Consider the following 144,179-nt stretch of genomic DNA (forward strand, 5'->3'; position numbering starts at 1 on the left):
CAATTACGCTAATTACGATAGTTCTGATGTAGAAGGGGTTGAGTGAGGCTTAGGGGTCTGTATAGTATAGTATAGGAATTATGTTGGGTATAGTTTGTACAACGAAATAGTTGGGATAATTCACCAGTGTTATAAACTAGTTCAAATTATAGATCACTGTACACCATTGGGAAAACCAGTTAAAATTGTATTTGATAAGTTCTCTAGAATATACTTTTGATAATTTCGACAATTTAAAGTGCCAGAAACTGATTCCAAACATAGTAATGGTTGCAAAGAGTCAACCGAAAACAGAGAAACAGAGTACAGCAGTACCCAACAAATGTACTTTTACAAATGATTTTTGCAATACACAGCAGGTTAGCCAAGTTTTCAAAGGTTCAGATAGAACCCTGGTTAGAAAACAGGTAAATAGTGGCCCACCTTCAGGAGGTGGGACATTTAAATTGCCTACTCACAGTCTCACAGTCTAATCCCAGTTCTTTTATGAACATTTCACGTCTGGAAAATTGGGACTGGTGTCCTGAAAACAATCTCTTTGTAAACCTACGAGGGAAAACGCAAACATGCTTAAATTACGCATAACATGGTGAATAATTTGAAAGTTTTTTTAATGGAAGTTAAATTGTTTATTTTCTTGCAAATTGTTACAGTCAGTAAAAATATTAAAATAAATGCTAACTGAGCTCCTTAAAACTTTTGTAGCAGTGAATAATTCATTGGGACTCATGAGCCCTAGTTACAGAGATCTTTGCAAAATTCTGTCCTCCAAAATTATGAAATAGCAAACGTTATACTGTGCGGTTTACGGTATACATGTATGAATGGAAAATGTTTTTTTTAGATATTAAGTTTAGTAGTATGCATGTGACTAAGGTGGTCCACATTGTCTCTCACAAACTTTGACTTAGTACAATGGTCTTTCCATTGACTTGATGCGTAGAACTTATTAATCATTAATTTATTAACTTGGTTATTAATATTCTGTAAACCTCGTAATTTTCACTGCTAGGCATTTTTTCGATTTTAAGATTTTGAAAACAGTTTTGATGATTGCAGATATTTTTCAGATTGTACAGGTGATGATATTTTATTTCATCAATAAATTCATCGGTTATTAGCTCCAGTTATTGACCCATGAATGACTGCTGTACCAAATACATGTAGGTCGTAGTGTGGGTCATTGTTCATGCCATTTGTAAATATCGTCGTATAACACAGTATGAATTTGTATATATATGGAATATTAATTTTATATGAAATTATTGTGTGTTCTGGTGAATTTAGTTTAGTCGATTGTGATCGCTTGTAGGGGAAATTATTCTTAATTCAATTTTAAAATGTATACAACGAGTAAATAACTGAAATAAATCACAACTAGTTTGAAACTGAGTGACGCACATTTAATTCTAGATTCGGGTAATGGATGTACAGTTGCTCAACCAATAAGTGGAAGACTTTCTTTGTTAGCTATTTTTTTTTATTTATCATGAATACGATATAATGTGCCAGTGTGTATCACAGCCATGCCTACCAATTTGTCAAACTCCTATTTAGGGATACATTTTCTGAAGTCTGAATTTTCCAAACCCACTTTTGTTCAATTTTATTTTTTACGCAAATTCTTATTTTTAAAGCATGGCATTGGCTACAGTGTGCTGCTAGGTTGATGACTGATGTTTAAAGAATATAAAAGTAAAATAAAACAAAAGAAACTCCCCGATAAATTAAACGTTTGTATTGTACTTAACTTGGCCCTCTATATACCTCCCCATATCTAAATAGCAATTAGGAATACTTGTAACATATACTCATCACTTTTAGAAATTGTAAAATCAAAATTGACATTTCACAACATATTGACATGCTTGTGTTATTTATAATTACAATTATTTATATGTACCACCACCTATCATTAACAGAACAGTAACATATGTACAAGTGATGTACATGTACTTGTATGAACATATTTACAGGGCTCGCTTGTACATGTCAGATTATTTCACACACAGTTCAGATATGCTTGTAGTATACATACATGTAAACAGATAGAAATGTTAAGTTGTGGGAGCAACTAATAATATTAACAATAATACAACCTGTCTCATGAAAATATTTTGTGATTGTTTACATTGTTTTGTGATTACATTTTCTGAATTTATTGAAATTGGGAATATTTAGTGGCGCCACAAACCATTCTCCAATGTCACAGCCTATTAAGTCAAAACAATTCATTTTCTAGGATCAAGGTAATCGACGATTTTAAATAAGTATATTCCAATTATAACGAGAGTATTATATATAAATAAATGATTGTGTTTCTTTATATACATATAAAAAGAACATATCACATTCGAAAACAAATATTGAAATGGAAATATTTCGGCACTTTGTTTTTTTCAAACACCAAATTTGAATATTATGATTTGTCAATGCTAACGCAATTTTATTTTTATAATACAAAATAAATAAAACAAACGATCATGTAGTATATATATTATACAATAATTCGTTTAATAACAGCATACGATATGAGGTAACTTACACACTGTAATGAGAAACCATTCTGGGTTATTTGTAGTTTTTACACAAATTTAAGTTTGGCAACCGCCCGTGACAAGCACGTAGTGCATTGCAAAACCTAAAATCTTCCAGTTTGAGGCACTTTTCTGTCGATGTGATCTTTGGTATGTTCTATGTTACTACAAATGGGTATTTGAATTCACTACAAGTAGAATTACTATTAGAATGATGCATGGTCTGTACATTTAGTTTGTAGATCATTGTCAGTACATAACAATAATAATACAGACTTATAACTGTGGACACAATTGGTGGGTCAGTGGATAATATTGTCGGCCACAGAGGTTTGGGCCGCCACGGAATATTTAATCCAGTTTCATATGCCTGTTTGCTCCACTTCGCTACCAAAAAACCAAAACCAAAAAAACAAACAGACAGAAAAGTCGATTAATATTTAAAAGGAAACTGAAGCAACATTTAATGACATCTAATTCATTTTGTATCTGCTTCTATGGATAACTAATTGATCAATTAGTTGAGTGTTATTATTTATTTTTTATTTGTTTGTTTATTTATTTATTATTTATTTAATTATTAATCATATATATTGCTAGTTGAATCGCCACATTTGACTGTATATTATTCATTTCTATATTGGGTAGTAGACTTGACTAGCACCACTTTCCTTTCATTTTACATTTACATTTTACACTAACACTTTAAACAACACAAGTGGAAGAAAATGTATTTATTTTTGGTGATTTTTTGATTTTGTTGTATGCAAATAAAGAAAAGAAAACGATCCTGCTCCGCCAACTATAAATTTACATAGCTTGACCTTTATTCTTTCAAATGCATCTAATCATGTAAGACAGTATGTCAGTAGCAATGGTTACCCAATTGTATAATTAATAAATCACATGCCCATATTTGTCAACTGGCGGGCGGATTCAAAAGCCATAGCATCATTTAGATGTTTAGCAGTGTATTTCTGTTCGCTCTCGGTGTTACATTTTCGAATTGAGAAGTCGCAGTAAATCAGTGTACAATTAATGTAGCTGTGTAAATCGGAAATTATACTGACTTGGTCTAGTACTTTAAATTAAAGCAGCCAGTGTATAAGGATCTAACACCACGGGGTATCACTGGTTGTTTTGGACTTAAACAACAACAGAACGAATCATTACATTGAACTAGTGTATATTGTCAGAGTGTACTCATAACATTTATTCAACCAAACTTACCATCGAGACCAATAATCCAGACTGGAACACGGTACAATGAATTTGATGGGGGGTCGATTCAGGCAAAATGACGCAAGCCTGTTTGAAGTCTTGATTATAGGCAAATTGGCTTAATAGTGCCAACAATGTCAGTTACTTTCATCTACATTTGTTTTTGTTTCAGTCGTTAACATGGAAATGAATAAGAGGAGTAGAAGTTATGATGTTTTGCCTCAGATAGAGGGAAAAGCGAATATAGAAGTCAGTCTTGTAAGTCTGGTTTACTTGTACCCCTAGTATTCATTTATATGTACACTGATGCGTTTTTGGACAATCGAGGGCCTTATGAATTTTGTCCTTATTGTCCGTCTTTGAAGATCATGGATTCATGAAATTTCAGAGGATGCTGTGGCATTCTCAATGACTAGTTAATATTGTACTTCGATTGCTAAATTTTCACGTACAGAGAACAGAATGAGCTTACTTGCAGATATAGGAAACATTATAGTTTTGGCGATATGTAGCCAGTTGAATACCAAACCACTAAAGATCAACGTTGGTCGCATTTCATAAAAAAAGAACGTCCCCGCCTCAAATTACCTAAATTTGATCACAAAATCTTGAGAATAGGGATAAAAAGATAAACTGGAGTTCAAAACAGCGGCGCCTACTAGTATATGTATACTTTTAATATCGAAGTACCCCCATGTACCGATTATCACAATGATACCCTGATATATCCCGATAACATTTGCACCATCTATCGCTTTTATGCTGTAAATGACTGATGGGAATGAAAGCAGTGTTTTGATATGTAGACTACTGCCCTTAAAATAATGTTTTGAGAGGTCAATTATATTCTACTAGGAATAGATGAATGAAAACACAGCCGATCACAACCATAGTTTTAAAAGGCATTATATTAGTATTGTCAGTCCCCTCATACACGTAGTGATATGGTTTGATTATTGCGCTACATTGTTGAATATGTAATTGAATTCAGGTTGTCAACCAAACTGATGGAAACATTCGTGGTATGTAAGAAGGTCGTAAAACCGATACACACTTCAATGACACAGTACCACACAGTGACAACATCATGGAGAACAGGGAACTCGAGCTTGAAGAAATGTTTGACGATGGGCCAGCCGAAAACTGTTGTACTAGGGTGCGTATTCAAATCAATACCACGGACATACATTGCACGGATAATCAAATAAATGAAAAAAAAGTGCTTCTGCGAAAAACTGTTTATTTAACAGCAACGATTATTGTTTTTAAAGATACAATACCAAACACAGTCACTCAAACGTTGTCAACAATATTGGTTGACGGACGGAACAGTTGTGGCGTGTAGATTCCTCATTATTTTCCCCACCTTTTTGCAGGGAATAGAAAGGATCCAGGACACACTACACAAGTGGTTCACAGAATAAACGTTGCCTGTGGTTGGCAAAAAAGACCCTCCTTCTCGCGATGTTCGTGGTTTATTTCGTGGTTGCCCTGATATATGTTGTAAACAATGCCATATCGCTGATCGTGCTGACAAGCTGCATGGTATTTTGTGTTCTGTACGCTCTAATTAGAGACCATTTCGGTCTAAAAGTGTACTGTGTATGTACAAAGCCAATCAGACGGTTCATCATACAACATTACAACATAGTGAGATGGTGAGTAGCTTTCACGTACAATCTGTCACGTGCGTTCTATGTCAGTTGACTCAAACTGGCCTCGGGTGTGTATTCTTGAAAAGTTTGTTAAATTATGTTAAAGCAACGATATGAAAGTCATTGGAAAACCCATCATATTACTGACCTTAATGTAAGTTTCATGTTAGGCTAAACAATAAAAGTTTGTGTAGTCTTTTTCTTTTCCTTATTTTTGCCAATTTTCCATTCATTTGTACAGTATTTTAGCAGAAATCTGAAAGAAAGTTTCTTCTCGGTTGTCTTTTGCACACTGACCTACCAAGATCATCTGTCCCAATGTTATTTAAGCGACAACACCGGGACGGATCGTCTAAGCTAGCGCTGACTGGAAACAAATCAGTTTGTTGTTCTCATTCGTAGGTTGAGCGGTATTGTCGTGTTAGTGCTACTTTTAATTTGGATTGCAGTAGACACGTCTAGGAATCCAACAAATATGCTGTCACTCGTCGGAATTGTTACCATCATTTTATTTTGTTTCATATTCTCCAAGCATCCCTCTAAGGTAATTATATAGTCAACCACTTCTACACGTGAGTAGCATTCTACACGTGAATGTTGTATATTGCATTTCATGTATTAGATGCGGGAAACTTTATATTGGTTCTACAGTTCGTCGACTGGGTGATCGGTTTGCTGAGCATCTACGGCAAACTAGACAGAAAAATCGTTATTATCCGGTTTCACTTCATTTTAATTCTAGTGGACATAATATTACAGATATGTCTATTTCTGGTGTATGTGTTGTCAATGGCAACGAAAATCAGCTCAGGCGTGTCGAGGAGGAAACTATATTCCGCCTTGGAACAAAGAACCCCATGGTATTAACAAACAGTTCAACTCATTTGTTGCGCTCACTACCTAAGGCGCGGTATTTGTTCTATTGTGGATATTTTTTGTGATTCTAACTTATAGTTCATGCGCGTTCTTACGTTCCTATGTTCTACCTGTACGTTATCACACTTGCTTCTATGCTATCGATAAAGAGCCATTGCTCGAAACGTCTAGCTATTTTTAATAGTTATTTAGGACTACGATTACCAAATATTATCTTCAATATATCATACTTATCAGTCCGAGCAGCGTTTATTTATTTATTTATAAACTACTATTTCACTTCTACACGTGAATGAAACACTATAAAATCACCATATGTAATTTACAATTTTCACACTTTTTATATTTTGAATATATATGTGAACTGTGTGTTAAGTTCATAATTAGCACCAGGAGAAAAAAGTTATTAAGCATGCTACTAAACCACTTATGCTGTTAATAATTTTAGACAATGTCTAAGTCTGAATCACAGATCTGTTGTTGACTCATCCCCCTGTAACCTTAAGCAGTGAGTTCTACTCAAATGTTCTCAAGTTGATTTGTGGGGTTTAGTAACGAAAATGTTCAAGAAAATGCGTATAAATTCAGTTGAGTAAACTCAATTGTAAAGAAAGAAGTACTGCAAGACCACAACGCCGTTGCCTTGATACATGTGGAGTTCCCGTTAGAGATCTCAGTCTCTGCTGGGACACGAACAAAAATTTATCTCGTCCCGATAGATGCTCAGAAACGAAACTCGGCACGAGCAGAGATTTGCTGCCTGAACGCTCGGCACGAAACAAAATTACGCCTTCGGTGATGAATTTAAGAAAACATATACTGATTCATACCAGTATGACATGACGATATAGGGAAGTACAGCAAGATATGATCAGATGATGTAGTAATGGTTGAAATGAAATGAACAACGTTGTCAGCGACGTTTATGCTTTTTGTCTACATCGACGCTAGCAAATAACTGTTCCTCGAATCCTTCTCACGGACATGTGCACGATAACTCGTAATACATACCATAACAGCAAATACATACAATTTCAATACAACAAATATTATTATCATCCTATGCGTATTGTTTTTCATGTTTGGATCAATTAACAGATCAACGAATGGGGGCGTGATTTCGGCACGAGCGGAGTTGATCCGTGAACGTAACTACTATAATCCCTCTGCAAACAAGAAAGACTAAAGATTTCGGCACGTGCCAATTCAATAATAACACATGCTTGTGAGGGTAATATCACGATTTGTTGGCTGCCTGAAGGATGGTGGTCATGACCATAATATTGATGATGCCAAAGCCGAAGGCAAGTAAAATATTATTGTTCTTATGAGATATGTGGAAACAAAAATATGACAACACCGGTAACACGGATTGAACTGCATGTTTCTTTTAAATCCTGTCTGACGGTTCTATAAGGAGTTACATTATTTACCGCACTAACCTGCACATACATTGACATGAATGAAGTCCGCTGCAAATGCCTAACTGTCGACGTGGGTTGTATCAATTACATTTTCCACACTATCTGATAGAAAATGATTATATCGCCATACTTGCAAGGTTATTAAAGATAACTTCCATTTATCGTCTTTCCTTGGAAAATCTGTCCAAATTGTTACTGCTTCTTTTAACGAACGTGTAACCTGTATACATTCTCATGTTTGTATAATCCAATCGTTGAATGAGCGTGCGTACGACAAAAGTTACGAGTTACTCACATCGTGAATATCGTCCTTTACGAAAAGTATCTCACGAAAGAAGTAACAACCTAAATTATTCACTATTGTTTTCAAAATAAATTGTTAGGTATTATTAGTGACTTAAAGGGGCTTCTTCAAATTATATGCAAATTCGCACAGGTGTGTGGTAATCACCATATTAGATGGGATTCAACATTGAGGATCCGCAAATATAGTTATGAAAAAGATAAATATATGTAGATCGCAAAATTTAACGCCTGTCTGGCGCACGTCAACGACTTTTCTAACTCGAGCATTGATAACCACACTGTGTATTTTCAAAAAGCTTTATATATTCGTAACGTACTTGCTCGTCACGTTGTTTTTTTTTTTGCTTTTTTTCAATAAAATTATTGATTTATTATTTCCTTTCATACTATATTGTGTGTCAAATAAAGTATTTATGTGTATTCACATACGGAAAATGTGCTATTTTTATTAAAACTAAAACATCATTGCGTCCTCAATAAATAGTTCTCTGGGTACTGGAAAGAGGATTCGCCAATTAATTATAGTTTATTATGTACAATCATGGAGCTAATGTCCCATAGCACACTGACATAGCATTATTTTGTATGTTCTACTGTGACATTTTGTGAGAATCTTGTCTTACGATCGATATTATAATATGGCGTGATATCTCTGCTGTTGGGGCCTATGGTAAAAGCGTACTGCCAAAATAAAATATAACCATTATTTTCTCGGAAATTTGACCTGTTTTTGGTCTAAATCCTTATATTGTCCCGGAGTACAATTTATAGAAAATGGCAAACATTAAATTCATTGTTAGTTGTATAAGTTGTATTAAAATTATTATTATTAAATCCTTATTGCATAATATAAAGAGAACAACTCATACATCACATATTAGCGCATAATAGCGCAAACAGTTTGGAACATTGTAATTTTACTTCGAAGCAGAATATTTGCTCTGCCGTAGAATGATCGAATTTGTCGTTTTATGTCCTCATCACCCATTAAGTTATCGGTAACAACATATCCTAGATAAACGTGACATACGAGTAGAATTACATTTTATCTAAAAGCACTCTTCCGAGGAATAAAGTACACATTCAGACTTGTAAGTATGATGGATAATATAAAGGTCTAAGACGTATTCATATCAGGCATTAACAATTAATGGTTTATAAAAGTGCCAGCCACGTACCCATGCACATCGCACTCTGGATTTTGGATGATTTTAAACAAGCATGATGGAGCACAATAATATATACATTGAACACTAGAGGCGAAATAACGCTACCTTGCCGAACGCTGTTTCCAGCAGAAATCTAAATAGTAGAATAGTAGTAGTAGAAAGTAGAATCATCCCCCCCCCAGGACTGTAAACAACTGAGTACGGTACCAAACTATAGAATGTGAATAACATAACCAGATAGTCCTTTGTCAATAACCTGTCTAAACTGGGAACAATGGTTGACACGGTCAAATACCTTGGTGGCATCTAGAAAGCGTGCATATACATAGCTATTATACGATATAATAGATTATAATATAAACTAATTTATCTTAGTAGTTAATAATTCTCTTTCATAGCATAAACACCTATATCCGTGGAGTGTCCACACTAAAACCCAAATTGAGCATCTTCGATAATAGTTTCTAAAATCTTAGCGGAGACAGTGGAGGTGGCGATAGGCAAGAACAAGCATGAATATCATGTAGAGTCTTTCGCTGACATGCTTATAATATTCTGCAGCGATACAATCCTAGCAGGCAGATTTACCAATGCGCAATTTATCAGTAGCCATGTTGTTGAGGCCACTCAGGGATAACACTATATCATCAAGTCCTTCTAGTGGTTACCATTTGATAGGAAAAATGAAGATTAGACATAGCTGTGGTGATGGCCCTATAGTGAAGAACCCATCCTGAGAACCATAAGGATAATATTATCTTTAGATGAATAGGAAATACAAGGGTTAATATGTTCCTTCTGATTATAAATAATTCCCATCTAAGCCAGACAACGTTTTATGCTGTGATATTTCAACAGGTGTTGAACAGGATTCATTGTATTATATCGTGAATTGTGCAACAAACCACATTAGAAAGAACAAACAGTACTTCCATTCATTTTCCCTCAACTATAACTCGTCCCAGCTTCTTTCTTGTATATCATCTTTTTACCAGAATGGTCACGATGGGCATGTATCGTCTCCGTCACTTAATATTTATGAAGCAGGACTCAGATTTAATCTTACATGCTCTGTGCAATTTTAGGTTTTTATTGTAGAAAATCAAACATTCAGTGTATCATGAAACAAACTAATGTAAAATTAAGCACAGAACAATATCATCTGTACTGTACTGATGACGTTCCATTGAGCTAAGTGTTTACTTTTTCCCCAAGCCGGCCAGCAGCCTGAGGATGAAACCTAAAATAGCTTATTTGCACGCATATACATGTTTACTAATATATATCTCGTTGGTGAATATTCATGGGCCAAACAAAAACAAGTGCGTATATGAGAGACTGTTGCACCATGAAAAACGGAGTAAAATATATGATCAAACAAGTCTCACGTAATCCTAAAATACAAAACAAAACAAATATCATTTGAACAAAACAGTCAATGCTGATCAGTTTGTTAAAACATATTGTACCATGACAATTCTACTTAGTATTCATTCTCCTGACCAATGGCTAGAAGCCAGGAGCTGCTTTGTTTTGTTTTGCCATCGATAGCAATACGCGAGTATCTTTCCAAAGTCAGCTTCCGTGACGTCAATTCATGTACTGTGTTACAGTGCGTCGTTTTGAAAGGTTATATATCCGAGAGCGATGACGTCACATGAGTATTTGCTCGCATCACAATGAATAGTTTTCAGTTGTCTTATGTTATTATGCATAGTGTTGTTTGTGAATGCGTGGAGACTTTAATAATACGTAATACTTCACTTTTTCCGTTCGGTTAACATGTCAGTGATTCTTTCTAGGCTATTCGCTGTTGTAAATTGAACTTCAGTACGCTGAAGATATTCTAGATAGAACTGGTCGTTTGTTGATTCCGGGGTGATTGAATGTATACACTACTTGAATAAGCATAGATAGTTAGATATTTTATTTAACACACAATTGTGTATTAAAAAATGAAAATATGTTTTTTTTCATACTGTATTTTGTTCTAATGAGGTATTCTTGTTTTCATTTAGAAATATTCAGAACACTTCACAATAGTGCAGAAAACCAAAAACTATCTGGGACAACGACCACATGGTAAAGAGCTACAGATCAATACAGGCATTAAATGGGAGGAAGGTCACCGCAATATTTGCATAAAAGGGGGAATGCCTCGGAGAAATACGTGGTTTAAGTTGTATGCATCGATAACCCCATTTTTCAATATGAAAACACCCCTATTGTATATAAGCCTCTAAAATATGGCGATATGACATACACGACCTGGAGTCATGTGGTAAAACATCCCCCGGGGATTCCAAACATATGGCTGTGATTGCAATTACACGACAACACTATATTAAACTATATTATATTGTAATAAGATTCACACAGAAATTACAATGACAGTCGTTATTGTCGTTTGGCTTTATTTGGACGCGGATATTTATAATAGTCGAGTTGAATCAATGAGTTGAATCAATGTGGGCGCATACACCTATCACCAATCTACTCTACACTACTATATTTGAATGTTTTTTGAAACCACAGTAATATAATATAGTAATATAATATAGTAATATAAAACAAGTATGTTCTACACTAAGTGGTAAAAAGGCCTACACAGTCCCGCATCATTATAATATTGTGTCCCGCGAGTTAAAAAAATAGCACAGAAATAGGTTTACTGTAAAAAAAAAATGTTTTCCAAAAAAACGATCAACTATTCTGTTTCCATATAAACATTTCCAAACGGTTTATTTAAAGCTTATTGGGTGTTTAAGTACATGATAATTGTCCACAATGTGTTCTTTCTAAATAACTCGTTTCTATTTGTTAACATAGGAATAATTAATTTCAGCTATGTACAACAGAGAATAGAATTAAATCACACACTGAAAATTTGTCAGTAAAATATTTAAATATTGATTTACCCCGGGCCTCGCCAGTGGTCTTAGAAGTAAAGTAACATATTCCAACATATTGCGTCTGATAGTAGTTACTGGTATCTTTTTTTTGTAAACGAAGAGAAGAGTCAACTTCACTACATCGATTATCTAGTCAAACATTTGATATGCTAATCAAAGTAAAACAAACATGCGTCACTAACACACTACCTTTGTTACAATGGTAGTGCAAAACAACAATATTTTCAACAACAATACAACTCTGTCCACAAATTTAAATGAAAAATGTGAATGAAAACGTTATGATACAAGTGTATCTAACATATTATTGCGTTTGCTTTTAAATCTACCAATGCAAAGAGCCACCAAGTAAATGGTACCCATTAAGGGTTCCTAACTCAGCAAAGGGCGAGTAATGGTTTAGAAATGAAGATTCCAATAAGATATGCAGTCTAGAGCTATGGTGTTCTTTAATTTCAAGAATATGTACTCTGTTCTAATACAGTCTTGAGCCAAGGTGTTTTATTAATTTCAAGAATATGTGCTCTGTTTTGTACACCAATTATATAAATACACAACATATACAATTTTAATAACCCAATACAAAAAATACTATGCCAGCACGCGGACGGACTGAACTATGCCAGCACGCGGACGGACTGAACTATGCCAGCACGCGGACGGACTGAACTATGCCAGCACGCGGACGGACTGAACTATGCCAGCACGCGGACGGACTGAACTATGCCAGCACGCGGACGGACTGAACAATGCCAGCACGCGGACGGACTGAACTATGCCAGCACGCGGACGGACTGAACTATGTTGGTTGTTGCCGAATCAACTACTATTGACTGACTCTATCACAATACGACTTCGACTGTTTTATCCAAAGATGTCACCTACCCAATGGATTGAAAATGACGAAACAATCTATCGCAGTAAAATAGGTGAAGAACTAACCCATTGTGATAATAATCCAGACAAATTGGACGCGAAGTTCATGGCGGTTGTGCTATCATGTACTACTAGTATGTATCTATAAAAAAGTTCTTGTTTAGTAAGCATTTATGTGTTGAACATACCATTTTAGCTCCATGAACATACAACACGAAAAGATACATTGCATTATTTTCATTTAGAAGTGAACGTTTTATTTTATTTAACATTTATAAATTACAAACTTGTTATAAATGTTAAAATGACGGTTAAAAATAACTTGACCAATCACAATGCCTTGGCGGATGAATTCAGTTTGACGTTTATATATTTTTTAAATTAATTAACCCTTTGGTGCAAAACTGTGGTGGAGGTACTACTTTAAAAAAAATAACAGTAAAAATATGAATCTGGGAACAATCATTTTCAAGAAATTTAAATTTGATTGGATATATGTTCCGCGTACTAGTATATCAACAATGACTGAAATACGCAGAGACTTATGGGTAATGGCGGTACCCAGTTTGCTTTTTCGAGCAAATGAAAACATTTCTGCTGCTTTTGATTCAACATGAGATGGAAATATATTCATACTCATCTTGGTCATTGTAAATATTGGGTCATATGTATGGTGTTTGCCTATAAAGTCCGGTTATGCCCCACTACGTTCAACTTGGTGCTCTTTTTTAAGCTCTATCCAAATATCCCCCAGTTTAGTGCAATCGTCCATAGTTGAGAGTTGTATTATATGATTTCTTTGTATCATTATTTGATTTTTAACAATGCTAAAATAAACAACTATGTGTTTTACTTTGAAAGATTAATCTAAGAAAATGACTGACCATAAGAGAGAGAAGAGACAACCAAACTGAAGAAAGTAGGCAGTTAGTGCTATGGTGGCCAGAGCGAAATGGTAACCACGAATATAACGTGTTACAACATAGACCTATGGTTACAATGACTTTCAACTGCGAATTGAAGATGTGAATTCACTGAAGTTGTTAAATTAACAAACACATCTTTCAACATGCAAAACAAATAAAGTATTTCGGCTCCGCGGCATTAGCGGTTGCCTCTAAAACCGCCATATTACTTGGTTACTGTATAATAAAACTTAAATATACAAAATGTTGTATGAAATTGAGTACCGTGTATGTGTGTCTCTAGTATACGGAACATGGTTTTCCATCACATATAAACGATCCCACTGAACAACAGTGTAAACCAAATAATATGTCTACCTTTACGGTGCTTGATTTCGACCTGTTTCACTATATATACAACTAAGGCAATCACACTGGTTCAAAGTATTGCCCTACTATGGAATAGATAATTGTCCGCGTATTGCTTATTCCTATGACGAAGCTAATTTATTTAGAATATTGACCACCACTGATGAGATTATATTGTCTAATACATGGGACAAGTGGAATAATATAATGTATATATCAAGGGTCTATGCATCGTGCAAGTAGGATAAAATTATCATTCCAGTGATGACCGGTTCATGGGAAAAAGTATTATCCCAGAATGGCCCCAACAACATGGGAGATAATAATATCCCTGAGTGGTCCCAACAACAAGGGAGATAATATTATCCCTGGGTGGCCCAAACAACAAAGGAGATAATATTATCCCTGAGTAGACCCAACGACAAGGGAGATAATATTAACCCTGAGTAGTCCCAACAACAAGGGATATAATATTATCTCTGGGTGGTCCCAACAACAAGGGAGTTATATTATCCCTTGGTGGTCCCAACAAAAGGGGAGATAATATTATTCCTGAGTGGTCCCAACAACACGGGAGATAATATTATCCCCCGAGTTGTTCCAATAACACAGCTAGTAATACGTAGTTATATAGTAATTTTCAAAAGTTTCGTAATTTTGAGTTAAATTGTGCTATTTTGATTATTATTGCTTTTTCTGCTGGTGAAGTAAAATATTCATGGTTATAATAATTTCATTTTACTAGAAAACACTGTTGTTATCATTTTAGGACAAATGAGGTGGTTTCTACAAGGCAGTGTTAAGGTGCGGAATAGTGCTCGCATTATTATCGATGTTACAGTCGTAACATTCCAGCTGTCTGTGGCAGCATACAGTGATTTTTACATGACAGTTGTGAGGCCCTGGTTGTCCGACACAGCGGTAGCATTGAAAGTGATATTTGCTATCACTGGAATAATTGCCATGTTCTCTTGATAAAAAATGCCTACAATTGAAAATAGAAGAAAATTGTTATAAACAGGTTAGAAAGTCGAATGTATTAGGCATGCATGCTTTCAAAAACGCTTATGATGGATTGAGATTTTCAAAGGGATACTGATAGGTTGTGGGAGTGTTACCTGACATTATACATGTGCATGGAACACTACATTTCTCAGACATGGCTGAACCAATTTTGTTCAAAGTTGTTATACAGATAATAATGACAATTGACCATTTCTCTGATACGCATAAAAGCATTTAACATGATAGTGTATTGCATGCTCTTTATAGTTATTTTAAGATTTTGGTGTCATTTTCGTCGATTAAACTAAAATCGCGACATTTTGACATGTCCTCAGCTGTTTCGCGGGTACGCTGTTATTGAAATTTGAAATAAACATCTCGCATCCCACATTACAGACGTACATCAGTTTGTTTTGAGACTTGATTCTACACCGGCCGACTAGTACTCATTGTGGTTTTATTTTCACGTGTCATAGTCTATTTATCTGATGTTGTGCCGATGTCCAATTGAGATGTATTGAATTTATATTCCATGTTCAACTTAGGTTAATTTTGTGCGTGTTAACCGATCATGTGGTGACTCAAAATGATATTGAAAGGAAGGCGATTTCTTCGACTGACCAAATCTAGAATGTGAGAATTCATAATGTATTAGATTGATAATTGAACAATATATTGTACGATTGTCTTACCAATGTTATGAAAAATAGCTCGTCGGAAGTTTGATCATATCTTTTCATCTGGATGTTGTGATCAGGAAAAAAACGCATCATTGTTTTAAAAATGGTCAACTGCACAAACACATATTTTTTTAGTTGCAATGTGATTTGGTGAATGTATGAATACCGTCCACATCATCGATATAGTTTTGATATGTCTATTGATTACAACCGTCTACGTCATTTTGATGCCACAGAGCGCACCTCATTGCAAAAGGGAGCGACTTACATGTTTTTCTAAAACAAGATAATCTCATATTTACACATGTTATTATGTACTAAGTACTAACATTCATTCACCAACATGTACTTCCGATTTTCCTTACCTGCTATGCAAGCTGTCATAAAGTTGGCACAATTCCCGGCAATCATAGCTCTAACAACGATGGCATTGATATCCCTCTTGCGTTCAGGACAAAGTCCGACGAGCGTCCCCAACGTCATTCCAATACCAGCCAGATGAGAGAACCCACACAGAGCATATGTAGCGATGAGTTCAGAACGAGGCTATAAAGGCATAGTGTATAATAAATGTAATTGCTGATATAATTTGTTGTGTATATAGCATATAGTGTCCAATAATGAAGGAAATGTATACCATTTACACATGCGTAAAACGTGTTTGATCTTGGTGATTACTAGTATATCTAACTGCTTGGCTGATCAGGGGACAGTGCATTATTTTAAATTTGCATTTATGCGACATCGCACGCAAAAGTACACACAAATAGTGGCTTTTCAACTTGGAAGAAGGTATGTACCATTTTTTTGTTTGATTGTTTTCCCTAGGCAATTTTGAATCATCACCGACCAGATCTCTGTACAGGTGCATTCATGTCCAAGGTGCATGAACCTATATGAGGTAAGCATTTACTTGGATATGGGATATTTCAAAACACCTCTTGGAAGTAGGCATAATTACTAATTTAAAAGTCACTTGAATACAGGCTCTAATTTAAGTCTTGGTAAAAACAGACATACAACTGGCCCGTCATCTGTGGCGCTGTCAGATGTGAATTTTCTTTCGACCGTACAAATGTAAATAGCGCCACCCCCATCCCCACGGAAATTAGGCAGAGGGTTATCAACCCGCCTATTAACATACAGTGGCCCCTCGCTAAGTCGCGCCTCGGTAAGTCGCGATTCGGCTAAGTCGCGGGTACTTGGATGGCTCCCAAAATTTCTATTGTGTTTTGACAGCAATTTTGAAGTACAAAGACTAATGTTTCGTGGCATAGTGTTTTTAACTAACCGTTAAAGAGACAACTTAACACCTACTGTCCGTCAATTGCTGAGACGCAATGAGCAACAGCGGCCTTACTAAAGGTGTCAACAGGGGTGTCGAGTAGTGACCGTACGTACTTCTTGGCCGGTCCCATTTTGGTATACCTCTACAAAAACTCGCTACAATGAGTTGAATTCATAGAATTCTGATCTCTATTTCTCAATTGAGCAGCATGTCAAAGCGAAAGCTATACAGCCTGTTCGTACGCCATAAACTCACGGCGATCGACCGTGTCAAACCAAGTTAAGGGTTGCACGTGGTTGAGCCCACTATTCGTGGGTTGGTAAAAAATGAAAAGTAAATTTGTTTTCAAAGTTGACCAAGAGGCGGGACTGAACAGAAAAACAAGCGAAAGTGTCCGACAATGATGACACCGATAAAGCTGTTTACGTTTCTTTAAGAACGGTCTGTCGGAACTCCACTATCTGGTCCCATCACCCAATGCAAAGCATACAACTCAGATATGACGACTTTGAATTTAAGGCCAGTTCAGGGTGGTTCTTGCGATGGCAAAGAAGACACGCTATCGACACACGCAGTCTCAATCCAAGGCGAAGCTCGATCTGGGAACATTGACGCTGTCGGAACTTTTCCCGAAAAACTGAGAGAAATTATCTATGAAGGTGGTTATTTTGAGGAACATGTTTATAATTGCGATGAAACTGGTTTATTTTGGAAGCTGTTACCGTCAAAGTCGCAAGCAACAGCAAGCGGCCCACATAATATCAGACACAAACAAAATAATCAACGCAATGTTTACAGCAAACATAATCATACCCATCATAGACTCCGGTCAGTCGCAATGACTATTTTGAACTGTAGGCATAAATCTTGATTCAGCCAATGATGGAGAGAGAAATCAAGGTCAGGGGAAGCTCCATAATCTCATAGACTTTCCTTTACGTCTCGAACCACGTGACCGAGGTAATGAGGGCGACGTCATAATGCCTCATGCTTACGTCTGGTTCGTGTTCTCCACACCGAGGACTAAGCCAACACTATGGAAAGGTGGGGTGGTTGGGAGGGACATGAAGTATATGGTGGGTAACAACCATGTGAATATGCAGGTTGAAAACCCCTGGCCTAAATTCACTACGTTCAATTACGCACAATAGACCTCAGTCAGTCAAAATGACTATTTTGAACTGTAGGCAGAGTCAGATGCCAATAGGTGGCGGGTTTCCAAGCGGACCGAAAAATGATAAAAAGGTGTCCCAGTCTGGGATAATACCTTTACGACTACCACCTAGTTGAGACCAGTGAATGAATGGTGTCTTACCTTGCCAGTTATGTCCCCAGAACAAAAGCAAAATGCTGAAACTGTAACAGGGTTCAGTATGTCCGAGAACGCTAGACCAAACCCAAATTCTGGGGCAACTAGCTTTTAAACGAAAGATCAAAACAGTTCTGAATGAGGGCATAGGCCGAAAGTCAGACCTTGGAAGTTTCAAAGAGCACTGATGGTAGAAATCTCTCTGCAAAAGCATGCTGCCGAAACTATTCGTATATGCACAGGGATCCATGAGGATTGGGTATCGTTTAGGTAGTAGTTGATAAAGACATTTTGCGTTCTCCAGAAGCCTGTCTCAGCATATGAGTGTCTTTAGCATGACTTGGTTGTCCATAAAGGTGGCACACCTGTCTGAGAAGTACAATGTCCCTACCTGAGGCGAGGGCTAGTAGGAAGACTGTTTTCCACATCAGATATTTGAGTGGTGCTAATTAAAATCGACTAACATTTTCAACAGTAGTGGAAGGAAATCAGGCCTTGCTTGATGTCCATGTGGGCCCACGAGATCGACAAAGCATCCCTGACCCAGGCTCCTGGAGTTGACAGGAGTGCCATGTACGTCGGAAGCTTGGCACCGACAATTTCCACTGCTAGGACTGACAGCGATTGGGATCTGTTCACCACTCCTTGCTGATATAGGAGACCACCACTGTGTTGTTCGTGGGAAGCAAGACTCTGTGGCCTCAAACTACGGGTAGAAACTGTATCAGTGCTAAGGGCAATGCTTTCAGTTCGAGCCAGTTGATATGGAGGTTCTGAACCCAATGCAGGGGCCATATTCCTTGGCCTTGTTTGTCGAATAGGTGTGCTCCCCAACCTGTGAAGGAGGCATCTGATACCAGAGTCATAGCCATGGCGAGTGGGTCCCGGGGGACCCCCTGCCTGAGGTTGGCAATTTCCGACCACCAGGGAAAGGCATCCCTCAATGGTCTGAGAGAGTTACTCGCCTCTCCAGGTGGCCCAGTTCTGCAACAAAGTACACTGTACTGGGCGGCTGTGTAACATGGCTTGGGAAACTACCCTGTGAACTAAGGTAATCATTCCGATGATTCGCATCAGTTCTCAGGGGGACCTGGAGGGAACGCTGAGTAGGCGTTTGACTAGGTCGCTCAGTGTCAGGCAGCGGGCCTGGGAGGGCCGTACAAAGCCTGCCTTCATGGTGAACTCCATGCCCAGAAACACCAACTGTTGTGTTGGCCAAAGATGGGACTTTTCTTGATTAACTAGGAAGCCCAACTGGTGTATTAGTGTAGTCAAACTTGCTTCCCCTGTGAGCTGGGTGTGCGATCATCCGGGAATAGGGGGGCCAACACCTGGTTGTTCCTGGGGGGCATGCCGCCGCTCTTCCCTCCCCCAGAATAGCCGGGATGCTTGCCTCCTGGCTTCTTCTGGCCAGTGGGTGCCGACTTTGGTCGTTCAGCTTGGGGTCTTTTCCGCTTGCCCTTGGCAGTAGCCAAACTTGTCGCGGGTCTCACCTGTACCAACTGGTTGGTGGGATCGCAAAGCACTGGACTGCTCCTTCCATCCTCAAATGAACGAGGGTGGGGGAGGTCCAGTCTGCATAACTGAGGTGGTGAAGCACCCAGTGAAAACAGCCAAAACAGCAACCCGCTGTACAGAGGCAGCCTCTGCCACAAGAGCCAGATGACACTGCAGGATATCCTTTCTGTCTTTGAGACTTCAGAGTGCTGGAGGTGCAAAACAATGCATTCCAGTGGGCCAGCTGTAACTCGAAAGTTGAGTGTTGCCACTCTGATCTCAGGGCGTGAATAGTTTCAGACTGAACTACCGAAATATTCCATGAATGTGGACATCCACCTTTGCCCGCCCCACAGAACCAAAAAAGGTACTGTGGTCAGGAGAAAGAATTGAGGGATCTGGTCGGGCGTGAGATTTGGCTCCAGACTGCTGGCTCTCAAACACAGCATCGATCGGGTAGCACCTGGTCCAGCGGAAGAGGTTAAGCATGAAATTGCCCCACCCTAGGAACTTAGGCCTCTATTCTGCTGGGGACCAAGATCCGCCCATCAACTGCTTCAGGATCGAGGGTGGGGGTTGAACATCTGATCACTAGAATTGATGATCTCCACATCACCCTAATGGCGTGGCTCTTGGAGTAGTTACAATTAACGGACTCTGAGGGGCCGCCAGAGGTTGCACCCGACGAATCAGATATCGCCTAACCCCTTTTCACTTTTCAAGACAAAAAATTAGCAAGAGCGTGACCCCTCTGTGAGTGTCTGAGGGTCCTCGAAGGAGGTGTGAGGCAGGACTCAGGGAAATATAAAAAAAATAATCCCTTGTCACTGGATCCTACAGACGATTCCTAGAGTGCAGAGGAGGGTACAAAAAACAATGTCCTGCCCAGCTTGGTCCCCTCCGAAATTGAAGGCCTGAGCCACCCCCACCTTCCAATCGGCTACCTGTGGACTAGGTCTTGACAGTGATCTACACCACCAGTCTGTGCCCCACCTGCTTCCCAAAAACGATGGGCAGGTCGTACCCAGGAGGAAGCATCTCTTGCACGCGAATATCGCTTGCTGGTGTGCTGCTTCCGGCTTGCCAAACGAGGGGCAACTGCAGTAGAGGCAACCTGCTCCTCTGCAAATGACGCAATTTGTCCCGGCAGGTCGTCAACCAAAGCCTGATTCTCATAAGCAAACCCAGCACCATGCTAGGACGGATCCACAGAGGGACCCACAACAGGCCCCATAGAAGTAAAAAACCTCCAGGCACAGCCTCGCCGTTGCCAGTATGATCAGGCAAACCCTCTGATAAGCAGGGGCGAAAAATATCCACTGTCGCGCCTCTCACTCATTGCCGCGGTACTCGAGGCACCGGTAGACAAGTGGGAGGACTTTCCACTCATACTAGCACTCCACTCACTCTTGCTCACATTACTGCACGCGCGACTCAGTCTCGGCAATTTGCACATGGCATTGGAATGCATCCCAGGCCTCGGAATCCCAGTTGTTACAAATATTCTCTAGGCAAAACTCCGGGCCCCGCACACAGTCCAAACACAAATAGCATTTGCTATGTGGGTTCCAAGCTGGTAATTCCTGGTGGCAACTGCCATACAACAGTCTGATCATTTGGGCGATACATTAGGAGGTGAGAAGCCTCTGGTGTATTACCCTTTTTTCCTATTCATTTCCAAAAACACAAGACATGCATGAGTGGGACGAATAACAGTTAAAAGCTGACACAAAGAGATCCAACAACAAGGTCAATTTTTTTTTCCAAGCAAACCACACAAAAAGGCGACACAGGACAAAAAATAAGAAAGACTTCCAGCCACATCGTCGGCTGCCACGCAGGTAACAGCTAGCATGACCAAAAACCCAGACAGGAAAAAATCTGGATGACTGAAATGTACCATTTTCTCAAGCCGCCAACGGAGCAGAGAAAAAACAGGAGTGAGCATGTGGCAATATGGCGTCACCCTCATTACCTCGGTCACATGGTTTGTGATGCAAAGAAAAATCAATGAGTTCATGGGGTTTCTCTAACCTAGATTTCTCTCTCCATCATTGGCTGAATTGCAGATTAATGCCTACAGTTCAAAATAGTCATTTTGACTGACCTGAGTCTATGGTGGGTAATTGAACGTAGTGAATGGTAGTGGTTTTGAACTGTGTGGTGGTATCCGTTTTACAAGAGAGCTTACCGATATTGTTGGAGTCAGACCAAGTTCACGGTTCGCTACTATGACAGAAAGTTTATCATATGAAACTAATACACTGGTGACAATCTTCATGCCAATGAGTTCAGCTACGATAGCACAGTCTTCCCAGTCAACTCCCATTAGAAACGCTACTGGCATAAACATCCATGAGCAAATCACCTGCAATACACATGCAAGTTAGGTTAAATTCTGTACTACATACTACAAATGTTTTCAAGAAGTTGTTTGGTTTATGGAAAATCAATAAACTATTAATAACAATTTCACGTTACAGGCAAATTCAAGTGGGAGTGTTTCATTGGATATAAAATCTCTTCAGTGGCCCCATTTCCCTATGAGTCTCACTTTTCCAACCACTAAAAAGTCGCATCAAGTTGTATAATTATATTAGATATAATCGTTACTATAGAGTGTTTAGAACATTAAGATTGTAAAATATAGTCAATTTCTAGTCACTCAAAGGTCACATTGATGGCTCATCAACTAATTTGAGTATTCATGGGATTATGGGAGCCTTGTAATCATTTGCTAATCATATTCCTACACTCAGATTTTACATTTGCTTTGTCTTAATGAAGTGGATGTGAATTGAATGTGAATGAAGTGGACGTCTGATATTTTTTGTTTATTATTTTCGCAAACAATGCGATTACATCGCGACTAGTGCGACCACCTTTCGCCATTCTTGTCAGTCTGCAGCAAGGGAGCAGATGTCACCAGTAGCTGACCATGTATCCCTCTCAACTGCCTCCTTTCATCTTGTCGGGTGCCTTTCTCTCTTCCACTGGCGGCCTACGTCCTCTGGATTCCAATCCATCAGGATCCTAGGTAGTCTCGCTGGTCCCATACGACATACATGTCCGAACCATCGGAGTGACCTTTGCTGCAACCATAGGGAGACTGGTGGCTGTTGAGTTCTCTCCCTGATGGCTGAATTTCGTACTCGATGGGTCTGAGGATCCTTCTGACGCACTGATTGTCAAAGGCATCCAGCTTGTGTTCTTCCGTGAGGGTGACGTCTCTGCTCCATAGAGTAGTATAGTAGTACTCCCCACACTTTACTCAGCTGTGAAAAGGCTGCTGATGCTCTACGCTTCCTCACCTGGATCTCTGTGTCCAGTTTATTGATCATTGTGGCATAAGAACCCAGGTACTTGAAACTGTCCATAGCCTCGACAGGAGTATCCCCCAGCGTGATCACTGGATCCACATCTCTAATCCCCATAGCTTTGGTTTTTGGGCGTCAAGCCAACCTCTCCGCCAGGGTCATGGAGTGATCTGTTGCCACTTGCGGACTTGGATTCGAGCAAGGCAACATCATTCGCAAAATCCAAGCCAGAGAGATATCATCCAGGTTAGATTCCTCTGAGTATTTGTGTGCGCCATCTCATGCAGATGCCTGCCTGGTTGTTATCACATGCCTTTCGGAAGACAAAGTCAATGAGAACACAAAAGAGCAGGGGTGACCACACACATCCTTGTCTTACTCTTGTCTCAATGTTGAACCAGTCTGTTTGCTGACCATCTACAATGACGGATGCCTGACAGTCTCTGTACACACATTGGATTAGCCGAATGTACTTGTCTGGTACCCCATAGTCCTGCAGGATATGCCACATGGAGGGTATATTAACACTGTCAAGGGCAGCCTTTAAATCTACAAATACGGCAAGTGCTGGCAGTTGGCATTCTAAGAACTTTTCCATAAACAACCCGAGTGAGAATATCATGTCTATGAGCCTCTACCTCTACGATAGCCTCCCTGGTTTTCACAGATGTTCTTCTCTAGCGGGTCTTGTATTCTGTTCATGAGGATTTTCCCGAAAACTTTGCCTGGTACAGAGAGTAGGGGGATACCTTTGCAGTTGCTACACTGAGTTATATCTGAGTTATATATCTCCCTTCTTGTAGATAGTGCAGATAAGGCTGTTGGTCCAGTCCTCTGGGATATCTTCTTCATTCCATATCCTGGTTATGAGCTGGTGGAGCTGGGTTGCCAGAATATCTAGTTGCCAGAATATCTGTGCTGAAGGAGCTCAGCCGGTATCCCATCTGGTCCTGACGCCTTGTACTTCTTCAGCTGATCTGCAGCCCTCTGGACTGGACTCCGATTGTTAGGGGTCAAGAGAGACCTGCAGCTCCTTTCCTATCTTCTCCATATGGTGGAGTCTTCTGTTCGGTGGTGGACGATTTAGCAACTCCTTGAAATAGCTTGCCCATCTTTCTTTTACTTCATCCTTTTCAGTAAGAGAAGTACTATCTGCAGCCTTGATGGTGGGTGCTGACTGGTTTCTCTTTCCCGATACCTTCTTGACAAGTTGGAACAGTTCCCTGGTATTGCCTTGGTATGCAGCCTGGCCCATTGTACTACCCATATCATCCAACCACTTCTGTTCATCCTTCTTGGCACTCTGTTTGGCTAGCATGTCCAGTTCTCGGAACCTCCGCTTGTGACATTCTCTTCCCAAGTGGTCCCTCGCACCTTTCGCTCTCCTCCTTTCCATTACCGAGTCCTCAGTCTCCTTGGAGATCCATGGCTGGTGCTTCCGCTTCTTCGGCTTGATGGCTGCCTTGGCTGCATCACCTACTGCCTCCCTCCAAGAACACCATGCTTCTTACACTGAGCTTGCAGTAGTGATGTCCACATCGTCTAGGCATCTACTTGCTTCTGCTCTGTAGATTTCCCTGCAATGTGGGTCCAGTTGATTCACATCTAACCTAGTGACGGTGCTTTTCTGTCCATGTGCCAGTTTCAGACGCAACTTGGCTATCACGAGTTCATGGTCACTCCCGATGTCTGCTCCTCTGTTGGTACGACAATCAAGGAGTGAGCGCCTCCTTCAGCTGCTTATGAGAATGTGGTCTAACTGTGGCATTGTTCCCGTTGCGTTGCTGGTCCATGTGTATTTGTAGATGAACTTGTGGGGAAAGATACACCCTCCAATCACTAGATTATTGGCTGCACAGATGTCCAGTAGACTAGAGCCATTGACATTTGCAATCTCGCTTGCTATCTATATTCTGGCCCACCCTTGCATTGTAGTCACCCACAAAAGTTCGGATGTCATGTTTGTGAGTTACGTGTTCGTTTCCATAACAATGTTGTAGCTCTGTGATGGGTCGCCAGACGGTCAGTATGGGGAGAGCTGCCTTCTCAAAGCGTTACCACCATCGCTTGGTTTGTAATCCGAGTTTTCTCTTGTAAAACAGTTGCTTTTGCTGGGCTAGAGGGACTGTTCTCTCCTGTTTCATTTTGGAGTTTTCTCTCCTAGACAGGTTTCCTTACATGGATAATGAGTCCTGTCTACCCAGTTGGAGATGACCCCTCCAACAAGAGGGAGGGTAGGATTGGTACAGAGTCATGGCGTGTCCACACGCCGGTGAACCATGCATTCTGCACCTCTAGATCCCCAGTTCTTTAGCCTGGAGCCGCAAGGAGTCCAGTTTATAGGTGTGACCACAGAGAGATAGATAGGAGAGGCTATATACTGGCAGGGGAGACTTACACACTCGACTCCCTTTTCGCTGATTCTAGCCAGCGGCAGCAGCTGAAGCCAAAGCAAGCAAGCAAGGCACATCACTAACACCCCATGGCTACGCCACACTACACACACGTCTGATATGGTACCTACAAAATCTTTCCTGTTTTCTAATTGTATATAATCTTTGTTTTTCATTACATCGCTTAAACTCGCGTCTCCATTATCAATACACATGTATACGTAATAATGTGCGATTAACGCAATACATTACTATTAGTCTTCTTATCACAAAGGTCAACTTATGAAACAAACACTAGTATGAGTTTGCACAAACAAAGTCGTCACTCAATCACCTAATGTTATAGTTTAACGAGTTCTATTCTGTAGATTGGCAAAGCATGGGAAATCCATTGGCTGGTTTATAACGGTAGTAAATTTGACAACTAACCTCAAAGCTTAGCTCTGGATAACCAATCATTCCACCTGCCCACGACAAAAAAGCGTTCAAAAATGCGAGTATTGCCAGAAACACTATGAAATTAGTAGCAACGCTGACACATAATGGGACAGCGGCCAACCCACCACTTGAAATAGCGTCCAGCACATTCTGGTGTTTTCTGTGAACAAATACAATCTTAAGAGTTACATATTAAGGTAGAGATGCAGTTTATTTGTGAATTTCAATCAAAAATAGTTTTTTTCGTTTTTTATATAGATTTTTATCTAAAGAACATTCTGTGAAAATTTGACCAATGAATTCTTATTGGGACACAGTTAAAATTGCTGTTTATTTTCTGGTTAAAAATAAAAAACACTGACACGTGGCAATGTTTATGTCCAATTGCCTAATTTGCATGAGTAACCAAATAACAGGACCTTTGATTGACAATATGCAAATCGAGATTGTACGGGTCATAGTTCATTCAATTACGCGCATGTGCAATTATTCTCAAATTATTCTCGCTCGCTAGCAAACCAAACATTATATTTCCTCAGCGTTTTTTCCTAATTTTTATCATTACATTTTGCGTGGTGTGAAAAGAAAGAGAGGTAGAAAGAAGATTCAGATGATTTCTATGTCGGAAGAGGCAAAAGCTACACTGAAGGCATCACAGCCCACCGAACGAAAAACAAAATCGATGTCAGCGTCCAAACATGACTTTCCTGAAGGCATGAATCCGAGTTTCTGATTGACTGAGAGATTTTATTTTTAAATAATTGTTCTCAAAAAATACACTGAGCATGTACCGTCGCCGGTAGTACAAGAGCATGTTTTGTACGTACATCCGTGCGCTGATTGTCTGCGACTGTCTTAGAAAATCCCTGAATAAGGCGTTGCCAAAATCGGAAAAAATATATAAATGCCTCCTTAAAAAACGAACAGAATTCAAATATTTCTTTTAACAAATATGTTTCAGTGGGAAAAATGGGATTGGAAACGATGAACAAAACTTCTGTGCCTCGCGTTTCGATTCTAGGATTACGCGATTCTTCATTATTGTGCGTTCGCTTCCTGGAGTTGGTTCTCAATACTACATAAAAATCATCAAGGATAAATAATTTAATATCCCACTTTGTACTCTTCACGGTAAACCATAGGCTCTGAAATACTCGTAGATTTTTTATTGAAAATACATCGACGAGAAGCATGATGTTTTGATCGTGATAAAAGGTCACCTTCCTAGGACCGCCCCCTGTTTAATAATTCATGAGATGACGTCATATTTACTGGGCATTGCCACGTGTTTTTACCGATCCCATCAAAACACTGGTATGAATGACGTGTTTCTGATTTATATATTCAAGAGTAGTTGTTCTGGTCCAACGATTTTACATAAAATGTCTATGTCTATACGTTAACTTTCATTTTCAATAGTCTAGAAAGTATGACAAAGCAGTAATTCCCGGTTTAACGCGCAAATATGCAAATTAGCCTTTTTCTCGTCTTCTATTTTTGGTGAATTCTTGGGATTTAAATTAAAATAGCTGATAGACGCTTTGGCCATTTGCCTCGAAATTTTAACACATTATTGACAAGGTGTTCCCCTTCAAAATGCGTCCGGACAGTTTATTACGGCGAGTGGAACAAAAATAACAAGTCCGCAATTAACATGGATATATAAATTATGCAAAAATAGAAAAGAGTGAACTTTGAGGTCATGCTGTGAGACTTTGAAAGCCGTTAGAGAGATGAGTGGACGCATTTGAATTAGTAGTATACCAAGGTATCCAGTGATGTAATTTTACCCACAAACGGACTTGAAGTTTTTAAGCTCATTTTTTTAAACCACTTTTGTCCAAAAAAGCATATTTTTGACCCAAAATCAAAAACGCATTCTGGATATTTAAAATAAAGACAAGTTTTACAAAGTTTGTATAATAAGCTTTCAGAAAATATATAACATGTTGGATATATAATACGATCTTCATTGTCTAATTACTCAATTAAAAAGCAAGCCAAATAAACTGCATCTCTACCTTAAATATATAGTATGTAGAACAACATTTATTTGTTTGATAATGCACAATAAATCGGGTGTCGGGTTGCGTTGTTTTCATACAGTTTATTTCACCAAAACTGTAAGGTATTATTTTAACGTCTTCTCATTCAGTAAAGATTAAGACCAATCTGTATACAAGAATGATAAGTCATTTGCGCTCGTGTTTTATTTATTTGTAACTTCATTTATTGCTGATAATTATATCTAATAACTGCACTTTCTTAATAAGACAGGTAACTAATATCATACTTCCTTATTATTGGCAAAACGGGTGATACCAAATCCGTGTTGGGTAACATGTGTGATCAGATAATTCAGCGTTGGCCCATGAGTATAACACGATTGATACAATTGTAAAAATTGTCCAAGTCACTTACGGTATACTTATCTGAATAGATTTTTTGTCTGATGGTGATTTCTCTGTTTCCGGATAAAACAGCTTAGATATAGCTAAAGATGCAGGTGCTGACATAGCTGAGGCGGTGATTAGGTATGAAGGACTTAGGCCAAATGCAATAGCAGCACCCATGACACTTCCAGAGACAGTCGCATAGCCTCCAGTCGCCACAGCATGAAGTTCAGATAGTGTCATTTTCTTTATGTACGGTGCTACCATGAGAGGTGTCTCTGCCTACAATAATAATTTTCGTAATAATTACATAATATTCTTGTCGGCACACATTTTCAAGCACATATTTTGAGGCAAGATATGAATGATTTGTCTATCACAATTGTGGAAACAAATACGAGTTTTATTTTGGGAGAGGTTTAAAGAATGTCGTTGAATTTATTGTATTTCATTGAAAATACAACAACCTAGGATAAATATGACCTCTCCTCAAAAGTATATGCATCCTATAAATACATGAACAGTGTCTATAACGTGTATATATGAACATTTGTGCATTTGGATACTAACTATACTAAGAAAGACGTTCCCAGCCGAGTTCATAGATTCCGTCGCTGATGATCCCATGGTGAACTGTAAGAACCACGCCAGTTTACCGATAACCACCTGCATCACGCCCACGTGGTATAACAATGCAAGTATAGAACCTAGGAACAGCATGATAGGTAATACCTAGAACAAAAAAACAATGAATGTGACAACGCAATCTGTAGATTTTTACCGAGTTCGTTTGAATAGTGTTTCTTTCAATTATTTGTTCAACTGTAGTTTGTTGTACCACTGAGACGGTACTCATTGAAATATTATGATGTTACAAACCTATCACAGTGATGTCAACTTAGTTGACCAGTGAAATACATAAGTCACATGTTTACCCTTAACGATATATATTATCGTAGCCGTCACAAAATACAAAAAAGTTACAAATCGAGTTGTCAAGTCAGAGAAAGTCAAACTAATACCCCTACTGACCTTGAAGGCGAATCTGTGAAGATAATACTGCGGTCCGAATACGAACGTTGTCCCAGCGTCTGTGTAATCAAGGAATACGCGAACTTCTTCTCCGAAGTATGTAAAAGCATCAAATCCCCACTGAGTGCGTAAGATGATTATAGCCAGACAGAACTGGATCACCAGCCCCCATATGACTGGCCGCCACCGAATCTACAATTAACATATATGATGTGGTCAATGTCATAATTTGCTGAATGATATAAACAAACAATATGCCTAATCTAGCTATAAAGCATTGCTGTGACGTCAAGGTGACGTATATAACAATATCGTTTAAAGTGACAGCTGTGTCGTTATGTAGAATATAATACATTCTTCAACTAAGTACGCATTTCTTTGGAGTTGGTTTTGACATTTTAGCAAGTTAAACCTACAATTCAACATGAACATGTAAAATAACAATTGAGCTCACTGTTTAAGATAGCAGAAGGGGGTAACTAAAAGCACAGGTAGTTATAGTAGAATGCTTAGTAACTTTTAGAGATGAGTGTGAGCTGTCTGTTTGCGCTCTCCGAAAAAGTTGAATATTCTTCGTTACTTGTGAGTATTACTTGACTATCTGTAGTTTATAAATAGTGATACATAAAGTGGCATCGATGGGTGTTGGAATTGTGGCGTGGAGAGCCATTATTGTTTTGTTTACCCAAACTAAAAGTTGGAAAGCAGTTTTGCTTAGTGACGGTTATACGTCATACTCAAGATGGTCTCCTCTCAACGTTTTTGTGTATAGAATGATGTGTATTACCCTTGTATTTTCTATTAATATTGGTGGCGGTTACATGGTGGTCAAAGGTATAGACCAATTTCATGTATGGTTGGAAAAAACAGGAAAATTAACATGTATAAATGACGTAGCTGAAGAAATGCAGATCGAAAACGGTAATTTATTCATGAACTTGGACTTGGATATACATTGCGTTACGTAACAAGTCCATTCATGCATTCCGTATTTTCGAACTTGATACTGACATTCAACTGCTGCGAGTCACTCGTAAATCCTCACATTCCAAGTATGTTACTATGCGCTGGAGACATCGAAAGTAATCCCGGACCAGAAAAGGGCATTATTAGGGCTATGCAAGATATGAAATCTGATCTTTTGACGGAAAATAACCGTAATGGTGATGAAATACGACGGGAAGTGGGGGAAATTAAGCAAGACCAGGACCAACTGCGCAAGAAATATTCGCGACTCGGTGAACAGGTATCTAAGTTAGCTAAGTCGGTACGCAAACTGAAAATGGGTATGGGTAACACGTGACATTGTAAGGGCTCACTTTGTACCAAGCTCACAAATACAAGGTCGTGTACGACCAATACTTTAACCATTCAGATGACACGATAATTGCACTCTCCTGCCGGCCTGCATGCATCTTAGAGAATGTGTGAATCGTAACTCGTTTTTTTCTCTAGTGCTATTCGTAGAATTTAGACCCCTCACCCAACAATATACTCACACTATCAAAATTATATACTCAAAATATCAAAATTGTATCCCAAGGAAAATTTCATATGATGATTTTATAGTGTTCCGTTTACATGTAAAAGGGGGTTATTATATATTTACCTTAGAGGGATGCTTGGAGAATACAAAACAGAATAAAATGATGGTAACAAGTCCGACTAGTGACAGCATATTTGTTGGATTCTTGGACGTATCTACCACAATCCAAATTATAAGTAGCACCAACACAACAATACCGCTTAACCTACGAATTAGAACAGAAAACTGATTTGTTTCCTGTCAGAACTATCCGTCCCGGTGTTATCGGTGAGATATCAGAAGGATAGATGATCTGGATTATGTCATCGTTCGCAATAGCCCAAAGGCAACCACGGACAACATTTTTTTTCCTATTTCTGCTAAAATACTATAAAATGAAATGAAAAATTATCAGAAATTTTGAAAAAAACTTGGGCTATCCAATAAATTTCAAAATAGAATATGACGTTGCTTTAAAATCATCATATAAACAAATTTTCTTAGAGTACACACACCATCCGTTACCAGTTTGTGTCAACCGACAGAGGACGCACGTGGCGGACTGTACGTGAAAGCTACTCACCATCTCACTATGTTGTAATGTTGTACGATAAACCGTCTGATTGGTCTTATACATACACGGTACACTTTGTCACCGAAATGGTCTCTGATAAGAGCGTACATAACACATAGTATCACGCAGCTTGTCAACACGATCAGCGATATGGCATTGTTTACGTCATATTTCAGGGCAACCACGAAATAAACCACGAACAAGGCGAGGAGGAGAACTTTTGTAGATGACCACAGACAACTTTTGTATTTTGTGAACCACTTGTGTAGTGTGTTCTGGATTTTTTCAATTCCCTGAGAAAAAGGTGAAAAAACAACGTTGAGGAATTTATACGCCATAACTGCTCTATCCGTCAACCGAATTGATCCATGGTTGACAACTTTGCGTATGTGTATTTGTTATAATGTTTCAATGACCGTGTTTGATATTGTATCTTTAAAAAAATGGGTTGTTGTTGCTAAATAAAAACATTTTTCACAGAACGATACAACTTAATAAAATCATAAAAAATATGAATATCTGTAAATAGAAGAATTAAAGAAGGATGCTATGTATGTCTGTGGATTTTATTTGATTACGCACCCTGGTACAACAGTTTTCGGCTGGCCCATCATCAAGCATTTCTGCAAGCTCGATTTCCATGATTTTCATAGCATTATCTCCCTGAGCTCCAGTGTTGTTGGGGTGTACCATAGATATACGACCTTCCTCCATACCACGAATGTCCTCACAAGTTTGAATGACATCCTGAAATAAAACAACACATTCGACATATTGACTGACTAATATCATAATGACAGCAATGATTGCCCTTTAAAAACTATGCTGGAGATAGGTGGTGTTTTTATTCATTCTTTACTAGTAGGCTATAATGAATCTCTCAAAACATCATTTTGTTGGCGGATGGCCACAGAACAAAAACGCTGTCATTCTTTCGTTACCGTCATTTACGTCACAAAAACACTACGTCACTAGATGGCGCCATCTTTATCAGGTTATATCAGGGTATAATTGTGATAATCGGTGCATGGGGTACTCCGATAGTTGAAGTTTACATATATGCGCACCTTAACATTCAATTATATTATTTTGCCCCATATTTTTCTGGACAATTTTAGGTCATTTTTTGGCGAAAACGCTCCTTTCAGCTAAAAAAGCGCCCAAAGTCAACTGGCTGCATAGCACGTCAACCAAAACTATAATGTTTCCTATATGTAAGTGAGTACAATGTAAGCGTTTCTGTATCCCCTGTAAGATTATTTATAATCTGGCCAAGTGTATCTACTATTTCTACACTGAACAAATGACTCGAACTGCCAAACAATTCGAGATTCACTGCAATTAGGAAGTATGGTGCATTGTGGGATATTTATGTTAGATTGGGAGCAGATGCGCTTCATGGTTGGTAGAATCGGGCAGGAAAACAATCGAAGCCAAAATCCACTTGCATATTCGTGAAAGAATATACTGCCTCTCTACCAAATCTGAATAAAACCAGTGATCGTATTCAAAAATAAAATGATGGTAGCCAGCAAATTTGGAATCAATCCGAAAAAAACAGACGTGCCTCAGGTGTTACCTATATTTGGAAGTTTGAATATGAACGGCCATTATCAGCTGAAAATACTGTTCTACACATATAAAATGTTGGTTTTTAGGCTATTTTGGGGCCAAATATGGCCGGCAGCCGAGCATTTTGTATCTGAACAGAAAACGTCTAAGGTCTAAGACTAAGTATAACATCACATTACAACCATGTACTCAATCAATCCACGAACTTCTTAGATAATGCGATGTACGGACGGATGAAAGCCCCCATACTGTGCTGAAAAACGCACCAGTGTACATATAAATATATATTAGGAATACACGTAAACCAGACTTACTTGATCGATTTGTATATTCGCATTTCCCTCTTTCTGTGGCAAAACGTCATAACTTCCACTTTTCTTATTCATTTCCATGTTAACAGCTGAAAATTCGAAACAAAATCAAATATAGACGAAAGTAACTTACATTGATGGCGCTAATAGGTGAATTTGTCTGTAATCAAGACTTCGATCAGGCTTGCGTCATTTTACGTTTATCGCCCCCGCCCTCCCCTTTCCATCAAATCCAGTGCACCGTACTCCAGTGTGAATGATTGGTCTCGATTATCAGAGTTTGGAATAAATGGTATGGTACATACAATAATTCAATATTTAATTACTGAACCAGGTCAATATAATTCCCTGTACGTATACATATACGTATACGAAACGTAATTATGGCTAGTGACACCATGGCTTGTCTCTCATTATTGCAAGAAATCACCAGCTGCAACACAGTCGTTGATTGGCTACTCGCGTTGCGTAATCCAATTAATTATATAGCCGCCGATAATGTTATTGTCTGTCAAAGACAAAGACAAAGTTACGTTACGATCCCCCTAAATTTCCACAGACAATAATAGACAATGCTTTTTGCAGATTAACAGCTCTGTTCCCGACCAGGCTAACCAACGTTTCCCACGCTAACGGGAGGCTTACTCCAAACTATTTTGTATTTCATGAAAATGAACTGAAATATCACATTAAATGCAATTTGAACTAACGATAATTATATTATACAATTATTAATCCTTTATTTTATTTCAGGCCAAAAAAGTCCCATATTAAATACATAACAAACACGAACACTAATAAATACAACGTCTAATATTAGTCCAAAATTTGGATAAGAAAAAACTGTCAGAGTTGACACAAGTACGAATTAAAGCATTATCGCTCGTAAGTAGACGCTGACTGAAGTTATATAATGCCTTGCGCTGAAGAGATTCAAAGTTGAAAATATTTCTACTCACGCAATTACCACTGGCGCTGCTAGCCCGTTTAAGGCTAAAGATCAATCTTATAGCGTTATTATAAGCCACTCGCACAGTATTCACAATTTGTGTACGATAATCACACCAAACATTCAGACAATATATACTGTATAAATACGTTCTAAATAACAAACACTTAACGTACTCTGAACTTTTTATAAATTTTCGTAAAATAAAATTTGCCCTAGCATAAATACACCGCAATTGTCGCTTCATATCAGCTTCATCCTTGCCATCTGATGACACCATATAGCCCAGGTACTTTTTCACTGAGACGAAAACCAGAGGTTTACCATACAAATACACGCTTGGGACCCTTGTTTGTCCCCACGTTTTTGGAAAAAATGACATGCATTCTGTCTTAGTATTGTGGAAAAGAATGTCAAACTCCTCACCATAACACTCGCAGATCTCAACGAGCTTTTTCAATGATTTGACAGAAGGTGAAACTAACAAAATATCATCAGCATAAAAAAGATGATTCAGTATTTTACCAGCTAAATGACATCCAACACCCGCTTGTTGCAGCCTAGTACTGAGATCATCAATATAAATTGAAAATAACGTCGGCGAAAGAATGCTTCCTTGTCGAACTCCATTGGTCACTCTAAAGGACGCAGATATTTCTGAAGCCCATGGGATACAAAAGGTTTGACCTCGATACCAATGCAATAGACAACGCACAATGAATACAGGCATTCCCCTATCAAGTAATTTTTTGAATAACTTCCAATGGTTTACCCTGTCAAACGCTTTTGTTGCGTCCATAAAACAAGCAAAAACGGGCGAGTTGTGACTTTTATAGAAGAAGAAGGTGTCCATGTACAAATAATGCAGTAAAGCACAAGGCTAGTAGAACACACAGTATTTGATCCGCACATATGATATGTTCCGAGCACAGTTTGTCTTTTCCAATACATTTTCCCTTTTCCAATTTATTAATGGCTACTTTGATTTCATTACAGGTGACCATCATATCTTCGTGGTAATTCACGACATTCACAGCAGATATCACATGATTTTTGTTTTGACATTTTGTTACAGACTGAAGAAGCGATTCATAATGTTTTTTCCACATATTGCAAATGCTTGTTTGCCCATCACAACCCTCTATAGTAGATGGTAGAGGTCCAACATTGTTAGTCATATTATTAACTGAATTCCAAAAGTCTCGAGATTTCCCCTGTGATAACTTATAAGCTAACGCATCAGCTCTCGCTTGTTCATCGTTTCGTCTACACATTCGAATCATTAGCTTAAATTTTGCCCGCGTTTTACGCATCAATTCATATATTGGTCCAGTACGAGGTCTTCCATTACTTACCCATACCATGAATGCATCCCTAGCAATGTTATGAAAGTCACGAACTTGTTCATTCCATCCTGGAATTTCATGATGTCGTTTAAATTTGACAGTTGGTATAGTATCCTCAGCCGCTATCCACAATGATTGAACAATGTCAGCATAATAACTGTTAAGAGCGATCATGTGGTCTTGATTTTTACAATTAGGATCACGACAACTCAGTACGTTATTTGGTGTATTAATGGTACACAGAAGCTGAACAGTCCTAGGTTGGTACCTTCTAATTTGATGTTGTGTCACATTAGACCATTTCGGCACAATTCTATGGTAATTTCCAAATCGATGCTGGCGCTCAAATTGTGTCAGAACCGCACACTCTATCTCAACGCTGAGAGGAAAGTGATCGACGACATAAAATCATTCATAATAGTATTTTCTTAATTGCGTTGTGAGCAGAGGGTGTACTAAGGCAGTGATCTAACCACCCAGTACTACCATGAGCCTCGCTGTAATATGTAAAGTTTACAGTGGAACGACCAAGGAAACATATATCCGAAACATATATATTATTTTCTGAGCAAAAATGTTCAAGTTCACGCCCAAATAGCGATCCTAGATTTGCATTAAAATCACCTAGAATAATAGCATTCGTAGCGTTGCAATCCTGAACAATACAATAGATTTTAGCCAAATAGCTAAGAAAATCATCAAAATGATCATCTGAACAAGTGGGCAAATATGCACACAGTATGAGTATATGACTATGTTCAGTACGCAGTTCCACGCCAATAAGTCTGTTATCATTTAAATATCGTATTTTAATTTTATTGCCAAGAGATTTGCGCCACAAGAAGGCAACGCCTCCGTACGGCCGTCCCACGCGGATTCCCGTCTCTTCATTCATTGCCGAAACTCCACATGCATTAAAGCCATTATGTATACTCCCTAGAAGTGTTAATTCGGAGTTACTAAGCCAGTGCTCTTGGATTAACACTATGTCATGAGAGTCACAGAGAGCGTGAATATCGTTAATAGAGGATTTTGCTCCACGACAGTTGAATGAAACTATTCGTACAGACATTGTTATTAGTAATACTTGCGAATAAGAATTCCAGTTGGCCACACAGTGGGGTCCATAATCTGCCCAGAGAACTCTCGCGTGGTTTCAATAAGAAATGAAGAGTATGTGTCGAACTTAGTTTTGAGTTTTTCGCAGTTAACTTGCACGTTAAGCGACTTTTTAACAAAGCTTTGAATATCTTCCGTTGATGTCAAAGGTGAAAGCCTGGTAATAAACAACAACTGAACAACTTTAATGGCACAGTCTCTGTCTGGATCAGCAGTACCCACTCTGGGGCCTCGTTGATTTTTACGTTTACGGTTCACGGTGTTAAAACCATCACTGTTTTTGTCACGTAATTTCATATTAAATTTGCCATGGGCAGGTTTTCTTTCATTCATTTCATGAGACGTATGCGACGAAACTATACCTGCATAAGTAACTGATGGAGAGGAATGTTGCAGAGTAGGTTCAGCATTGCAACTTACTTTACTAGTTTTATGACCAGATGGAGATGGTAAACAATCAGTAGCCATGGGTACTGCATTTGTAGTATCAGTCATACAGTTCAACTCCATGCGAGACTCTTTAAGTCCATTTTTAAGGTCGTCAATCTCTTGACGCAAATTCTGCACATCTTGCAGTATTTCACAGCTTGAAGCCGACCGGAATATTCCTTGATCTTTCAGTTCCGTCATGTCTCGCCTTAGGGCTGTCATTTCCTTCATAACTGCCGAGATATCTACATGCGTTATGTCGATTGGTGGTAATTTCGATAAGTCTTTCGCAACAAAACTAGGGAGATCCTCGAAATCCGTCTCATGGACCAACTTTACTACATCTAGAATATTGTTAGATCGTTTATTTGGACCTTGTCGTTTAATATATCGCGCGCGATCATTTCCACATAACTCGAACAAGGTTTTCTTGGACGATTCAACCTCTTCGTCCACAAAGTAATCAGTACAAAGCTTGACGATGACACCGGTCGTAAGGATGTCATTTTTATTTACAATGAAGCACAGCATCTCATTAATTATCACGCCACTAGCTGTGTTAGATATTCTCAATGATTCATCAGTATTCTTATCACCACTATCACTTCCAAAACGTTTTCCATTGCAGCTTTGACATAACAGAATGTCACCCTGGCAACAGGTGACAGACGCAGATACCACTCTACAGTCTTCACATCTAAGGGTGTTCATGATGATAGCTTCCAGTTACGCAACTAACAGCTGCATATTACGTAATGTTTTGGACGATGTTTTGCCAGTAGAAGTTTACAAAAACAAATGCTATTTCTCAGTTCAGCTTATCATAGAAATCGTTTTTTGCACCACAATAATCGTCCTGGCGTGTTCATGGAGCATCCACAATGCATGTTGTTCATGGTAAAATTGTATTTATTCCCGATAGTTTGTTGTCACCATTTTGATAGGTTTATTAAAAAAATAGTCTTTCATATGATTGAATTTAATATCATTTTCATCATATTCTGGCGATACCAGAAACTGTTTTCTTATTATCGTCGAATTTCAGCGCGTTGGTACGTAGGTAGGTTTCAACCACATATCAAATAAGAAAAGTCAGTTTCAACTATTGATACGTTTTCAGTCCCACAATGTCCCATTGTGTTCCCACTCAACATCTGCTTTACAACTTCACTGTTATTAAATAACTCCACCCTCTGCCAGAAGCTGCAACGCGGTCGCTGATTGGCTACTCACGATGTATAATCCTTTTAATTATATAGCCGCCGATAATTGTTAATTCTGTCAAAGACGGAGTTACGTCACCACTCCCTAAAACGTTGGCAGGACCAATCACAGACAGGAATAGGCAATGGTTTTTCAGATTATCGCCTGTTTCCCCACACTAACCAATCTTTTGTTCTCTACTGACTTTCTGACTGAAATAATCGCATCAACTGGGGAGTTAGTGAGTTGGAAACTTGACGTGCAATGAATGTTTACACACACGTGGTTTTTAATTTCCACCCCTGTTTGTTTCACAGATTATACATTTGGATATCGAAATGTTCGACATGAAGTCACGATACCACGCTACCACAGAAATTCTGGCCATTCTTTTGATTTGTTCCTTTCCAATAGCTTCATACCTGTGAAATGCCCCTAAGATGTTATTATAGATTTTTACGTGAAAACAAACTGATTCAGTTTGAAAACAAACTGATTCAGTTTGTTTTTCAAAATACGATGTTTTTAACAAATCATAAAGCATGTGTAATGTTGTCGGATTAACACCAAATTTTCACAGGTTTAAGTTGACATTGAGAGGAACTGAAATTTGTCCAGACAAACTATTTTGTGAATTGTTTTTCAACATCTGATATTTTAGTTGAGGCAATGCTTTTAAAACTTATTCTTGAATTCAGCAGGTTATTTTTTACAACGCAGCGCATGGATACAAGTGTTGAGACATATCCATTTTAACAGACTACTGAACTACTTAGGAGACGTGAGGAAACAGCTTTGTCGCACAAGCTTGACTGCGTGACATATTTATTTTCAGAAAAAAAGGTAATATTTTATATCAGAGCGTGTCACGCTTTAAAGAACGTAAAGGACATGAAAACACATTTTTAAAATGCTTGAACGCTGACGATTCTAAAAATATATATTTTTCTGCGTCTTTTTATAGCCATATATACTAGTGTTCAAGTTGTTAATCCTTCATCTTTGGGGCGGTAATTCCATTATAAATCGGGACTTCCTCCTACATGAAAATAAAACATAGCGGAACTATAACCTCCTTGCCCTTTAGGAACAATTGGAAACACTATACCGTTTGTTATGTTTTGTAATATTTAAACTTCACAATGTTGAGCATTTTGGGTGCATATCATGCAAGCTGACTCGCGTTGCTAATAATAACCATGCATTTGTTTGAAGCATACAGTTTAAAATGGATGCTAGCTGAATGGGGTGTTGAAGGCCATGGGTGTGGTTGAATAATGTGGAGATTTCAAAAATTCAACATAACAAGACATGAATGTCACACTCCCGTCATTTAATTATAATATACTCATGTTAAAATAATACATCGAACATCTGCAAACAGGTGAATTAACATGTACTCTATGTGGGTACAGCTCATCATAAAGTGATTTCCCTTAATCTAGTATTGTACTGATACGTGCAACCAATTGCAAATCAGGAAATTATTAAGAATAGATTTGAATGTAAAACTAATAATGTCTGTGCAAACTAACATACCATCTATGTTGTTGGGAGAGGTAATTTTGGATATTCCTGTTATCGATTTATATTGATGGCTTATACTTTTGAATTTTCCCTTATGAGATTCTGGCCTGGTTTGGGAGGTCAAAGTTAATGGGAAGTGTAGTTAGGATTGGTAGGGATAGATCTGTTTAAATGTGGGACATTCCAGCATACTTTTGTTCTTTCTCAGCTGCTGAAACTAGATGGTTACATTTACCACGAATTCTGGAACGTATGGAAGATAAACGAAACTACAGTGATGATTAACGTAACACAAATCGACTTTTTGTACTGAGAAACAGATTGCCTTCTTATCTTGAGTAATGAATTAACTTGTTGTACTGAGTTAGAAATTAACTTATTATCTTGAGTAACAGATTGACTTACTGGAGTAACAAATTAAATGAGTAATGAATCAACTTTTTGTTACACAGTACCCAGTCAAAATACCTGCAACAACAAAATAACTACACAAAACACAAAATCCAGCTTGAGCAGACCAAAACAAAAATACATTGCTGTCACTTAAGAGCATGGTCTACCAATGTCCATACATATGTGGACTCATTATAACACAACAGTCTAAATGGCAGTCTCACATATGCCAACCAAAGAATCTATGTCTGAAAAGGTTTGATCATCACCATGTATGGATGGGAAGGCAAGTCTCTAGAGAAATAAAAGCCCATATAGCCATGTATGGGAGTGAATGGGTGTATTAAACTGAGATTCAATGGCACATTCAACTTTCATTTGGATGCCCCTACACATGTTAAAAACAGACCTTGATGTGAAAACAAATCGCTTGTGCCGATAAACAAGATTGAAAATCTTTGCTGTGACTTCATCAACGATTTCTATGAGTTTATGCTTTTCATATACATGGTCTTTAACAAAAAATAATGTATACTTATTTTCGTGGGATTAGCACCTAATTGTCACAGCTTTAAGGTGACAATGAGGGCAACTTGAATGTGTCCAGTCAAAATATTTCGTTGACTATTTACCAACGTGTTGTGGTTTGAGTTGGAGCAATGCTACTACAACTGAAATTCAGCACAACACGCGCTACTTGAATACAACTGACAAGACACATTCATTTTACCAGACTGTTGAACAACTAAACAAAGAGAAAAAACACTTATTATCAGCAGCTTTGATTAAGTAACGCGTCGTAGAATGCAGACCTGGGCATGAAAAACACACTTTTGAAAAGATTTAAGTTTGGCGATTCCAAAATTATACACTTTCCTGGGTCTTTTTGTAGTCATTTAGTCACAATTAGATGATGAAAACAAGTATGCAAATAATAGTCTCGCTACCTTAAGCTGTATTTTTTTACCAATATCTGACACAAAATATAAGAGCTAACCACACAAACTTTGAACGTGGACAAGTATTTATATTAAATCAGAATATATAGTAAAATGGAAACAGTTGAATAAATATGTTTTGACTTATTGCACTAACAAGTCATAGTTAACATGCCCTATGTCCTACCTTTCCTCATTTATGATTCGGGCAAGGTAATAAAAAATAAAACTATTTCACAATATACCACTAGAAGCTGCCAGGCTAGAAGTTGTCGACATGTTGCGAGACAAGGGTGGAAAAGTTCATCTATACTTTGCAACTGTAGCGTCGTCTGTTTTTTTTGTAGTTTGTGAGTTTGGTTCAGGTAAGCTCAGACCACTAATAATCTAAGGATTAAGTAAACAGCGAGCCAGTACAGGAAGTCACACACCGTAGTGGGGTCAGCAATTCATTTGCAAATACCATATACAGTAACTTTCGGGATTTTTAATCTGTTCCTAAAGCTCCGAATTTCAACACTATCTAACCAAGACTGTCTGGTTAAGAAAAGCAAAAAAAAAATCACTCTGATTGCCAACGATCTGAAGATCTGTTTTGCATTCGGCTATTATCTATGAAATGGAATGATGCAATGATGGGGTCATGACATACTGTCTAGGGTCCGGGCATTTATATAGCGACGTTCATACCTAATTAGTTATTCATCAGTAAGAAAAAACATCTTCTCAGTAACACCATAGACACGTATAGTAAAATGCGACGATAGGTTCGCTAATATCGTGCTTGAATTTGCCTTGATTGGCGTAACAATCTTATGACACCACGACGCTAAACATATGTTTATCTCCCTGCTATAGCATATCTAATGAGACAAAGGTACACGTGTTGTGACCTTATATAAGTTCCGGATATAAGTAAAACTGCGGCTATGTTTTCTCTTTGACACTGGTTTCACTGGTACTTAGAGAAGTAAAGCCACGGGTGTCCGTGGTTGAAACCAAAAACTTATCTTAATCTGAAACTTACGTAAAAGCACGACGTACCTGTTTTTTGTAGGATAGCCGACATTCACTAACAGCTCGCTGGAACACTTGGTTTAAATCAAGTCGTTACAGTTGGCAAAACAAAGTGGTCATAGAATATAGATTGACGAGTTTGGGTACGCCGACCACGACGTTATCAGTGTTCAAGTCGCGGACAATGTATCAGATGCGATCTCTGAATCAAAATGTTCTCTGACTATTATTTTCATTCACAGTATCCAGCATCTACATTTTCAGCCACGAATCACACAGACTACTACGACAACGAAACAACGCAGTCCATTCAATGCTCTTCATTCATATACCACTGGACAGAACTGTATATTTGCGGGGTGACCACAGGCTTTCAAATGTCATTTTTACATATTCATGAGTGCAGGAAGCACTGGACGATTGCTACGTTCACGCACAGTCCCTAGATAGAGGGACTGTGGTTCACGATATGGGATCTCGACACGTTTTTAATCTTTTGTGTTTGTAGAAGAATTACACATAAATATGCGTCGCCAAGCACGTTCTGCATTCATTTCATTCATTACTACAGCATTCGACCATATCTCGCTGCATTTCTTTCCAAGACCGAGATCAAATACACGTCCACACGTGCCGACTCGGTCCCGACCGTTCACACACACGCGCCGACTCGGTTCGATTCTCGGCGCGTGTCGAAATTTCTAACGTGAACGCCACTAATATCGTCCCTGTGGTTCAACATACTAGCGCAGTCCCCCTGTTATGTATAGAGGTTCTGTGACACTATTATTATTCTTCAAGGTTGTTTAACGATTTGTTCGTCTTTACATAAACCTTATAGTATATATGTGTCTATGGTTGCCGTAAATCTATGCTATGATAATATTGTTTGTGAAGGAAATATTCATGCTTTGTTCATAGATTGTGATCTTCTGTGTTATATATATTTATATTTATTAAATGTAAATAAATAAATGTAAATTTGTCGTGCCTATGACGTACATGTTATAATTGAATAACATGAATAAGTCGAACTTGTAGTACGCACGAGTTACAAATTAAATATAAATATGTCGTACGTACGAGTTATGATTACATAACACTCTGGCCTCTTCGCGCCGCTTCCAGTGCGATAATCAAAAGCAGACTATGCAGTGTTTCTCGTATACCGTGGGAAGTTCTTCTCTGCATAAAATCGAATCTTTCCATTAATTACCTGTACATATCGCTTCGACGAATGTGTCAAGATATCAAGTTTGCGTCATTTTCTCAAACTTTTGAAATTTTCTTTTGCAACCTCGGCAAAGGTTCGACTGATGGAGGGACTGTGATTTGACTACAGGTTCACGTTTCTCTCCACAGTAACTCCTGCCGTGGAGCTAAAACAAATATATTTTTGGCTTCATGCTCCCGCCAAAGCGGAAAGTTGTTCAGCATACTGTTCAATCGTGGTAGTTTCGACTCAATTTGAATACATTCATGCAGGATTTGAGAGATTGACCAGACACACTTAAATTGCATGAACATATTTTCTTTACATTACTGATTCTCGCGGGTTCCCATACATTCATAAAACAGGTCCGGGTAACAATAAAACAGAACGCATAGAATTCAGTTGCAGGTCAACTAAATAGCAGTGAGAATAAATCAGGTAGAAATGAGTAATAAACGTTATCTGGACGCAACGTTGCTACACAAAACATTGTGTCAGTACTATTATATTATAGACCGTTATATTAATTTTGCCTCGATTTAGGTGACTGGTACAGTTTTTGTCCTGATGTGTCATATTTTCAAATTGGCGAAATATAATAACATACGACTAGCTTTGTTGTAAACATGGCGACGTGAACTATCCTAAAAAAAATCGAGTAACTATCGAAAAAAAATTGCCGTATTCCGGTAAATGTCGTTCATTTATCTTAATAATACATTCAAGAACATTGCTATGAAGATATTATTAGTCTATACATTCAAATAATCGTAAATTTTCTAAAATATGGTCAATTTTGGCTGAAAAATAAATTATTCGGCAACTCGACGTAAAACTCTCTCGTTTCCGGGGGATCTTATCTGAACTAAATACAGAGAATGACTGAAATGCACGCGAGACCGAGGATTCGCGATGCGTGTACACGGCCAAGTTTGGCAACATTCGACAAAGCGTGAGCCATCAACTAGCCGAGACCTAGGTTTGCCGGAGATTAGACCGATTGACACCTCTAATCAATAGCATTGCCAGTGACGTTCTGATCGAACAACGGAATTACTCCGGTTTTAAAGTGATCCTCAATCAATTATACACATCAAACAAGACTGTAAGCAAGGCGTCAGCGGCTGATATCACCATGGTAATGGATAACAAATCAGAGTAGCATTTACGCGATGATGCTTGATTGCCAAATTTTGTTTTTACCTTCCTGAGTGTAGTGATAATACAAGTCATAATCACAGGAAATTCCAAAAAACTATAATATACTGTACGCATGTATAAAGATAGACATGGGATGAAGACTGGAAAACTGGAAAAACAGACAAAATACAGTTATAAACTAATTGTTTAAATCATCAGTAGTCGATAAGCCTTTATTATTATTGTTATGTACTATGATCTATAAACTAAATGTACAGACAAAACACGAGTTGCCGATTCGCCGACGCTATTCTGGGTCAGAGGTCGCGGGAGCTCACCGAAGCCTGGAGGACACTGAAAACCACACGAAAAGTAGTATTGTTCCTGTTCTTGTTTTGTCTTAGCAGTTAAACGTGCTTTTTACGGTTCAAAACATATCATGGTAAATAATGTATAAATCAATTGTCCAAACAATGCGAAAGTTGTGATCATGATTTTCTGTCCCAGGGAAACAGCTGTTAGTCTGGAAGCTAAGGCCAAGAATTTGGAGTATAGCTGCACCCCAAGTCAAACATTGTGGAAACAGACTTTTCTTATGCAAAATGTTATGACTTTTTCAAAAATGTCTATTTCCAGGACGGAAAATGCCCTGAAAGGTGTGAAAATTGACATATTGCTATGGCAACCTGAAAATATCATGAAATCATCAAAAAGATCTATATTTTCAATACATATGAAGATACAGATGTAAAGCTAGTACCAACATGTAGATCGTGGATTGGCCCAATTATTTATGATATCATATATGCTAATTACCTCCTAATTTGCATATTCATAAATTACCAACAAAGCTGGTTTTTTCGAAGAAAATTGTATATATTGCGTGATTGTTTTTTTTTTTCAATTTTTGAAAATGTCAGATAATTTTGCATAAGAGAAGACTGTTTCCACAATGTTTGACGTGGGGTCCAGCTAAAATAGGGCAAATAAGGCAACTCTTTTCTCCATCAATTGACAAAAAAAATGGCTGTAAAATGTTTTTACTGAGAATTTTTCAGAAGATTTGCAATATTAACAGATAGAAACAAAGTCTATAATAGCAAAAATAACACCTGGACACACCTAAATGTGTGACAATTCATAACGTTAAAATTAGTTGAACTATGTTAGTCGCTAGCACACCTGGCAACAAGATTGTGACAATTCCAATGTGCTATTGTATACAGTACTTCTAGTCATGGTCTGATTATGTGAGTTATAATAGTAGGGGGCCTATCTGCCATCATAAAATAAATAGACACAGAAATCTACAATGGGTTTATACTGCAGAACAAGGGTATTCATATGCATAATTGTCAAAACGTTTTGTTTTTTTGTTCATACATACGAGCGTTGTTCTGTTTTCACCTGTTATTATTGAGGAGTAGGAATGCGTGAAGCCGAAAACTAATCGTGCTTATGCAGTTATTTGGTTTATGAAACAAAGTCACGGCAACATTTGCGAAATATCATGCTAAGGAATGTACTAACATTTCCAAACAAAATATGTCTACTTTTATTAGAGAGGTACAAGTAAACTGTCAGTATGTGATATATTGGATGGTATACATGTACAAGAATTTCACATAATCCTCACATATTGATATCCAATATATGTCACAATAGTGTTGAAACCTCAATAAATTTGAACATACCATTTTAAAGTACACTTTAATAAGCTGTAGCAGTGTTATCTCTCACTTTCATCAGTGGCCAACAATAATCAGTCCAGATCTTAGTGAAACATTTTGCTTGTTTTTTTTAACAAAATTGACATAATTTAAATAAATAACTCAAAATTGGTTTATATTGAAAAGAATATGTCAGAAATGGACATGGATCATGGATTATGTACTCTATATCAGTATGATGTAATACATTTGGCAATGTCATGAAAAGAATGTCATACCATTTCTGGCAATTAAGGTTGCAAAGACTTGAAAAGCGTTTTCAACTCTTTTTTTTTATGTGTTTTTTCCTAAGATTTTGTGGATATGTTTGCATGTTTTGTGAGCAGAACAATTTGACATTCCTGATTTTAGTGTAACACATCTATAATAGTTTCGCAATTGAATTTTTGAAGTGTTAAAATAATAGTGATCCTGGGTGTGAATTCTTTATATAGCCTTGGCAAACTCGCTTTAATTAATTCCAGGGATGACAAGTACATTCTCAATCCCAATGTCATAGACCACTATTCTTGGTGTATAAGAATAATGTTAACTATTGCCAACAAAACTTCTTTCACATTCCAAAGTTGTATTATGTGACATTCCATCGGCCAGATAGATAATTACCATGGTGATGGCTCTCAGCTGTGGGTACACATAAGGACTAATTATGATGTTACGTGTGAAATGAACACTGATTAATAGTTATTATACAACATAGTTGTATTTCAATTTGTTTGGCAGTTAGCCACATTCTCAATCATTGGAGCCAAGGGAAAGTGCATTGTATTGCTTTGATCATGCTGTTATGTTTTCATTGGGGGTAAGGTGATAAGGAGTTTAATTTGACATGTGACGGACTGCAAACCATTTAATTTATAACCGTTTAGTGTAGTGTATTGTATTCCATGAGGACACAATTTTGCAAAAGTTGTTACAGCTGCCTTAAGGACCCAAGTAATTGGTTACTACATCAAAATGTCATATTTTTTGAGAGTGAATGTTTGCCATACAGATTGTTGTATGAATGGGGTTTGGTGACTTGAATGGTGGGTATGCAATGCATAGAGAACATTATCCCACACAATTCGATATATAGGTAACATTCTTGTACAATGTATGTTCACAGTACTTCATTATTACTGGTATTGATTTATATATATGTATATCGTCACTTCATTTACATAAATATTTATACGATTTGGAGTCATTATGGTGCTTTATTACAACTCATTGTTGAATGGTCTTTCTACTCTTATTGAGTCAATATTCCAAACCACTGTGTTACCTATGTTATTTTGAATGTTGTTGCTCTAGTAGGTCGAGGCCAAACTTAAAATTCACCATACTCATTACGTGTGTAATATTTGAAATTTGAAGGTTTTTTTCTCTTTCTTTCGGAAAGTAAATGTATCATTTGTCATTGTTGTATGTTTTTCTTTGCTGGCTTTAATGAATCGTATTGAATAATAGAGCCATGGTGTTCTATTAATTTCAAGAATATGAACTCTGTTTTGTGTACCAGTTACATAAATACATATAAAATTTCAATAACCCAATACAAAACATACTATGAAGGACACAATATGTGGGATATCATTCCAGGACAAACGAGGTGGTTCCTACAAGGCAGTATTAAGGTGCGGAATAGTGCTCGCAGAAATATCGTTGTTCCAGTCGTAATATTCCAGCTGTCTGTGGCAGCATACAGTGAATTTTACATGACGGTTGTAAGGATCTGGTTGTCCGTCACAGCGGTAGCATTGAAAGTGATATTTGCTATCACTGGAATAATTGCCATGTTCTCTTGATAAAGAATGCCTACAATTGAAAATATAAGTAAATTGTTATAAACAGATTACAAAGTCGAATGTATTAGGTATGCACCTATGGGGATTGAGGTTTTCAAAGGGATACTGAGAGGTTGTGGGGGTGTTACCTGACATTAGTACAAGTGGATACCTGAAGTTCAAACAAGTAACTGAAAAGAATATAATACATTTAGTTTGCTTATGAGCAGTAGGTGAGTTCAGGACTCAATTGAAGCTTGAAATGGTAATATGTTCGTCCTTTCGACATCATTTCTCGGACATGGCTGAACCAATTTTGTTCAAAGTTGTTACAGAGATATTAATGACAATTGACCATTTCTAGCCGTTTCTCTGATCGCATGTAACCATTTCACATGATACTGTGTTGCATGCTCTTTATAGTTATTTTAAGGTTTTGATGTCATTTTCGTCAAATAAACTAAAATCGCGACATTTTGACATGTCCGCAGCTGTTTCGCGGGCACGCTGTTATTGAAATTTGAAACAAACAACTCGCATCCCACATTACAGACGTACATCAGTTTGTTTTGAGACTTGATTCTACATTGGATGACTAGTAGTCATTGTGGTTTTATTTTCACGTGTTCTGGCCTATTTATCTCATGTAGTTTGATTAATTTTGTATCAAATAGGCACAACACAATATGAACACAACAAATATTCAGAAATTGTTTCTCGGGTGTGCCTGGTCCTGTTTTCAGCACTACTAAACCAGGCTAACACAATATGTGACGTATTTGATGACCACCAGACCAACATGGACAGACTTCACAGATGGGCCCACGGCAAGCGGGTGCCAATGTCCAATTGAGATGTATTGAATTTATATTCCATGTTCAACTTGGGTTAATTTTGTGTGTGTTAACCGATCATGTGGTGACCATCACGGCATGTTTAGAGACGATTTCTTCGACTGAATAAATTTAGAATGTGAAAATTGATAGTGTATTAAATTGATAACTGAACAATATATAGTCTGAATTTTTTTTACCAATGTTAAAAAAATAGCTAGAATTTTGATCATATTTTTTCATCTGAACAGGAAAAAAACTTTTACGCATCATTGGTTTTAAAATGGTTAACTGCACAAACACATCATTTTTAAGTTGCAATGTGATTTTGTGAATGTATGAATACCGTTCGTATCGTCGATATAGTTTCGATATGTCTATTGATTACAACCCTCTACGTCATTATGATGCCACAGAGCGCCCTCTCATCGCAAAAAGGAAGAACATGTTTTTTTTCTAAAACTAGAGAATCCAATATTTACACATGTTACTAAGTACCAACATTAATTCATCAATATGTATTTCTGTTTTCTGACTACGACTTCTTTCCTCACCTGCTATACAAGCTGTCATAAAGTTGGCACAATTCCCGGCAATCATAGCTCTAACAACGATTGCATTGATATCCCTCTTGCGTTCAGGACAAAGTCCGACGAGCGTCCCCAACGTCATACCAATACCAGCCAAATGAGAAAACCCACATAGAGCATATGTAGCGATGAGTTCAGAACGAGGCTATAAAGACAGAGTGTATAATACATGTAATTGTTGATATAATTTGTTGTGCATATATTGACCAATAATGAAGGAAATAAACACCAGTTACACATACGTAACACGTGTTTGATCTTGATGATTATATCAGGGAACAGATTATATGTCAGAGGACAGTGCAATATTTAAAGTTTGCATTTACGCGTCATCACATGAAAAAGTACAAAAAATTATGGCTTTTCAACTTGGAAGAAGGTATGTTGCATTTTTTGTTTGATTTGTTTTCCTTAGGCAATTTTGCGCCATTGCCTAATAAATTGGCGTCGGTGAATCGTGACTGACCAGATCTCTGCGCAGGTGCATTCATGTCCTAAACCAGTGCATATATGAGGTAAGCATTTACTTGGAAATGGGATGTTTCAGAAAATCTATTGGAAGTGGGCATAATAACTAATTTAAAAAAATAACTGGATCCAGGCCCTAATCTCGGTGAAAACAGACATACAACAGGCCCGGTATCCACGACGCTGTCAGAAAGATGTGTATTTTCATTCAAACGTGCAAATGTACATAGCGCCACCCCACGACGACGGAAAGGTAGTAGTTTTGAAGAGTGTGGTGGTGTCCGTTTTACAACTTACCGATATTGTTGGAGTCAGACCAAGTTCACGGTTCGCTACTATGACAGCAAGTTTATCATATGAAACTAATACACTGGTGACAATCTTCATGCCAATGAGTTCAGCTACGATAGCACAGTCTTCCCAGTCAACTCCCATTAGAAACGCTACCGGCATAAACACCCACGAGCAAATCACCTAGAATACACATGCAAGTTAGGTTAAATTCTGTACTACGTACTACAAATGTGTTCAAGAAGACGTTTGTTTTATGGAAATTCAATATACTATTAATAAAAATTTCACATTACAGGCAAATTCAAATGAGAGTGTTTCATTGGCTATCGAATGTCTTCAGTGGCTCCATTTTCCTATGATTCTCACTCTTTTAACCACTAAACAATCGCTTGTGCAATTATATTAGGTATAATCGTTACTATAGAGTATGTGGAACTTTAAGATTGTAAAATATATTGAAATTCTAGTCACTCAAAGCCTCACTAAAGGTCACACTAATGTCTCATAAACTAATTTGAGTATTTGTGAATTATGGGAGCCTTGCAATCATTTGCTTATAATCATATTTCTACACTCATATTTTACATCTGCTTTGGCTGAATGAGGTGGATGTAAATTATTTGTCTGATATGGTATCTCCATAATCTTTCCTGTTTTCTCGCGTCTCCATCACCTATACACATTTATATGTGATAATGTGTGATTAACACAATTCATTACTACTAGTCTGTATAAGAAACAGCAACTTATAAAACAAACACTAGTATGAGTTTGCACAAACAAAGGCGTCATCTCAATAACGAGTTTTATTTTGTAGAATGCCACGGCATGGGAAAGCCAACAGCATGTTTGTAACGGTAGTAAATTTGACAACTAACCTCAAAGCTTAGCTCTGGATAACCCACCATTCCACCTGCCCACGACAAAAAAGCGTTAAAAAATGCGAGTATTGCCAGAAACACTATGAAATTAGAAGCAACGCTGACACATAGCGGAACAGCGGCCAACCCACCACTTGAAATAGCGTCCAGCACATTCTGATGTTTTCTGTGAACAAATACAATCTTAAGAGTTACATATTAAATATATAGTATGTAGAACAACATTTAATTAATTGATAATGCACAGTAATTCGAGTGTCGGGTGTCGTAGTTTGTATACAGTTTATTTCACCAAAACTGTAATGCATTATTTTAATGTGTTCTTATTCGATAAAGATTAAGACCAATCTGTATACAAAAAAGATAAGTCATTTGCGCTCATATTTATTTATTTGTAGCTTCGTTTATGGCTGATAAGTATAAGTCATAACAGCACTTTCTTAAGACATGTAATTAAAATCATGTTTTCATATGGTTAGCAGCACGGATGACACCAAAACCGTGTCGGGGAAATATGTGTGAACGGATAATTCAGCGTTGGCCCATGATTATGATACAATTGCTACAATTGTAAAAAAATTCCCAGCTGCGAAGTCACTTACGGTATACTTATTTGAATCGATTTTTTGTCTGATGGTGATTTCTCTGTTTCCGGGTAAAACAGCTTAGATATAGCTAAAGATGCAGGTGCTGACATAGCTGAGGCGGTGATTAGGTACGAAGGACTGAGACCAAATGCAATAGCAGCACCCATGACGCTTCCAGCTATAGTCGCATAGCCTCCAGTCGCCACAGCATGAAGTTCAGATAGTGTCATTTTCTTTATGTACGGTGCTACCATGAGAGGTGCCTCTGCCTACAATAATAATTTTCGTAATAATTACATAATATTCTCGTCGACACACATTCTAAAGCAAGTATGTTGAGGCGAGATATGAATTATTTGTCTATCGAAATTGTGCAAGCAAATACTAATTTTGTTTTGGGAGAGGTTTAAAGAATGCCGTTGACTTCATTGTATTTCATTGAAAATCCAACAACCTATGATAAATATGACCTCTCCTGAAAAGTATAGTGCATCCCTAAGATACGTCATCAGTGGCTATAACGTGTATATATGTGCATTTGGATACTAACTATACTAAGAAAGACGTTCCCGGCTGAGTTCATAGATTCTGTTGCTGATGATCCCATGGTGAACTGTAAGAACCACGCCAGTTTGCCGATAACCACCTGCATCACGCCCACGTGGTATAACAATGCAACTATAGAACCTAGGAAAAGCATGATAGGTAATACCTAGAACAAAAAAAATGAATGTGACAACGCAATATGTAGACTTCTACCGAATTCGTTTAAATTTAGGCAAAGGGTTCTCCGAACCCGCATATTCACATAGTTCATACCCACCATAGACTCTGGTCAGTCATAATGACTATTTTGAACTGTGGGCAGAGTCAGATACCGATAGGTGGCGGGTTTTCCGAGCAAACAGAAAAATGATGAAAGTCTTTTTTTAGGCCGGGATGAAACACTCAACACATTAGACCCAAAAAGGGTGGTGTGTTACCTTGCCTGTGCTGTCCCCGGAGCGATTCTGTCATTGACAGAGAGATAGAATCTAGGTCAGGAGAAGCCCCATGACCCCAAGATTCTTTTCGCTTACGTCACAAACCATGTGCTGGATATTCACTCTGATTCCTTTTTCTCCGCATCGAGGACTTAGACCAATGCTACGGAAGGAGTGGGGTGGTTGGGGGGCGGAGTCTATTGGGTATGAACTATGTGAATAGGCGGGTTTGGAGAACCCTCTGCCTAAATTCACTGCGTTCAATTACCCGCCATAGACTTCGGTCAGTCAAAATGACTATTTTTAACTGTAGGCAGAGTCATATACCGATAGGTGGCGGGTTTTCCGAGCAAACAGAAAAATTATGAAAGTCTTTTTACAGTCCGGGATGAAACACTCAACACCTTAGACCCAAAAAGGGTTGTGTGTTACCTTGCCTGTGCTGTCCCGGAGCTAGAAGCCAAAGGGCTGCTAGGGTGACAGGGTTTGATGTGCCCGAGAAAGCTAGACCCCAACCCAATTCCAGGGGTAGTATGCTTTCAAAGTAAAGACCGAAACAGTTCTGCATGAGGGCGTACGCCGGAGAGCGGGACCTGGGGGTTTCCTGGGAGTGCTGCAGGGAGAAATATGTTCGCAAAAATGCCGAGACTGACTTATCACCTATGCACAGGGAGCCTTGTGGCTGTTTGGGCTGGGTCAGCAAACCAAGTCTGACCCGCTATGATGGGACCCAACCTAAAGAGACCCTTCTCAATAGATTGGGTGACTCTTAGGTAGTAGTTGATAACAATGTTCTGCGTTCTCAAGAAACCTGCCTTCAGTGTGTGCTCGGGGGGCCGCCTGATGCTAGCACTAGCAAGTTAGCAATCGCACAGACCTCATGCGCTTGTACTTTGTGTCTCTGCAAGCTCTGTGTTGAGGTAATTAAAGTATTATAAGACCTTTAATGCAGTTGCAGTGATCCACCTGGCGATGGAAGTAGGGGAGGCCAGCCATGTGACATGTGCTTGGAACTCCATTATGAATCCCTAGTACAGTTTTGTAGCAACTCAGTGCTAGAATCGGGCAGAGAAGCAATTCCTTCTGACCCTCCGGGCTAACAAAATTTGACAGCCGGGGGATGGCGATATTATCCTTGGATTTTCCTCTTGGCGAGAAACCTGATTCGTGTCTTTAGCACAACTTGATTGTCCATAAAGGTGGTACATCGTCCGAGAAGGACAATGCGCCCATTTCTTGCAATGCCAACCTGAGACGAGGGTCAGTAGGAAGATTATTTTCCACGTCAAAAATTTGAGTGGTTCTGATCAGAGAGACTCAAAGTGCAGTCCATTTAAAGCAAACAACACAATCAACAAATCCTAGTTGGGCGGTTCCTTTGTACGGGGTCTCGGGCTCTGATTATAGAAAGAAGTAAATAGTCTCCTAATAATAGGACAATCGGCTAGTCTTGTTCCTAAAGCATTCTCAATGGTGGGGGACAAGGCCGACCTGTAGCCAACAATCGTTGCGTAGGACAAACCCACTTCGTCAAACAGGTGGATGAAGGAGTCTGCTACCTGGCCAATGGATGGATGGTATGGATCAATCTCCCTTCCGCTACACCAATCAGTGTATGCTCGCGACCTAGAAATGTAGGCAGCCTTGGTGGAATCCCTGTTTGCCCTGGCCAGGACATTGGCAGCCCGCTCAGATAAACCTTTTGTATGTGCAGGTTTACTGAGAGCCTCTATGCGTGTAAGTGATACCCGCTGGACTCGTTGGTAGTGTGCCATCCAGTTAGGACAGCAGGTCTGGTAAGTCCGGAAGCACTACTAGTGTTTCGACTAGCATTTCCAACAGAAGTAGAAAACTAGGCCTTGGTTCTACAGTGCCCGGTGAACTAGAGGGAAGGGGGGAAATGCGTACACAACTAAGTGGGTCCACAGGGTTAGCAAAGCGACCCTGGCCCAAGCTCCTGGAGTCTGCAGGAGTGTTATGTACATCTGGAGCTTGGCATTCCGGTCTATCTTTGGACTATCCCACAGCCGAACCAGTGTGGAAGCTACCCACTGGGGTATCAACCACTCCGTGTTCTGGAGACGTAGCCGCCCTGGCAGGGCGTCTGCCAGACTTTTCCTCACCGCTGGAAGGTAGTGTGTGATTAGCTCCACATTGTATTTCAGGCACTAAAGGAGAATTTGCTCCGCTAGGACTAACAACGATGAGGAACGCCCCCTCCTTCTTGAAGGAGACCACTGCTGTGTTGCGTGTGCGGAGCAGGACTCTGTGGTCTCGAACTACGGGTAGAAAGTGTGGTAGTGCTAAGTATACTGCTTTCAGTTTGAGCTGGTTGATAAGGTGGTCCGAAACTAATGCGAGGGCCATATCCTTGGGCTTGTTCGTCCAATAGATGCGCTCCCCAACCTTGGAGGGAGGCATATGTTACCAGAGTCATACCTGTGGCGAGTTGGTCCAAGGGGGCCCCCTTTCTGGGGTTGGCCAGTGACAACCATGAGGGCAGGGCTTCCTTCACTTGGTTCAAGAACAAAACCCGCCTATCTAATTCCCATAGGAGAGCTCGGCGTTGTAACAACAAGTGTTATCCTGGGCAGCTGTGTGGTACGGTCTGGGGAACCACCCTTCGAACTGAGGTCATCATTCCAATGATCCGCATTAGTTCTCGGAGGGACAGTGAGGGAATGCTGACTGGGCGTATGGCAAGGCTGCTTAGCGCTAAGCAACATGCTTGAAATAGCTATACCAAGCTTACCTCTGTGTCAAACTCCATGCCCAGGAACACCAACTGTGCATTGGGCTGAGGTGGGACTTGTCGATTTACTAAAGAGCCCACCTGGTGAAGTAAATAGTGTTAGCCTGACGTGTTAACCCCTTGTCTGGGTTGTGTAGTAACCAGTCGTCTAGGTACGGATTGAGGTGTACCGACATTTGGTGAAGGAGCAGCACTACCTGTTTCATCATTCTGGTGAACACGTACGGCACTGTGCATAACCCGAACGGGGGTCACCCGAAAATCGAATACTTGAACCAGCTGGGCAATTCAAAGGGGATGGCAACTCTCTGGGTGCATCAGTATGTGCAGGTAGGCCCCGCTCAAGTCTAGTTTGGATAGCCAGTCGAAACGGTGGATGGAGAGAAAAACACTGAATGGCATCTCCATGCAGAACCACTCGAGGAGCACATACCGATTCAGTCTGTCTAGGTCCATAATTGGGCGTCCGCCACCTGTACATTTGGTACTACAAACACATTTGTGTAGAAGCCTGGACTTAAGGTAGCGAGAAGGGAAATTTTCACTTTTTTCTTGATTTTTCAAAAATTGATAAAACGGTTACTTTAGACCTTGATACATCATCCCAGGTTTACAAAAGATCGAAATTGCGAAATAACGTTGCTCAAATTAGTGTTTTAAAACACTAGCAGAAAAGACTACAACTGGCGTTTCGTGGATATTTGCATAATGTTCATCTTTGAAAGGGTTTAAATGATAACATGTTATCTGTATACTCTGTTGTTGACGATTCTGATATAACGGGTGATAAGCTTCCAGTTGCAAACAATGCGTGTTTATCTAACGTCCATTGTCAGCATTATTGTCAGTCGAGACTTCGTTGGAGAAACATGGTCATACAGTACTCATTTCGCCGAACCTTCCGCTTTTTCATCGACCGCTTATCGCTTAATTTCCGACCACGCGGTCTTGTCCGACCGGAAACCGACCGCATTTTAATCGCGTTTTTTTTTGCTCGCTCGCTCATTGAAAACATTGACCGCTCGCCCAAACACTGAAAACTGGCACATGGGTGGTCGAAATGGTGGTTTTGATAGTAAAGTGTGAACATACAACTAGTATTAACTATTATTACATTCTGAACGACACTTCAAATCTAATAATTGTATTACACTTGTATCGTGAAAGCAACTGAACTGGGACCTCTTGTTACGTTTTTTTGGTGCTTGTTCTAGATGTAATATTTTTTTTTATTTTAATGAGACAGTTACGTGAAAAAAGCCTAGGTAACTCCTTTTGACAGAGCAGAGAAACGAGGAAATGTTAGTGATTAATTCCAAAAATAACGATACCGAATCCACATCGGTCCTCGTCTGGTAAAATTTGACATTCAATTTTTAAAATTAAGTCACGATCATTGAATGAGCTCGGTCTATACCGTATACGTACCGCAAAAGTGTTCCTACAGAAAATGGGCGATTGGATTGTACGACGACCCTTCAATTAGCGTCAAATATGCTTTGTTACAACATCATTGATTGGCTGAGAGTCAACTGATCGGAGCACGACCTGGGTCACAGAACCATATTTGTCCGTATTATCAGCAGGACTTGGCAAAATAACCACACCCACATTTCCAATCTTCTTTAGCGCGGAAGTTGCCAACAAATGTAAAAAAAAATTGTGAATTTCATGGATTCGAATAAAATAAAGCAAGCGCTTGATAAGGATGATTATTAATATTTTCCCCGATGCTCTTAGAATTTTTATTTTTTTTATTTCAAGGTAAGAAATGGCTAGTTGAAGTTGCATCGTCTTCAATGCGGTTGTTTCACCGCGAACAACTCTAGCTCTGTTTGGGGCATGGTTTAGTTTTGCGATGTAAAATAAAATATATATTAAAATAATAATACTTGATTAATTATTTGGGGTTTCAGCCCACAAATTACGGACATGATCTCCATGAATTACGGTCAGTGTTTGTCTTCTCTCGGCTGATTGTCACGGTGTTGATCGACGCCCTTCCTAAACTCAGTATGGAGAAACCAACGGGGATCGACATTCCAAACAAACAATCGAAATTATCAAGGAAAGACGAGATTTTTCTAGATATTGACAAACATATGTATAATTAACAAATACACAAAGAGGTGTAATATTAGGTTTTATTTTAGGCTTAGAAATATTTTCTTTCACTCAGCCCATGCATGTAACTGCCATTTAGCTTTACGGTCCTTCAGCATCGGGGGAAAACAACAATAATAAAATTATACAAAACACATTGCGAAGACTCAACAATCAGGAAAGAAACCCCAGACAACCCTGTCGTACTTGTGTTGAAATACATTTTGTATTTCACGTCAGAATATTGTTTAAAATAAAATATTCAGTCCAAGCCAAATCGAGGTCAATGGGTCAGGTTGCGTGCATATAATTATATATAGTTAAAACAAAAAGTATTTGAACTTTTGTCAGCTGTTCAACATCTATAAAAACCAGAAATACAATTATAAGACAATGTGAACCTCGGAAATTATTCTGTTAGTCCGAATTTTAAATGCGCGCGAGCGAGCAGGTGGGCGTTGATATTTCGGGGTCTGCGCGGTCGAAAATAAAGCGGAAATTTTCCGGTCGAATTCAACAAACGGTCGCAAAAGCGAGAGAAAAAGGTGATTGGAAAGCGGAAGCGGGCGGGAGGTTGTGCGAAAGGAGTACTGTAACTTTGCACAACTTTCTTTTAAATCGTTTTATTTTCCAAGTCAATATTCTATTTTACTAATACATTTTTTTTTCTAACGCAATGGCGAAGAAAAGAAAGAAAGCGTTGACAGACGAGGCAAAGAAAAATCTGACACTCAGTGTCGCACTCTGACACAGCAATTTTTTTTCAAACATCGGCCATTTTGTTTCACCATGAAAACCGTTTTATTAGATGTCTTATCAGAGACACTTGAAGGATTAGCTTGTTTGTAAACTGTCAGCGTGTACAGTGGGACAGTAATGTTTGTCAGAGGATTATCCCTCGTTGTTCGTTTGCATAACAATGGAAAACCCGAACGTTCCCGTCTGGAGTACGGACTCAAATGCCAGCAGTTTTCTTCATTTTTCACGCTCGAGCTTGAAATTATTCATTATCTGACACTCCTTATGAGTCCTATGATATCAGTGGTTAATATGTTTGGCCATTTTTAGTGTATATTTATAATAATGCAGCAAATCTACAGTGTTTTATTAACCAAAACTGTTTTTCGCGTTTTTCTCGAGTTGAAGTTTTGATCGAGTACGACTCATTGGGACCGCCGCCAAATCAAGTGCGTTCGGACTAGGACATTCAAACTCGCAGTTATCGTTCAAAAGATAATGATGGTGCGCAATATGTCTGGGTTAATAAAGAAAATGCTTTGTCACAGAATAATAGTCTGTTAAAGGTGTCAAGTATGAAATAATTTGGGGACAAAAAAACAAACCTGCATAGAAATCGGAATAATAGGTATTTTGATTATCGGAGACGCATTTCAATGGACTTGATTACGGACAATGCATGACGTAAATTTCACCAGGAAATTCCGCAGTGTTCTCTCGCAATCGCGGACTTAGTCATTTTTACAAGGTTCGCCATTTTTAATGTCACGTGATAATTATGTAAATAATGTCTGTCCAGTTTGTGCGAACTTGCACCTCTATACTTAGTCTTTTGATATATATAACCTAAATTACTGTTCTGAACGAGACAACAGACAGAGAATGTTTTATTTAAAAACGTCACAAAACCTTCTCGCTACCTTAATGCTGACTGATCTACCCTGTGTATGGCGCCCTTTTCCAGAAAACTGCTACTTCCTGCCTGATTGCTTCCGCCTTGCTGGAGTCCCCTGGCAGTGGAGACACTGACGGGGGAGAGGAAGGTTTCAGCAGTATCCCATAACAGAATGTCACCACCTAGAAAGGTCCAGGGATTGGTCACCTGCTGTCTTCAAACTGGACTAGACTGGTGCAATCTGTGTACGACAGGGATATGTGGCCATGGGTTCAGCACATGCGAGGGGCGGGTGTTCTCTTCTCACATGAGGTGAGTTTACCCAAGGCCTGTGGAAGTCACTAAGTTTTGACCTGGCCTGCCCCCCCCCCCTTCGCAGAGGTAAGCGTCAAACATGCTTCCCCCACTGCTGGGGTGGACGACTGCCCAAGGAGGGTGAGCCACCACCTGGCTCCTTCCTCCCTGGGGGTGCGCCGCTACTTTTCCCTCCCGTGGAAGGGTATAAGTGCTTGCCTCCTGGCTGACTCTGGCTAGCAGACAATGCCCTAGGGCATTGGGTTTTTGTGATTGGGGTGCCTTTCGCTTACCCCTGGCAGGGCCAACTGGCTGTTGGATCTGAACCGTCTGGTTCATTGCACTCCGAACCTCCGAGACTGTACCCACCATTTCCCGTCATGCCAGGGACGCAATTTGCCCCAACAGTCCTTCGACCAAAGCCTTCATCTGGGAGGCAAACCCAGCGCCCTGCGAGGAAGGATCCACAAAGGGAGCCGCAACGGGAGGGAAGACCTCCAGGGGCACAGCCTCGTTGTAGCCAGTAAGTAAAATCGGGTAAACCACCGTCTGAAAACACAGACTGTGAGGATGCCCTCTGATCAGAGGGGAGGGGACCAAAAAGTACTGGTAGCCGAGCGTGAGGACTATCCACTCATGCCAAACACGCAACTCACTTTAACCGATTTTTCTGGGCGTGCAACCTTGCTGTGAAAATATGAGCGACACAGTAAGTCTCAGCGATTTTGATGGCTCTAAAAAAACTCTCAGAGCTCAGAACTCCAGCGAAAACACACGCCTTCAAGGCAAAACCCCCGAACCCGCAGGCAGCAAAAGCAAAAAGCATATCGGATGCGGGTTATATGTTGGTAAATTCTGAATATAACCACTGCTCAGTCGACTCGAAAACCGAGAAGACAAAAAAAATGGCAGCGAGCTTCTGGTGCTGCATACATCTATCCATTTCTAAATACGTAGATCAAGCACAAAATGAAGACGAAATGCATGTGGAAAGCGAATTACAGTTGGAAAAAGTGACGTAACGAAATCAACAAATGATTAAGCTACGACGCCGGGTTTTATCTCTTTGTTGTGAAAAATGCTACACACAAAGGGGAAAACGACACGAGGGGAAAAATTACAAGGAAAATCTACCTGCTACAATGTCGGATGCCGCTCCACCGGCAACAACCCAAGCTAGAAACTCGGACAGGAAAAAGCAAGCGATCCGGGCAGAGCGCTGGACTTCATCCCCGCTCGATGCGAAGAAAAAGTGAATATTCAGCCGTAATGGCGCCGCCATATGGGCTCGGTCACGTTATTTGCAGAATCGCTGATTAATGCCTAATGTTCAAAATACCGGAGTCTATGGTGGGTAATTGAACGTAGTGAATGGTGTTTCTTTGAATTATTTGTTCAACTGTGGTTTGTTGTACCTCTTTTCGAGGCGGTGCTTATTTAAATATTCTGATGTTACAAACCTATTTTAGTGATGTTAACTTGGTTGACCAGGGAAATACACAAGTCACATATTCACCCTTAACGATATATTATCGTAGCCGTCACAAAATACAAAAAAAAAGTACAAATGGAGTTGTCAAGTCCGAGAAAGTCAACCTAATACCACCACTGACCTTGAAGGCGAATCTGTGAAGATAATACTGCGGCCCGAATACGAACGTTACACCGGCGTCTGTGTAATCAAGGAATACACGAACTTCTTCTCCGAGGAAATTAAAAGCGTCAAATCCCCACTGAGTGCGTAAGATGATTATAGCCAGACAAAACTGGATCACCAGCCCCCATATGACTGGCCGCCACCGAATCTACAATTAACATATATGATGTGGTCAATGTCATAATTTGCTGAATGATATAAACAAACAATATGCCTAATCTAGCTATAAAGCATTGCTGTGACGTCAAGATGACGTATATGACAATATCGTTTAAAGTGACAGCTATGTCGTTATGTACAATATAATACATTCTTCAACTGAGTACACTTTTCCTTGGAGTTGGTTTACACACCATCGCTAGTTAAACCCACAAATCAACATGAACAATAGCAATTGAACTCACTGTTTGAGATATCAGAAACGGGTGAACAAGTTAACAGTTGATATGTGATCTGTTACTCAAAAGCACAGGTAGTTGTAGTATTATGCTTAGTAACTTTTAGAGATTGTCTGTCTTACCCCCCTCCCAATCAATATACTGAAAATATCAAAATTATAATTACCCGAAATATCAAAATTTTATTCCAATGAAAATTACATATGATGATTTTATAGTGTTCCGTTCACATGTAAAAGGGGATGATATATTTACCTTAGAGGGATGCTTGGAGAATATGAAACAGAATAAAATGATGGTAACAAGTCCGACTAGTGACAGCATATTTGTTGGATTCCTCGACGTGTCTACTGCAATCCAAATTATAAGTAGCACCAACACAACAATACCGCTTAACCTACGAATGAGAACAGAAAACTGATTTGTTTCCAGCCATTACTTTCTAAGACGATTCGTCCCGGTGTTATCGGTAAGATATCACAAGGATATATGGTCGGTGGTGTGTCACCGTTCGTAATAACCCAAAGGTAACCACGGAAACCCTTTTTTCCTATTTCTGCTAAAATATTATAAATATGAAAGAAAAATTACCAAATATTAAGAAAAATAGAATATGACGGTTATTTAACATTATCGTATTAACAAATTTTTCAAGAGTACACACCCCCCATCCGTCACTAGTTTGAGTCAACCGACAGAGGACGCACGTGACGCATTGTAGGTAAAAGCTACTCACCATCTCACTATGTTGTAATGTTGTATGATGAACCGTCTGATTGGCTTTATACATACACGGTACACTTTGTCACCAAAATGGTCTCTGATAAGAGCGTACATAACACAAAATATAACGCAGCTTGTTAACACGATCAGCGATATGGCATTGTTTACATCATATTTCAAGGCAACCACGAAATAAGCCACGAACATTGCAAAGAGGAGAACCTTTGTAGATAACCACAGATAGCGTTTGTATTTTGTGAACCACTTGTGTAGTGTGTTCTGGATCCTTTCAATTCCCTGAGAAAAAGGTGAAAAAGCAATGTTCAGGAATTTACACGCCATAACTGCTCTATATGTCAACCGATTTAATCCATGGTTGACAACTTTAATTTGCGTATGTGTATTTGTTATAATGTTTAAGTGACCCTGTTTGATATCGTATCTTTAAAAAATGGTTTGTTGTTGTTACATACAAACTTTTTCGAAGAACGATACAACTTAATAAAATCATAAAAAATATGAGTATCCGTAAATAGAGGAATTAAAGAAGGATGCAATGTATGCCCATGGATTTTATTTGATTACGCACCCTGGTACAACAGTTTTCTGCTGGCCCATCGTCAAGCATTTCTTCAAGCTCGATTTCCATTTTTTCCATAGCGTTATCTCCAGTGTTGTTGAGGTGTACCTCGGTTATACGACCTTCTTCCATACCACGAATGTCTTCACAAGTTTGGATGACATCCTGAAATCAAACAATATATTCGATAACAACATATTGCAAAATAAAATCATATCAAGGGCGTGCGAGAGAGAACTGACTAATATAATAATAACAGCAACGAAGGAAGGTGTGGCGTAAAAATTGCGTAGAAAACAACTTTAAAAACTATGCTGGAGATAGGTTGTTTGTATTCATCCTTTACTGGTAGACTGAATTTAAACTCTCAAAACATTATTTTGTTGGTGCATGGCCACAGAACATAAACGCTGCCGTGCTTTCTTTACCGTCATTTACGTCACAAAAACACTACGTCACTAGATGGTGCCATCTTTATCAGGGTATATCAGGGTATTATTGTGATAATCGGTGCATGGGGTACTCCGATAGTTGAAGTATACATATATGCACCGCTGTCTTGACCCCCAGCTTAACGTTTAATTCTATTATTTTAACCCAATATAAATTAGCTCATTTTTCTGGCGAAAATGCACTTTGTAGCTAAAACAAAAGCGCTCAAAGTCGATCTTTTGCGGTTTAGTATTCAACTGGCTGCATAGCACGTCCACCCAAACTATAATGTTTCCTATATGTAAGTGAATACAATGTAAGCGTCTCTGTATCTAGCCTGGCGAAGTGAGTTGCGATCTCCGCGTTGTCTGATGCCGTTCGGTCAGCGGGGACCTCCTTACCCCTACATGTCAAGCTACTCTGTATGCCATGTAAGCTCCTTCTGTACTCTGTACTTGAAATATATGTATTATTTATAGTCTAGCCATGTGCATTTACCTTTTCTATACTGAACTAATGACTCGAACTGCCTGACAAGTGTATTATGGGATAGTTGTGTTAGATTGTGAGAGCAGATGCGGGCAATCGGGCAAGAAAAAAAATGCCTGCTGGCCAGCCATATCTTATACAATCTAAGCAAATAATCCACTTGCATGTTTGTGAAAAAAATATACTGCCTCTCTACCAAATCTGAATAAAACTGTTGATCGTTTTCAGACACAATGATGGCAGCCAGCCAATTTGGAATAAATCCAAAAAACAGACGTGCCTCAGTACACCAACAGGTGTTACCAATATTCGGAAGTTTGAACAGGATCTGCGAGCACAAGCTGAAAATACTGTTCTGCATGTATAAAATGTTGGTTCAAATATGACCGGCAGTCGGGCATTTTGTGTCTGAACAGAAAACATCTAAGGTCTAAGACTAAGTATAACATCATCTATCAACCATGTACTCAATCAATCCACGAACATCTGAGATAATGCGATGGACGGACGGATGAAATCCACAAGCTCCCATACTGTGCTGAAAAACGCACCAGTGTACATATTCACGTAATTCACGTAATTCATACTTACTTGATCGATTTGTATATTCGCATTCCCCTCTTTCTGTGGCAAAACGTTATAACTTCCACTTTTCTTATTCATTTCCATGTTAACAACTGAAAATTCGAAATAAAAACAAATATAGACGAAAGTAATTTACATTGATGGCGCTAATACGCGAATTTGTCTGTAATCAAGACTTCAAACAGGCTGGCGTCATTTTACGTGTATCGCCTCGCCCCTTCCCCTTCCATCAAATCCAGTGCACCGTACTCCAGTCTGAATGATTGGTCTTGATTGTCAGAGTTTGCAATAAATGGTATGTGTACATACAATAATTCAATATAGTGATTCGTTCTATTGCAGGAAAGAAATTGATTAGGGTTGAGTTTTGTTGAGAGGGCCAAGTCCGAAATAACCAGTGGTGTCCCATTGTGTTCCCACTCAACATCTACTTTACGACTTCACTGTTATTAAATAATTCCACCCTCTGCAACAAGCTGCAACGCGGTCGCTGATTGATCACTCGCGGTGTATAAGCCCTTTAATTATATAGCCGCCGATAATTGTTAATTCTGTCAAAGATGGAGTTATGTCACGGCTCCCTAAAACGTTGCCATGACCAACCACAGAGAGGAATAGATAATGTTTTTTTTTCTTCAGATTATCGCCTGTTAACGCTAACCAATCTTTTTTTTCTCTACTGACTTTCTGACTGGAATAATCGCATCAACTGGGGAGTTAGTGAGTTGGAATTTTAACGTGCAATGAGTGTTTACACACACACGTGGTGTTTAATTGCCGCTTCTGTTTGTTTCACAGATTATAATTTGCATATCAATAAGTCCGACATGAGATCACGCTACCACAGAAATTCTGGCGTTTCCATTGCCGATTTTACCGAATTATAGTCAAACCATTCTTGATTTCTGATTTGTTTCCAATAGCTACATACATGTAAATACCCCTAAGATGTTTTTATAGATTTTTTTTAAAAATGTTTTTAACAAATCATAAAGTATGTTTAATGTTGTCGGATTAACACCAAATTTTCACAGCATTCAGCTGACATTGAGAAGAAATTAAATATGTCCAGACAAACTATTTCATGGATTGTTTTTCAAAATCTGATATTTTAGTTGAGGCAATGCTTTTAAAACTTATTCTTGAATTCAGCAGGTTAATTTTTACAATGCAGCGCATGGATACAAATGCTGAGACTCATTCTGAACTACTGAACGGCTTTTTCGCACAGACTTAACTGCTTAACATACTTATTTTCGGAAAAAAAGGTAATATTTTATATCTGAGCGTGTCAGACGTGACATGAAAAACACATTTTTAAAAAGCTTGAACCCTGGCGATTCTGAAAATATATACTTTGCTACGTTTTTTGTAGCCATATATACTATTGTTCACGTTACGGGATCTCGGCACGTGCCAACATTGTTAATCATTCATCCTTGGAGATAGATTACAGCAGTTGCGTTCAGGTTAGTAGGGATCTATTTGTGACCTACTCGACTCGTGTTAATATCACGCCCTCAATATTCGGTCTGTTATTTGACCCAAACATGGAAAATTATACGCACATGATGCTATATTGATTGGCAAAGAAGATTTTAAAAAAAAATATTGTTCATATCGATGCAGAATTGCATTGCAAAACAAAAACGTTTGGCATTAATTTTATTCATTACTATACCATCCAGCCATATCTAGCTGCACTGCCCTCCATCGTCATGTCATACAACATGTATAATGAATCAGTATATGTTCTCTTAAATTCACCACCGAGGGCGTGTTTTTCGGTTCGTGCTGAGCGTTCAGGTAGCAAATCTCGACATGTGCCTAGTTTTAGTCCCAAGTATCTATCGGGACCCTGATCGAGATTTGTTCGGCACAATTGTGCAAATGGTGTTGTCGCTACCGTTAAAAGTTTACTGTTTCGTATATGTTTCCCTAATGTTTCGTATATGTTTGCATATCTGATTTCGTATATGTTTGCATATCTGATTGACCCAATTACGTTCGTACACGAGAGGAAACATTGGTCAGAACGGGTTGAGGAACGCCCAAACTTGCTAAAGGCTACGGTATACTATAAATACGCTTCTAAATCATAGGAAATATTTCCTTGAAAGTCACGCTGTAGTAAACAGCTCCAGCCAAGCTCATTTAAAGGCGTGTTTTCTCGAACTTCACAGGTCGATTATGTCATGCCAAAAGGGATGTATGTGATTATGAATATCACAGCAGTGATTATATATAATATTTATGATAAAGACTAGTTTACAAGTTCAGATAAACGTCAAACACAAGAACTGAAAAAAGGGACGCGCTACTAAGCTTGAATAATTAATTGCTGTCAATCAATGTCATGTGACATTGGGCCGCTGAAACAGGTTGCGTCATCAAATCTCCAAACACATTTATTTTCTAATTATCACATAGCGGATTCAATGAAAATTGTGTTCGCAAATTTAAAAAGTCGCCACAGAGAGTATGGGACCAGAAATACCCCTAGTAGTGTTTTAATGTAATGAATATTGTGTTTAGTCACAGTCCCTTTGGTGGCACTCTGCGTGACAATTCGAGTCAAATTCTTATGAACAATTATGGCGACAATCGATAACGCCCACCAGTTTGACTACGATGCTGAAACTGCTATATCCTTCAAATCAGATGACGTAAAACTAAATAGAAGAGCATAATACAGACGAAAAATTGTTTTGAATATTCTGTGAACGAAACGATCGCTCGAAAAAAATGCAACGAATTTCCTGTACATTGTGTATAAAGAAAATTTACACACTGCTACAGGAAGTAGGACATACACGGGCTAAAAACTTCAAAAAGTGTCATTTCGAACCTCAAAATTCAGTGTCTGGTACAACGCGGTGCGGTCTATGTCAAGCCCCATTACAAAAAACATTAAACGAGCTTTATTTTGGAGTAAAAAAACAGTGCTAGCAATATTTTGAAACATTACAATATTGCCGATTCAAAAATACAACAGAAAATGCGCTAAAATACAAAAAAATTACATGAACTTAAGAAGAAATTCTCCGATTTTCAAAATTCCAACTTTCCCGTTTTCACAAACACGATTCTTGTAAGTATAAAAGGTGTGCATGCTTTATGATGCCCTTTTGCGTTTATTGCAATGCTGTAAAACAAGACCTTGGAGTGTGTACTGCACGCAGCAACGCTTGAGAGTAGATGGCGCGTCGGCGACGATCCTGGGGTGAAAGGACGATAAGACAAAAGGTATTTTGGGATTAAACTTGACTAAAACAGAAGAATTTTAGGGAGATTGTTTTGGCTGTTACTCCTTCACTTTTTCACCTCCGTGAGTAGTCTGAGCCCTGAAGCATCGTTGCAATTTTTCAAAACTAATCGAATTTCTGGGAGCGTCTATTGTAGACCTGATTGCTCTGTGACTGCTCGAGCCTTGGGTTTACGTTGTCGACTGCTTGGTTATTTCATGGCCTTAACTAAATTAACTGTCCCCGTCTGCATTTGGGGGGTCTTGCACTCTTTCGCCATCTTGTGTAATCCATAAAGTTGGTATGTGCATGGAACTATAAACCCGGGTTTATAGTTCCATGGTATGTGTTACCAGTAGCTATCTGGCACACAATGAGTGTTTACAAACACTTGAGTGGTTGGTCTCCGCCCCTGTCTGTTTCACAGATTTTCATTTGCATATGAATGTGTCAAACACAAGGTCACACAGCCACTAAAAAAATCATTGATTTTGGTGTTCTCATCTTCCGATTTTATCGAATTATCTCATTCCTTATTGTTTTGGTTTCCAATAGCCTTACACATTTGGATGCCCCTACACATGTTAAAACAGACCTTGATGGGAAAACAAATCGCTTGTGTCGGTAAACAAGCTTGAAAATCTTTGCTGTGACTTCATCGACGTTTTCTAGGAGTTTATGTTTTTCAAAATACAAGGTCTTTAACAAAAAAATGTATACTTTTTGTCGGATTAACACCAAATTTTCACAGCTTTAAAGCGCGGTGGTCGTCGCGCATCGCGTGGTCGATTTTCATGTAAATAAACAATGTATTTTACACGCGTTGTATGCGTCGGTAGAGTCCTGTATCGAACAGGACGGGACACGACGACTGCCGCCCTTTAAGGTGACAATGAGAGGAACATGAATGTGTCCAGCCAAACTATTTCGTGTGTTATTTACAAACATGTTGTGGTTTGACTTGGAGCTGTCAGCAATGCCACTTTAACTGAAATTAAAATTCAGTACACTACTTTTTAAAACGCGTTGCTTGAATAAAACTAACAAGACACATTCAATTTAGCAGACTGTTGAACAACTAGGAAAAGTGAAAAAATACTTATTATCACCAGCATAAATTATTTTCTTTTATAGAAAAAGTAATTGTTTACCTTTGATTAATTAACGCGCCGTAGTCTTGCGATTCCAAAAAATATATACTTTCCTGGGTCTTTTTGTAGTCATTTTGCAAATAATAGTCTCGCTACCCTGAGCGATTTTTTTTACCAATACAAATGTATCTGACAAAATATAAGAGCTAGATACACAAACTTTGAACTTGTCCAAATATTTATAATAAATCAGAATAAATGGAAAAATTGAATAAATCTGTTTTGACTTATTGCACTAACAAGCCATAGTTAACATGCCCGACTACAGACGCCGCGAACTATTTCACAGTTTTTTTTTTTTTTTGTAGTTTTTGAGACTACTTGATCTTGCTTTATATGGGCTCAGACCAAGTCTGGGGGATAAGTAAACAGCGAGCCAGAACAGGAAGTCGCACACCGGCGCACCGTACTGAGGTCAGCAATTCATTTGCAAATACCATATACAGTAACTTTCGGCGTTTTTAATCTATTCCCTATACTAGTATTTTAAAATCGTTTTTAGTCCCCGTTCGGACGCAGTCCGAAAACGGGGATTTATGTTTTGACCTCCGTGCGTCTGTGCGTGCGTGCGTCTGTGCGTGCGTCCGGACCTGTATTTTAGAAATGCCTGGACCAATCACAATCAAACTTCACACATACATCACACATGATATTATACATATGCACGTCAATTTGTTTCACGATCTGATGGCGGCCATTTTTGTGCTAAAAATCATCAAAATCAAGCATTTCCCAGCTGTTTATAGATGGATTTTGTTCAAACCTTGTATATACGTTGGACCTTGATGCACAACATGTTGTTTTACGATCTGATTTAAGATGGCCGAATGGCGTCCATTTTTGTGCTGAAAAATCCTAAAAATCCAGCATTTCTCGGCTGTTTACAGATGGATTTTGTTAAAACTTTGTATATACATTAGACATTATGGGCCCTTTATGCAAATAATTTTGTTTTTCAGATAAGATTCAAAATGGCCGGCTGGAGGCCATTTTGTTTTAATGAATGTGGTTCTAGAGCCATGTCTCTTAAATGCTTTGACTGATTATGTTCAAATTTTATATATTCGTTATAAATCATGTTATATATATATACATGTATTCAAAATGGTTGATTTTGAATGCTGTTCCAGAGCAATATCTCTCAATATTTTTATGGACAAGTACTTGTTTGACAATCAGATACAAATGTCAATCATTTTAATGTTAAAAAAATCATATTTCTGACATGGTTATATTCCAGCTATATTACTATAAACAAAACTATATATCTTAAATTTGATAACTAACGGGGACTGTGCCATGCATGGCTTGTTTTTTTTAGTTTGTTCCAACATTGACAAAGCTCCGAAATGTTAACACTATCTAGCCAAGACTGTCTGGCAAGAAAGGGGGAAAAATAACTCCGATATGAAGATCTGTTTTGCATTCGGCAATTATCTATGGTTTAAAAGATGACAGCGAAATGCCTACGGCATTGTTATTCCACGCATGTTCATTTTAATGATGGGGTCATGACATACTGTCTAGGGTCAGGGCATTTATATAGTAGTGTTCATACCTAATTAGTTATTCATCAGTAAGAAAAACATCTTCTCAGTTACACCATAGACACGTATAGTAAAATGCGACGATAGGTTCGCTAATATCGTGCTTGAACTTGCTTTGATTGGCGTAACAATCCTATGACACCACGACGCTAAACATATGTTTATCTCCCTGTTATAATAGCATATCTAATGAGACAAAGGTACACGTGTTGTGACCTTAAATAGGTCCCAGATATAAGTACAACTGCGGCTATGTTTTCTCTTTGACCCTGGTTTCACTGGTACTTAGAGGCAGTAAAACCACGACTGTCTGTGGTTGAAATCAAAAACTTATCTTAATCTGAAACTTACGTAAAAACACGACGTACCTGTTTTTGTTGAATAGCCGACAATCACTCGCAGCTCACCGGAACACTTGCAGTATAGCAAGTCGTTACTTAGTTGTAAGTAGCTGTTGTTGGAAAAACAAAGTGTTCATAATCAACTGAGATCGTGTATATAGATTGACGAGTTTGGATACGCCGACCACGACGTTATTGGCGTTAAAGCCGCGGACAATGTATCAGACGCGATCTCTGAATCAAAATGTTTTCTGACTATTATGTTCATTCACAGTATCCACCATTTACCTTTTCGACCACGAATCACACAGACTACTACGACAACGAAACAATGCAGCCCGTTCAATGCTCTTCATTCACTCACCGCTGAACAAAACTGTTTATTTGCGGGGTGACCTCAGGCTTTTAAATGTCATATATACATATTCATGAGTTCAGGAAACACTGGACTATGTTCATGCACATTGCCTCTATCTCCGGTCTTGAAACGACTAGCGTTCTTCTGTCTCGAACCGCGTTGCGGGTAAACAAACCGTTCAAACCCGGACCGAAGGAGTCAGGAAGTCAGACAGATTGCAAGACCGTCAGAATATTCATTAAAATCGGCAAATTTAAAGATCCGATTCACTTGCACTGGGCAAGTGTGAATTGGAGGTGTGGCTATGCTAATGAATGTTGTTAATAACTTGCATAGCCTATATTTACAGAAACCTGTAGTTTATTTACAAGCTGATAACACTAAGCTCCGTAAACATCGATGCGTGTAACGGTCCAGTCAGGCTTGCCTCTATAGAGCATAGACCTGGGCTACTTAGGCATCCCGTTACGACAAAACTAATAACGCAGTTAAAGGGGAACCGCTCAATCCCATGGATTGCACCAAAGAATCATGGGACACTATTGTTTATGTTGTTTACAATGTTTATCTATCTTTTGTTATCCATTTTTATTTTAACCCAAAGGGTAAATTTGTTGTGAGATTAGGCTTAACTTGAAGGTGCTCTTTAATAAGGGACGTGCTACGATGTGATGTGGCATTGACTAACTATATACTTCAAGTTTCTGGGACGAGCCATTTAGGACTATGTACATACACCATAACACAAAACCGGAACAGAAAATATTGAGGCACCCCGTTAACGGCGAGACATTTATACCGACGAGGACACGTGAACCTCAGTAAATATAAACCTAGCAGTAGTGTTCGTCACTACGATAGACAAACGCATCAGAGTAAATCTCCGATGTGATGACAATATTTTCGTTATTTCCACGTTTTACAAACTCACCCGTAGATGTGCGACGTGTCGGAATTATTTGTTCTGTTTTACTATAAATAAGCGAAATATCTCTCAAAATTTGTGACATGATAGTGAAATGGTGCTGTTACTAATCTATGTGAAAAACTACTTCCAGACTGGGCATCTAACATCACTTTGAAAATAACAGGAAGTGTTCGTTATTCCCGCTAAACGGGTCTAAACTAGTCTTCCTTTACAATCAATGAAATTATTGAAATAACAAGTGTGTGAGTTCAATACTAGATTAAACACGTCACACACATTACGGCCACCAGTAGAACTTCATGCACCCTACCCCATGGGCATTGTCCGTTTTTCTCCAACACCAGACAGGAAATTGTACCCGTGGTATCACACGTACAACGGGAATGAGTGGATATATTGCCACACCATAGATGGCGAACAATGCAAGATGTGAATATTTCGGTAAGTGTCATACTTTAATTTCGGTTCTTTACGTGTTTCAGTCAACCATTAGCGTTATCGAAGCACAAGAAGTTGCCATCCGCGCCCTGTTTATCCACTCTGAATGGGTGTTGATTGTAGATGAGAATCAGTACGAATCACCACGAATGCGGGGTTAGTTGACAGCGTATTTGTTCCCGACCCTGACCCTGACAATAGAAAGGGACTCCCGAGAAAACGAATGTAATTTCTGTTTTTGCCAGCCTTGCGTTACCACGAATAAGCAAAATTGGTCTCATTTACGATCCATTTGCCGTCATAGGCTGCGTTATTATCGAAACATGCTCTATCACCACGTACACACCCTCAGACAATAACAGTAAACAATATTAAATTCATTTCAATAACACAAATAGGGGTATTTCTGGCTCGTACTCTCTGTGGCGCAGTTTTAAATTTGAAAACACGATTGTCAATGACATTGTCTTCGTTGAATTCGCTATGTGATACTGAGAAACGCATTAGGAACTGTGTAAATGTTCGTGGAGCTTAGATGACGCATCCTGTTTCAGCGGTCCAACGTCACGTGACTTTGATTGACAGCAGTTAATTATTCAAGCTTAGTAGCACGTCCATTGCCCCGGTTCGTGTTTTTGACTTTTATCCGCCAAAATCTCAACTCGTACACACAGTCACTGCTATGATATTCATAGTCACATACACCCACTTTGACACGACATAATCGACCTGTAAAGTTCAGAAAACGCGTTTGCCGGAGTTTGGCTGGTGCTGTTTACAATAGCGTGACAAGCAAGAAAATAATCCATATTGCTTAGAAGCGTATTTATAGTATACCTGGGCCTTTATTAACGTCATGCAAAGCGATACATCATTGTATGACTTCACAAATTCGAGCAACTACAACGTAAACAAAACATGTAAACAAAATTAGCACAATGAAATTTTGGGTTTTTGAACCTTAATACGTATCAAAACCAGCCTACCTACTCATAAGCATCCAGTTCCTGCCATGTAAAGATTATTATAGGGAATTATGTTCATCTTCTAATTTTAATAGGGAAAAAATGACGTGTACCAACATACTGACATTGCTAAACAAATCTTGTCAAAATGGCGCCGTTCATGTTAACGGGGTCGATCGAAAAAACTGTGATACTAGTATTTCTGATTCTTGGGGGTTTATAACAATTCAAGACAACTTTGCATCAACTCATGACTTTATTCGATGCAAAAGTATGAAGCAATTCAATTTTTGTAAATAAATGATTTTTTAGCACTGAATAGCGTACATTGTCATTTCAAAACGTCGCCATTCTCATTTACGATCGAATAGAGCATCCATAAAAATAGCCCAATTTAACATTAATAAAATGCAGTGTAACAAATAATGAATCAGCCCACCAATTTTTCAATCATAAAATGTCAAAATCGAAGACAGATTGGTTTTGAGTCGAGAAGAAGGGTAAATAAAATAGTGTTCATTTCAATCACCCCAAAAATCGAACAGGACAAAATTCTGGGTAAAGGTGTCACAATTTGTTGCGAAAATGTGTCGCTGCTGGTAAAATAGATAAATTAAAAAACTACTCGCCGGCTAAAATATGACCTTATACAAAAATTCTGATTTAAAAATTATGTGAAAAAGCTCGAATTCTGGAATAAACAACTAAGTTGTAAAAAAAAAAAACATAGAACTGACGATGTCAAAAATAGTGACCGGCTGTGTACTGATCACGTGACAATACCCATACCCTCAACGCGCCTTTGCCAGGGAATACAATTATCTAATACAATGACCGTTTCCAGATAGGGGATAGAGGGACTGTGGTTTACGTTATGGGATCTCGACACGTTTTTAATCCTTTGTTTTTTGCTGAAGGATTACACATAAATATGCGTCGCCGAGCACGTTCTGCATTCATTTCATTCATTACTATAGACCTAGCAACAGTAGGTGCATGGAGCTAAAAAAAAATCTTTTTTTTAGCTCCATGGTCCATGCTAAAGCATACGACCATATCCCGTTCCACTTCTCTCCATCGTCATGCCATGTCATACAAGTATGAATCAGTATATATTCTCTTAAATTTACCACCGAACGCATGATTTTTGTTCGTGCCGAGCGTTCAGGTAGCAAATCTCTATCGAGACCGAGTTCTTCGGCACGTGCCGACTCGGTTCCGACAGTTCACACACACGCGCGGACTCGGTCCGAGTCTCGGCACGTACCGAGATCTCTAACGTGTATCAGTGGCGGGGCACACGGGGGCTGAAACGAGCTGAAATCCTTTGTGCCAGCAATTTTCCGCTCAAAATGCAGAATATAGCGTTTCAGAGGGTCTGGATTTCAAAGTCTTTAAGGAGGAGTATGTCCCGGACTCCCTAGTAAGGTCGAAGGCGCGATGTTGGTGAGCAAATCTCGCTTCTCCATGTAAAATGTCGTGCCGTCGCCTCTGTGTATAGAGGGACTGTGACACTAGTATTATTGTACAAGATTGTTTAACGATTTGTTCGTCTTTACATGGACCTTACAGTATACATGTGTCTATGGTTGCCGTAAGTCCATGCTATGAGTAAGTTGTTTGTGAAGGAAAATAATGTTCAAGCCTTGATCATCGATTGTGATCTTCTGTTTTATATATATTTATATTTATTACGGATATGAATATGTGAATAATAAATGTAAATATGACGTGAGTAGACGTACATGTTATAATTGAATAATATAAATAAGTCGCGCTTGAAGTACGCACGAGCTACAAATTAAACCTGCTTTTTGAAATACAAATATAAATATGCCGTACTGCGACTTATAAATAAATAACACTCTGGCTGGCCTCTTCGCGCCGCCTCCAGTGGAATATTCATAAGCTGACTATGCAGTGTTTCTCGTATACCGTGGGAAGTTCTTCTCTGCATAAAATCAAATAGAGGGACTGTGATATATCGCTTCGACGAATGTGTCATTTCAAGAGAGTTTGCGTCATTTTCTCAAACTTTTCAAATTGTCTTTTGCAACCTCGGCAAAGGTTCGACTGATGGAGGGACTGTGGTTTGACTACAAGTTCACGTTTCTCTCCACAGTAACTCCTGCCGTGGAGCTAAAACAAATATATTTTTTGGCTTCATGCTCCCGTCAAAGCGGAAAGTTGTTCAGCATACTGTTCAATCGTGGTAGCTTCGACTCAATTTGAATACATTCATGCAGGATTTGAGAGATTGACCAGACACACTTAAATTGCATGAACATGTTTTCCTTACATTACTGATTCTCGCGGGCCCACATGCATTCATAAAACAGGTCCGGATAACAAAAAAACAGAAACTATAAAAGTCAAACTAAATAGCAGTGGAAATCAGGTGCAAGTAAGCAATGAACGTTCTCTTGATGTGACGTTGCTACACATGTACAAAATCAAAACATTGCGTCAGTACTATTTCGGAACCATTATATTAATTTTGCCTCGATTTAGTTAACTGGTACAGTTTTTGTCCTGATATGTCATATTTTCAAAGGCTTTTTTTAATACATGATTGGCGAAATATAATAACATACACCAGCTTTGTTGTAAACATGGCGACGTGAACTATCCTAGAAAAATCCTGTAACTATCGGGAAATATTGCCATGTTCCGCTAAACGTTATTCCTTTTTCTTAATTATACTTTACTATGAAGTTAGTCTATACATTCAAATAATCGTTACTTTTCTAAAATATGGTCAATTTTGGCCGAAACGTATATTATTCGGCAACTCTACGTGAAACTTTCTCGTTTCCGGGTGATCTGATCAGAACAGAATACAGAGAACGACTGAAATTCACTCGAGACCCAGGATTCCCTGTATGTGTACTCGCCCTTCGGAAAAATTCGACAAAGCGTAAGCCACCAGCGTAGCCGAGACACAGGTTTGCCGGAGATGAGACCGATTGACACCTCTAAACAATAGCGTTGCCGGTGTGTTAAAAATTGACCATATTTTAGAAGAGTAACGATTATTTGAATGTATTAGTTGTCTGAGGTTTGTCGTTCTGATCAAACAACGAAATGACTCCGGTTTCACAGTGATTTATCCATTTTACCGACACAACAATCTCAACACAACTACACTAATTTACTATAATGACATAAAAAATGTAACACCGAGAGCAAACAGAAATACAGTAAACGCTTACATAAATCGGTCGATGATTTTTAATAGTTCGAATGAATTTCACTACAAATTCAATCTCCCGTCAGAGTTCCATACCTTCAGTGTTCTAGGTAGTGCAGGTATTCTTGGAAATTGAATTGGCGTAGTCATGTGTATATTCAATATTCGAATTACATAACTGGGCTGGATTTTGTTTGCTTGGTAAGTGGTATAGTTGTTTTTTTAAATATGTCACTGCTATGTTGTGGCATAGTGTTATGATAACGCTCGCACATTCCCATCACATCTGTTAGACTATTGCTTAGAATCAACAACTTGCATGTTTAGGGGAGGATTATAAACATATATTTCAGGAATTTGATAAATAGATTGTTTACTTATCGTGTTTAGTAGTGGCAACTTTACAAGACACATTCCTGGTAATCACGTGATCGTGCCAACGACTGCAGCGATTGGCTGGTCGCCACGAATCGGAGAAATATTTACGAGATGATGCTTGATTGCCACATTTCGTTTTCACTTTCTTGAGTGTAGTAATAATACAAGTCATAATCACAGGAAATTCCAAAAAAACTATAATAAACTGTACACATGGGGAACACCGAAAACCACACGTGGTAGTATTGTTTTTGTTCTTGTTTTGTCTTAGCAGTTAAACGCGTTAAAAGCATTTCATGGTAAATCATGTATAAATCAATTGTCCAAACAATGCAAAAGTTGTGACATAAGATCATACATGTATACAATAAAAATCATCAGTATTGTCTATTATCTACTATCTACACTATGTAATTTTCCTGGTGCGAACACTGACGAAAAGTTACCGATCTGTGGATTGGAATCCTCAAGACAGGAAGACATTTTGGCTTGGGTGGGGTGGTTGATGGTGTGGGAGCTTTGGTGTATATGGCTTATAATAACTGGATGGAGTTGTACAAAAACGTAGGGACTGGGTAGGGGGGAGGGCTGGTTAAAACTAAAATATTGTCATTGCAAATAAATCATCAAATCATTCAAAATTTTTTTCGTGAGGAAAATTTAAAATTTGGAAATCTTTTGGAGACCCATATATCTCGCGCATACATGGCGAGACGACAACCGCCCTTTAACGCCAGGCAAACAAGTGAAACAGAACAAAGAATGAGAACGTGATTAACCAATCAGAATGCTGGACGCATTACTAGTTACTGGCTCGTGCTCCACAGGAACGCCACCAACGGCAGCCTCGATCGAAGCTTTAAAAATGAGTACCGCGCACATTGTTTAAAATCAAAAATGGCTGTAAAATCATTTTTTTACTGTGCATTTTTCGGGATATTAACAGAGGTTCGGGATATTAATAGAATGATATGAAGTCTATAATAATAAAAATAACGCCTGGGCACACCTAAATGTGTGACAATTCATAAAGTTAAAATTAGTTGAACTCTTTTAGTCGCTAGCACACCTGGCAACAAGATTGTGACAATTCCAATGTGCTATTGTATACAGTACTTCTAGGCATGGTCTGATTATGTGAGTTATAATAGTAGGGGGCCTATCTGCCATCATAAAATAAATGGACACAGAAGTCCACAACTGTTATTATTTGGGAGTAGAAATAGTACGTAAAGCTGACAAAATCGTGTTTCTGCAGTTATGTGGTTTTGTTCATCGGGTTCTTTACGACACAAAGTCACGGTAATATTTCATACTAAGGAATGCACTAAAATTCCCGCCAAAAATGTCTTAACATTTTGTATCGGGGACAATAAAACTATAATTATAAAATTGCACTCTAATATGATACGTTTATTTGTTTATTCTTTTAGTAGTTCATATCTATGGTCAAAATAAATGATACAGAATATAATGAATATAATTTTTAGCTTTTGTCTACTTTTATTTGAAAGGTACTTAAAACAAGTACACTGTCAGTATGTGATATATTGGATAGTATACCATAATCTTCGCATATTGATACCAAGTGTATATACACTTTAATAAGCTGCAGCAGTGTTATCTCACACTTTCATCAGTGTCCAGCAGTAATCTGTCCAGATTTTGATGCAACATTTTGCTTGTTTTTTTTTTTCTATAATTTTGGACAGAATTGACATAATTTAAATAAGTAAATCAAAATTGATTTTATATTGAAGAGAATATGTCAAAAATGGACATCATATCGTGGATTATGGATTATGTACTCTATCACAGTCTGATGTAATAACTTCTTTCCAAATATGCTTGTCCGAGAAGGTGAATACATTTGGCAATGTCATGAAAAGAATGTCATACCATTTCTGGCAATTAAGGTTGCAAATACTTGAAAAGCGTTTTCAATTTTTGTTGCACAGAAGTTTCAATGTGTTTTTTTCTAAAGATTTTGTGGATATTCACTTGAGGCATACACTATTCACACTATTCACACTAAACAATTTGACATTCCTGATTTTATTTTAACACATCTATAATAGTTCTGCAATTGAATTTTGTAAGTGTCAAATTAATATTAATCCTAGATGTGAATTCTCTACACAGCCTTGGTAAACTCTCTTTAATCTATTAGTGTTCCAGGAATAACAATTTAATGCTCACTCCTATTGCCCAAGTGAATGTGTATATATACTTCGTTTACATATATAAATTACGATTTGCAGCCATTATAGTGCTTATACTTTATTGCAACTCATTGTTGAATTGTCATTACATGTGAAATATTTCACACTGGGTCCCAAATTTGTGAATTACGCTCTCACAAAAAGGTTTTTTTTTCGGAGAGTAAATGTTTCATTTTTCATTGTCGTACGTTTGTCTTTGCTGGCTTTAATGGATGGTATGGAATAATAGATATAGGGTTGATGGAAAGATATACACAACACTAATAGTCACACACAGACAAGTCAATTCACCACAGTGCTCCAAGGGACAGTGTTAAACAGTTATACTGTCAAACTCGCAGATGCAGCAATACTTTTCTGTTTCAAACCTAACCATCTCTAATTTTTCCTTTCTCCAAGGTGGTCATTGTAATCATGAAGTCTCCTCAGCAAATTTAGAGGCTCTATTACCTCAACCACAGGTATACAGAGAATCATATCTACATACCTGCAACAATTACAACGGGAAATCACCAATATGATGCCCCGCAGAGTACCGGTCAGTATACTATAAATTTGTTATCTTCTCTCTGCCTATTTTATTCACTACTAATAATTAATTGTCATACATGTAAATGCACATCACTTGTACATATGTTACTGCTCTTTTAATGGTACGTGATATATAAATATCTAAACAAGCCTTAATGTTCCTATATCACATATGCCATTGTTTATTCCTTTTATGACAACCTCATGGTGAAATGCTTCTTGGATTGTTGTCATATGTTTTGTAAAGTACGCTGTCACATGAAATACCATATGTAGTATGTATAATTAACACAATTACCATACCGTATTTTCTCTTTTCGTATGCCTGGATTTTGACTACAGATACACATTTGTCATTTGATCAAACGTATGCTCCACTAATAGATCAAATATATGCAGTAGTTGTATCATGTCGCTTAATGGTACATCATATACTTTTACAATGTTTTGCATTGTTTGGTGCATCTTTTTGTTGTTCATTCTGTATGGAGATTTGTGACACGTGTGTGTTTGACATTAGTTGTTTATGGTCATTATGTACTTGTGGGAAGGGAATAACAGTGAATTTATTTAAAGTCTCATCAACTGTACAATAATTATCGTAATTGTGTCAAGTGCAATTCAAAATGGCGTTCTTATAGCAAACTACACAATGTGCTTTGTATGTTAGTCATGTTGAGGGGAAAACAATGTCATATATGAGTACCATAAAATGATAATATTGCTGGATTTTAAAATGTACCACAATTTTGACAAAATGTTGCCATAAATTCTGATAATGTTAATAGCATGAAAAATTATCTCGTGCCTGGAAAGTCGCAGGTAATAACTTGAGATTCTAAAATTGCTTGCCATGTTGGCAAAATAAATGTCATCGATACAGTAGTGTGCTAAGCTATAATAAGGACAACGAATTCCATCAGAAATGCTGTGGCATGCATTGGGATTATAGATCGAATAAATTATTGACAGGCATTGTGTGTGTGGGGGGGGGTGCGTGTGTGTGTGTGTGTGTGTGCAGTGTAAAAACAGCTATAGCGGCCCTGAACACTGTAAACAATCACAACATATTTTCACCAGATAGGTTATATTATTATTATTACTAGTTGCTTCCTTGGTAAGTTTAACATTTCTATCTGTTTATGCACTGCGCTGCGCTGCGTACATTTACTGCCAGCATATCTGAACTGTGTGAAATAATCTAGCATGTACAGGTAATATGTATATAATTAACACGGGGCTGTGAAACATGTTGAGAAATGTAAATTTTGGTTTTAGGATTTTTTAAACTGTTGACTACATGTTGTAAGTATTCCTAATTGCTGTTTAGATCAGGGGAAGGAAAACCTTTTTCTGGGCCTCTCTTGATCCAACTGTTGAATTAATTTCATTTGGATGATGTACGTGCGTGTACATAAATATCGTTTAAAATTTCAGTGTATTTGTATTCAATTGTAAATATGAAAAACGTAGAGCACTTTTTATAATTGATAGTTTGGTGTATATACAATACAACAGGTATTAGTGGGGTTGGACTGTCTTCACGTAAACTATATTTAAGCGTTCTGTTTTGTGTGTTTTAGATGCGATGGCCATTCTGATGTAATACTCTTTTCGAAGGGTTCAGTCAGGGGAGGGTGGATATGATTGAGCTGCGGCCGGGGGATCTGAAGTCACTGGGGTTGAGGATGAAGGGGGATCACTCACTCGACTTGGCTGCTTGAGTACCGGGGTCACGGCGCATGTGTCGTGAGGTTAGTATGCATGTATACACATTCACACAAGGCTTCGATACGAGACACGATGTTGCTGGTTTCGCACTTGGTCTATTGCAACTAAAATACTTATACAATACTGAGATCTACTGACTATCCAAGTTATGGAAGCGGGTTGACTCGCTGGTAGTTGGTTGTCGTTGCGTCTACCAACGTGGACTTAATGTAGATAAGATTCGACCCCTATGAATGAGATTGTCACTCCTTATAAAGAGAATCCTTATGTAAATTAAGTTGAGAGTGTCAATTGCTTGTTTCTTTTGTTTTTGGAGAATGTATTGTATGTCAGTAGCGTGTCTGGTGATAAACTCACAATTATTTGATATGTCACTAATATGTTAAAAGGTTTTGGGGAATTCGTATTAATTTAATTTATTTGTTGTGTCGTGGGAAAACCACGCTAGCCAAATGTCAATTGTAAAAGTATTGTTTTGGTACACGCAGCACGTGTACATAAAGGTGAATGCCGACAGCATTATTCTGATTGAAACATGTGACATCAATCTTAATTGATATGTGAATTTAACTCCAGCTCGTATGTGGGCTATGACATAGTACAAGTTTTCGAAAACAAAAGCGTCCCCGCTTTTAAAAAAAAGGAAGAAACAACTTCAAAAATCTCTTAAAAGTAACTACCACACTTGTAATAAGAAGTATGTGAATATCAGAGAGGTAAAAACATTGAGATGTGAATCATGAACAACAAATACAAGAAATAGCTTGAAATGAGTTGATTGTTTGAACAGTACAAATAATAAACTAATTATAAGAAAAATGGAATAACAGAAAAAGATAAGAAGAAAAGCTTCTCTAAACTAAATCTATTTTTATAATCATAATATACAAACAATTTTAAAATGTTAAGTGCCCTGGGGAAAATATAATATTTTTTTTTTTTTTTTTTTTGAAATAGGGAATGTCAGTCATCAGTTGAATTATAGAGTGGTTGGTGAAGGAGGGGATTTGCTAGTATTCACGTCACTGTTAGAGATGGGAATGACAGAGAACATAGGGTTTTCTCCAATGAGTAGGCGTGTTCGAAATGAAGATTTAACAATACGTCTTGTTCTTGACGTGACACCCATGGGGATTGAGATATTGCTTGGTAGATGAATTGTTTCAGTAACAGATTCATTCACCAGAATTTGGGGGTCTTGCCAAAAGATATGAAGGGTACCTTTAAAAAGACTTGTGGACATTTTCGCTTTACGTATAGGTTCCCTGGTGTGGGTCTGAATGCGATGACTGGGTATGTAATATCTCTCACCCATAACATGATTGCCTCATCTGTATTGGAAAGTTGATGTCTTATGACTGTGGTAGTCACTGGGTCTATATGATATCAACAACTTGAATCTGTTCCAGATAAATTTAACCAATTGAAACAAGATTAGGGCGATGAGGACTGTAAAAATTTCAAAAACAAAATTTGGGGGAATCATGACACTAAATTGACCACTAGGGTTTTCCTTTGGCATTGTGGTGCTGTGTTCCAAGTACAGAATTGGGGTGCTATGTGCACCTTGGACGAGGTTTGCGGTAGCCATTGCTAACGTTAACCGCTGTATTTGCATCCCCTGGCGACGGAATTTAATCCATAAAGCCAAACATAAAATTATAAAAATGATCATGCCTACTAGTTGAGGTGAAAACAATTGTGCCAAGTATGGGTATGGTGACGAAAATAGATCATAATTTGGTTGCGCAGCAAATGCCAATTGATCAAGAGATGATGCGAAGAGGTGTGACGATGATTTGTGAGACTTTGCAATCTTCTTGAAGTCCAACTCAATGATGTTGTCTGCAGACATAGACTGGTTGAATTCACTCTGGATGAGAGTCAGGTCAGGTAGTTTTGTTTGCCATGGCGATGAGTAGGTTTGACCTCCTGTTATGTTTGATAGGTCATAGTGAGGAAAGATCGCCTTCATAAATTGTAGATTGGCTATATGACGTGTTGATGATGTATTGTTGGTGCAGAGTGATATTGTAGGTGCCAGTGTGAGCCATGTTGATTGTATCTTGCAGTTGCACTCCACATTTACAAGGCAAAGTGCACAGTCAGGTATAGCTCTTGATGGTTGACCTCTGCATTGTAGAGTCCAGTTGTGATGAAGTCCTTGTAACACAGCTTGTGAGTTGGAGAGGTAGTATGCTGCTGGCTTTGGAGTATGGTCCAGTAGTATGCGAATGTCACAGTTTGTAGTGATGTTCTTTTGATCATCTCTGAAGATAGCATTTGCGCACGAAAGATAAGCCAAATTAAACGTAGAAAATGGTTGATTGCAATATTTGTAGTTTTCACCAGTACAGTGTGCAAGATCATTATACCCTAACTCGAGAAAAGTATCATCGTGTAGTGACATTCCAAAATACTCTGGCAGGTTTGACATGGTTGTAAACGAATTTCTCAGGGAACTGGTTTTGTTCGTTTCCATGACCTCTGTCGGTGCTGTAATGACAAATGTCATTACACGGTATATATAATAAAGTGAATGAATGGTGGAAAGTGGTATTTTGATTTGAATATATAGTGATGTCGCCGTTTGATGAAATACTGCGTCATGTTGTCTGAAGTAATATGCTACCGAGTCATAAGTGATGCGAAAATCTGTGGGGGTATTGGCCAAATGAGTGCTCACTTCTTGTAGATTGCTTCTAATTTGCTGATGACTGACAAACTTAATGGGCAAGTAACCGGCTATAAGTGAATGAATACCGTTTAGGTGATTTTGGTATTCAAAAAGAAGTTCTGAAAGGAAAGCAGTGCGATCGGCAAATTCAAACTGAAGAGCTGTGAGTTGACTGAGGTGTTTGATCTCAATGTGAGTCGCATTTAGTCTTTGATTGAAATTGTCAGAATGGTCTATGAGAGACTGTGCTTGCATGACAAGTTCTTTGATTTTGTGAGTTGAATTTGTAAGATGATGCCATAAATTTGAAATTCTTTCGTCAAGTAACACCTCGATTGAACTAAGCTTTTCAGTTTGTTCATCCATATCGTCACTGAGAGTCATAAATTTTTCATTTTCCAGACGGTCAATTTGTTTTGCCAAAAGTTTTAGTTGTTTATCGGTTGATACACCTTTGAGGGTGTGGAGGATATCTCTGAAAATAGTTCTTTTTTGTCGTCTTGAAAATGTAATAATTGGCTCAGGTGAGCCCAGTAGAGCAATCTCCTTTGATAAAGTTTTGATTCTGGAGATGCTCTTCTGAGTTCTTGTTGTAAAACTCTTCATCACTTGATTGTACATGTTGCAGAAATTGTCCTTAGCATTCTCTTCACATGGATTAGAAAGTTCATACAGAATGTTGTCAAACATGGTTAAATCCGGTTTTGGAACGACGAACGTTGTATGCTAATGTGACGTTGTCTGCTGAATAACAGTCGTTGGCTGGAATATGACTCCATAGTTCAGTCTTGTGATCACATCAAATGGCTGGACACCTCCAATCATTGGCAGTAGGATTAGCAATATCATTGTTGCTTCCATGTTGATGATTCTTCAATGTTTGATCAATATTCTGTTGATTGCACAGGAACTGTTCAATGGAAACAAGAGGAAACAAATGTATTAATGGTTGAATAACTGAATATTGTATGAATGATTTTGCATACTGTTCACATATAATTCACAACATGACAGCCACATAAATGTATCAACCTATGTGTTGATGAATTTGAATGAATGTGTGTGTTGTTGTGTAGTAGCTCCAAGAATCAAAATAATATAGGTCTGTTATCTGTCATATATTGTAATGAGATCAGACTAAGAGTGATTCATTGGTTTTGTCTTGGACTAACATTGTCATGTCCCGAGACACTATGCTACTTTTAAAATTAATGTCTGTGTCAATGTCAAAGGGTGACACAGTGTGTAATTGGTGGACTGTCATGTGTGTTCTATGGGGTTGCCTATAGTTTGTGACTCTTGATAAGTTAAGAGGCTAATGCGGCACCACCTAGGTCTCTGACCAGTCATCTAGTGATCAGTATTTTGCAAATATGTTGCCATAGATGAAATTAGAAATGATGTATGCTTGAAAACATTGTATCATATATTCAAGGTTGTATTAGCAAAGGTCAGTATCAAACATTGTTACTCTGCTCTTGGTTAACAGCGAGCGAATGTGATTACGTTTGGGGCGTCCTGGACGTCCGACTGTGGGGATGTCATGCGTTTCCACATATGTTTGGGCCTCCCTATTAAGGTTCTCAAAGTCAACATATTGATTTTGTGAGACTAGATACCCTTGCCATTTGACCAAGTATTGTTTTTTGCCTTTGACCAATCTTCAACGAAATATTGTTTCAATGATGTACTTTTCGTCTTCACTAGAGACTAAATGTGTTGCATCTGAATCTTCAGTGAGAGATTGTTTGGATTCTGAGGCCTGTGGTTCATGTATAGCTGCATGGCACATTTGATTTGAGGCATTTTCTGAATCATCAGATTCACCTGACCTGATATACGCATACTTTAGTCTATCACGATGAACCAGATGTTTTAGTCCCTTGTTTGTTTCAGGATTGACCAATTTTGCCCTGTTGCTAGGTAGTATTTTATCTAGTTTGTAGGGACCCTTCCATCTGGATTGTTCAGATAGACTTGATCACCTTCCTCAAAAGAAATAGGGTGTGTGTTCTTGTTGAACCGTTCAATCATTTGTTCCTGACATTTACGTGTATTATGAAAGTCGATTGTACGCATCTCTCGTCTTGCAGCAGCTAAATTTTGGTAGTGTGAATTTACATTTGTTGACCCAAGTGGAATTGCGGTGGCGTCTACCTCTATAGGTAAGGTAGGATTGAACTCAAATAACACTATGAATGGACTAAGTCCAGTGGCTGCATGTGGAGCAACACGATATGCCATCAAATGAAAAGGTAAATAACTTTCCCAGTTTTCTGGGTGTTTGTTTGCATATATGGTGAGTGTTTGCAGAAGTGTCTGATTCTGTCTTTCAACCAACCCTTGACCTCTCGAATGAAATGATGCTGAAGGTCTCTTGTTAATGTTGAACATTTTGCAAACATCAACAATGACTTCAGATATGCGGTGTTGAGCACAATCACTGTGAATTTCTCTAACCACGCCAAAGAGAGTGAAATATTCCACCAGTTTTGATGCAATAGTTTCTGATTTTGAATCAGGAAGACGATAGGCCATTGGGAATCTACTTAAAGCATCAACCAGAACCAAGATGTACTGCATGTTATTTTCTGATTTTGGCAGGGATCCTATTAAATCGAGACATACACGATGCATGGGCGTAATAACTTCTTGAGAAAGTAGCTTTGTTTTACATGGATGTGTTGGTCGTTTGGTAACTTGACATAGTTTGCATGACTTTACATAGTCGTAGGCATGTCTAGACATATTTGACCAAAAAACCTTTCTTTCAGGAGAGTATATGTGCGAGTGCATCCCATGTGATTTGCAGCAAGCCTAGAATCATGAATATGTTTTAGAATGTATGATTGGTATTTGGTAGGAACTACCAATTGTTTATGTACATCCCTAACATTGCTTGCTTTCCCCAATGGTTTGGCTAAGCGATAAAGTGCACCTTCTAAAATGACAAATTGGTCAATCTGGCAAATGAGACTGCGTGCTTGGCGATCATCTCCAGAAAGAATACCTTCTTCATAGAAAGCAAAAATTCGCTTGAGTTTTTCATCCTCTCTCTGAGCTTGTGCAATGGATTTATGAATATTTTCATCTGTGAGTTCTGGTATGTCAGAATGTTCTGAATTATCAGAAGGACTATCTGTGGAAGAGCTCTGTGGATTATTATATTCATTTGTATCCAAATCACTGTCTTGTCCTAACGCACAAATATCTTTAGCCAAATCTGGATCATATTCATCATGTTTAGTGTAGGTGTTTTCATCTTTTTGTGCCAAATCTAGACTGTAAACGTTATTGTAATATTGTTTAACCTTGATTTTTACATTTTTATGCAATTTTTTCTTAAGTTGAATGACACTTGTTTCACTGTCACTGTGATCAGCATCATAGTTGCCAAGATCATCACTTTGCTGGTCATTTTGTGGCAAATTTTGTGACAAATTACAAGATGTGATTTGAATTTCTTCTATGCTTATCAGAGATTCTGTCTGTGTACTGTGTACTGTGATGATTTAATACTTTGGTTACTAGGTTAGGAGTAGCATTATCGCTATCTGAAATATTTGAATCTACCAAGACTCCTTCTTTATCTGCATATGTGCGGCGGCTCAAACAATCAGGTTGGTTGAGGAGAATACCATGCTTATATACAAGTGTGAAGTCGTATTGCTGGAGAGCTAATACCCATCGACATATCCGGCCTTTCAAATCTGAGTTTTGGAAATAATTTTTCAAATTTGAGTGATCTGTGAATGCTGTGAAATGTTTTCCTGCTATATAACTATCAGAAGATTTTATGGCATAGTAAAGAGCGTACAATTCTTTTTCACCAATGGACCAGTTTTGTTGGTGTTTATTTAGTTTTTGCCCATTGCACATTATTAGTCGTTGTGAACCTTGTTGTTTTTGTTCCAACGTAAAACCAACACTCTGATTGCTGGCATCAGAATAGATTTCAAATGAAATGTCCCAGTCAGGATATGCTAGTGTGGGGGCATTAGTTAGTTTTTGTTTTAGGGAGTTAAATGCAGTCTCACACGATTCATTCTAAGTGAATTTCTGATTAGTTTTGGTAAGTTCATTCAATGGACATGCTATTTTGGAGTAGTCTTTGATGCTTTTCGTGTAGAAACCAGCCAATCCAAGAAACGATCGAACATCACGTACAGTTTTTGGTTTAGGAAATTCAGATATGGCTGAAAGTTTTTTCTTACATGGTGATATGCCTTCAGCTGAGAGGACATGCCCTAAAAACTCAATCTGTTTCTTAGCAAAATGGCATTTTTGAGGTTTAAGTTTGAGACCTACTTTGGAAAGTGTTTGCAAAACTTCCGAAATATGATTTAAATGAGACTGAATGTCCTGACTGTAAATAACAATGTCATCAACATATATTACCAAATATTTGAAAAGCACTTTGTTGAATAGAGCAAAAAGAGTTCGCTGAAATTTACTAGTACTATTTGAGCAACCCGTCGGCACTCGTTTATAGCGGTAGCTATTACTATTTTGGTACACGCAGCACGTGTACATAAAGTTGAATGCCGACTGTCACAGCATTATTCTGATTGAAACATGTGACATCAATCTTAATTGATATGTGAATTTAACCCCAACTCGTATTTGGGCTATGACACTGAATTAAAATATCATTTGATTTCATAGGGTAACTTGGGCTTGTCATGTGAATGTGATTTTAGTTGGGAATGCAGTTACGCCAAACAAAGTGGCCCTAGAACATGAATTGACTACAGGTTTAATGCGGAAATACATAAAACCGGTAATGTTACATTTTTAGGGAAATATGGTGGTTGAATTTGGGAAAAGTATTGCAAAAAATACCGAATTAAAACACCGGAAAAATGATATAACCATAATATCGCATTTTGTTAATCGCGGGATTCAAGTTGTGAGTGTCGGTCGTTGGGAGACCGTCGTTCGCCACACAAACCTAAACGAACGCCAAAACGCTGTGTTCACTTGTAAAACATGTGTTGTCCTCCGTGTTGTGACTTTGAAATGGATTGCGAAACTCCAACAAAAAAAACACGATTTGTAAGTTTAACTGGTGACCAACTAAATGAGATTTGGGGATTGAAGGACGAAATAAATACTTGTCTTGTTTTGTTTTCATTTCGCCGGTAAGACGATACTGTATACAGTACGGTTTTCAATTTTACTGAAACCCTGTTTCCCTTTTTAAACAGACTGGCTAAGATCAACTGAATATTATGCAAGACCGCGATGCTTTACATAGTGTTTACACTGCCAATAACACCTTCAAAGGTTTAATTGAGCAGATTAAAATCAAGCAACTTGATTAAGTTGAACATAAAGTAGCAATCTGCAGAGAAGAAGTTGGCCGACACCAACGTGATATCGACGAGTAACCCTTAGTTTAATTAGAAAAGTTTGGTTTGATTTAACTTTTCATTTTGAGACACGTGGCCGGGAATTCTTTTAAAACAAAATTCGATGCCGGTGGAAGGAAATTCATTCCGACGATAACTACGAGGCACAGACAAATGTATGCCATCAATAATAACCAGTGCCCCGTAGCGGCGTTCTAATTCTACCTAACAATATTGCATCTGGCATCTGTTTCAAAGATCTCAGGATGACGCAGAATTCGACGACAATATATGGTATTGTGATTTCCACTGGGAGTAAATAAATTAGGCGAGATGATGTGGGTAATTTCGAAAGCTGCAGAGCGACGCAGTCCAGAGTTCTTGATTCGGCCAGGGTTGAGACAAGGCGTATCATGTACATGTTCTGTTACAAAAAAACGTGAGAGCATCCGATCTTACACCAACAAATTTACCTCAGAACAACGACAAAACTTGTCAGGCATACTGTCACAAAGCCTTGGTTATACCAAAGATGTATCCAGATATTTGCCTAGAGCTATGTATACGAATACAAGATATAGGACGAAGGAACCGTTTACGTGTTGTACTTTTGGGACAAATCACTCAATTGTGTATCATTAAACGTTTCATGGAAGTATCTAACGACAGAAAGTCACAACAACTTTTCTGAAATGTCATACTAAGAAATGTACTAAAATTTTCAAAAAAATTTTCTGGCAATTAAAGTTGCAAAGGCTTTAAAAGCGTTTTGAGCTGAGGTTCCACGGAAGATACAATGTAAGTTAGCCATTTTTGGTTTTTCAAAAATGTTGTGGATATTCACTTGAGCATACACTATTCATGTTTGCATGTTCTATGGGCAAAACACTTTTACATTCCTGATTTTAATTTGACACATTTTTAATAGTTTTGCAATTGAACTTGTCCAACACTGGAATGTGACTGGTGTCCCCAACAGGTTTGTATACATTAGTGTCAGAATAAAATTGATCCTGGATGTGAATTCTCTACACGGTCTATCTTCCTTGAATATTAACTTTTCACACATCAGCTCGATGAATGGAACATACATGTAGCACTGAGTCAAAGTTTGTGAGAGCCAAGGTAGACAGAATTTCTATTAATCTATCTGCATTTATACATGTATACTGCAAACCGCATAACATTCGTGGCTAGGAACGTCTGCTATTTTTGGAGACAAAAATGCTTGGCATCCTCGCCAAAGCGGTCGTTTATAATATGCAAGTTAAACGTACAACACAGGGAAAGTAGCGACCTCCCGAAACTATTTACTGTTTTGTCTTTTGAAACCCGTGTTAACGCAAAATCATCTTTGTCATAAAGGAAATCATCATCTATTATATGATCAGGTAATTCGCCTGTTCGAGAATTCAGGTCACCGGTAATTATAATGTAAACATCGTTCAATTTAGATAAAATGTCTACAAGTTCATTTTTTAAAAGGTCTTTATCAAACCCAAAAATATTTCTATCAAGCAAAAGAAATATACAATCATGTAAAACAGAATTTAAGCATTTGACATAGCTGGATAGATGGTTACGCACTATAGTGCAGACACCCCCGGCGTATCTACCACGTGCAGTGTTGCGTTTACGGGATGTACTGTAAACTATAAATCCTGGACAATTTTGGTCAAACTAATCATCATTTTATGCCCATGTTTCAATAAAAGATGCTACATATTTTTTTTATAAATTTAAAGAACTAATTTTGTTATTCAAACCTTGAACATTCCAAGTTTGAAGTTATTATTTTGGGCCAAGGCCACACCCCTTGTTTGTTATGTTTGTCCTGGCGTTTTCTTTTGTGCGTTTCTGTAGCCATGTTTCTGGTCCTTGTACCTGTGTTATTTTCTTTGTACTATCCATTCCCTTCTTCTTATCTATTACATGTACAACCAATTTACCACTCTTGTAATAAGCAATTTTACCTTGCTTCTTATAATCTGTAACGGTTTTTCGTTGTCGCTTTGTAAGGTCGTTGCCAATGCCGATACCAACCTTCTTAAGTTTCGATCTGGCCGCCAACGCAGTCATGTTATCGTCCCAGTGGTGAAACTTTATGATAACAGGACGCGCACTATTTGTTCTACTACATGGTGCTCGATGTGATCTAACTATATACCGAGGTACCCACTGCAGATCCAAAATACCCGAGACTTGCTCCTTGCAATACTTAAGACATTACGCATAAGCTAAAACAAATCACGTGACAATATAATGATAATAACGGTAATAAATCCTAGCTTAACAGTTGAACATAACGATCATATAGTCAGTCGGGTCACGCCGAGGGTCACGCACTTTGATGCAAAATGGCCGTGTGGTTGACATCATTAAACACTCTCAAAATCACAATAAAACGGGGAAGCGGTTGCATATTACGGCGTAGCCAACATGGGAAATAAAAAAAAATCGCCTAATACAAACGACATGGGTTCGAATCACACTAGATACACACCGTAAGAACGTCGAGAAAAAAATAATAAACCTCACAAAACTCCACTATGCAAAACTAAATGAATAAATAATAAAATAAATTACGTCTTAAACTGGACGACGCGCAATTTGTTCAACAGTTTCCAGATTGTGACAAGAGATAAACAATGTAACAACCTTGTAGAGGTGGAAATTAATTAAACGACAGGTATTTACTCACAAATATAATGGTTAATATTTGTCCATACATTCATTCTCTCAATTTAAGAACTTGTAATTGTTGGAATTAATCAAACAGAGTTGTCTACACCAAAATAAATTTCAAATATTTGTCCACACATTTATTCTCTCAATTTAACAGTTTGTAATTGGTGGAAGTAAATTAAACGCGACTTTTCTACACCAAAATAAGTCTCAAATATTTGTCCACACGTTTATTCTCTCAATTTAACAACTTGTAATGGTGTAAAATTATTAAATGAGAGTTGTCTACACCAAAATAAGTCTCAAATATTTGTTCACATATATATTCTCTCAATTTAACAACTTGTAATTGTGGGAAATAATTAAACGACAGGTATTTACTCACAAATATAATAGTCAATATTTTTACATACATTCATTCTTTCAATTTAAGAACTTGTAATTGTTGGAATTAATCAAACGAGAGTTGTCTACACCAAAATAAGTCTCAAATATTTGTCCACACATTTATTCTCTCAATAACAAGATATGAAAGACGTTAAAAACATAAACAGCAACTTCTGTATATCAAGAACTCAAGTCAGAAAAACAGAACACAAGAATACTACCTCACATAGAAGCCAGTTGAAGCTGCTGAATCGTCGAAGTACGAACACAGTTGACAGCTGCAGGTCACGTGGAACAACAACAGACACGAGGACCAATGCTGCTCTCCAAATGTGTCCCTTCTTTTGTATTGACCCCCTAAAGATTGCTAATCCCCCTTTCTAACTCTTCCCCCCAAAATAATACATCACCCCTTTTAGAATGTATTGACCAACAAATTAATGAATATTCATGAGCACAGAAACTGTTACGTCATGAATAAATTAGCATAATTTAAAATTTGCATAAAGTGTAGGTACTTCTTCTGGAGTCCTGTCCTCATCTTTTTCATTGTGTTTGATAGACCTGACTTCATGGACGACACGACTTCAATGACATCATTATCACGGGGACCGGGGTTGAGTTCAATATCACCAGCTAAATGTAACAAGTGTGCAATAAATGGGTTTCCACACTCGAGTGTTACATAATCGGCCAGAGTAGATGAACGCATAATAGCACTGCCTAATTGACATACCTTAAAGCAGATTGTCATTGTCCCATTTGCAGAGCCCATTGTTCTTGGTTCAACGAACATAAAAGAATTTAGGCTTTCTGATTTAAAATTTCGAATGCAACTAGATTGGTCTTCTAGGAATTATAATTGCCCAGTTTCTTCGAACCGTTTATGACTGGAATCAATACAAAATAGTGACAAATTTGCTCCACCAACCGTCAGGACAAGCACCGCGATACAAACAGTCAACCGATATGATAGCTCATTTTTGGATGGACAAAACATCCGATTCGACTCCTCCTGATGCTATCTCCCATCGTTTGGCTAACTATAACGGCACGTTTCTGCACAAAATGCTTAGAATCAATGCAGAAATAATGAAGTTTTCACGAGGAGCCGTGAATACCGCTACCTACCATTCAAACCCCAATCATATTTCCACTGATTGTAACAATTTGAAAAACTTTGTCTCTTGCAAAGTTAAAAATGCTTACACCAATTTAATCAACGTGAGTTATTGAATTTAATGGATCGAATTTAAGGGATGAATTCTTTGTGTAAATTGATTGAGTATCTGGATCTTTAACCCTTATCATACATTGATGAAATTACTCACAGCTTTTAAGATAGTGATCTTTAAATTGAACTACTAGTGATTTATAGCATTGGTGAATTATTTTAAACAATAATTTCTTTCTACAACCGTTGCACAAACGTAATCCCAAGACCCCTATACAATATATACCCTAACCCTAACTCAACCTTTTCTACTTCAGAACTATCGTACTTATAGTAATTGTGTCCAGTGCAATTAAAAATGGCGTTCTTATAGCAAGACTACACAATGTGCTTTGTTTGTTAGCCATGTTTAGGGTACCATAAAAAGAAAATATTTTTAGCTTTCGAAATCTACAACAAAATGAACAAATAAGATTATGATAATGTCAATAACGTGACACATTTCTCGTGCCTGGAAAGTCGCAGGTAATATCTTAAGATTTTAAAATTGCTTGCCATGTTGGCAAAATAAATGTCATTGATATGCTTAGGTCATGCTGTAATGTACTGCGCTACGATAAGCAAAACGAATTCCATCAGAAATGCGGTGGCATGCATTGGGATTATAGATCAAATAAATTATCGACCGGAATTGTGTGTGTGTGCAATGTGAACGAATTTATAGCGGCTCTAAACTATGTAATCAATCACATCATTTATTCACCATATTTTTACTACTCCTTTGGTAATTTTAACATTTCTATCTGTGTATGCACTGCGCTGCGTACATTTACTGCCAGCATATCTGAACTGTGTGTGAAATAGTATAACATGTCTAGGTACATGTATATAAATAACACAAGCCCTGACAATATGTTAAAGTGCCTGTGAAATGGCTGCTATTTTCACGCCTAAAATTATCAATTGATACTTAAATATTATTATTTTTTATGTTTCTAAGCATGAATTATTTGTTTTAAGTGATAAAATGTGTTTTAAACTCAGTCTACGGCAACTTTATTTTTGTGCATTTTAAAACGAGGCTCCTCATTAGCTTCTCATTTGCATACAGAAATTCCCCTTGTGACGTCAGAAGGGGAAGTCGCATGGCAGCTTGCATTGCCGATACGTGTAAATAAAGCAAATTTCTTGTGCAGTTTTATCGTCTTTGACTATATTGTCACTTATGTACTTGTTCGTCGAGGAAGAATGGACCATAATGAACACATAGTATCATTTTTTGTTGCATGGGGTTGAGTTAGATGCGAAATATGTCCGTTCTGGTGTAGCTGTTCACCGTGATCGTCACCGACACCGGCGCACGTTTGTACACTGTTGCTGGACAAAATAGAATTTGACGTCGGAATTATTTCGTTATTTAGCAGGTTACTAGGCACATCACTACACTGTTTTATTTCATCGATCGTCTGAGTAAAACTTTCAAAATTAAAATAAAAGAGAACATATTTTGACATTCTAAACATTAGACTATAGTGATCACTATAAAATAATTAAAAAAACAAAATCACAGTTACTAAATAAATTAAAATAGGTGAACGCGTCGGGTCACGGCGAGGGCAAGTGCGTTAAAAGCGGCGTTTAATTGGATAACAAAAATAATCGAGATCGACACACATACAGATAAATTCAGAGTGGATTCGAGTTAGCTTGATCCATGGCGTGATTGTCATAATTATAACATCGTATTAAAACTGTATTTGCTGGAAACACATTGACCAAGCCCGGTTTCTTATTTCATAAATTATTACGCAGATCAAGCTGCAAGCATGGAGGTAAAAAAGAACAGAGGTGTGAATTCGACATTCAACACCAATCACCAAACAATTCAGAAACTTTTAGCCTTCGAAAATGAAAACAGTTAGCAGTGTGTAAGGGCTGTGTAATTTCCTGTTTGTCTGACGCTTCGTTTTCGTGTCATTGTCAAAATTATTGCTACCTTTTACTTAACAGGGATTAAATGGTCTCTATAAACGATAATCAGGATCGCAAAAAAGTCAACTGATTTGAAACACTTGCCGGACGTCTCTCTCTCTTCTGAAATCCGCCTCGGTGATCATGGGCTGGTCCAGAATCTATTTCTTTCAAAAGTGTTGCGCCAGGTTTACGTTGTCGGCGTTTCTTTTTAAACTAGTCGTTTTTTTTTATGGACGAAAACAGTTGAATGAATCTAAGGTTAAGTGATGTCGCTCCCTAGGATCGATTAGAAACGTGTGAATACATACACTATGGCTATACGTTTCACTGCAACTGCCCACAACACAACATCTAAAAACTCTATCTCAAAAAAAAAAAAAAAAATAGACAAAAAAAAAAGGAAAAAACGCCGACCGAAAATGTATATCGTTTAAAAGTATACTGAACGACCAGTGTTATTACGGCTCAGGGGTATGACTTCCTCTCACATTTTGTCATTTGGTGGCGCACTTTCGGCGAGAGTCGGAAATCCGGAAACAGTCGACCGTTTCACGATAGGTGGGCGTGGCTACAACACGAGAAATATTCCAAATTTACTTGGATACGAGTAATCATTTTCAGCAAAAAAATCAATAACTATCCTTTTCAGTGGGACACAGATCTAAAATGGGAAACGTGAGGGTGGGCATTGCATAGACACTTAAAGAAATGTCAAGTTTGATTTTACGATTTCTAAAAATCTTGACAACATATTGCAAGTATTCATAATTGCTGTTTAGATCAGGGGAGGAGAAACCTTTTCCTGGGCCTCTCTGGATTCATCTGTTGAATATATTTCATTTGGATGATGTACGTGCATGTACATACATATCTTCTACAATTGTTTTTTTGTTCCTTTTCGTTTATTTGTATTCAATTGTAAATGTTCCCTAATTTAAATTAAGAACTTGGGAAAGTTATTATAATTGATAGTTTTGTGTATATAAAATACAACAGGTATAAGTGGGAGGGTTTGTCTTCATGTAAGTATATTTAAGAGTTTTGTGCTTTATTGACACTGTGTTTCCGTTGTGGTGACCATTTTGAATTAAAATATCATTTGATTTGATAGTATGGTGGGCTTGTCATGTGAAAGTGATTTTAGTTGGGAATTGAATTTGTTGTATTCACAGAGAATTGCTTTGTTGAATTACAGGGCAGTGACGCTCGGTTATTAGCTCCAGTTATTGACCCATGAATGACTGCTGTACCAAATACATGTAGGTCATAGTGTGGGTCATTGTTCATGCTATTTGTAGATATCTCCGTATAACACAGTATACTAACCAGAATATAAACATGTTATTAATTAGTTCATGTTTGTATTTGTCTAAATGGAATACTACTTTTAGATGAAATTGTTGAAAACTACATTCTTGTTTGTTCTGGGTCAGTTATTTTTAGTTTCTGATCGCTTAAAATATAGGGAATCCTATTCTGAATTGAATTTTAAAATGAATACAAAAAGTGAATAACTGAAATAAATCAGTAGTTTGTTCGTAACCACAAAATTCGTTTGCCCTATGCACTTATTCCTAGGCATCTCACTACGAAACAAAGTTGGTCAATATTCTAGCAACTGATGACACAGTGGTAGGAAAGGTCAATTTTGCCTAATATTATATGCATGTGTTTTTAAAATGTATTTGTTGATGTTGAAAATTATGTGTGTGTCGAATTCGAAGGGTTTTAATGCATGCCTCCCAAAGGCTACGTACTTCGCCATTGTTCTAAATATAAACGCCCTCACGCGGCTGTGACTGGCAATTTAAATCTAGCACCGTGACGTCATATCGTCTGATTAATCCATGACAACATAGGGGCATTCACTCAAAAACTTTCTGGTGAGTCACGATTCTTGCTAGTTGCCAGCAAACTATGTGGAAACCGTTGAATTTATTCACGGGTCATGTGCAAAGCTGTGTTCCATAGAGATGCTTCCTACCAATTGGGCAACAAACTTTTAGTGTTATATTTTCTCAAGTCTGAATTTTCTTATCCCACTCTTGTTGAATTTTCAATTTTTAGCAAATTTTTATTTTTAAAGCATGACAGAGTGTGCTGCCTGATTGATCACAAATGTTTAAAAAATAAAATAAAATAAAATAATGAAACGTTTGTATTGTAACTAACTAGACCCTAAAAAGTACTATCTTACTGTGAGACAAAGGTGGTCAATATACTAGCAACTGACGACAATTTAACCTCAATGCTGCTGTGCTTATGACCTTTTCTATATTAAATATTTTCAGTACGACCGAATTTAAAACCTTGTATCAAATTTCTGATTTTTCTAAGTAACCGGCAAAATATTTGAGTAGCCACGGGAAAATGGCCATATCACAAAATCAAATTTTGATGTGAGGATCCAGGCATACTTCAAACATTACACAGAAATGTACTTCCTAGAGTAGTTTAATTTCCTGCGAATCAGTGGTGAAACATGTTGAATTGTTTATTAATTCATTTTTATTACACATGTTGTTTGTTTGTTGAGCGGAGCGGATCTCCAAACAGCCCACCGGCTTGTTATATTAGTAACCAACTGAACACTGAAAATTCGGGGTTATGTACAAGCTGAGCGCTGATTTTATGTACCAGTCGGTGTAGCCTGATTGTGTAGTCTGTTCTGTGTAGACTCGGTCCATGATGTCCCATAAATGTCAAATACTGACAGTAGGGAGTCATAGAACAAATACGTGATAATTCCATCTCCTGCTAATATTCAGAGGATATTCTAATATCTATGAACAAAATATTAAAAACAAAAATTTAACAAAGTAAGCGACAATAAACACGGCAAATCAACATGCGTATACCTTATTTAATATTAATTTCTATAAAAAATTACAAAATGTTCATCGCAATACTTATTTGGTATTCACAGAGACACAAACTCAAAAACATAAAGTTTGATTATAAATAAATTTTGATAATTTGGTACTGTTTACTATAATTACATCAAAACAAACTGTAGATACTATCCTTATAGTACGTAATCAAAACACACTGTAAAAACTATTGCTGAAGCTGTGATGTACTCTTTATTCAATCTTAAAATGATACTCTGTTGTGGCTGAGCTTCTTCTACAAACCCTGATTATATTGTATTTGTTATGTGATGTCGTTATAACATCATTACTCTCATGTCGTACCTTTGTTCGATACGTATTTGGTATAATAGTTCGGAAATGTGCCGGAAGGAAACAGGGCCCTCTATACAAGTAATATTCAAAGCATTTATAATTATATTTCTTGGAATTCAAGCAGATAGAATTAAGCTTTGAGCAGACCATTTGAAAATGTGTATATGGAAACCGAATTAGTTAATGCTAGTCAGGGCAAATTTTACCATTTTTTTACTTTTTACGATAACCTACATAAATCTTTCATTTAAGGTAGAAGACTACTCATAATTTTTGAGAAGTTGGTCATAAATCGCATGACAATGTTCATTGGTTTATTGTGTAAATGCATGGAGCTATTGACCCATGGCGCCATGAAATTACATTTTTTTGTGTGTTACAGTGATGTATTTTGAGAAACTTGTACTAGTATGTTTCAAAAAGTGCTATTTTTAGAACAATTCCATAGAGCACATTTTAAGACCCAGATTTTTGAAATAATTGAGAACAACAAAAAGTACCCTATTATTCTCAATATATAATTTTTCAGTCTATGTCATCTGACTACAATTCAATATATAGCATAATATCTCTACCATAGGTACCTATGGTAAAAGCACTATAATACTACCAATATGGCCAATATCCACTAAAATACAACCATCATTTTCTCAAAAATTAAGCTGGTGACCTCCAACTTTTTAAGGCAATATTTTTGGATTGCCTAAAAACGTGGATAAATTCTGGGTATTTGAAATCATGAGTAGGCTTCTACCTTAACACTAAATGATGCAGTTTATTCTGCGGTCAAAATGTATATTCTTGGGGTTTATTTGAACTCAGGGGACAGTGTAGAAAATATCTGTTTTATATTATTCAAGCAGTAACAAATAAAGTTAAAAAGTCATCTTGACAAAAGTCAGTACAAATTATGTTGTTAAAATCTCTATTTCTTTTTGTAATGTCCGATAAAAAAAATTATAATACTTTGGTTCCTATACTTCTGTCTTTTATGTATTGTAAATTGTCGACAGTCGTTATGTTGCGCCCTCATTCGGTAGATTACTGTGATCAGACTCTTGCATCGTTTGCAAGACAAATTCCATCGATGCAACTCGACTATTAAAAATATCCGCGTCTAAATAACGTAAAACCACGATATCGACTGTCATTGTAAATTCTGTGTAAATGTTATCACATTATAATAAATTAGTATTGTCGCGTAATTGCAATCACAACAATTAAGTTAGAAATTCTCCGAGAGATACTCTGGAACAGGACCCTTGGTCGTGTCCATAATATTGGCGTATTTCAGGGGCTTACATACAATAGGAACGTGTTAATGATATTTTGAAAAATGGGGTTAATTATACGAACAACTCAAAACACGTATTTTTTTCGAGGCACGCTCCTTTCATGCAAATGTTGAGGTGACCTCTCTTCCATTTAATTCCTGTGTCGGTCTGTAGTTGTTTACCATGTGGTCGTTGTCCCCAGGCAGTTGTTGGTTCTCCGCACTAATGTGAAGTGTTCTGAAAATTTCTAACTGAAAACAAAAATAAAAAAAACACAATTAATAAGAAATTGACACGTGATAACAATGTATGTACGTATTTAGATGTCAACAAAATGCTACGCAATATATGACATAGACTGGCAAAGTCGGGAATTCTTTTTTTGTTTTACAAGCAAAAATATGATTAATTCTCAATTTAGCCTTTTTAACGTGATCGCGAAAACTAGCGTGACTGCGAAAGAAACTCCGACTGGACGCTTCTGCAGGCGACCCCTGCGCTGGAGTGAAAACCGGAGCGGAATCACTCCGGTGATTATGCTAATTAACAGTTGTTGACTAGCATTGACAACGAATCAGAGTGCAGCTGATACGTCATATCTTATCTATGTTAATGTACGTGACCTTTCACTTCTGAGGTCCCGGAGATTTTGAAAGACTACTTATATACATTGGACATTTAAATCGACTTCTTTTCAGTAAACATGGATGAAAGTATCGCCTTTGCACTTAGAAAGTTAAAGTATCCACCTCTGCGATCGAATCGAAGCAACCTTTCACCTAGCCACTCATGAATAATTAATAGCAGACAAATGCCTGTAGATGCGTCCAGTCGGGATTTCTTTAGCGGTCAGGTTAGTTTTCACGATCACGCTAAAAGGAATAAAAGAACCAGACTTTGCCAGTCTATATATGACACAACGTCACTTTTATCGCAGACTAGAAACCCAACATGTTTTTCAGCAACTTACACTGACGTGCTTTGGATTGATGCAATTAACATAAATAGAAACCTCTGCAAAGAAAATTAATTAATGGCAGTGGCGATGTTTCTACCGATTTTGTTTTAGTTATTTGTTAAATAAACAACAACTAAAAAGTCATTCACTTGTTTTTTGACGTGATTATGATATTACCTGTGAAGAGGATAATTCGATTGGTTCTTTAAACACAATCCAAGATACAGTTTCATAACATGGCGGAGTTGTAAGCGATCCTTGGTAGGTCCAATAGTCAAGAATATTATCTGCAATTAAGGAACAAATTCACATTTTTAACAGTGTGTACGGTATTCAACTTTATAATACGTTTATCTTGCATATACTGTTATATTATACTTTTTTCAGCAGACATTAATATGCTACTAGTATTAACTCCATTAATCGGCAAAATAATAATAATGTTTTACCTGGCAATAAACACGATGGATCAAATCCACCTTCAACTGCGCAACTGTCACCCTAGGGGTAATGGAAAATATGTATTATTTTTATCAAATCCAAAACATTATTGCGCCCAGAATACATATAAACTCAAGGCTCTGGAAAGTATACTAACCAATTGGAGTTATATATTACGTAATTATATTAATGCATTTAAAATGCGCCCTCTAGCGACAAGGCAATTCTTGACAACCGTCATTGTCATTTTGATGTCGGTGAAGTTTTTCGTCGCCAGAGGGCGCTATAACAAATCACTGAGGTATAACATTTAAGGTAGCGGGACTATTATTTGCATACTTGTTTTCATCTTCTAATTGTGACTATATGACTACAAATAGACCCGGGAAAGTATATATTTTTAGAATTGCCAGACTTCAAGCTTTTCACAAGTGCATTTTGCATGCCCGTATCTGCAATCTACGACGCGTTACTCAATCAAAGGTGAAAAATTACTTTTTCTGTAAAAAAAATAATTACGCATTTATGCTGGCGATAAGAAGTATTTTTTTCACTTTTCCTAGTTGTTCAATAGTCTGGTAAATTGAATGTGTCTGGTTAGTTTTATTCAAGCAACGCGTTTTAAAAAATAGTGTCCTGAATTTCAATTACTGTTTTAGTCGCAATGCCCCCAACTCAAACCACAACTCGTTGGTAAATAATCGATGAAATAGTTTGTCTGGACACATTCAAGTTCCTCACATTGTCACCTTAAAGCTGTGAAAATTTGGTGTTAATCCGACGACAATAAGTATACGTTATTTTTTGTTAAAGACCTTGTATTTTGAAGAACATAAACTCCTAGAAAACGTCCTTCATGTAACAGCAAAGATTTTCAAGCTTGTTTATCGGCACAATCAATTTGTTTTCCCATCAAGGTCTGTTTTACCATGTGTAGGGACATCCAAATGTGTAAGGCTATTGGAAACCAAAAAAATAAAGGAATGGGATAGCTATAATTGGATAAATTCGGCATATGAAAACACCAAAATCAATGATTTTTTTCAGTGGCTGTGTGACCTTGTGTCTGACACATTCATATGCAAATGACTAATCTGTGAAACAAACAGGGGCGGAGACAAACCACTCAAATGTTTGGAAACACTCATTGTGTGTCAGATAGCTACTGATAACACATCCTAACATTGCTTTGTCTTGAGTTTACCTTTGAAACTTATAGGCACACAGATTAAACCTGTGTTGTTGATTTTGGAAAACACTACTGATGCTGCCTTGCTTCCCTTCAGAAAATCTATATTTTAACCAACTTACATGACATTCTATGTTATATTGACTTTATCATATGAAAGTTTATGGTGCATTTTATCAATTAATAAATAAATGTGAAAATCGTAATTTTCAACACAAATAATAGTCTCGCTACCTTAATTCGATGGTACATGTACGAGAAAGAAGAAGTTATTATTAAATATTTTTCAATTAGTAATTAAACTCCATAACTTAAAGTGTATGTTTGCTTCAGTACTCAAATAATTCAGTTATTGCCCAAACAGCAGTTTTTTTTTTGTTTTTTTGCACTTGGTGATCATTATAATCAGTGGAGATGTTCTATATTTGATACGGAATTAAAATGCAACTTTAAACAATATAACTTACATTAAATCGGATCTTTTGAAAGTTTCTCAGCAAAGACTGGATTTGACTGTGTTCTTTTCCAACCTGAAAGGTTATAATGTGTACAATACGTTATTTGACATTGAACCCACGTGGTGTCTTGGGAAGAAATTCGATTAAAGAATCCTATTTGTGAATATATAGAAATTTAATATCCAAAATAGATCTGAACTTAAATTCAACTACCCTAGTAAGGCAATGAGCGTTGAAAATTAGTGCGAAACTAAAACTAAACTAAACTATAAATAAATAAATGTAATTAATTAATTACCCACCCGTACAAAAACGCCAAGTACAGCAATGCCGTTTTGTTGTGACATAGCTTCTTCCATACTGTTAAAGAGATCGCTATTCCAATGTACTAAGTGGAACTATAAAATGAGAACGAGGGTTAGAAGCGCCCTCTAGAGAGTGTATTAACAAAACTATTAACATGAGTTCAACGTCTTTATTTACTACTTTTTAATGGCATAACTCATACGAGTATAAAAGAAATTCAAATGTGGTTCACCTCTCCGGCATATGGGATGCCGTCGACCGTATGTTCGGAGCCGGTGGCTTCAGTGAGACCCCAGTGTGCATGGAAACCAGCCATCTTATAACGGTATTTCAGAGGACCGCCACACAACTCTGAATGGCAGGGAAATGAGATTCATATAACTATTTAAATAAAGTAGTCAATCCAACCATACCAAACGCATCTGACACTATCTTTAGTTACCGAACTAAATTAAAATGGTGACGGAATTTAATTCGTTAAGGCGGATGTTTTATCTCGACTTACCAGATTCGTTACTGTCGACAGACACATTGAACGAATGACCATTATTTGTAACGGATTTCGTAGCACCTGCATTATATTTGTACTTCAAACACGGTAATGTTGAATCGTATTTTGTCTGATGCGATGATATCCCTATTGGAGATTGGTGTTTTCCCTTGGCGGCTGGGAAGAAGTTGTGCCAGTCGTCGATTCCTATAATATTATGTATTGAAAGTTAATCTTAACAATAATCGCGTCGTTCAGTGATGAAACTAGACTTGTTTACACTTGTTTAATATTTTTAACGGAGGGTGATCGCGAAAAAAATGCTTGTTTTTTAATTTCTTCATTTTTTTAATTTTCAAAAAGCAAGTAAGTCTACGACGATGCGTCGAAACCAGTATACATAAATATAAACAGTGTCGTAGGTAACGGCATCACTTACACGTCATTTACGTCACAGATGCGCTCCGTCACTAGAGGGCGTTACTTAGTGTATTGCGCACCGATATATCCAGTTTACCAATTTAACGAACACATTTCTTCATGTGCTATCTGTCTCTCATAGCTTAACTTTATAAAAGGAATGTAGACATAGCGGACATTATCACGTATTTCACGTGTTAGGGGCATTTCTTGATTCCCACCCATAATGCCCTGCGTGGAGTAGCAAAGTAAAATTTGTACATGTCATATGTGTAGGGTGTATTATTTTCTTATTCACATAACATAGCTCAGACTACCTATAGTAATTAATTATAGTTTTCTTCTTCTGAACTATGTAAATCATTTAATATTAATTATTTGATTCAGTAACAAAGCAATCTAGGTGTTAAGATTCTTCTTATTTATAAAAAATGCATAATGGTGCAATGTATTGTTAGGCGTGGTAATTATGTAAGAAGAAAATACTAGTCGCGATATCAGTGATAAGAGTTTTTGATTCAAACCATTCAGACGCTAGAACTTACTGAATAACGACGATTTCTACGGCATGTATAAGTGCACGTTAGTATCATAACGAGGTAGAGTGATATCAAATTTACGCAGTAAACAGTATCATATCAAGGTTTATGTACGTAAAGCCTGGGATAGCAAAAAAAGTAAATAACAAAAGCAATAATTACCTATAGAAATACTGAAACAGGCACGTAATTTTAAAGTCTGAGTAGACCTGTCATTGTCGGTTATCGGTTAGTAAAATATATAGAAAGTAGTAGTTGGTATAATCGTAGTCTTAAGGGATTATCGGGGTGGATGGGATGGCATTATTTTAGTTTACTGAAAATGTTTCAATTCGACAACATGCACGGTAAAGTAATTGACATGCATCAGGATCTCGCCTTGGTTCCTGTCAGCTGATCGAGAGGAAGTAAAACGCACCATTCTTCGCGATTGTGTGCGGAAATTCCATTGACAATAAAAAAATTATATAGCCTGATTTTGAATAGTCTGACTACACGTAACTGACACTCATTTGCCGAGATGTTTGCTTAGTGAAATTTAACCTAACGTATCATTTGTCGCAGATGATTAGCGGCAATGTGTCACGTGACAAAAACACAATCATGCCGTGCAAATCGAATTCCACTTGCGAAGAGAGTTCATTAATTTGCACTGATGACAGGAATGCCACGTGTGTAGCCTTGGCAAATCAACCTACTTCAGGGAGTATCTTTGCGTGGGTGCTGGACACAATCGTTTTTTTTTTTTTTTGTAATTACTAAAGTCATTCGCTCAGAGCATGATACATGAATTCTGTGAGCTTAAATAGGAGACAAAGAATTGCAGGAAATAAAACCGGAAATGCTAAAATCTACATACGGATAATCCGAATTGAAGCTGAGTAAAGCGTTTTATTAGACAAAGAAACACGTATCCACCAAACAAATAATGCGTTTTTCATCCAACCCTGAAATGATTATATCACGGCATTGGTCGTATCGTCGAATTAACTATAGCGCTGAATTGGTTATATAACAGCATTGTTTATATCACTAAATTGATTATATCACTGAATCGCCCATATCACGGAATTGGCTACAATACGGAATTAGTTATATAACAGTATTAGATATATTACGGGGTTGGTTGTATTACTGAATTGGCTATATCACTGAATTAGCTATATCACGGAATTAGTTATATCACGAAATTAGTTATATCACAGTATTGGCTATATCACTGAATTGGCTACAACACGGAATTAGTTATATAACAGTATTAGCTATATCACAGAGTTGGTTGTATTACTGAATTGGCTATATCGCGGAATTAGTTATATCACGAAATAAGATATATCACTGAATTGGCTATATCACGGAATTAGTTATATCACGAAATAAGATATATCACTGAATTGGCTATATCACTCTGAATGTGTCATATTTCTGACGGAATTAGATATATCACGAAATACGATATATCACTGAATTGGCCATATCACTGAATGTTTCATATTACTGATTTGCCTATATCACGGAATTAGTTATATTACGAAATTAGTTATATCACGAAATTAGTTTTATCACAGTATTAGCTATATCACGAAATTGGTTATATCACTGAATTGGCTATATCACTGAATTGGCTATACCACGGAATTAGTTATATCACGGAATTAGTTGTATCACGAAATTAGTTATATTACAGTATTGGCTATATCACGGAATTGGTTAAATTACTGAAATGGCTATATCACTGAATTGGCAATATCACGGAAATAGATATATTACTGATTTGCCTATATCACGAAATTGGCTATATTACTGAATTGGGAATATCACGGAAATAGATATATTACTGATTTGCCTAATCACAGAATTAGTTATATTACTGAATTGGTTATATTACTGAATTGGCAATATCACTGAATTGGTTATATTACTGAATTGGCTATATCACTTAATTGGTTATATCACTGAATTACCTATATCACGGAATCAGTTATATCACTGAATTAGCTATATCGCGGAATCATTTATATTACTGAATTAGTTATATCACGGAATTAGTTATATCACTGAATTAGTTATATCACTGAATTAGTTATGTAATCATATGGAATTACTTACATCACGTAATTAGCTATATCACGGAATTAGTTATGTATTGGCTATATCACTGGTTTTGTTATATGGTGGAATTAGTTATATCAGTGAATTAGTTAAATTACGGAATTAGCTACATCACAGAATTAGTTATATCGCTGAATTGGTTATATCGCAGAATAAGCTATATCACAGAATTAGTTTTGTCACGGAATTGGTCATATCGCTGAATTGGTTATATCGCAGAATAAGCTATATCACAGAATTAGTTTTGTCAGGGAATTGGTTATATCGCTGATTTGGTTATATCTCGGAATTATTATATAACGGAGTTGGCTATATCATATTAATCTTTTATCTGCTCCTTATTTGTATACTTGTATATTTCAGCACACATTAGTTTCATCCATGAGCGCTGGTGACCCCCCTAGCCACGTGGCGTTTGATTTACCCTTTTGCTCGCCCACGTAAAATGTATTTAAAATCTAGACAACGTCAGAAACAAATGAGATTTCTGGGCGCAGATGTAATATATACGTATATAATAAGTTGACACGACGCGGTGTTTGAACTACTGTTTTTTTTTCTTAAATGTCACCCCTGCAAAAAGGTCATTCATTCAACCTAGTAGACTTATTATACAGAAAGAACACTTTACAACCAGCCTGAGTGGGAATAAAAAAGAATGAAAAGGAATTTCGCCTCTAATGCGTCTGTAGCCAACGACAACAATTTTATAAGTGTGTAGCCCGGGTGAATCAATTTGCCTCAGGGAGTTTGCTTGCGAGGGTGTTGAACAAAACGTTTTTGTTTTTTTCGTGATTATCTAAAGCAATCGCTCAGCGCGTGTTACGTGGATATGGAGAGTTTATTATGAGGCACGAAGAAATCATGTAGATAAAATCGAAAATTCTAGAATTCCCGTACTCGTTTTAAGCTAGTATTATGTAAACTTAATGGAAGCCGAGTGAGGCAATCGCCTTGCAGTGATCATATCGATCGCATGTTTTAGTCAATTGACCTGTCTGACATTGTTGATTTTTGTCCAGAATCTCGTGTGCACAAACTCGGATAAATTATTATTAACGCATTCCAACGTTTTTACAGCCAAGAGAAAAATATCTTAATTTAAAAATGTTCCGCGCATGTTCACTTTGGATAAGGGACTGGGCAGAAAGTGTAAGGGGTAGGCCGGGTTTACAGTTAGATGACAATTTCGGTTTCAAATACCCCGGGAAAGTGTTCTAAGTTGTTCGCGTAATTACGTGTTCGTATGCAAGGGATTTTTACACACAGAAACGCCGAATTCGGCCGAATTTTGTTATCGGTTGGCTTAATATAACCCCAACGGATCGTATTTCTGTGAATGATTGGTATTTTTGTCCAGATTTGTAGGAATCTGAAAAACGCGTTTCACAATTTGTCTCTTATTTAGTTTTATGCTGCATTCAAGATGGCGGCTCCCATATAGTAAATATCGTATTTATTTTATTATCACGTGTGCGCCAGCTGACTGTGTTTTTAAGATACATGTGCACGCGCGTCATATTCAAGATTGACGGCCGCTTCAAACTCATTAAATTTCCTTCTTTCCAGAACCAGAATTGGATCGTGCATAGACAGATGTTTTTAAACTTGGTACAAATGTTGTCGGATTCAACATGGTCGATTAGAGGCCATTTTTGTTTAAATGAATGCTGACATGCCTTAACCATCGAGTTAACTATAAAATTCAGACATACACATGCAGTTGTTTCACAATCATACTTAAGATGGCTGAACGGCGTCCATCGCCACTCAATCATTTCGATTTGAGAATAATACTAGCCCATCACGTCACTCGTATTACCCAGCTATAAAAAACAAATGATATCACACGATAACGTCATGCTATGTATGTATTTTCTGCACTTACTCTAGTATAATTGGGTATCGATTTCTAATTTGTTCTTATGAATTCTTTGAGTGGCTAGTCACTGTATCTAAGGGAAAACACACAGTGAGCTGAATAGTGTAGCAAATACCATAGGTAACTGTGTCAGAAATGTCAAATGAAATCTTGTTTTATTTCACCAATTGTTCGGATCAATGTACGTTCTTTTCATGCTTGCATGCTATGCAGTAATTGTGTAATGTGGCAGACGTGACAGTATCCCTCAGTTGCTGGGTAGGATTGATATATTCCATGCACGATGGGTCTCCTGGGTTTTTATGTCAAGTTATATAGTGAAAACCATTACGTGAATTCAACTCTCCTCGATTTCGTACCCACCAACGACAGTATCGCTTAAAACAAACGGCCGTAACACGTCTCCAGTATGCACTGAAATGTAGGGGCGCAGTCTAATAATAAACTCTGTGCGCAGTTGAATTTGAGGGGGGAGGGGTCAATGACTTTGTGAAGGTCAAGTTTCTTTGTTTACATCATATATCAAATGTTATATGAATTGTGTCTTAATGCCTATTATATCCACCGTCGTCAAATAATCGTCCTATGGAACTCATAATGAGCACGTGATTCCATGTGAGTAATATGTGAGTGAATACAAAATCTGCGGGAAAACAGCACGTGACCATTCCGTTGTTCATTCTAAAAGCTGTCTGGCTCATGTTCATTTAAATATTACAACTCACATTATGCTTCGTTCGAGATTGTAGATAGCTACCAAGTCACGTGGTATTCATTTACTTAATTGCTCGCCCACGTAAAATGTATTTGAAATCCAGACGAGAGGAACAAATCAAATATTTCTTCGCTAAATTACAATGTATGCGTGTAAAAAGGGTCGACATGACGCGGTGTTTTCACTTCTATTTTGAACACCGACCTCTGTAAAAGGGCAATCATTCAATACGGTAAACGCATTATACGGAACGAATAATTGTAAAACTAGTTTGAGTGTGAATAGAAAGAAATTAGAATAGACATTTCGCCTCAAATGCGACTGTAACTAATGACAACAATTTGATAAGTGTGTAGCCCGGGTAAATCTACTTGCTTCAGGGAGTTTATTTGAGAGGGTGTTGAACACAGTGTTCTTTTTGTAATCATCATTAGCATTCGTTGAGTGCGTGTTACGTGGATTCTGTGGACTTTGTTATGTAAACTTTATTACAGTCCGAGTCAGTAAGGCATTCCGTCTCATCGTGATCATATCGATTGCACGTAATAGTAAATTAACCTGTGTGACATTGTGTATGTTTGTCCTGAATCCATTTCGCGCAAAATCTAAAAATATTAACACCTTCCAACTGTTTTTAAGCCAAATTGAAAAGAACCTAAAAAACAGTTAATGCTTTATCTTAGTAATCGCGATGTTATTAATGGGAAAACAATTAAATGTTTCGCGAGATTTTGCGAGATGTCCCATAATATTGATGCGCTACATAAACAAAAAATCTTAACATTACAGAATGTTTGCATTGTATGCAAATATAAATGAGATGATAGTACGTTTGGTGACCTGATAATGACGATTAGTAATGTTACTGTAAAATGACTAATTTTCACTGGGTTTAAATTTCACTGATTTACCATTTCAGGCATATTCGGTGGGTTTTAAATTCACGGTTTTATCATTTAGATAATGTGTTCTATGCTAAATTTTACATATTCACTGTGTTTTAATTTAGCGCATTTTGAATAATTAAGTGAATAATTAATCCCTTTACAGTACATTGCATTAGTTATCACTGCGGCTCACCTGATGGGTTCATAGTCTGTCAAGTTTTATTATTAATAAAAACATGTTATATTGTCATTAGAATATGCATCGAATACTATAATAAAATAGACGAAAAAATAGATTTATTTAGACGCATAAAAGCCAAAGTTGACGTACAATAGTGTTTATAAATACACTTTAATAAACGGCTAATATATTGATTGATATGGTTGCAAGTGTTACCAAGCGTCACATGAATAATTCACCAATGTCTGTCATTTCTTTGTTTGTACGTCTTTCCAACCCTTGTGTTTCTGCATTCTTCGCGTACTGTGTACCTTCATACTATTGTTAGAAGCACTGTAGCTAAGGACATTTTAACATTACCTCCCTCGTCGCCGACCGTTTAGATATTTACAGTTTGGTATGGTGCCCCAACTACCTAATTCAGAGAAGACGACAAATGGCACGATCTACCGGTAAACACAAGTGCCCCAGGCCTATTTAAACTTCTCGGCAACCAGACTGTACTGTTGTCGAGATGGTTTTACAATGGTATCAGTTGTTGAACGGTTCTTACCCACTTCAACCAGAAGACAGAAGGTTAGGGGGTCAGGTATTGAACACATATGTTAAGGGACTGTGGCAGACCCTGCACGAAGCAACTGCTTATATGAATGGCCATGTAATGCCCGCAGTTCAACTCGCACAATATCATCATTTTGACACAAAGTTGAATACAGATCGGTGTTGTGATATTAGTGGTGCACTACCTCAACAACATAGAGTGTCCCAGAGAGCAAAGTTGAGCACCCGGATAATGGAAATAGTTCTTTGGTACCTTACTGTGGTATTTAATTTCTCTCTTAGTTTCACCTAGACCAAGTAAACTGTTCTGATAAAACAGAACAGGTTTTGCTTGTGTTGTTTGCATTAGTCAAAAGCAAACAGTATAAAAAGGCCAAAACTTGTAATTTCACATTCTGATATACTAATGATGTATTTTTCCTCAACAGTTATAAATTTAATGATCATATTCCAACGATATGTGCTGTTATACTTCAGATTGAGGAGATTATAGAATCTGCTTATTCTGCTTCAATATTAAGACCTGTTTAGGGCTTGTAATACAAACACAGTCTTTAAAAAAAACATTGTCGTATTTTGTCCAAACTATTAAACCAACAATGGACAGGTTATGTGGAGACAGAGTTGGCTGAACATTCAAAGGGGTTTTAGCGGATACAATAAGCTTGTGGTTAAATGCAATAACTGTGTTACACTGAAAACTGATGCCATCGATATCACTTTGTCTGTTGTTTCGGAAACTTTTTATTTATGACTACATGTAAAGCAGAATGTGCTCACTCTTTTCGAAACCTCTGACATCACTTCATGTATAGCATGAGTTCCCTTACTAATTTGATAATGTTGTGGGATGTACTTGTTCTTGTTCTTGTGGATTTGTTTTCTCGATTATTGTCAGTCATTTGTTTCTACCGATACCCCATGAAAGTGATGCCTAGTATTTAGGCTTTTTTGTTCCATTAGGGTTTATTACTAATCATTTTGACTCATCAGTATAGGAATTTATTGGGCATTAATAGTTATTTCTGTGATTGTTCTGTGCAAGAATACATTGGGCTACAATGTCAATAAGTCAGAAACTATCCAATGGCTTGATAATCCATAATTATCTCAACTGTGTAGTAGCAGTATGTCTAGGTTGTATGACTTAAGGTAGAAGCCTACTCATACGTTTTGAGGAAGTTTGTCGTAAAACGCATGCCATTGTTCATTGGTTTATTATGTAAAATCTTGTAGTTATTGTCCCATGAAATCATGATATTTTGAAAAACGAATTTTGAAAAAAATTTCTTTAAAAATCGCTATTTTAGAGCAATTCCATATAACCAAATGTTAAAAGAAAAATTGCAGGACAGGACAACAAAAGGTGTCTCATCATTTTCAATGTATGATTTTTCCAGCCTAAGTTACCAGGCTAAATTTGGTATATGACATAATATCTCTGCCATAGGAACATGTGCTAAAAACGTTACAATACAGGCAAAATGGCCACTATCCACTAAAATTAAACCATTATTTTCTTGAAAATTAAGACCTCCAACTGTTTTAAATTTATAGCAGAATGCACAAATTCTGGGTATTTCATTCATGTGTAGGCTTCTGTATTACGTTAATAAAACTTAGTAATACAATATGAACATACTTACAGTCCTCCTCATCCCCACCCATTTTCATTCTGAATAGATGGACTTGGGGTCAATAATTTATAGACCGAAAAGTTACATCCTCTTGATATTGGGTAGGTACTGTCAACACCCCCTTCGGTGAGACTCTCTACACTCCAGAATCTTTTCATTATCGAATCAGATATAATTCTGGTTGATAAATCCAATATTTCATTAATCCATATTTTTTTTTTCTTAGGTTTTATAAAATACGGTTCTATCACAGCTATAAAGGACTGAAATTTCCACCAATTCGGACAATTCAGCGAAAACTGAAATATGATTGTTATGAATCTTTAAAATAGAGGTATGATTCGATATTAGTCCAGGCCTAAGTAACATCACTTTTCTAAGACCCAGTAAGTGCTGAGCGAGTATGGCAACCGCCCGACATGCAGTAACAAGAGCTGATCATAATATGGAATAGGGTCACATTGTTGCGGTTGACTAGGTCTTGAATTAATCGGAGACCAAAAATAGAATCACGATCAGGGTAATATGATGATAATTCCGTTCGTGTTTTGTTATCTCAGACTCACCTGATATTAGTCTGCGCTTTGCAATTAATATCCAGACGTCTTTCTGTTCAAAACGGCCGTATCATGCAGACTAGCACTTGTCAAATAACTACTGCATGTGTTATGTCCTTCGTATGCAATATACGCATATGTACTCGTTCTGGGATTCGATATTACGCGTTCTAATTTGTTCTGATAAATTGCGAAGTAGAATTGTACGTGTTTTCATAACTGTGGTTTATGCAGTATGTGTGTAGTGTTCATCAGCATCGACAGACAGTATCGTTGAATGCAGACGGTTATTTAATAACACGTCTCCATTATGACATTCACGTAATGCAATGCAATGTCGTAAGTTGCGCAGACTCGTAATGGAATCTATGCGCAGTTGCATTTGGGGTATTCCAGGTTTTTTTCGTGTGAATTATATTTATTTCATATTTTGGAAGGAATTGCCCCCTCGACTCTATTTTATTTGGCTTCTTGACCGCCATTTCCAGTTGACCCCTTAAAATTAATTCAAGCAACACCTGATGTACTGCACGGTCTCTAGTTTATTATTTCATTTTTTTTTTATTTATGACGTGTACCTTGTTTGTCTTTTTTAACAACCTAAAAAATATACCAGCAAAACAAAATATGAAATTTACAAAATTTATAGTAGAAGCGGACATATACACCAGTTGTTAAAAATCGCCGATAATAATCAGACAGTTTTGCACTTTTACGAACCAACACGTACTTCACTTCAATGTACACACATGAGCGCTGTATAATGCACGCAGCTGGTAGCAATGTTTCGAAAGACCGGCTCGTGGTTCAAGTAGCCTTGATTTCACGACCCCCAAACACGAATTCGATACGGTGCACTTCAGGTGAATACAATAAAATCTATCGGGGTCCTGTTGTGAGAGTGTGATTCGATCTTGTGTATTGAACTACAATTTGTAATATCATATAAAGTATGGTACGTATATTCAAGCGTAATGCCTTAGAAACCACGTTCACTAATACGTGGATATGTATATATAATAGCGTAATCATAGTTAATGAAAACGGTGTGACGTATATTGAACATAATTTTTAAAACCGTTACGTAATTATTAAATTAAAAAAGTGCAGTTAACATGAACTCTTGATTGGAGAAACGGATTACACACCGCGCAGCAAAGGCGAACAATTTACCTGTTTCGCCGTGATAACTCCAGTTTACTTGCGACATGATTCGCCTCTGGTGGTCTTCAGTCTTCTTTGTTCTGCCAGTGGACTCTGCATTTGGTGGTTTACGTAAGATAAGCCTAAGATAAGATTATTACCTACCTACATGCCAGACGATGTCTTCGATCGGTGATCGGCGTGTACCCCATTTGCATATGCCACTATAATGTCAAAGTTGGCATTGTAATAAGCCGCTATCGCTTGCACTCACGCAGCATACGTCACCGTTATTTGAGGGACGGTAACCTTGCCCCCGCGTTCCGTCACGTCAAAACACGGTGGTATGTTTAAGTATGACATTATCGTTAAGAGCGCCTATTCTCGTTTGGATTGGAAATAAATTTCGCTGTTATCATGCGACACGGGTCTTTACATTTCGCCTCTAATGCGCCTGTAGCCAACGACAACAATTTTATAAGTGTGTAGCCCGGGTGAATCAACTTGCCTCAGGGAGTTTGATTGCGTGGGTGATGAACAAAACGTGTTTTTTTTTTCGTGATTATCTAAGGCAATCGCTCAGCGCCAGTTACGTGGATATTGAGAGTTTATTATGAGGCACGAAGAAATCATGTAGATAAAATCGGAAATTCTAGAATTCCCGTACTCGTTTTAAGCTAGTATTATGTAAACTTCATGGAAGCCGAGTGAGGCAATCGCCTCGCAGTGATCATATCGATCGCATGTTTTAGTCAATTGACCTGTCTGACATTGTTTATTTTTGTCCAGAATCTCGTGTGCACGAACTCGGATAAATTATTATTAACGCATTCCAACGTTTTTACAGCCAAGAGAAAAATATCTTAATTTAAAAATGTTCCGCGCATGTTCACTTTGGAACTGGGGCTGGGCAGAAAGTATAGGGGGTTGGCCGGGTTTACAGTTAGATGACAATTTCGGTTTCAAATACCCCGGGAAAGTGTTCTAAGTTGTTCGCGTAATTAGGTGTTCGTATGCAAGGGTTTTTTCCACACAGAAACGCCGAATTCGGCCGAATTGTGTTATCGGTTGGCTTAATATAACCCCAACGGATCGTATTTTTGTGAAAGATTGGTATTTTTGTCCAGATTTGTAGGAATCTGAAAAACGCGTTTCACAAATTATCTCTTATTTAGTTTTATGCTGCATTCAAGATGGCGGCCCCCATATAGTAAATATCGTATTTATTTTATTATCACGTGCGCGCCAGCTGACTGTGTTTTTAAGATACATGTGCACGCGCATCATAGTCAAGATTGACGGCCCCTTCAAACTCATTAAATTTCCTTCTTTCCAGAACCAGAATTGGATCGTGCATAGACAGATGTTTTTAAACTTGGTACAAATGTTGTCGGATTCAACATGGTCGATTAGAGGCCATTTTTGTTTAAATGAATGATGACATGCCTTAACCATCGAGTTAACTATAAAATTCAGATATACACATGCAGTTGTTTCACAATCATACTTAAGATGGCTGAACGCGTCCATCACCACTCAATCATTTCGATTTGAGAATAATACTAGCCCATCACGTCACTCGTATTACCCAGCTCTAAAAAACAAATGATATCACACGACAACGTCATGCTATGTATGTATTTTCTGCACTTACACTAGTATAATTGGATATCAATTTCTAATTTGTTCTTATGAATTCTTTGAGTGGCAAGTCACTGTATCTAAGGGAAAACACACAGTGCGCTGAATAGTGTAGCAAATACCATAGGTAACTGTGTCAGAAATGTAAAATGAAATCTTGTTTCATTTCACCAATTGTTCGGATCAATGTACGTTCTTTTCATGCTTGCACGCTATGCAGTAATTGTGTAGCGTGGCAGACGTGACAGTATCCCTCAGTTGTTGGGTAGGATTGATATATTCCATGCACGATGGGTCTCCTGGGTTTTTATGTCAAGTTATATAGTGAAAACCATTACGCGAATTCAACTCTCCTCGATTTCCTACCCACCAACGACAGTATCGCTTAATACAAACGGCCGTAAAACGTCTCCAGTATGCACTGAAATGTAGGCTGCGCAGGCTAATAATAAACTCTGTGCGCAGTTGAATTTGAGGGGGGGGGGGGGGGGCAATGACTTTGTGGTAGTCAAGTTTCTTTGTTTACATCATATATCAAATGTTATACGAATTGTGTCTTAATGCCTATTATATCCACCGTCGTCAAATAATCGTCGTATGGAACTCATACTGAGCACGTGATTCCATGTGAGTAATATGTGAGTGAATACAAAATCTGCGGGAAAACAGCACGTGACCATTCCGTTGTTGGTTCTAAAAGCTGTCTGGCTCATGTTCATTTAAATACCACAACTCACTTTAAGCCTCATTGATGATTGTCGATTACTACCAAGTCACGTGGTATTCCCATTTACTTGCTCACCCACGTAAAATGTATTTGAAATCCAGTATTTGAAATCCTCGCTAAAATATAATGTATGCGTGTAAAAAGGGTCGACATGACACAGTGTTTTCACTTCTATTTTTAACACCGACATCTGTAAAAGGTCAATCATTCAACACGGTAGACGCATTATACGGAACGAACAATTGTAAAACTAGTTTGAGTGTGAATAGAAAGAAATTAGAATAGACATTTCGCCTCAAATGCGGCTGTAACTAATGACAACAATTTGATAAGTGTGTAGCCAGGGTAAATCTACTTGCTTCAGGGAGTTTATTTGAGAGGGTGTTGAACACAGTGTTCTTTTTGTAATCATCATTAGCATTCGTTGAGTGCGTGTTACGTGGATTCTGTGGACTTTGTTATGTAAACTTTATTACAGTCAGAGTCAGTAAGGTTGGAGCACTGTAGCTAAGGACATTTTAACATTATCTCCCTCGTCGCCGACCGTTTAATACCTTCATTTTCAGAGATATTTACAGTTTGGTATGGTGCCCCAACTACCTAATTCAGAGAAGACGACAAATGGCACGATTTATACTTCTCGGCAACCAGACTCTTCTGTTGTCGAGACGATTTTACAATGCTCTCAGTTGTTGAACGGTTCTTACCCACTTCAACTAGTAGACAGAAGGTTAAGGGGTCAGGTATTGGATAAATATGTTAAGGGACTGTGGCAGACCGTGCAAGAAGCAATTGCTGATATGAATGGCCATGTAATGCCCGCAGTTCAACTCGCACAGTATCATGGTTTTGACACAAAGCTGAATACAGATCGGTGTTGTGATATTAGTGGTGCACTACCTCAACAACGAGGAGTGTCCCAGAGGGCAAAGTTGAGCAGCAGGACAATGGAAATAGTTCTTTGCTGCCTTACTGTGGTATTTAGTTCCTCTCTTAGTTTCACCTAGGCCAAGTAAACTGTTCTGATAAAAAAGAACAGGTTCTGCTCTTAAAGTTTGCTTTGTATGCATTAGTCAAAAACAAATAGTATAAAAATGATATATGCAGTTATACTTGAGATTCAGGAGATTATAAATTCTGCTTAAATATTAAGACCTGTGTAGGGCTTGTAATGGCATCGATATCACTTTGTTGCTTCAGAAATTATTTAATTATGACTACATGTAAAGCAGAATGTGCTCACTCTTTTCGAAACCTATGACATAATTTCATGTATAGCATGAGTTCCCTTACTGATTTGATAATGTTGTGGGATGTACTTAAGTTTTGTTATTGTGGATTTGTTTTTTGATTATTGTCAGACATTTGTTTCTACCGATACCTCAAGTATTTTTCCAAGTATTTCTTGTTCCATTAGCGTTTGATTCTAATGACTTTGACTCATTAGTATAGGAGTTTAGTGAACATTAATAGTTATTTTCTTGTGAGTGTACTTTTTTGCCTGTGTGGAACTGTTCTATGCAGTGTGGTACTGTTCTATGCAGTGTGGCACTGTTCTGTGCAGTGTGGCACTGTTTTATGCAGTGTGGTACTGTTCTATGCAGTGTGGTACTGTTCTATGCGGTGTGTCACTGTTCTGTGCAGTGTGGCACTGTTCTATGCAGTGTGGCACTGTTCTATGTAGTGTGGCACTGTTCTATGCACTGTGGTACTGTTCTATGCACTGTGGCACTGCATTGTTCTATGAAGTGTGGCACTGTTCTATGCAGTGTTGCACTGTTCTATGCAGTGTGGTACTGTTCTATGCAGTGTGGCACTGTTCTGTGCAGTGTGGCACTGTTTTATGCAGTGTGGTACTGTTCTATGTAGTGTGGTACTGTTCTGTGCAGTGTGACACTGTTCTATGCAGTGTGGTGCTGTTCTATGTAGTGTGGCACTGTCTATGCAGTGTGCCACTGTTCTATGCTGTGTGGCACTGTCTATGCAGTGTGCCACTGTTCTATGCAGTGTGGTACTGTTCTATTCAGTGTGGTACTGTTCTATGCAGTGTGGCACTGTTCTATGCAGTATGGTACTGCTCTATGCAGTGTGCCACTGTTCTATGCAGCGTGGCACTGTTCTATGCAGTGTGGTACTGTTCTATGCAGTGTGGTACTGCTCTATGCAGTGTGCCACTGTTCTATGCAGCGTGACACTGTTCTATGCAGTGTGCTACTTTTCTATGCAGTGTGGTACTATTCTATGAAGTGTGGCACTGTTCTATGCAGTGTGGTACTGTTCTGTGCAGTGTGGCACTGTTCTATGCAGTGTGGCACTGTTCTATGTAGTGTGGCACTGTCTATGCAGTGTGGCACTGTTCTATGCTGTGTGGCACTGTCTATGCAGTGTGCCACTGTTCTATGCAGTGTGGTACTGTTCTATTCAGTGTGGTACTGTTCTATGCAGTGTGGCACTGTTCTATGCAGTATGGTACTGCTCTAGGCAGTGTGCCACTGTTCTATGCAGCGTGGCACTGTTCTATGCAGTGTGGTACTGTTCTATGCAGTGTGGTACTGTTCTATGCAGTGTGGTACTGCTCTATGCAGTGTGCCACTGTTCTATGCAGCGTGACACTGTTCTATGCAGTGTGGTACTTTTCTATGCAGTGTGGTACTATTCTATGAAGTGTGGCACTGTTCTATGCAGTGTGGTACTGGTCTATGCAGTGTGGTACTGTTCTATGCAGTGTGGCACTGTTCTATGTAGTGTGGCACTGTTATATGCAGTGTGGCACTGTTCTATGCAGTGTGGTACTGTTCTATGCAGTGTGGTACTGTTCTATGCAGTGTGGTACTGTTCTATGCAGTGTGGCACTGTTCTGTGCAGTGTGACACTGTTTTATGCAGTGTGGTACTGTTCTATGCAGTGCGGTGCTGTTCTATGCAGTGCGGTACTGTTCTATGCAGTGTGGCACTGTTCTATGCAGTGTGGCACTGTTCTATGTAGTGTGGCACTGTTCTATGCAGTGTGGCACTGTTCTATGCAGTGTGGTACTGTTCTATGCAGTGTGGTACTGTTCTATGCAGTGTGGTACTGTTCTATGCAGTGTGGCACTGTTCTGTGCAGTGTGACACTGTTTTATGCAGTGTGGTACTGTTCTATGCAGTGCGGGGCTGTTCTATGCAGTGCGGTACTGTTCTATGCAGTGTGGCACTGTTCTATGCAGTATGGTACTGTTCTATGCAGTGTGATACTGTTCTATGCAGTGTGGTACTGTTCTATGCAGTGTGGTACTGTTCTATGCAGTATGGTACTGTTCTATGCAGTGTGGTACTGTTCTATGCAGTGTGATACTGTTCTGTGTAGTGTGGTACTGTTCTATGCAGTGTGGCACTGTTCTGTGCAGTGTGGTACTGTTCTGTGCAGTGTGGTACTGTTCTATGCAGTGTGGTACTGTTCTATGCAGTGTGGCACTGTTCTATGCAGTATGGTACTGTTCTATGCAGTGTGGTACTGTTCTGTGCAGTGTGATACTGTTCTGTGCAGTGCAGTGTGGTACTGTTCTATGCAGTGTGACACTGTTCTATGAAAGTTAGCTGCATTTTCAAATGTCAGAAACTATCCAATGTTTTGATGATTCGCAATTATCTTAGCTGGGTAGTACCAGTATGTCCAGGTTGTATGACTTAAGGTAGAAGCCTACTCATACGTTTTGAGAAAGTTTGTCATAAATCGCATGCCATTGTTCATTGGTTTATTATGTAAAAGCATGTATCACGAATTTTGAAAAATCGCTATTTTAGAACAATTCCACTGAAAAAATGTTAAAAGAAAAATTGCAGGACAGGAGAACAAAAAGTGTTCCATCATTTACAATATATGATTTTTCCAGCCTAAGTCACCAGGCTAAATTTGGTATATGACATAATATCTCTACCAGAGGAACATATGGTAAAAACGTTACAATTCTGGCAAAATGGCCACTATCCACTAAAATTAAACCATTATATTCTTGAAAGTTAAGACCTCCAACTGTTTTAAAGTCAATACATATTCCTATATTGCTAATGAGCAGAATGCACACATTTTTGGTATTTGCATTTAGGCTTCTGTATTACGTTAATAAAACTTTGTAATACAATATGAACATACTTACAGTCCACCTCATTCCAACCAATTTTAAACCTGAATATGTAGATAGAGTTAGGGGTTAGGGCAATAATTTATAGCCCGAAAAGCTACAGCCTCTTGATATTGGGTAGGTAATGTCAACATCCCCTTCGGTAAGACTATCTACACTCCAGAATCATTTTGTTATCGACTCAGATGTGATTCTGGTTAATAAATCCGATATTTCATTAATCCATAATTCGTTTAGCTGTAAGCACGTAGGTTTTATATAATACGGTTCTGTCAAAGCTAAAAGACTGAAATTTCCACAAATTTAGACTTTAAGCGAAACCTGAAATATGATTTTTATTTAATCTCTAAAAAAGAGGTATGATTCGATATTAGTCCAGGCCTAAGTAACATCACTTTTCTAAGACCCAGTAAGTGCTGAGCGAGTATGGCAACCGCCCGACATGCAGTAACAAGAGCTGATAATAATATGGAATAGGGTCACATTGTTGCGGTTGACTAGGTCTTGAGTTAATCGGAGACCAAAAATAGAATCACGATCAGTTTAATATGATGATAATTCCGTTCGTGTTTTGTTATCTCAGACTCACCTGCTATTAGTCTGCGCTTTGCAATTAATATCCAGACGTCTTCCTGTTCAAAATGACCGTATCATGCAGACAAGCACTTGTCAAATAATTACCGCACGTGTTATGTCTTTCGTATGCAATATACGCATATGTACTCGTTCTGGGATTCGATATTACGCGTTCTAATTTGTTCTGATAAATTACAAATTAGAATTGTACGTGTTTTCATAACTGTGGTTTATGCAGTATGTGTGTAGTGTTCATCATCATCGACCGACAGTATCGTTGAATGCAGACGACTATTTCTGATAATAGCTCCATTGTGACATCCACGTAATGCAATGCAATGTTGTAAGATGCGCAGACTCGTAATGGAATCTATGCGCAGTTGCATTCGGGGTGTTCCAGGTTTGTTTGTTTTTTTCGTGTGAATTTATTTCATGGGTTGGAGGGAATTGCCGCTTCGACTCTATTTTGTTTGGCTTCTTGACCGACATTTCCTGTTACAATCCCGAGCAAACCGTGTCCATGACTGTCCCAATGACCCTTAAAACTAATTCAAGCAACACCTGATGTATTGCACGGCCTCTAGTTTTATTATTTTATTTTTAATGCAATTTTTTATTTATGACGTGTACCTTGTTTTGTCTTTTTAACAACTTAAAAAATATACCAGCAAACAAAATATGAAATTTACAAAATTTATATATAAAGCGGTCATATACACTAGTTGTTATTTAAAAATGGCCGATTATGACCAGACATTTTTGCACTTTTACGAACCAACACGTACTTCGCTGTATAATGCACGCAGCTGGCAGCAACGTTTGGAAAGACCGGCTCGTGGTTCAAGTAGCCTTGATTTTACGACCCCCAAACACCGTGACGAATTCGATACGGTGCACTTCGGGTGAATACACTAAAATCTATCGGGGTCCTGTGTGAGAGTGTGATTCGATCTTGTGTATTGAACTACAATTTGTAATATCATATAACGTATGGTACGTATATTCAAGCGTAATGCCTTAGAAACCACGTTCACTAATACGTGGATATGTATATATAATAGCGTAATCATAGTTAATGGAAATGGTGTGACGTACATTGAGCTATTTTTTTAAACGTTGCGTAATTATTAAATTAAAAAAGTGCAGTTAACATGAAGTCCTAATTGGAGGAACGGATTACACACCGCGCAGCAAAGGCGAACAATTTACCTGTTTCACCATGATAACTCCAGTTTACTTGCGACATGATTCGCCTCTGGTGGTCTTCAGTCTTCTGTGTTCTGCCAGTGAACTCTGCATTTGATGGTTTACGTAAGATAAGCCCGGATGGTACATTATTACCTACCTACATGCCAAACGAGGTCTCCGATCGGTGTTCGGCGTGTACCTCATTTGCATATACTATACTATAATGTCAAAGTTCGCATTGTAATAAACCGCTATCGCTTGCACTCACGCAGCATACGTCACCGTTATTTGAGGGACGGTAACCTTGCCCCCGCGTTCCGTCACGTCAAACGCTGTCAAAACACGGTGGTGTGTTTAAGTATGACATTATCGTTAAGAGAGACTATTCTCGTTTGGACTGGAAATAAATCTCGCTGTTATCATGCGACACGGGTCTTTACATTTAGTGAAGCCTTTGTCGTGAAATATTTATATCTCCCGTGGTAATGGAATAAGTGCCCTGGATCACGGTAACCGAATTCAGCAACCGTAGTCGTACAATAAGAACAATTGCCGTCTTGGCAACGACATTTAAAAATAATTGCGTAAACAGCGTGAGGTAAACACGCAAGTCGCTGTGCACTCTGTCTATCATACACATATGTGAGTGAACAGCGAAGTGGATATCATTGGTTCATATTCGGTGTACTCATGTTACGACATTTATGTGACGTTCACCTTCATTAACAGTTACGGTTATGTTTGTGTTTGGGCGTATATGTACATCATGGCCATTGTGTGTCGCTAGATTAACCAACTAACCAAGTTTTAACAACATTTTGGCAGAATAGTAATGATTTTAAGAAGTTCAAGTAACAGATTTTTACATGAATTTAAATCCAACCCTCCTATATCAAGCCACATAATATTATGTGAAAAAAATATTATATTTTATTTTATAAATTCCATATTTCGTATCATAAAACGCAATTTTGTTCAATAGATATTTAATATTTAATATAATAAAACGCAATTCTGTTTTATGGATTATATATTTCATTTCAGAAAAGCAATTTTGTTTTATAAATTCCAATTTATTTCAATAAACACGATTCTATTTTATGAATTCATTTTCTATTCAAGTTCATTACACGCAATCCTGTTAGTAAATTTCGTGTTTTTTTTTTGTTTTTTTTGTGATGTTTTTATTTATTCTGATTGTCAAAATGACTAAACCCGCGATTTTCGCAAAATTTACGGTATATACTCATTGTTAGATAGTCCATGTAAATGCCCCGTCCGGCACAAAAGCAAACAAGCAAAAACTTTTCCCTGGAATGAAACCCAAGTGCAGTAGGTAATGAATCTATTTATCATTCAATTGTAAATCGAGTTTTGTATTTTTACTCTGGTTTGCTTGTACTTCGTTTTTGTTTGTTTTTACACAAGGTGAATTTTGTTTTTATTAACTGGTAAAATTCACGCGAAATACGGGACGCGAGATTCGAACTCGCAACTACAGCTTTTGCGTTTTGCATCTGTAAGCAGAAGTACTACAACTGTCACAGCGTGTTTAGGAACTGGCCATTAAATGATTCTGAATCAGATAACAAAAAAATTCCAATTAAATAAGCTCAGATAACCAGTCTCATGTCCCACAGGATCAGCAGCCAATCAGGTTATTAGAACGACATAGCCTGTTTTATCAAAACGCTTTCTAAGTGGTTGATGATCAGAGGAGAGACACAGAACGCGATTTTCATAGGTCAAATGTAGAGGCCTTAACATCAGCACAATAAACCAGTGATATTAGAGTAAAAACAACCAATTCAACTTTAGATTTTAGTCCGATGTATGCGGGATATAACACGAAAGTATGTAATGGAGAAAATGAAGGTAGTACGTGGTTATGACGAACTAGAAAACGAAAATTTGACGTTATAGTCTCACTAAGTTTTTAGGTATAGTTGACATAATGTGTCTCCCGGGTTTATAACAAGCACTATTTAAAAAATATATTAAAAAATATAAATATATTGATTCAGAAGTAGAGCATAACGAGAACCCAACTCTTCTCGATTTCGTATCCAGCATGGTCAGACAGTATCGCTGAACACAGACGGTTATTTGTGGTAATAACACGTCTCCATTATGACATTCACATAATATAATGTCGTAAGTTGCGCAGACTAGTAATGGAATCTATGCGCAGTTTCTTTTGGGGTCAAAGACTTGTGGGGTATTCCAGGTTTTTTTTTTTTTCATGTGCATTATATTTTATAAGATTTCAGAGAGATTATGTCAGTATTAGAACTTAAATGGGAATTGATGCCTCAAATATATTTTATTTGTTCTATTTTTGACCGCCATTCTCTGTTATCCCAACTATCCCAAGTGAACCAAATTCAAAACTGGTTCAATGGCCTTTTAAAATTATTGCTAGCTTCAATGTAATGTAATGTAATGTAATGTAATATACGTTGTATTTTTTAATTTATATATTTCACTTTTACTATATTTGTCATGTTAGTATGATGTGTTGTTCTTTTTTTAATACGTACGCCTATTTTGTATTATTACGTACAATAAAATTACTGGAAAATGAAAATAAAAATAAAAATAAAAGAATAAATAAAAAAACATTTTATGAAATGAAAACAAAATAATAAAGCCCTAACAAGAATATAATTTAAAGTGATCAAGCACGCATTCTACACCAGATGTAATTGAAAAACAATCAACGAGAATTTGTGGACCAAAAATTCTCCGATTATGACAAGACAGTTTTGTACGCTCACGAATCAATACGCACTTCAATGCACACAACGTTTCGAAAGACTAGTCCGTGGTTGAAGTGGTCTTGGTTTCCTAAACATGAATTTGACATTGTACTTCTGTTGAATATATTAAAATCGATTAGTGGTTTGTTGTGAGAGTGCGTTTCGATCTTGTGCTTGGACCTACGTTCCACTGGTAATGTAAAATAATTTATCGCTTGGCACGTTTTCAACCGCAACGCTTTATAGCGTGGATTGTATAAATTTACATGCAAACATACATATATTACAACATGAGACAGCATATACGAATTCACGATCACGGCAGACGCGCTACCCCAGCGTAACACTCATTGTGCCATAATAGCGTAATTATAGTAGATAATGAAATTGGTGTTATTGAGGTACATTGAACCGAATTATAAAAAAAAACGTTGCGTAATTATTAAAAGTGATTAATATACCTGTTTCTCCATGATAACTCCAGTTTATTTGCGACATGTTCGCCTTCAGTAGACTTCAGTGTTGCGTTCTGCCTGCAGACTCTGGATGTGGCGGCTTACGTAAGATGACGCGTTATTACCTACCATCTAGACAAGTCTGGTTTTACGTCTCCGATCAGTGATCGGTATGTAGCATTTGCACATACCACTGTAATATCAAAGTTCGTAATAAACCGTAGTCGCTTGCATCGCCGAGAACATGTCACTGTGATTTGAGGGACGTACATATTTCCCATGTGAGGTGGCCCCGCGTTCCATCATGTCAAAAAATAGTAGCGTGTTTTAGACGTAATTTTTGAGAAATACTAATCTCGTTTTAATTTGAAATAAACATCCCTGTATCACAGAAAACAATAAACACGTGCCTTTGCTACTTTTAAACCCGTTGCTTGGAATGCAAATGTGTATATCTCCCGTTGTAATGGTGTACGTGGCCGTTACATGGTAACCACATTTAGTAACCGTCATCATAAAGTGTATGTACAAAGTATATGTTGCAAATATCACGTGTGACGTCACGTAGTTCATCAACACAATAAGGACAATTGCCCTTTTGGCAAGGACGTTTAGAATAAATTTCGTGACATTTCGTTATAGATCTTTTGACCTGATGTCAACAAACGCAGCCGCTCATATGATCAAATCAAGCATACATGACGAAGACAGACCATGCCCTGGGGCCAACACATGAGAATAAACGTCAACAATCAAAAACACAGTTACAATCTCAGTATACAGTAATCGCTGTATTTGTCTTCTGAATAAATACCCTGAATTAAAATCAAACAAAGATAAATGATTATGCAATCTATCGGAGTGACTGTGCATTGTCAATTTTATGTATTTGTAAATTACAAAACGGCGTGACTTAGGCTATCTCACCCGAGATTTTTCCTGTCTTTCAGCTTCTGGCGATTTAAAACTCCTAGATTTGACTTGATTTTTCTCACTTGTCCCATCTTCTGTCGTGTAATACCCAGTTCACGTGTTAACGATAGGTTTCTTCTTTGCTTTCCGCATCCATCTCTGTCATGTTTTCTAATCCTACTCGTAATTACGTGATTACCCCTGCTGGAACATTCTGTAACGGTTTTATCTATGCTTACATTGACTCAAACTCTTTGAGCGCCAAACACAATTTCTGTCACTACCAAAATCTATATGATTTGATTTTGTGTTATATTTATAGACAAGTTAGCAATGGGGAATTATTAATCCAAAATTTATAAATTATAGAAAACATTGTAATTTGCAAAATGTTGCACCAATATTTTAGCGGTATATTTATGTCGTTCAAAAGGAACTTGAACATTTTATGTTTAATTTGTTGAAATACAGTTGATATCTGTAACCAGTGATGAAATGTTTTCTTTATGGTTACCAGCTACTGAAAATAACCACAACAAATAAATCATTCTCAAATTTCTTTCACAAATTAAATGACCACAAAGGATGATGTGAGCAAACTTGCTGTGTTTTTTTTTTGTGTTTTTTAAATGTTTTTGTGCCAGGCGACAGTTCCGGACATTCAATGTCACTGTTGTCTCTCCTGACTTTTTTTTTTATAAGTGCAAATTGCAAGTGCTAGTGCTGACACATTTTGCCACAGAAGTAATTTCCTGTTTGGGACTACATGACAGGGCTGTGTGGCCATCTTTCTATCAAACAGCAGTTTTAATGCGCTATCAAGGCGTCAACCAGGCTCGGTCGAACACAAGTACCTGCGGACCTTAACCAAGGTCGCATTCGTTAGTGAATGAATCACGGCCAGTGGAATTGGCCTTCCCATTGAGTCTGTGGCACACTCACCCAGGGTAGTGGTCGACCCTTTCGATTTTCAGCCTAAGGCAAGATTTGAACTTCGGTCTACCGATCATGAGTCTGATACGACAATCACTATGCTACAAGAGACCGGTGTGAAGAAACTGGCTGTTTGTTCCATGTTTGGCCTCGATGTACTTTTTATTTTGGAATTAATAATATTTGTATTTGTTTTCAAACAACCAAATAGACGTTAAAAACACTAACATGACGATGGTAAACGTGTGTGGCTTCTCACGTGGAACAAACACCGGCAGGTCACTGGGTCTTATATATAACAGATGCATCAACTTTTGTCGACACTGTAGAAATTAACCAATTAAAAAAATTAGGGATGCTTATGAGTAAATCAAAAAATCGAAAAAACAAACTTTGGAATTAGTGACAAAAAAGTCGGATTTGTCTTCATCAAGTATGACCTTTGTTGTATCTGGAACACCGCCCGCTATTGACAGAAAATTTACTGTATTTTGTATTTAATTACATGCGATGCCTGGTCAATAGTAACGGAAGTGTGTTTAGTGTTCTCCAATTGTCCCAACCCTCTCTATCTTTCCTGATTTAGTTTTGCAATCGATTTTTTATCATTTTTTCCCTTTTCTTGTTTAAGCTTGCTCTCTTTGCATCATTTGCATATTAACACACGGGACGTTTCACAATAACACTTCAAGGGTTCTCGACGAGCAAGCAGAATAATCATTAACTTGGGCAGTTCTCCAAGATAAATTTTATGAAATATTTCAGCAATTTATTTTGTATAATATCGTGCGAACTCGTACCATTAAAAATGCCCGGATTGCCCGTTCCCGAGAATACCATCGCTTGGAGTTTTGTTCTGACGTCGCAGGTCCCTGGCGAGTAGGACGCCATATTGTTCCACTGGGCCGAGATTCCGACCCAAAGGCACGTGACTATGTGACGTAATTTGAAAATATTCCAAGTTTCTTTCTGCGCAAACATGTCTGTAATACCAAAATAAAGTCATGCCCATTTACTCTGCTTGCTTAGACCTCCTGTTTGAGATGGTTCTAGTATTTCTCGCTTTTTGTGTAACAAAAGAAAGTTTTATATTCACGAGAGTAAAGGGAAAGCCTGCTTCATATTAGAACGACCGCGAGCGCAAGCGTTGACGCCAGGAAATCAAAGGAAATAGAACAAGGAACGAGAACTTGATGGACTAATCAGAATACCGGCCTCTTGTGGCTTGTGCTGACACGAACACTCGCGACAAGTCACAATACTGCCCTCTGTGTTCATTGATGTTGTAAGGCAATAATGAATGGCTGCATGGAAGCTGTTGTGTCTCAGCATTAATAGTATAAACATATACCGTACTTTGCATGGCCATATTCCCGCCATCAGTTGGGTTGCTTAGCAACAGATGGGATTCTGGGACAGGGCTGCCAACTTTGTGAGTTCCGTTAGTTATTACACACAAGTAAACCTTGCTTGTATACCGAACCTGTTGTCTGCGTGTTTATTGGGCCCGACACCACATTTTGGCGACGAGGATGGCTGAATTTCATCTCCCACCACCAACACCTTTCTTAGCTAGTCCAGGTGAACCAGCGATTTCATGGCTGAGGTGGTATTCCGGGTTTAAAACTTATATGACTGCCACCAATCTAGACAGTGATGACGTTGCTGACGGCAGAAAACGTGCAGTACTACTACATTGTTTAGGGATCGAGGGACAGCGAATCTTCCAGTCTCTTGGTGATTGCCCTACGTATAAGGATGTTGTGGATAAACTCGAGTCGCACTTTGGTCCTCGAAAATCCGTTATCCTGGAAAGGCATCGGTTTCGTCAGCGCGGACAGCGTCCTGGTGAGTCAATATCGAGTTATGTTGCTACTTTGAACGAACATGCTGCCAAATGTAATTTTGGTACACTCACAGATGAAATGATCAGAGATCAGCTGATTGAGAAAACGCATACTCCACGTATTAGAGAAAGATTACTAATGGAGCCAGACACGTTAACTTTGCATAAAGCCACAACCTTAGCTGAACAAATTGAAAATGCTTTATCTGATTCACATGTGATTGCGTCTGACACGATGTCACTCGAACCAAACCCAGTAAAAGTAAAACTGGAAGAAAAACCCAAAATACAAGGTATCAACAAGAGACAGTACAACAGAAATCGTACTCAAAACTACCGTAATAGAAATCGGGCCACACAAAATAAACTTTCAGGTTGTCGCAACTGTGGTTCCAATAACCATGATACACGTCACTCAGACTGCCCAGCCAACAGACAAGAGTGCAGAAACTGTCATAAAATTGGTCACTTTGCACGAATGTGTAGAAGCTCTGCAACTACAAAGGTTAAACAAGTGGATACACCCAATAAGGACTCAGACATTGAACAAGTGTTAATATATACTGTTTCTGAAGTTAACGCAATTGACAATAGTTTCAAAACTTGTGCTGTGACAATAAATGGGATTAGACTCAACCTAGTACTAGACCTTGGTGCTAAGGTTTCCATCTTGAATGAGGAATTGTACAAACAACACTTCAAAGCTATACCACTGCTACCAACTAGACAAATGTTAACCAGCTACAATGGAGGTAACATTCCGGTTATTGGTGTAGTACGTCTTCCAGTGCAGTATGATGAACAGACTGTGCAGAACTTTAAGTTTTATGTCACAAAAAATGGTAGTAATCTCATGGGAATTGATTTATTCAACCAACTTGGATTTCAGATAAGTAGACATGGTACAATTGTCAACTCAGTGGATGCTGTTGACAACTTTCCTGAATTATTTTCTGGATTTGGGAAAATTACTACTTTTGCGCACCGACCACGGGTAGATCCAAGCATTTCCCCAGTGTCACAGAAACTTCGACGATTACCGCTAACAGTACGCGAGGAAGTTTCAAAGGAATTGAGTCGTCTTGAGAATTTGGACATTATTGAACGCATTTATAATTCTCCGTGGATTTCAAATTTAGTTGTTGCACGCAGAAAGACCGGCGATATTAGACTTTGTGTAGACTTGCGAGATGTAAACAAAGCCATTATACCTGATAAGTATCCCCTACCTGACCTTGGTGAACTCACCTCCGAATTTCATGGATCCAGAGTATTCACGAAATTGGATTTGCGTCGCAGCTACCTACAAGTACCGCTTGCTGAAGACAGTCGAAACCTCACAGCATTCATAACACATGAGGGTGTCTTCCAGTATAAGCGCATGCCATATGGACTTTCATCAGCACCAAGCGCCTTCCAAAAGATACTTGCTTCTGTTCTTAGCGACTGTGAGGGAGCTGTACACCTGATTGACGATGTTGCAATCCATGGTGCAAACCAAGCAGAACATGACCAGCGTCTTAACACAGTGCTAAACAAACTGAGAAAGTACAATTTAACACTCAATAGAGATAAGTGTGAGTTTTCGAATGATGAGATTGATTTTGTTGGCTACAGAGTATCCGCATCTGGTGTGTTACCATTACAGTCCAATACGAAAGCAATTATGGATCTCCCCGAGCCTGCCAATGTCAAGGAATTGCAATCATTTCTTGGTACGACAAACTTCTATTTAAAGTTCGTACCATATTACGCAGACATAGCTGAACCCCTACGTAAACTGTTACGCAAAGATGAGCCATGGGAATGGACTAAGGATCAGCAGTGCGCATTCGACAAACTCAAGAACCAGATTTCGTCACCACCGGTTCTCGCACACTTCAACCCTGATGCTAAAACATATGTTACTACAGATGCTTCGGGATATGCAATCGGAGCAGTTTTGTCGCAAATAGTTAATGATGAAGAGAAGCCAGTTGCATTCACTTCTCGGACATTGTCTCCAACCGAGCGTAAATACTCAACAAGCGAACGTGAAGCTTTAGCGTGTGTGTATGCCTCAGAACATTGGCATATTGTACTCTACGGTAGGAAATACACACTACGCACTGACCATGAAGCGCTCAAATCAATTCTGTCAACAGTAGGCTCCGGTCATAAACCACTACGTATCTATAGATGGACTGATCGTCTTTTGCAGTACAACTTTGATGTCGAGCACATGCAAGGTAGTAAGAACTTTGTCGCAGATATGCTAAGTCGTCTTGTACGCACTACGGACAACACAGAAACTGAAAATGACATTCTCGAAATTAACTTAGATGGGTTAGTCACAGCTAGCGAACTCCAAACACAGTCTCGTGATGATCCGCTGCTTCAACGAGTTGCCACATATGTTCAAAATGGTTGGCCAAAAAGTGTGCCACCAAATCTCAAAGTATTCGCCAACCTCCGCGATGAGCTTACAGTATGGAATGAATACTCTATTGCCCGTAGTTCACGTGCAGTTATTCCTGAAGCCCTGCAGGAACGAGTCCTACGAATGGCCCATGACGGACATCCAGGTATAGTTCGTATGAAACAGCGATGTCGTGAAACAGTATGGTGGCCAGGTATGGACTCTCAGATCGAAGATTACGTCCGCAATTGTGAGCCTTGCGCTATCAGTGGCAAGTCAGCTAGACCAAAACAACCACCACTTCAACCAACGCCATGGCCGACAGAACCATGGAACTCTATACAAATGGACATATTTGGTGAGATAGCCATAGCACCACATAGTCAACGTTTCTTAGTTGTAGTACACGACCTACATTCCAAATGGCCTGAAGTGGCAACAACAGGAACGGTCACATCTACAGCAGTTATTAAGATTCTTAAAGAACTTTTCACTCGATGGGGATTTCCAGAAGTCATCACTACTGACAACGGACCTCAGTTTACCTCAGACGAGTTTGAAAATTATCTACAATCACATGGTATCAAACATAATCTAACATCATTATATAACCCCCAAAGCAACGGTGGGGTGGAACGATTCAATAAATGCCTGAAAGAGGGTTTGAAAACGAATTTGTCGGAGGGAAAGACATTCGCAGATTCAGTTCGTACAATACTACAGAACTATAGAGCTACACCACATGCTCTTACTCAAAAGTCACCTTCACAATTTATGCTCAATCGTCAAATGCGTCTACCACTTGATAAACTAAAACCACCTACTACCAGCGTCGGTAATGCACAAATAGACATTCCAGCTATGAAGTCAGAAATAGAACAACGTCAAACCAGAATCAAGTCTTACACAGATCAACGACAGCACGCTAGATCCAGCAATCTGAATGTAGGAGACTGGGTTAGAGTTAAACGTCCAAATCGCAGCCACAAGCTCTCCCCTACATTTTCTGAGCCGCATCGCATTGTTAAGAAGCTTGGTAAGTCTTCGTTTAGACTTGACGACGGTACAGCATGGAGTGCCAGAAGATGTGTACGTTCGCATAGACATGATTCATCTGTACTCCCACCTGAACTCCCTAACGAACACTTAATGATAAACCAAGAACATCATCCAGTAGTTACAAATGCTAATAGCTTACCTACACGCGAAAGTCGTCCAGTACGAATAACACGTATGCCAGCATATTTGAGAGACTATGTACTTTCATAAGCATAAGAACTGTATCTATAGAACATTAGTTTGTTAATGCAGTTAAAAGGATTTCAACTGTTGCATGTTTGAGATTTTGAACTCTTATCGAACTTTAATATCGTTCTTTCATTCATTGTATGTTTATACTTAGGATTATGCATCCTTTCCGTGAGGGGGAATTATGTTGTGTCTGAGCATTAATAGTATAAACATATACCGTACTTTGCATGGCCATATTCCCGCCATCAGTTGGGTTGCTTAGCAACAGATGGGATTCTGGGACAGGGCTGCCAACTTTGTGAGTTCCGTTAGTTATTACACACAAGTAAACCTTGCTTGTATACCGAACCTGTTGTCTGCGTGTTTATTGGGCCCGACACCACAGAAGCCTCTTCGGCGATGTGAACATTCTGCAGCAGACTGGAATCCTGGTCTGAAAAAAATAAATCTATAACATTGTAGTATGATTCAACTCAATATCAACAAATACACTGTTGCAGGCTGAATTGCTTGTTCGCCACTTAGACTGAGATCAGCGTCAAGCATTTATTTGGTAGAAATAATTATATGCCTCATTATAAAGTGATCTTCGAGGCATACATTATTACTGAGCATTTCATGTCCTGACTCGACCTGACCTGGCCTGACCCAACAATTGATTTACCACCTCTGCGTATGTAAGTAGAGCGGAACGCAGCATAGCCACTATTATGTCTAATATTGTACTTGTTAGTCTGGTTACCTTCCTGCTCATTCGCGTGTTACTCGTCGGATATATTACCTTAATACTATCGGATTTATTTAACGAGAGTCAGTATCCCCTTTCATTCTGTCTCTAGTAAGACCACGATTTCAATATCCTCCTGTTTCGCGGAAAAAAATAACACAGAAACCGCATTTAATTTGCGTATATTAGAAGAGCGTCTTGTCTCATTTATGTATTTGGGTAACCGCTAACATGAACACCAATTCTCGCCAATTTACCATCATGCGATTAAGCAATTAAGGATTACGTTTCCTGGTAAGCAATCCATATATTTACAGTCTCTGGGATGCATTGGTAATATGGTTACTAATTTTGGAGTCAATTCAATCAGAGACTTTTACACAATCCACGAAAAATTTACTCTAGATATCGATAAAATACACTTTGAAACAGTGTTTTAAATAGATAGATTGGAAATAGAAATAATGACTCGCGTATATGTGGTTTTATAAGACACATGCATCTTTGCCGAAATCTGAAAGTATCATAAATATTCGAATTAATATAAATCCAAAACAATCCTACAATAGATGTAGTGTAAAAACTACCGCATCATGAGATATTGAGGTATTTTGTCATCGTCAGCCATTCGAGATGATTGGTTTGACCAATCATATTATTGGATTTTTTGTTACATAGTATGGCGGGATGAAAACATATTACACTGCTTTTTTACACCAAACTGTGGTGATATGCGGGATACAAACCGCATGAAAACAATGGAATAGCAAGTCGGCGTGGAATATCTATCGCTAATTTGAAACTGTGAGCAAAGGTTTACTCACTAGATTTGATCATGGTAAATTTTGGTTTTACAATTTGTGCTAGGCACTCATCCAAACCCAGTCTCAAACAAGACTGCGATGTAGTTTGGTCGGACGTAATCAAAGTAAATGTAAATGAAGAGGCGTTCATATCATTTCTGCGAGTTCGTAGTAATTATTGAAAAGCATTTAAAGGGCGGCAGTCGTCGCGCCGCGGCCTGTTCGATATGGGACTCATAGCGACGTACACAACGCGTGTAAAATACATTGTTTATTTACATGAAATTCGAACACGCGCTGCGCGACGACCGCCGCGCTTTAATATTAAATTACAACTATTTATGCAATTTTATTACCGCGGAGAAGGCAACGGGAAGGCATGCCAATAATACAACATATATATATATATATATATATGTCTGGTGTACATTCATGGCTGTACAATCAGGTATTCACTGGGAGCATACAGGTCACTTAGGAAAACCCGTCAAACAGGATATATAATCCGGTCGGTATACAAGCAAAATAAATACACCTCGATCCGTCGGGATGTTTTGTCTTTGAGCGTATTGGCGAACTCACGATGACTTTAAACAGGACTAACCCCCAATGGGAATAAATATCCCAATCGGATAGAAAAAAAAAATCCTTTGGGTTAGGAAAAATATCCAACAATAGGTGGAAAAAAATGCTCTGTTCAACCCCCGTATTTTTTGTTAGGAAAGTGTACGCACCTGTTTAAATATACCCCAGACAACATTTGGATACAAAACGGTGACTATGAATACATTAATTCTTTCCAAATATTGCATGGCATCGAGACGTCGATATTCGCTGATTATAGAGGAAATTCTATGCATATGACCTCCAGGTGACCTTAAGTTTAATAGGAAAATCCTAATGCACATTGTTCATAAAAAATATCAATTATTCTAAATATTCATGCTAAGTTCTAATGATTTTCAGTCCATTTTACCATAATTTGTCATTATTATACAAACTAATATCCTTAATTGCTGTTAATAATGCTCAGCACAAAATGGTTCAAAAATGGATATTAACGTAATTGTTAAGCGTATCTTTATAAAGTTTGTCAATCAAGTTTTATTTTATGCACATAAGACTTGCTGATCTGAAATTCAGGCATATTTGGGAAACTAAAATAGTATCAGACTTTTTTTGCTACAGACGGATAAATTAAACCATTCCTAGCTCGTTGTTTACTTGCATAGTCATTTGAGACATTTCAGCAACAGCTCAAAGTTGTCGAAATTAGAATTTTTTGAAAGGAATGATAGTTCTTCCTAAGTTATTAAAATATATAATGGTCACGCTGGTTTCGAACAAAGAGCCACGACTTAGAAGATGCAAATTACTATGCATAATTTTTTCTTTATGCATTTTTTTTCTTTAGACTCGAAAGAGCACTAAAAAAATACTTTCATACAACACGTATATACTAATTACGCAGTGCATTAAAAGCGCTAATGAGTTTTCATTTAGTTCGTGTGTTCATTAGATTGTTCTACATAAATATAAATATAAACAGCATAAATATATGTCAGAACAAACAGAGCATCATTTGTTTTTGAAAATACGTATGCAGTTGTTCATAGCATCGGATACGTAAATCTTGGTGACGTCACTTTCATGACGTACTGCAATCCCGACAGGCCATTTTAAACCGTCTTCGTCTTTGTCAACGCGGCATACATACGCACCGTCAGGACCAAACATGTGTACACAGTGGTCAAAGGTCACGTATACATTATCCATTCTATCGACGGCAATGCCGCGTGGTGTTTTCAATGTGACGTCACTGCTTTTCCCAAACTCGGTCAGATATTCTCCTCTCGCATTCAGTACCTGTATTCGATGGTTACCGGTGTCACAAACTAAAAGATTACCCTTACTGTTAACAGCCATAAACCACGGGTCATCAAAATACCCAGGACGTGAATTTCGTTTGCCTCCGATCGTTTTGATCACGTGTCCTTGGATGGAAAACACCTGTATGCAATCAGAGTTAGTCACGTACAAATTACCGTTGGCATGGAAACAAATGCCCCGCGGTTCCATCAGATTAAGCGCACTGAATGATGTGATTAATTCACCATGGTAACTACAAATTCGTATCTTATTATTATTGCTGTCGGTTACAGCTATTTTGTAACTGTCAATCACTGTGACGTCAACAGGGTCCAATCTGTCGTGCACTCTACTCGCTGCACATCCGCCACTCTGGTCTATCATTTGTATCCGTGCATTGTCTTTATCAGCAACTACAAGGACGCCCTCTTGGGTAAAGGAAAGTCCATGAGGCGAAGTGAAAGTTCCCTCTACGATACCATCGCAGCCAATGGTGGCATCAAGTTCAAATGATGGTTCCCTTTGCCTAGCAGAAAATATTGTTCTTTCTGGTACTGGAATATCAATGTTTGAAATAAGCTTAGTATTTGCCAAAGTGCCAATATTTTCTACGTGTATTAAAGTCTTAAAGCTTGTATTTGGGTCAAATTCAATACAAACACCACTAGTACAAAATGTTGGTAGCACTTGCTCATCGAGTAATTCTTGCAATGTATTCCTAACACCGCCCTCTAATGTCATAAAATTGATTTCATTTTGTTCATCAATTACCCGTGATGCCAAGTCAATACAAAGAGATAGTTTGTTTAATGTTTTGTCGGAGCGACCCAACGCGTGCGCAACTAATTCTTTATCACCCCTGTGTTTGCTTTCTAATTCCTCCAATAATGCCCTCTCCTTGTCATGAATTGTATCTATCAAAAGCCCCACAAAGTCCCGGATGTCTTTTTCTGCTTCATCCCTATCTGCATCGAGCTGACGGTTTAAATCGCGGACGCATTCACGGAATTTGTCAACTTCTGGTCTTTTCTGCCTCATTTTTGTAACAAATTTAGTTAATTCTGCCTTTCGTTTTCTGGAAATGTCAGTTGTTTTCTCTATGTTATGTTCACTTGTATGCTCGTTCTCTTTGCATACTTCACATATAGGTACTCGGCAAGTTTTACAGAACAAACTTAATCTTCTCCCAGAATGCTTTATGCAAAAACGATCACGTGTTAGGTCATGTGATGAATGTCCTTGAAAACTTTTGGCGATGTTCTCAACATTAATCATTTCATGGGATACATTTTTCTTGTGTTGTTTGTAACAAGTGCGGCACAGAAACAGACTACATCCCGCACTTGTACAGAACCTGATAGCGACGTTGTCTTCAGGCGAACAAACGTCACATCCGATAACACCATCGCAGATATGTCGACGTGGGCGCGTTGTCAAGGCTTCCGACAGGTGTAGTAGGTCACACAGCAGCGTATTGTCAGGTACACCATTTATGCCGTCACTTGGAGATTTGTACTGATACGAACACTCACGACAATTCACAACAATACCCTTTTTGTTCATTGATGTTGTTAGGCAATGCCGACAATAGGAATGGCCGCACGGGAGCCTCTTTGGGGATGTGAATAGTCGGCAGCATACTGGACACTGTAGAAATCCTGGTACAAACGATCCAGACGGTGATGTCATTTTCATCTGAAGAATACAAATACAAGAGGTGTGTCAACATAAAATCCTAAATATAGATTTATATAAAGTTTGAAATATAAATTTAATTGTTGTGAGACTTGTTACAATAAGCCTAACTGGAAAGTAACAACGACATGCTTATTACGATAGATTTTTAGACTACTAGTTTTCACAACATGGGACATTTAATGTAACAAGAATGGACTACAAATATCGTAAAAAAATGTGGAGAAATAGATATCTAATTGGAATGAAAATAACGTTTTGTCTGTTTTGTCACAGGGTTAAAACATAGCGTAACTATTACTTATATTTGCCCGTTGGGCAAAGTGAGCGAATAGAAGTTTCGAAACAATACAATACAATACAATCATATATGTTAGCTAAGTGTTTTGTTTCAGTTGGTAACAGAATCAAGTTGGATCATTTGCCGCTGGAATTTGTTTTGTTATTTTCGTGAAAGTTAAGCGCCATGAATATACGAGGCGAAGGTGAGAAGGCAGCGAGGCATGCACAGAGGCCTATCTCAATAATTTTAATTCACCATTTATGGATCATATATATGTATTTTACAGTTCATTTTCCTATAAATAATGTAAGGTTTGCATGTAAGTGTTGAAATAGTTTTAAGCTAGTAACTTATTGTAAATTCAAACAAAATATGGTATGCAAGAATGTCAGTTTTGTATTTTTAGAATTGCTATAGTCAGACACATAACACGACGTAATAATTGAAAGAAGTAGAATTCATGGCACACCACGTGATCAGAGATTTTGCTCTTTTGGACGTAATTTTATTGAAGATGAATATCATTTTGTTGTTGGTCTTAGGGAACTGAGAGAAAAGTTATTTTATTTTATTTTATTACTAAATCGTAATTCTCATATAATGTTAGGTCTTGGTGAATATGCATTATATAGTCCCCAGCAACGTCATTTATTCTGTAAGTATATTATTTGCAGTTGAACAGTTATTTAACTAGTGTATTTGAACAATACGAGTACATTATATTATACCATTATACATTATACCATTGGTAATAAAATTAAATATCTATACTTTATTAATTTTAAAGTCCATTATAGAATAATAAAACAAGTATTGTATAAACATTCCCAGGTAGTTTAGCGATATATGTAAGCAAATTATGGCGGTGCTAAATTACGTATACTACACATAATGTAAATAACCTATCCGATTACTGCATTGTCTAATTAACACAACTGGGTGAGCATGTAACTTGTTTTAATGGTCAGTCTTATACATAGCTCCATTCTCTGCGCTCATTTTATTTCTAGGTCTAACAAATATCCAGGACATCTTGATATTATAACTGAATTCGAAACGGGATTCACAACACGTGCTTATTCAAACCGTATATGGAAAAGTGCAGTTTAAATTGATAGTCGATCAAGTAGTCTAAACACCGGTGTGATCGCATAGTAATTATCGTTGCCAGGGCCAGTAATGTGATAAAAACAGCCATATTGCAATCACGAGTGTATAGTAACCGTATTAGGATGAGACTTGATTTGACAATAAGTGATATATTACAACGATCTTGTTGCAAAACTTCACGCTATCTTCTAACGAAATGGAGTAAACAGATTCTACAGAATATCTACTTGCTGGGAAACGCACTAAAGGTGATAATCGTATCTATTATGAGCATATGCAACAAATGAATTTACAATATGACGAATCGATGTATTGACATACTATGGGAAGAGGCGTTAGCAGGTACCTCTCTGGTAAAAGTAGTTTATATTCGCATATGAGTAGGGTGGTTTACTAGTTTGGGTTCAAAAAGCAGCCAACGGAAACACGCATCAGAGCGTAACCGTTCAGACTCTCGAATAATTTTCAAAAATTATCCTCCCTTTTTTTTGTTATGTATGTATGTTGAATTGTCACGTGTAATTTGAATCGAAACCAATTACGTCATTCGCCGGAAATGGAATGTTGATTTTTAAATGGCTAAAATAAAATACCGTTTACGTGTTTGGTCATTTCAACGTGGGTGACAAATTTACAAACAGGGCAGGCGGATCTAAAATGTTCGGGGGTAGACCACTAGTAATCATGGGGGTGGGTGGAAGATTTTTAAAAAAATGGCAATATAAAAATAATAAATGCTAGTGGTGGCAGGAAAAAATATTGGCACATTCAAGAGCAATAGAAATATACAGACATGACACTACAGTTACACAGATCACACTATTCCAGTCACCCCCCCCCCCACGATTTCAAATGTTTGATCCCTTACTGGATATGACCACTATTCACAAAGTATTAAATATCGGGTATATCAAGAGAAATACAAAGAAAATATCCAGTATATTAACAGTCTGAAACACATGTACACACATGTTGACATTTCACACGTCTGATTATACCAAGACTTACCAATGACATATGCTGCCCCAAATTGAATACTCTTGTAAAGTACACACGCTGTGCGGCGGCCCAGTAGGTTATTACAGGAGACGAGGTTCACTGCCGATTATACTACACCAACACACAGTATATGGATACGTGTGTATTTCTTATATACGCAGGCTAACTCTGTGGATAGGCCAGGGAAATATTCACCAAACTCATCACAGTGCATACAGTACAGGAAGCGATGGGAATTCAAAGGCGGGATCAAAGGTCAAACCAGTACGTCATTTGTTCGCAAATAAATCATGGAATTGCTGCGATCATAGAGGGCGTTCTTTTATAACCAAGCAACTAACTCTACGAATATAATGACAAAAGTTTCCCTGGCTTCACCAATAACTTTCCGAAGTTTGAAGTGTGAGCGTATACACTACAAGATAAAGCATCATATAGTCTAGACCTAGTCCTAAATCTCATCTGAATCGTGAAATAGTTGCCATGACAAATACCGATGTGATGAACAGTCAGTCAAATGTCAAATGTCATTTGTCTCTTAAATATGTTGGTTCGTATTAAAGTTGTCAGAGAAATATTGTAAACTGACATGATCCACAGCTGCATGACTTACATTGAGGTACACTACATTTAAGACATAACACTTTGTTTTTATATATAAAACATTCATAAACCTTTTATATAATATCGAATTACGGTTGAAAATAACTGAGCGAATGAATATCGCCCACAGAGAATTCCACTATGGTCTCATGGGTAATGGCTGTTATGAACAGTTTCTTCTGCTGCTCTGAATAGTAGCGCGACGGTCTCCTGAGATAAATATTTTATCAATTTTCATTTAAAACATATATGCTTTTATTTAATTTTTGATAATAACAATATTTATTTTTTTTCCGCTCCGCTGTTTTGAAAAATGAAAGAGCGGAACGACTGCCTGTTGTTATCCGTGTGTATATCCGTTGCCCGTCAAAAGTTAGATAGCGATCAGCCCGGTTGATTTTATACTTGATTCGTAGTTGCATTGGATTGAGTGAGCTCCAACACATTTGTTTATTTTGTGACATTACTGCCAATTCAAACAGAAGAAATATAAAAAGAGCATGATGAATATTTCGGCAGGGGAAACAGCTGGTATCATATCAAATGGCATCAAAGAAATATTATAGCAAAGAAAGTACGCATCTGTAATGTAGTTTGTTTGCTCCTGTTTTTTTTTTTGTGACAATACCGCTAACTTTTGGTGAACTGGTTTCCACATTTTATCTCAAAATCCGCAAGTCAGACGACAATACGTATAGACCGTTTACTATTTGCATATGAATACAGGTGTTTATATTTTGCATATAGATATATATGTGACTGTTTACAACCTCTATACAGATACATGTGCGGCTTTCACATTCTCCATATGAATTTAAGTGAGACTTTTTTTTACAATCTCCACATGAATGCATTTGTGGATGTTCTAATCTCGATTTGAAATAACATTTTGCTATCTTTGGAGGGATGCCCATAGGTTGCGAAAGAGACGTGACGTGTAGCTACCATACCGTATAAAATCTTCACTGTTGTTTATGTAGACTATAAAAAGTAGTGTTATTTTTGTGTATTGTGTTCGATGCATTTGAATAGTTACAGAAGCGCTATGAAAACAAATGGCGCCCAATATCAGTCGTTAGTGGCGTACTTTTCATTAACTGCCATTTCCGGTGAAAGTGGATCACTGTTGTATGCATCCGCCAACAGATTTTGTATCATTCAACTATAAGTTAATTGGTACCTTGGTATTGTTTATTTGAAATTAAACCCGGCAGAGCTCCAGAAGGAGTACCTACACTTTATGCAAATTTTTTAAAATTATGCTAATTTATTCATGACGTAGCAGTTTCTGTGCTCATGAATATTCATTAATTTGTGGCTCAATACATTTTAAAAGGGGCGATATATTATTTTTGGGGGAAGAGTTAGAAAGGGGGATTAGCAATCCTTAGGGGGTCAATACAAAAGAAGGGACCCATTTGGAGAGCAGCCATGCTCCTCGTGTCTGTTGTTGCACGCGACCTACAGCTGTCAACTGTGTTCGTTCTTCGACTGTGTTCGTTCTTCGACGACTTCGGCTGGCTTCCACGTGGGGTAGTATTCTTGTGTTCTGTTTTCCTGACTTGAGTTTTTGAATCCGCTGTTTATGTTTTTAACGTCTTTCATGTCTTTTGTAGGAGTGTCCAATCCGTGATTCGAACTTGCGATCTTTTAGTTCCCAGCGCACTGTCTTGTCCACTGTACCACGAGTGTCTTCACACAGGAGTTAGGATTTAAGTCCTATTCATAGGAGCACTGTCTTCACTAGCATTCAAAAATCTAACTAAACATACTGGATCGAACCAGCGATCGCTCACATTGCTGTCATAGTACAAATCAACTGAGCTATGTGGGTGGTCATGCAAATTAAATAATTTGTTGTCATATTTAGCTTTATTGCCAAATGGTGTTTGCGAGAAAAAGATGGGCAGGCAAGGGAATTGAACCCAGGTCCTCCTGATCACTATGTAGAGAACTGACCCACAAGACCACAATGGATTAACTGCATGTGTTTGCATTTGATAAGACTATATAGTGTGTATATATATAGAAATACAACATATTTCTATTATTGAGTTACAATTGTCCAAAAAATTGCCAATTTTGTGTTTTTACTTGTGTAAACTACATGCATGCCATAACCCGTTAGTGTACATCTTGCCAATTGGGTGTTTGCCATTTGCGTTGCCCATACCTGACCCGACCCTAACCCTAATGTCAAGACACGTTCCTGTTAATAATTCCGTTGCCCATACCTGACCCGACCCTAACCCTAATGCCAAGACACGTTCCTGTTTATAATTGCTCAATAATGATACTCTGTTGTGCACTGTCTGCGGGTACTGTAAAATGACTAATTTTCATTGGGTGTAATTTTCACTGATTTACAATTTCAGGCATATTAAGTGGGTTTTAAATTCACGGTTTCGTCATTTAGATAATGTGTTCTATGCTAAAT

At 38.0% G+C, this 144,179-nt stretch overlaps 5 protein-coding genes across 8 annotated transcripts; all 5 read right to left on the minus strand.

Moving 5' to 3' along the window:
- Positions 1-15,131: 15,131 nt before the first annotated feature.
- LOC144348123 (solute carrier family 28 member 3-like) lies at positions 15,132-35,263 on the minus strand. Its single transcript, XM_085500570.1, has 12 exons — positions 34,762-35,263; positions 33,588-33,673; positions 32,284-32,448; positions 31,711-31,994; positions 31,212-31,353; positions 29,603-29,794; positions 29,141-29,302; positions 28,599-28,852; positions 26,169-26,337; positions 22,221-22,397; positions 16,301-16,481; positions 15,132-15,235 (listed from the first exon to the last, which is right to left on the minus strand). Exons 1-12 carry the CDS (start codon positions 35,261-35,263, stop codon positions 15,132-15,134), a joined length of 2,418 nt encoding a protein of 805 aa, XP_085356696.1.
- Positions 35,264-36,956: 1,693 nt separating this feature from the next.
- On the minus strand, positions 36,957-38,138 carry LOC100369837 (uncharacterized). The gene has a single exon (XM_006822275.2). It carries the CDS (start codon positions 38,136-38,138, stop codon positions 36,957-36,959), a length of 1,182 nt encoding a protein of 393 aa, XP_006822338.2.
- Positions 38,139-45,061: 6,923 nt separating this feature from the next.
- Positions 45,062-71,324, minus strand: LOC100374615 (solute carrier family 28 member 3-like). Of its 2 annotated transcripts, XM_006814042.3 has the most exons (13): positions 71,212-71,324; positions 70,951-71,033; positions 64,646-64,731; positions 63,143-63,298; positions 62,567-62,850; positions 62,086-62,227; positions 61,389-61,580; positions 52,561-52,722; positions 52,026-52,279; positions 51,421-51,589; positions 50,546-50,722; positions 49,745-49,925; positions 45,062-48,388 (listed from the first exon to the last, which is right to left on the minus strand). In XM_006814042.3, the coding sequence occupies exons 1-13, from the start codon at positions 71,277-71,279 to the stop codon at positions 48,285-48,287; spliced, it is 2,058 nt and encodes a 685-aa protein (XP_006814105.2). In that variant the 5' UTR covers positions 71,280-71,324; the 3' UTR covers positions 45,062-48,284. The 2 variants fall into 2 exon arrangements, with proteins under 2 accessions (XP_006814105.2, XP_085356179.1); XM_085500053.1 differs by lacking the exon at positions 52,561-52,722.
- A 27,431-nt stretch (positions 71,325-98,755) lies between these two features.
- Positions 98,756-126,454, minus strand: LOC102809159 (carbonic anhydrase 13-like). 3 transcript variants are annotated; one of them, XM_085500055.1, is made up of 8 exons: positions 126,320-126,454; positions 104,229-104,420; positions 103,956-104,074; positions 103,720-103,815; positions 103,427-103,489; positions 101,779-101,830; positions 101,507-101,616; positions 98,756-100,618 (listed from the first exon to the last, which is right to left on the minus strand). In XM_085500055.1, the coding sequence occupies exons 1-8, from the start codon at positions 126,354-126,356 to the stop codon at positions 100,550-100,552; spliced, it is 738 nt and encodes a 245-aa protein (XP_085356181.1). In that variant the 5' UTR covers positions 126,357-126,454; the 3' UTR covers positions 98,756-100,549. The 3 variants fall into 3 exon arrangements, with proteins under 3 accessions (XP_085356181.1, XP_006814117.1, XP_085356180.1); XM_006814054.3 differs by having other exon boundaries at positions 98,756-100,622; XM_085500054.1 differs by lacking the exon at positions 126,320-126,454 and adding an exon at positions 123,121-123,275 and having other exon boundaries at positions 98,756-100,622.
- Positions 126,455-136,044: 9,590 nt separating this feature from the next.
- Positions 136,045-141,373, minus strand: LOC102809024 (E3 ubiquitin-protein ligase TRIM45-like). The gene is made up of 2 exons (XM_006814053.2): positions 141,149-141,373; positions 136,045-138,747 (listed from the first exon to the last, which is right to left on the minus strand). The coding sequence occupies exons 1-2, from the start codon at positions 141,155-141,157 to the stop codon at positions 136,762-136,764; spliced, it is 1,995 nt and encodes a 664-aa protein (XP_006814116.2). The 5' UTR covers positions 141,158-141,373; the 3' UTR covers positions 136,045-136,761.
- Between the last annotated feature and the right edge of the window lie 2,806 nt (positions 141,374-144,179).

This window comes from Saccoglossus kowalevskii, chromosome 6, assembly GCF_978046115.1.
Source record: "Saccoglossus kowalevskii chromosome 6, keSacKowa6.1, whole genome shotgun sequence".
Lineage (NCBI taxonomy): Eukaryota > Metazoa > Hemichordata > Enteropneusta > Harrimaniidae > Saccoglossus > Saccoglossus kowalevskii.

What these genes read in the sequence shown, in the direction of transcription:
- LOC102809159 (XM_006814054.3), bottom strand. Translation starts at nt 126,356, where the DNA reads ATGTCGCAAATAAACTGGAGTTATCATGGAGAAACAG. An exon ending in TGTCGACAGTAACGAATCTG is followed by an intron (nt 104,075 to 104,228) that starts GTAAGTCGAGAT and finishes CCTGCCATTCAG; the next exon opens with AGTTGTGTGGCGGTCCTCTG. An exon ending in TCCATCGTGTTTATTGCCAG is followed by an intron (nt 101,617 to 101,778) that starts GTAAAACATTAT and finishes CCTTAATTGCAG; the next exon opens with ATAATATTCTTGACTATTGG.
- LOC100374615 (XM_006814042.3), bottom strand. Translation starts at nt 71,279, where the DNA reads ATGAAGAGCATTGAACGGGCTGCATTGTTTCGTTGTCGTAGTAGTCTG. An exon ending in CGGCTATTCAACAAAAACAG is followed by an intron (nt 64,732 to 70,950) that starts GTACGTCGTGTT and finishes TCGAATTTTCAG; the next exon opens with TTGTTAACATGGAAATGAAT. An exon ending in ATCCAGAGCTAAGCTTTGAG is followed by an intron (nt 50,723 to 51,420) that starts GTTAGTTGTCAA and finishes TGTGTATTCTAG; the next exon opens with GTGATTTGCTCGTGGGTGTT.
- LOC144348123 (XM_085500570.1), bottom strand. Translation starts at nt 35,263, where the DNA reads ATGCCTGTATTCATTGTGCGTTGTCTATTGCATTGGTATCGAGGTCAA. An exon ending in TTCACAGATTCGCCTTCAAG is followed by an intron (nt 29,303 to 29,602) that starts GTCAGTAGGGGT and finishes TTTTTGTTCTAG; the next exon opens with GTATTACCTATCATGCTGTT. An exon ending in ATCCAGAGCTAAGCTTTGAG is followed by an intron (nt 22,398 to 26,168) that starts GTTAGTTGTCAA and finishes TGTGTATTGCAG; the next exon opens with GTGATTTGCTCATGGATGTT.
- LOC100369837 (XM_006822275.2), bottom strand. Translation starts at nt 38,138, where the DNA reads ATGAACACCCTTAGATGTGAAGACTGTAGAGTGGTATCTGCGTCTGTC.